At 45.3% G+C, this 141,220-nt stretch overlaps 9 protein-coding genes across 14 annotated transcripts; 5 read left to right on the top strand and 4 right to left on the bottom strand.

Annotated features, from left to right (window-relative positions):
- The first annotated feature begins 2,125 nt into the window (after positions 1-2,125).
- On the top strand, positions 2,126-56,910 carry LOC149271861 (filamin-B-like). 3 transcript variants are annotated; one of them, XM_089507068.1, is made up of 47 exons: positions 2,126-2,417; positions 22,743-22,991; positions 23,453-23,550; positions 23,993-24,140; positions 24,540-24,658; positions 25,025-25,102; positions 25,220-25,382; positions 26,024-26,224; positions 28,664-28,801; positions 29,992-30,118; positions 30,349-30,485; positions 32,641-32,834; positions 33,521-33,634; positions 34,127-34,270; positions 35,024-35,147; positions 35,409-35,569; positions 35,869-35,959; positions 36,077-36,246; positions 37,485-37,602; positions 37,701-37,963; positions 38,412-39,009; positions 39,114-39,287; positions 39,607-39,769; positions 39,952-40,112; positions 40,957-41,124; positions 41,648-41,740; positions 43,050-43,173; positions 43,384-43,540; positions 43,891-44,080; positions 45,292-45,539; positions 45,847-45,918; positions 46,742-46,844; positions 47,230-47,370; positions 47,824-47,952; positions 48,103-48,276; positions 48,465-48,623; positions 49,198-49,401; positions 49,575-49,727; positions 50,070-50,192; positions 51,546-51,812; positions 52,863-53,000; positions 53,260-53,375; positions 53,528-53,660; positions 54,097-54,273; positions 54,884-55,102; positions 56,034-56,237; positions 56,723-56,910. In XM_089507068.1, exons 1-47 carry the CDS (start codon positions 2,126-2,128, stop codon positions 56,908-56,910), a joined length of 7,905 nt encoding a protein of 2,634 aa, XP_089363194.1. The 3 variants fall into 3 exon arrangements, with proteins under 3 accessions (XP_089363194.1, XP_089363195.1, XP_089363196.1); XM_089507069.1 differs by lacking the exon at positions 41,648-41,740; XM_089507070.1 differs by lacking the exons at positions 41,648-41,740; positions 45,847-45,918.
- A 3,751-nt stretch (positions 56,911-60,661) lies between these two features.
- LOC149271862 (deoxyribonuclease gamma-like) lies at positions 60,662-63,428 on the bottom strand. The gene is made up of 8 exons (XM_089507079.1): positions 63,297-63,428; positions 62,746-62,834; positions 62,443-62,532; positions 61,962-62,074; positions 61,756-61,868; positions 61,417-61,574; positions 61,015-61,111; positions 60,662-60,778 (listed from the first exon to the last, which is right to left on the bottom strand). The coding sequence occupies exons 1-8, from the start codon at positions 63,426-63,428 to the stop codon at positions 60,662-60,664; spliced, it is 909 nt and encodes a 302-aa protein (XP_089363205.1).
- A 3,191-nt stretch (positions 63,429-66,619) lies between these two features.
- LOC149271863 (monoacylglycerol lipase abhd6-A-like) lies at positions 66,620-72,057 on the top strand. The gene is made up of 8 exons (XM_089507067.1): positions 66,620-66,738; positions 67,261-67,417; positions 67,607-67,720; positions 68,636-68,768; positions 69,172-69,329; positions 70,517-70,571; positions 71,707-71,807; positions 71,884-72,057. The coding sequence occupies exons 1-8, from the start codon at positions 66,620-66,622 to the stop codon at positions 72,055-72,057; spliced, it is 1,011 nt and encodes a 336-aa protein (XP_089363193.1).
- A 6,268-nt stretch (positions 72,058-78,325) lies between these two features.
- On the top strand, positions 78,326-80,805 carry LOC149271864 (ribonuclease P protein subunit p14-like). Its single transcript, XM_089507080.1, has 6 exons — positions 78,326-78,417; positions 78,497-78,581; positions 78,820-78,896; positions 79,224-79,302; positions 79,809-79,861; positions 80,664-80,805. The coding sequence occupies exons 1-6, from the start codon at positions 78,326-78,328 to the stop codon at positions 80,803-80,805; spliced, it is 528 nt and encodes a 175-aa protein (XP_089363206.1).
- A 44-nt stretch (positions 80,806-80,849) lies between these two features.
- Positions 80,850-96,567, top strand: LOC149271865 (PX domain-containing protein kinase-like protein). 4 transcript variants are annotated; one of them, XM_089507071.1, is made up of 18 exons: positions 80,850-80,951; positions 84,911-84,961; positions 85,209-85,256; positions 85,586-85,772; positions 86,222-86,299; positions 86,382-86,455; positions 86,847-86,921; positions 87,040-87,144; positions 87,351-87,452; positions 87,943-88,104; positions 89,145-89,262; positions 90,481-90,559; positions 90,834-90,882; positions 91,044-91,121; positions 91,235-91,321; positions 92,177-92,243; positions 93,013-93,075; positions 96,362-96,567. In XM_089507071.1, the coding sequence occupies exons 1-18, from the start codon at positions 80,850-80,852 to the stop codon at positions 96,565-96,567; spliced, it is 1,731 nt and encodes a 576-aa protein (XP_089363197.1). The 4 variants fall into 4 exon arrangements, with proteins under 4 accessions (XP_089363197.1, XP_089363198.1, XP_089363199.1 ...); XM_089507072.1 differs by lacking the exon at positions 85,209-85,256; XM_089507073.1 differs by lacking the exon at positions 84,911-84,961.
- Positions 96,568-98,601: 2,034 nt separating this feature from the next.
- On the bottom strand, positions 98,602-102,458 carry LOC149271866 (pyruvate dehydrogenase E1 component subunit beta, mitochondrial-like). Its single transcript, XM_089507081.1, has 10 exons — positions 102,282-102,458; positions 102,080-102,139; positions 101,347-101,454; positions 100,845-100,907; positions 100,563-100,598; positions 100,186-100,471; positions 99,935-100,045; positions 99,440-99,531; positions 98,833-98,974; positions 98,602-98,750 (listed from the first exon to the last, which is right to left on the bottom strand). Exons 1-10 carry the CDS (start codon positions 102,456-102,458, stop codon positions 98,602-98,604), a joined length of 1,224 nt encoding a protein of 407 aa, XP_089363207.1.
- A 1,296-nt stretch (positions 102,459-103,754) lies between these two features.
- LOC149271867 (BTB/POZ domain-containing protein KCTD6-like) lies at positions 103,755-104,704 on the top strand. The gene is made up of 2 exons (XM_089507064.1): positions 103,755-103,781; positions 104,018-104,704. Exons 1-2 carry the CDS (start codon positions 103,755-103,757, stop codon positions 104,702-104,704), a joined length of 714 nt encoding a protein of 237 aa, XP_089363190.1.
- A 2,036-nt stretch (positions 104,705-106,740) lies between these two features.
- LOC149271868 (peroxisomal acyl-coenzyme A oxidase 2-like) lies at positions 106,741-113,668 on the bottom strand. Its single transcript, XM_089507066.1, has 14 exons — positions 113,527-113,668; positions 112,229-112,391; positions 111,696-111,847; positions 111,417-111,524; positions 110,974-111,093; positions 110,415-110,530; positions 110,128-110,300; positions 109,263-109,425; positions 108,975-109,165; positions 108,691-108,852; positions 108,426-108,531; positions 107,888-108,105; positions 107,590-107,722; positions 106,741-106,803 (listed from the first exon to the last, which is right to left on the bottom strand). Exons 1-14 carry the CDS (start codon positions 113,666-113,668, stop codon positions 106,741-106,743), a joined length of 2,010 nt encoding a protein of 669 aa, XP_089363192.1.
- Positions 113,669-124,352: 10,684 nt separating this feature from the next.
- On the bottom strand, positions 124,353-134,592 carry LOC149271869 (actin-associated protein FAM107A-like). The gene is made up of 4 exons (XM_089507082.1): positions 134,511-134,592; positions 126,659-126,833; positions 124,872-125,028; positions 124,353-124,460 (listed from the first exon to the last, which is right to left on the bottom strand). Exons 1-4 carry the CDS (start codon positions 134,590-134,592, stop codon positions 124,353-124,355), a joined length of 522 nt encoding a protein of 173 aa, XP_089363208.1.
- Positions 134,593-141,220: the final 6,628 nt, after the last annotated feature.

Here is a 141,220-nt window from a genome sequence, read left to right on the forward strand (position 1 = left end):
ACGGATCCCGACCTAACTGGGAAAAGCTTCCTCCAATTCGCTCCTAATCCTGCGTCGCTGGGTTATTTCTACGCTGCTTCACTTTATTAATTCCCATCGGATATTCTGCGCATGCGCGGCAGCCTCTGTACCTCAACCTGCTGCGAATCTCAATCTCCTCGGCTCCAATAAATCCGTAAATTGGCTCCCAGAATTTCCCAGGGGCCTCCGGACTGAAATGTAAGAGTTAGAGCTGTCTGTCAATGGGCTTAATGATACCCGACGCGTTTCACCTCATCCACTAATTAACCCAGCTGGGAACTTCCTGGAGTCACCCCTGGGGTTCTGCCTTTGGGGCAATTGTTTAGGTGGGGCAGGGGGGGGGGTGCGTTCCGTGTGTTATAAGCCGCGCAGGCGCTCTTTGGACTTATTGTGTTTTTGTTAAACGGAATTCTGCTTCCTTTCCATAAATCCGGCCGGAAAATCTTCGCCTTCCTTTTTCTGAACGGCCTTTTTCGTGTTTAATTTTTCCCCGTTCGGGATTCTCAGAGCCGTTCGGAGCGCGTTGGCCGCTGATCCGCGCAGGTTCTCTGCTTTCCTGTTTTCACTCTCCTCGCTCGCATCGCCTGCCAAATCTGCCCCCAAATTCCGCTGACGATTCTTTAATGGGAATAATTCAGATTAAATGACTCAGAAATTCTGGAATAGCCAAGAATAATGGGGTTTATTTACCCCGTTTAACCTATAAAGCCGTTCCCTGCTGTTTCTATACACATTATCGGGGCTTTTAGGGCTGTAGAACCTTGCGATACCCTCATACCCAGCAAACATTCCTAGAAAAGAGGGGCATCAGGGGAGGAAAGAGGGACTGGGCAAAGAAAACAGGGATACTTGGGAGGTATGTGTATTGATACAGCCACTCTGGAGGATATTTTGGGGAAAGATTCCTATTTCTGGGCTGCGTCTGGAAAGTAATAATATTCTTGCGCGGATACCCCGGGGGTTCCAAGCTGCTGATGGCGTCTGGATTTTACACCCATGGATTAAGACATCTTTCTGCCTCCTTTTTTTGAAACGCACCCTGCGGACGCCTGGAGACTCCCGGCTACGGGTCGGACTAACCGGTTCCGCAACCTCTGCAGATGTGTCGGGACAAAACAGCGGCCTTGTGCCAGAGTTCCGGTGGGTAGTCTCTAAATGTATACAGCGGGGTGGATTCTATGTTACCCCGTTAACCCTTTCAAATAAAGAATCCCATAAGACGGACGTTTAATGCACGAAAAACTCTGAGGATGAATCAATGGAAGGCGCGTTTCCCGGCGGGGAGAGAAGAACGGAAACGGTTAAATAGATTAAAAAAAAAAATAGATTTAAAAAAAGTCTGTGGATTTCTTGTGTACCTCTCTCCTCCCCCGATGCCCCTCTTTCCCCCCTGACGCCCCCTCCCCTGATGTCCCTCTCTCCTCCCCCGATGCCCCTCTTTTCTAGGAGCTCAGAATGTTTGCTGGGTATGAGGGTACTGTCCAATCAGTTCCGTGATTCCATTGGTTGCTATGGTAACAAGATCACTTTTCAAATCCCTTTGCACCAGAATTGCGCCATTGTTACGATAAATAAACATTCTGTAAAATGTATAAGTTCTGGGTCTAGGATTGTCAGGCGTGGATTACTTCTTTTTTTGGGGGGGGGGGATAGGTTCTTGGGGGTCACACAGTTTTGAGCCGATTCCTTCAGAATCGACTTTATTTTGGCTTGTCGAATTAATCCGTCCTGGCTGAAATCCCTGCTTGAATGCAGGTGATTGCAATAACGATACCTTTAAGTGCTTAGCGGTTCTTGTTACGATGTGGTTACGAGTTGCTACATTGTATCTTTGCCCTGGGCTATTAAAGGGTTAATATCGGTGTAGCCGCGCGGATAGGCAGGTATGGGGACACCGCGATGGGTTCCAACGGCCAGCAGATGGCGCAGACATTCCAAGAAACCCCGGGGGTAGATGGAGCGGCGGGAGGAGGAGTTGGCCGGGGCGTGCGGATATATCCTGATCCTGAGCACGACCGCGTTCAGCCCGGGAGGCAGCAGCCGCCGCATTAACTCCGAACGAGCAGCCCCTCTCTACCGTCTCCTGCGCAGAGTATCTCCCACCATGCCGGTGACCGAGAAGGACCTGGCGGAGGACGCCCCCTGGAAGAAGATCCAGCAGAACACCTTCACGCGCTGGTGCAACGAGCACCTGAAATGCGTCAACAAAAGGATAGGGAACCTGCAGACCGACCTGAGCGACGGTCTGCGGCTCATCGCCCTGCTGGAGGTCCTGAGCCAGAAGAGGATGTACAGAAAGTACCACCAGAGACCCACCTTCAGCCAGATGCAGCTGGAGAACGTGTCGGTGGCCCTGGAGTTCCTGGAGAAGGAGAACATCAAGCTGGTGTCCATAGGTGAGTCCCTGAGCCTCTCCCCCCGAGGGACGTTCCGCGCTGTGCCGAAAGGAACCCGACCGTTAGGCTCCTTCACACGAATGGTTAATGTCGGGAGCGAGCTGCTAAGTCACCGCTTGTCCAACGAAAGGGTTAATGTTTAGTGCTAATGACCTCCGGAATAGAAGCCCTGGCGCCACATCCGCCCAGAGGGTTAATTCTCTTCAATCCCCCCCCCCCCCCCGAACATTATGTAAAGAGGGGTGCAGGTAGCCGCTCGGCCCCGGCTCGAGGTCTGTGATCGTTGCCAAATTTAACCTTTACCTTGCCAAATGCCCACACTTTGGGACATCAGGCAACCAGAAGTTTGGCTTAAATGACTTGGTCCAAAACCATCAGTTTTTACCCCGTATTTCTTGTATTGAAAGCTCCGTAGAACGTTGCGTGTTTTTGCTCCCAATTATCGCGCTAATGATTGTCGTTTTAGGGCATTTTCGAGACGCTTTTCTCTCCGAGCCGCCGGGGTTTATGTTATTTTTTATAAACGCGTTTTGTTAGTAAATAGAACGTTTCGATTAAATAAACAAACTTAGAAGCTTTCGTTCTTTTTCGTGAGTCGGTTCTCAGATAAAACGTATAATCCCGGCAGCCGTGGATCTGAGCGGCTCGGCGGCCTTTCTCCCCGCCAGACACCTGCTCCGTACCTCTCCCCCTTATCCAACCTGTTGTTAACCCCCGCACGCCTGCCCTTGAGAACCGACATAAGGAAACATGTAAAGCGTTTTGCTGTTTTTCTCGTTGAAATAGCGTTTGTTTTGTCACATGTTAGTCATATCCCACCTGCGCTGTAACACGGGAACAGGTGAGGCCGGGCGTGGCGGGGGGGGGCAGCCAGGTACGAGGGCAGATCCGTGCACTGGGCGTGGACAGGCGCTAACCTGGAGAGAACGCACTGGTGGAGAAAGGGTTAAACTGTCAGTCATTGGGAAAGTCTGAGATTTTTTTGTTCCATCCGATCCATTTTATTCATTTCTTGTTTAATATGGCGTGGCTTTAGGCTCCCCGGCCCCCTCGTCCCTGTCCCGTGGGGGGCCCTTTGGACTGTAAACCCTCCAGGCCAACGACCCCTGACGTCTCCGTACAGCTGGGTGACCTAAATGAGACCTTATAGAAAATATACGCTTCGTGGCCCCCCCCCCCCAGCGGAGAGGGATTTATGGCTGTTTGTCTGCAGCATTAACCCCTTAATGGATCAACTGGTTTAGGGACTGCAGAGTTTGGTGTCCGTGGAGCTGCTGTGGTTCCTCATTCTGGGTTTATCAGGGGGTTCATCACCCCCCCCCCCCCGTATATCATTTGCAGATGGCCAGCTGGGTCTGCAGGGTTCCATACCTCTCAGCAGTCCCAGTTTTTGTGGGACAGTCCTGATTTGGGGGATCATTGTCTCTGTGACCCGGGGGCTGAGGACCTTACAGTGAAAACAGTTTTTTTGGGGACCATGAGCCCCCAGATACCCCAGGTCTGTTTAATTTAACCTCTGAAGTTACATTGTAACATGGGGGGGGGGTTTGATAGTTTGATGGAATTAACCCTTTTGCGGAGTGAATTACTCCTTTGTATAGAAGGTGGCAATTTTAACGGATTGGTGACTTTTTCCAGTTGGTTTTGTGAGGCTGGCTGGGCGTGATGGTTGTGGGGGGGGGGGTATCTGCAGGCCCGGGGGGTATCTGCGTGGCCGGCGGAAGCCGTGTGTACCGTGCCAGACGTTGCCGCAGGCTGGACTTTGGCCTCTGTGGGTGTTGAACGAAGCGCCTCTTGGTTGAGGGCAGCGCGTCCCCTGATAAGGCTCGGGCCTGCGAGGCGTCAGCTCTTTGACCCATTGTGACGCCCAAAAACTCTTCCCGACTCGGCGTACTCTGCCGCAAAAGTGAAAGGAATCACAAAGCTCTGAATCACGGGACTGGTACTGGAGGCACGGGGAGACTGACACACTCAGAAAATAAAAGGAAAACGTTTAAACCTTTGAGGTCTTTTTGCTCCGGTTCCGTTGATCGGTATCAGCGGGTGATTGGCCGGCGTTCCTCTTTAGATTGCATCTCGTTTATTAACGCAAACCCCACCTTTATAACCAACAGAATCTGCCATATTGTGTTTATTCCGCGTGTTCTGTGGGGTGCGTCCCCGTGCCGTGCCTGCGCGCCGCTTCTGTCTACTAGAAGCCAATATGGTGGGAATCTTGGGTTCCTTAGGCGTGAATTACTAATGATCTAGAACCGGTTCTTGGGAATTGATTTGCCAAACTCCAAGCTGCCAAGGTAGCCTAAAACCGGGTGTTTTTTACTTAAAACCTTAGATATTCACCCAAAAAAATTTTACTAAAAGCTAAATTCTATAACGTTTATCATTGACTCCAGCTGGCGCGATGGAATGACTGGGCTTCTCCGACCCAACTGACTTCAGCTGGATTTGTTGGGTTAGAAAACTGAAATCTCTCGATTTATCCGCTTTGGATACTCCTCATACCCGATGTTTTTTGTAGGAACAGAAATATGAATCCTAACAGTTTTAACGGTAACCATAGCGATGCTTTTAGGCTCCCGTCCGTCGTCTTCCGTTACAATGTAACACGAACCCTCTCGCCGGGAAACGGGTGAAAAAGAGTCAACTTGGGACATGGGGGTCCGAGCGCGATGGTCCCGGCCCTGATTCCCCTGCCCCCCCCCCCCCATCTAGATCTTTGACTGGAGGTCCTGCCAGGAATGACTTCACCCAAACCGCGCTCCGCTCGTGAACGCGATCCGTAAGGCGCGGCGTGCGAAGGGTTCTCACCGACACAAACCGTCTCACTCGCTTCTGGAAACCAACGGCTTCCAAATCGCCTGGATTTGGTCCAATTGCTGTAACTCGCGGCTGGAAAGCAGGAGTTGTGAGGGTTTTGCGCGTTGCTGGGCGGTATCCGCGGAGATCGCAAACCCTCGCCCGGTTCTCGCTCGGTCCGGTCCTTCTAGAGTCTCGGGCTGATTCCAGAGCGAATCGGGTTTATCCGGCTGTTTAAAAAGTTCACAAAACGGCTTCCAGTTGGTAAAATCAAACGTTTCCGCGATGTTTCTAAATAACCGGAATGTTTGTAAATCTTATATTCCGTTTAGAATGTTGATAAATCGCTTTGGGTTTTTCTTGCGTGTCTCCTGAGGACGGGGTCCGCGCCGTTAGACCGCTCCGTGTTCTTTCAGCGGGATGTCTGCATGTTTTAAGAATGTTGCGCCGGGATATCGGTCACTTCGTGGAACGTTCTATGTTCTGCTACAAAGTAATTTATCATTTTTCCTGCCGGTGTTGGCTGAGCATCATGGGAGTTGTAACCCAACAACTGGAAGAGAAGTAACCCTAAGACGTTGACCCGGTTTTTCATGCGCGAGTCGTAGTCTTATTAACCTGGATCCAAATCTAAATATACTCAGTGATTTCCATATAAATAATAATTACCGGCCGCCGGATCATTAAAGCTGAGCAGGATTTTTTTTAAAAAGGGAGGTTCCCGTCCCCGTGTGATTGATGTGTGTGTGATATGTGATGCGTGTGTGTGTGTGTGTGTGTATTGTGATGCGGGTGTATTGGTGTGTGTGTAATTGGCATGTGTGTGATGTGATGCGTGTGTGTGATGTGATATGTGGTGTGTGTGATTGGTGTGTATGTGATGCGTGTGTGTGATGCGGGTGTATTGGTGTGTGTGTAATTGGCATGTGTGTGATGTGATATGTGGTGTGTGTGTGATGCGTGTGATTGGTGTGTGATGTGATGTGTGTGATGCGTGTGATTGGTGTGTGTGTGATGCGTGTGTGTGATGTGATATGTGGTGTGTGTGATGCGAGTGTATTGGTGTGTGTGTGTGTATTGTGGTGTGTATGTGATGTGTGTGTGTGTGTGTGTGTGTGATATGTTGTGCAATTAGATTTACTGAGCCCTATAAAAAGCTATAAAACGGGGAAAACATTCTGCTTTAACCCTTCCTGCACTGAGGGTTAAACATTAAACCGTTCATAAAATTCATTTTTTTGTGTGTATTTTTTTTATTAATATGAATATTTTGTTAATTACCGGATTCCAATCTGTGCGATGAGTAAAAAAATGCCCGATCAGCTATTTCTCCAAGGGTTTCATTGTTGCATTTTTTTAACCCCCTCTGGCCCTTGGATCCCCGCCTGCAACATTTCCTTGAGCCAGGAGCGTAAAGCAGCCGTCGGCTCCGATGAATCCCCCCTAACAGCGCCGGGCGGCAGACCCTCTAACTTGGAAGCTGTCCCGGCTTTGACTGAATGGAGCCGGGTGGGAGTTCTGTGAAAGCCCCGTTGTTGCAGCCGGCGATGCGGTCGGATAATTGTTGTTTTTTTTATACGTCAGAATATTTTCATTCTTTTTTTATACTTTTTTATGTTGGCAGAAAATGGGAGGCAGCGACGTCACGGAGCGTCAGCGAGTAGCCCGAGCGTTCATTGATTCATGTAGCTCCGTCATATTCTGTGGTGCGGTACAATGGGATTTATCAGATGGAATTGCGTGAACGACGAGTCGGAGCGTCGGGTATAACGATTCGTGACGGAGCTGAGTTATGCAAAATCAGCAATTCTGGTGCAATCACCGTGGCAACCATTTTAAATAAACCCCCTAATCGGGAGCCCACGTTAATTGACAAGTGGCGCATGTAGCTACACCGACGCACATTGCAGCACGGGCAGCTGTAAACGTGTTCCGTGTTCCGTGTGCCGGAGATTCGACTCGTGTGACCGGGGACCCGCATGTCACTGCAAAATAGTGATGATTGAAAAACAAACATTGTCTTATCACCATAGCAACCCATTGAATGTTCCTGCTGATTAAATCATGTTATTGGTTGCTATGGTGATAAGAGCATTCTTTTTTTATTGTTATAAATAACCTCGGGGGTTCTGTTCTTCATATTTTTAAAATCTCTGTAGGGCAGAGGTAGAAGACGACCCCCCCCGTGTCTCGCTGTACGTATTAACCCTAAACACACGCTTCTCCTCGGCCGCCCCCTTCCGTCTATCTGCCCCTCTCTGTTTGAGTGCTAGGAGTTCCCCTAAACACACTCTGACACACCCTTTAGTCGCTGGCACAGAATGATCGGTCAGATCAGCGCAGAGCTGATAAAATCCGGCATTCCAGTTACGCCTTTTTACAGAACAAACAGCAGACAAAAAAGCCACTTTTGGGCGTGATCTGGGAGTCGAGCGACGGCGCCGCTTCCCGGCAGCAAAGACTCCGCGTCTCTTATTCTTATTTTCTTTGCCCTTTCTTGTTTTCTGAAAAGGAATGAAATGCGAGTGAATGAAACATCCTTTTAGGGAATTATCTGTAAAATTAGCACATTTTGGCAGAATTGGCCGACGACCCGCAATGTCTTCCGGGGGGGGCGGGCGGGGGACGTTTCCGAGCGTTTCGTGTATAGCGACGCGTCGTTTATTTATATCATGTGCTAATACTCTTTTACTTTTAAGCCAGAACGATGTATTCTCTAGTGTTTTACGCCATAAACCTCGCCGTGTTTGTTGTTTTTATAAAACACCTTAAAAAAATAAATAAATACGTTCTCAGTTTCTATGGCAACAGCCTATAAATATTGGGTTTTTTCGTCACATGACAATTAAACATTCCCTGGAAATTATGATTAAAGGAGGATTTCGGGGGAGGTTTAACGCTTAAGAATATTTTATTTGGGATTCTGAAGCTTGAGGGGCGCGAGCGGGTTCCCAGGCAGTTCTGGGGTCTCCGGAGGGGCCGCATTGCCCCCGGCGCTCAGGACGGTGATTATCCGCTTCCTCTCTGTGATTTGGGGGGGGGGGGGGGATTTCCTTTTGTCGGAGCCTCCATTGTGTTTCTGGCGGAGAGGTCGGGATTTGCAGCCTCCTCGTTCTAGGTCTGCAATCTTTTAATTTAATCCCCGTATCCGAAACGGATCCCACCGGAGCGATTTACCCCCCCTCCCTGCCGTGTTTTGTGCCACGGGGAAAAAACAAACATTTCCACGTCCTCGAGAAAATAAAGTCTTGGAGTGGGGGGCGGGGGGGGGGGGGTTGAAAATCTATATATTTCGTGGTAAAAGGTCTGCTGACCTGCCGAGATGGGCTAACTAGGAATGTGGTTAATGATTAATGTTCAGAGACGGGGCCAAATATTATCTAGAACTCTTTTGTACATGCGCAGACTTATTTCATATCCCAAATGTATTCTCAGACTCCTTCTTTGTTTCATTGAAAGGAGCCGTATGTCTATCCCATGCATGTTTAATCACCTCACTGTGTTACCCTCGACCACTTCTGCTGGGAGGCTGTTTCACTTATCTATCACTCAGCGGAGTAAGACTTCCTACATCTCGTGGGTCTCGGATGTCTAGTGATAAAGGTGACCCAGCGCTGTCCTTTCTAAGCTACAGAGAACCTGCCTGGCAATAAAGTAAAGACCCAATAAAACGGTTCTTTGGTTTAACCCCTTAGGGGTGTGTGAGGGGTATTACACTCCGCGAGACCTCAAAACCCGGGAAGATTTGGGTTGAAATGTGTCGATAATGGAACATTAAGGAACCTAGTGATGAGGGCGCGGGGTCCTGGATGGAGGGCGCGGGGTCCCGGGGGGGTTCCGGGGTGAAGGCGAGGGGTCCGTCAGTGTAATGCCCCTCCGTGGCCTTTATGTGACCTCCCCTTACTGGTATTGCGCGCAGGTTACTGGGAGATTAACCAAAGCCGGGCTCTGTGAGGAGTACCTGCTTCGCTGCAGGTTAATCGGGTTCGTTAACTCTTTCATTGCACGCAGTGACCCAGTTAAGACGTTGCTGCCCGTGCCAGGATCGCCAGCCAGACGGAAGCCTTTCTGCCCCTGAGGGGGGGTTAATATCTAACGGCGTCGAGCGCAGCGGGTGAAACGCGTTCACGAGAATTACACAGAAGGATTTTATATCAGATTTTTTTTATTGTTTGAAGATTTTTCTATTTCAATTTTTTTCAAAACTATTAGTATTAGTTTTAGTTTTTATGATAATTATTTACGGCGTGTGAATCCGCGCGCGGCTCCTGCTGCCCGCTGAGCTGGGCGGCGAGTAAAAGTTCTGCCAGCTGTCCCTTCCCTGAAGATCCCGGCCAAGAGGTAATCCGTTTATCTACAGAGCTGGGTGTCGGCGATCGCGTGGAATCTTAACGTGTGTTTAGAACTTAAGGGCTTTGCTTTGAAGTCTGAATAAGATACTTTGTCAACAGGGTAGTTGGTATTGGGAATGGCCTCCCGGCGTAGGGGTCGGGATTGGGTGCTGCAGGATCACGTCCAGACGCTCGTGGTCGCCGTCTCTGCCGCCTGATCAGATCCAGATGGGATCGACGGATTTCTGTGTCTTGGATGCGTTTTAACCCATTCCCTCCCAGAAATCCAGAATCTTTGGCCGCATTTTTCCTCCCCGGTTTCTTTTCTATATTAATATTCTATTTATATAAAAAAATCATCAATTTATAAGGATTTACCCCGTTTACCATTTTCTGCCAGACCAGTGAAGCGGTCAGTTATCTGTGGCCCTAAAACCTCCTCCAAGGGCAGCGCATGCACCATGTTTTCTGACCGATCCTTTCCTTGTTTAGTTCCAGCTTTGAGCATGGATTTGGCCCCTGGGGGATCCTCCTGGAGCCACACATGCCGTGTTTCCTGAGCTGCTCTTTAAGTCCTGTAATTTTGGGTGAGTCAGCGACAGGCATTAACCTGCATTATAGGAAACTTCTGGATCCTCCGGTCCAAGAAACAACCCCCCCCTCCCCCGCATGGCTGGTGATGTCATCCGCCTCGTCAGATACAAAATCTCCAAAACGCTCCTGAGCTTTCGACCTAAAAAATCCACTTTTAAAAAAAAAAAATTAAAAAAAATTGTCCTTTTAATTTTTTACTTTACAATATTATAACTCCGCAGGAAAAGACCTCTTTTTTTTTTTTTTTTTTTTTTTTTTTTGGGTTTAACACTTTTCTGAAATATTAATAATTAATAATCTCCGCTTTAAGTGTCCTGGAAACGTTGTTACTGAACAAACCCTTTAGAATGTTAACCCTTTATTAGCTTAAAGCATAGATGCCGTCCGATGTTAAGGATCCCCCGACTTGTGTGAATTGAGAACGAATCCTTACCTGAATTCAAGCAGGTATTTCAGCTTGGAGTCTGATGCAGAGAAGCTGCCCCCTCGCCTCGGCCCCCGACTCAAAGCCCCCAAAACGTGGATTTAAATGATATTATGAATAATCTAAACCTTTATTTTTTTTAAATCTTGGTGTTTGTTAGCGGTATTTTTGCAAAGTTCTCGAGCGGCCGTGGAATGTCACACGTGGCTGGAGAAATTTACCCCACCCCCCCACACGTTCTTTACAAGGCCTTGCGAGGTTCACGTGTGATATTTACATGTGGGTGACAAACCGTCGGCACGCAGGGCTCTGGGGCCGGCGTGTATTAAAGCCGAGCCTGATTATAAATCGTATGTAATGGGGGGTGGGGGGCGATGCGCGTTTATTTTCTTTATTAGCGGCGTGGCCGGGGAGTCGGACCCGTTTTATCTTTGTTTTATCTCTTTCTGTAACGCGGCGCGGGGCTGCTTGGCCGGCGAGGGGGTCTTCATGTGGACGGATTTCCCGGGAAGTTGAATTCTATATAAAAATCCCGAAGATTCCCCCCAAAGCTACGTTTTTACTTTTGAGTCCAACGCTCGTTCCTCTGTCTGCCGTCCTGAAGGCGTTCGGGGAGTAACTCCCGTGTAAAGTCTTTGCTTGGGTGGAGAGACGTTTTGGGGAAAAATCTTGCCCGTTTTGGTAAATAGGACATTGGAGTCTTCTCCTACGCCTCCCGCTGCTGTGACTTTTGGCTTTTCGATCCCTTCGAGATCCGGTCTTCTTCTCCTTCGTTGCAGATTCCAGCCTTTGGCTCTGGGACAGGCTGGAGAGTCCGGATTGTTCCATGATGAGGAGGAACCTAGAACCCGCCAGCAGATCGGCCCCCGTCTGGTCGCCCGTTTCTCCTGCTGTAACGACTCAAACCTTAATCGGTCGCCTGTCTCGTCTTAGACTCAGGAGCTTGAATGTCTGTCCCACGCGTGTTGAGTGGCGGCGTGTGCGTTGTATGATGAAAGGCGGCGAGTGGCATCAATCTTCCTTTTGAGGATCTGAAGATGAAACCTTTTGTGGTTTTTGTTCTCTTGTGAAGGCCTTTTGTCTGCGTATTCCGCACGGTCTGAGTTCAAAGCCTGCCAATAAACATCGGTGATGGCGTAAATCCCGGCGAATGTCCCATAAAACGCGTTTAGCAGGAAAATCTCTACGTGCGGCGGCTCCTCTTCTACTCTCAGCGCAGATCGTTTGTTCCTCTGGTGAATAAACTCTCCTCTTTTCCAAAAGGCAATAAAACCATTATTTAGGATCTTTGTTCTCCTCCTGCGTCCTCCGTCTTTATTCACTAAACGTATTTATTGTTTTTAGTTACTTCCGGATCTGACACGGATTGCGTAATCGGCGGCTCCAGCCCTTCGAGTTCTCGGCCGTGCCGCTCGCTTGTCCGCGGGATGTAGATTTTATTTAATATTTCATGGAAACGTTAAATGTTCCTAGGAATGGAAATAAACGGCTTGCGCTCTTTATGTCGGGATTATGACAGAAACCCCTTTTATGCTCTTACCGTGAGGAGATTATTGAAAGATCGGCTTTGGATCCGGGACGGGACGATGAGAACCTCTAAGCTTTTATTCCTGCGCGGTCAGAGAGGTCCCACCATCGGTCCGTCCAGAACCTCCGCCACCTGGAACCCGGGGTGAAAACGTCCATTAAAAGGTCCAACAGCTGCGGTAAATGAAACGTTGGGCAATATTTATAACCCCAGGAGTTTAAGGGATTTCCCGCATTCTGTATTTAACCCCTTGAGGACAATGGGCGGTCCCTGAACCCATTGAAAACAATGCATTTTGAGCCCGTGCATGTACAGGCTTTGTCGTTAAGGGGTTAACTATCTCTGTACAGAGTCACCATGTCTGAAGCTGCCGTGGACGTCGGGCGAAGCTCGATTTTATGATTACGTGAGGGACCAACCACTGAACCATTAAAATAGCCTTTTTTACCCATGAATTTCCATGTTTTTTTGGAGTTTGTTCCCCAAATACTGAGCTGTATAGGAAGCCTGCTGGGGGGGTTTGGGGGGACGATGGCCGCAGATATCCCGCCGTTCCGGTCTGCGCTGTTTGTCAATTTTTGTTTAAATTTGTTTGGTTTTGGGAACCAGGCTCGGACTTCATCTGGATAAATTTCCATTCTGGATTTTCGAGCTGCTCCCCTCTCTACCAATTGGATTTGGAGCCCCCCCCCTCACCGGCTTCATTACCCAAGGAGCTGACAGTCGGATCCGGGGAATGAGCGAGGAGCTCAATGACCTCCGGCTAACGCGCTGAACTCCATTTATTTCCGTTGGCTCGGGCTTTAAAACACGCCATAGAGCGCGGCTTCCGTGTAAAGATCTGCGTGTCGAAGTGCTTTTGTATGACAAATATGATCTTTTTAGTACTTTGTGTCAATAGAGCGCAGGAAACGAATGTTTAATAAATTGTCACAACAGCCGAGGGAAATGAGGTAATCCGGGCAGGGGCTGCGTCTTCCTCAAATTATTATCAGAAGGAAACCTCGTGGAAAGCGAACGCGTGTCGGTCCTGAAAGCTGCCTTATGCAAACTACTGATTTCAATCTTTTGCCACCCAAAACGCCCTTTTACTTAAAATGAATATAGCTAGAAAAGCCAGAAAAAAATCCAGGGTAAAACAATATGGGTTTTGTAACTTTTTTTTTTTTTTTTTTAATTTTTACTTAATGTTGCAATTTATTTTTTTTTATTTAACTTTATTATTCAACTTATTTCGAATAATTAATGCTCTTGGGTTCCTTCCCTTGAAAAGTTCTTGGTGTGGCCTCATGAACTTGCTAGTCTTAAAATTACCCAAAAAAATAAGATTTCAGAAATTTGATTAAATATGTGGCGCGAAAAAATGTGATTTCTAAGTATTCTGGACGCTGAGATCTTAAATTCAATATAATGTGAATTCAGAGAATTATTTATAAGGCTTTTGGGATATTTTTGTGACTTCAGCCAAATGTCTCTATTTTGTTGCCAAATTCCCCGGATAAAGTTCTGAAACGAGTGACTTTGTTGCACTTGGTTATCTCGCAGCCGCCTTCGCAGGATTGGAACGATTGTTTCCCCCAAATTAAAGTTTGGGGGGAAGTTTGTCCGGAGGGCCGCCGGTTCTCTCCTCGATGCCTCCGTCGCCCGCGTTCGGGAGGTGATCTCACCGGAAAGGAATTCTGCTTTTTGTTACGGTGTGAATAGAGCCGCTCGCCGGGCGTCCCGCGGAATAAAAGAATGTTTTTGGCCGATTCTCTGGGACTCAGGAAGCGATTGTTTAAATCCGCAGAAGCTCTGTTTTTGGTTTGGACCGGACGTGACCTGCGCAGGCGCGTGACCCTACGAGGGGTGATCCGCCGCCGAATATCCAGCCTTTGCAGAAGATTATTGATAAGCAGGTGGCTGCGGAAATGTATTTACCTTCTGCGCCCCCCCCCCGCAGTCAGAGTGTTTCTTGTGTTATGATGTCATATCCTGGCGCGCACCGTCTAAAAGCAGCATGGTGCCAGTTAGGGAGGTCAAAGGTCACCCCTGTAACCGGGCCATTGAGTGGCAGGACATGGGGGGGGGTCCTCCTATAAATGATATGATAAGAAGGGCTAGGACAGGAGGGACGTTTATTAGAAATCTAGAACAAGAGGACATAATCTGCTGAGAATCTTACTTTACTGAGAGGGTAGTAGATAAGTGGAACAGCCTTCCAGCAGAAGTGGTAGAGGGTAATACAGCGAGGGGATTAAACATGCATGGGATAGACATACGGCTCCTGAATCTAAGACGAGACCAACGACTGATTAAGGTTTGAGTCGTTACAGCAGGAGAAACGAGCGACAAAATGGGGGCCGGATGGGGCCGATCTGCTGGCAGGTTCTATGGAGATAATGCCCATCCTTCCTGGCGCCTCCCTGCTTTATGGTAGAGGCAAGAAACTTTGCAGCGTTGTGTCTGTAACACCTGCGATGATGACGGAGATCCGGTCCCAGTCCTGGAAGATTTTGTTCTAAACTTTTGCTAAAATGTGGAATTTCTGTAAATATGATCAGATTCTCAAAAAAAAAAGGATTTTAAACCTTTAGAAAAGAAAATTGAAAGTTCCCCCCCATCGTCTGCAAGCCCCAGACGGCGATCTCCCGTCCCGCCTGTCCGGTGTATGTACGCTCATCACGTATGTGCGCTGCGTGGAGTAACCGTGACTCATCGGCGCGTTTAGTTATTACCCAACCTGGTCAAACAAAGTGCGAGTTAAGAGTGAAGTTATTGCGCCATCGATCACCTCCGAGGGTGACGGGCGGAGAGATTAGAGATCGGTAACAATTCCTCTCGCTGAGGGCGCGGAACGTTCCTTTGTTTGCCGTCCGATAGTCGAACGTTCTCGCTGCCGGCGCATTGTCCTCCCGCCGCCTCCGGAGAACGTTATAGATTTCTCTTCGCGTCGTAAATCCTCTCCCTGACTCCGGGTCGTCCCGTTCCGAATTCGTTTTCATGGAACAATTGGACGATCAATAAGTTTGTCGTCCCGGAATGTCTTCGGATAACATTGATACTCTGCGGTCGGGTTAACCCTTCATACGCTAGAAAGGAGAGGGTTACGTATGTGGGGTCTCTTGATCACATTAAGAGCTTTTGTGCCTCTTTGGTCCACAAAGTCTCCATGGCAGGCGAATTTCCACCCAACTCCTCCAATCATAAGCCAGAGTATCTCCTCCAACGAGGATTTGCCCCAAACCTACAAACTCTTCGCGTTCCAGCGGTTTCTGGTGATCGGCTTTCACCGCCTATAGAGGCATCCGGAACCCCACCTGCCTCCGGCGTGAGCTCGGAGTCTGGCTGCTGGCGCTCTCATAAACGTGACTTTTCATTTTGGATCTTTTGTGCCAGATTTCCCAATCCTTTTCTAATCTAATATATATAAAAAGAGAGAGTCTGGAATCCATTTATTCAGCAAATAAGTCAAATATGTACATTTCTTAGATTTGGGATGTTCAGACCTTTTTTTTTTTTTTTTTTATTTTTTTATCCATTTGATGCTGACTCCGCTCAATATTTTAGGTGGTTTCCTGCCCCCCCCCCAATTAAACGATAAAATATTCTCCCCATCCTCTGATAAAGATGATGAGTCGATGAGAGCCGCCGCGGAGATAAAGATTATAAACCCGGCGGCGATGCGTTGGTCTCGGTGCGTTGAAGTGTAATAAATCCAAATGCGAGACGTATCGGAGCGCCGTAGAGATTCTAGGACCGGTTACGATGTTTCAAGGGCTTTAGCAGAATTAGTTGCGTTCTTATGAAGATCTCAGTTATTTCCTCCAGATTCTGTACTATGGTTTTTTATTCTGTATGACATCGTTGCCCAGTTATTGGTTGTGTGCCACGTTGTGTAAAGTGTGTGTGTGTGCGTGTACAGATGTATTGAAACGTTATTCCGAGAACACTTTGCCCTCGTCCTGAATGACCCGGTCACGCTAACTGAGCCATAAACATCCTTGGTGACGCCTCACAGCTGGAGGCCCTCTGTGCGTCTCGGTAACCTTTCCCTCACGCGATCCGCAGGTAAGATTCCCTGTGAGTGAGCGTCTGAGCCGGTAATGACTCACCCCCCCCCCCCCCCCGACTGCGTGGCTCGGGGGTCTCGTCTCTGTTCCTGAGCCGTGATGTCACCCGGTGTCTGTCTGTCTGTCGAGCTGCCTGTCAGACCCAGGGACAGCCATGTTTTATGCCGATGGCGTGTAATCGTAGATGCGGGAGGGGATTAGCGTTTCCTCCGCATGTCAGGATTTAAATTGAGTGAGATTATCGTATTTGTCGAAGACTTTGTGTCGCGCTCACTGATTGGTCAGCTGACTCCTCTCTCAAATTGACTTTTTATGTCAGATTTTCCATTTCTAAGTTAATGTTTTTTATTTCCTTTTAGTCTCTGCGCTACGGAGAGAGAATCCGATGACGTAACTGGATTCAAGCGTTTGAGGGACAATTTGTTTTTGGTTTTTTTTTTTTTTTTTTTTCTTTTTTCAGTTGTATGATTTTATAAAATTACAGCTTCGGAATTCTCTAGAATGTCCGTGTTATCCACAGACTGAGTCTCTGCGTTCTGAATTAAAGCCCCTGGTAGATCCTGACGGTTCCGCCCCCCCCCCCCCCCGATCATCCGCAACCATCCCATGATTTCCATCGCTGGGGCATTAAAATTCCTTACATTTTGGGAGACGCTGTCTGTAAACTGGTTTGATGCCCCGGGTGAGCCGGACCATCAGCCACTGGGCAGCGAATCCAGTATTCAGAGAAAGCTTTGTGGGAGACGAGGGGCGTCCGTTCTAACGAGGGGCGTCCGTTCTAACGAGGGGCGTCCGTTCTAACGAGTCCTTCCTGAGACGTTTAGGACGCGCGTTGAATTATTGCCCCCTCTTGGGCTTTTTTTGAGGCATTTACTAAATATTAATGCTGCGTTTTAAGACTGAGCCAGACTCCCCATTAAGCTAACGGCACATAAATATGGCTGACACCGCGACAAGCTGTTTTCACGTTCGCTCCATTAGCCTCCTCCCCGGGGTATAAATCCGTTGGAGTTTTTGGCTTTTTTCCATAGAAAAATGTATTTTGTTTTCTGTCGCCTTATTTTAGTTGGGCTCTGCTTTCCTGACAAACGCCTTGTAATCTCCGCATTCTAACGGGAACCCCGACGTGCAGGCAGAGGGGTATTTACCTTGGGAGCTGCCCTGGCCCCCCACTCCATGGGCGCCATCATCGCCGTGGAGCGCCTCATGTGATGTCATAGCCTGGCTGTCTATGACTTAAAGGAGCGTCCGCTATATTGTGAACGGGCCTCCCTCCTAACCACCCTATTAACACGGGGTGGGGGGCATCACCCCAGGACACCCCCCTATTTCATGGCAGCCGTGTTAAGCGTGTGAATGATTTTCCACACACACTAGGAAGGGCTCCTTTGGGAAACGTCTACAACAAACCCAAACAGTCATTTGTTCAAACGGAATAAGAAAATGAATTGTTGTTTTTTGACCACCTGTGAGCGCCAGATTTTGACCGGAGGCCTTGGGGGGGGGGGGGGGGGGGGTTAGCTGAGAAAATGACCCCTTAACGTCGGCTTTTTGGCGAGAAATCAAAGTTTTGGGTTTTTTTTTGTTTTTCTCTTTTATTTTTTTTCTTCCCCTGAGCAGCTCCCCGGGTCCTCGTACAGATGAAGTGATTGAAAGCTTTTCTACGCGTTGCTCCGGAGTTCTGCGCGTCGGAATTCGTTCAGGGAAAACGCAGAAAAAAATAAGCCTCAGATTGGGAGGAAAATCGCATTACAGCTAAAAATCCGTTTACAGCACGCGGGTAATGAAAGGGTTAAGCCGACGAGCACAGAATAGAGCGACTCGATGCGTTTTACTCTTTTTTTTATTTTTTTTTTTTTTATTGTGGATTAATCCCCCCCCCCCCCCAAAAAAAAACTTCAGAACCCGACACCCCTCTGTTACACGACATCGGTTTGGGGTTAAATCTACACATAATGGAACGTCTACGGTTTTCTTAGAGAATCAATTTTTGGGGATCCATCTTCAAATATCCATTTCTAGAAAGGTTTAATTATGGACAAAAAAACCTAGAACCCACCGGCAGATCGGCCCCATCCGGCCCCCGTCTAGTCGCCCGTTTCTCCTGCTGTAACGACTCAAACCTTAATCAGTCGTTGGTCTCAGGAGCTGTATGTCTGTCCCCTCTACATTCTGCTGGGAGGCTGTTCCACTTATCTACTACCCTCTCAGTAAAGAAACTTCCTTCCATTCCATCTCAGCGTCTGACCCTCTAGTGTTAGATTCCGGTCTCTCGTTGTGACTTTTCTCCTCCCGTCCTGTGTTTAGGTCGGTATTCCAGACAGGGGCGCCTGGCTACGTTATTTTCTCTGAGAAAAAGCCCCCGTTTCTGCCCGCTGTACAGGGGCGCCCCTTGTGATTGGTCGCTGCGTGATGTCTGTGTTTACAGCCGGATGTCACGGAACAGTTTGTCAGGGCCGACGCGGACAGGCAGCTCCCAAACTCCAGTATTTACACAACACGGAATGTGCCAAAAAACTCCATAAACAATACTTCGCTTTAATCGCGAGGGGCGGCCGCTTGGTTCATTTGATGACCTCGTTCTTCTTCTTTTTTTTGTATTAATAAATGCTGCCTTCTAAAAGGGCTGATTTTCGATTGTAAACAAAATCTTCCGATATCGGGTTTCTCTTTCTAAATACCGTTCCCCAGCTTACATTTTTTTTTTTTTTTTTTCTGCTTTTTATGATTTTTTTTTTTATTTATTTAAGGATTCCGAGGCCAGAGATCTGAACTTCCACCCTTATTTCTTTAAATGCGTCTCGATGTTGTTACCCACTTGGCTACTCCGGGTCCAAAAATTAAAATGTTCAATTTTTTTTTTCTAAAAAATGTACTAAAATATTGAACACATTACTGTATGAAGTTTGTAATAAATGGCTTTCATTTAGCCAAAAATAGCAAGTATTAACAATTAAGTGAATTTGTCAAAGTCTTGATTCTGTCCCAATATCGGTATTTTTGATTTATTTCCAGGGAGATTGAGTTAAAATCCGTGGCCCTGAGTTCCGTGAGATAAATCTGAGCTTTTGTGCCCCGGACGCTCTCTGAATTACCCCCCCCCCCCCCTGGTGAGCATTCCTTCTATCTGCGTTAGGTGGGGAAAGTCTCCCTTGGGTGGGTTTGAGAAATCGGCCGCATTATCCACCCCAGGAATTAGCGTTCTCTCCGGTGCCGACCGCCACGGGCCGTGAATTTTAATTTTTCTTCAGACCGCGGACACAAAAGCTGCCCCCCCCCCACCGCTCATCTCCCAGGGTGCGCTAAATCACTTCTCCCCGAAAGCCTTTCAATAAACTATTTCAGCTCTTTGTTTCAGAACGAACATTCTGTGACCTCCGTACAACGATCACCGCCGAAGCCCCCCCCAAAACAAAAAAAAAAGTGACCTTTGCACGGGAAAGAGCTGAATGACCATGGTTACCATGGTAGCGAAATGATTACCTCTTTATTATCCGCTGGATATTCTACAGAATATGATGGCCCTATAAAAAAACCCAATAAATAATGATTTTGTGTCGTTTGACGCTGTGATATTTGTGATATTTGTATGAAATAATTCTTTTTTTGTGTGTTTAATGGAATTTTGGGTGCGTGTTGTGTATAGAAAGCCACCAGATATGCGATGTATATAATTTCGTTGTTTACGTTCCCGAAGCTTTTGTGTATACGTTGGGAGAATGTTGTGTAAGCATAAAAATCACTCGATGATGAATTGGAGAGATCTCGAGTTTTGATCGATTTGCTGAGGATACGACGAGGAAAACATTTGACTCGGTCATCGGATTATAGGTGGGGTTCAGGCCATGGGGTCTTGTACCCTAAAATTGGACATCATGGGGGGGTGGAATAATGAGTTTTAAGGAGAAATGCCAGCTTCTCCGGATCTCATAAAATTACTGAAATTATTATTTTGCTAGTTTTTAGGTTCTGTGGAGGGATTTGTAACGGGTTACTCTGATTGTTGTGTGGAGGTAAGCGTGAAATATCAAATATATATATATATTTTTTTTTTACTGTTTTTGAAGTTTTCTGGTTGACATAAAATCCATAAAATTAATGATTTTTTTTATTGTGACTCCGAAGCCCCCTCTTGATTGTTGTGATGGTTACGGTGACGATCTCTCCTCTCAGATGGAGATGACGGGGCTTTTATTAGGTTTGGGCCGCGGCATCTTGGCACGGACTCCGCTCGAGGCGTTAATCCATCGCGATGGCCTCGCGTAACCAAATCCTGGCACGCGCTTCGTGCGTCGGGACGCGGCGGCTTCCTAGCGAGTAAAAGGGTTTTCGATAAAGTCCGTGAGATAGAAACTTTCTGCTTTTGTAGGCAGCTCCGGGTTTTTAGTGAATTAATCTTCGCCCAATGAGGGATGTTTTTTTATTGAAGTGTTTTTTTTTTAGCCCATTACATCATTTTTCACACGAGGAAAGATCGCTTCGCTCAACGCTTCCTCACAGAACGCGCAACGAGCTTCAGAATTAACCTCTTCTCCCCCGCCGTGTGTCCGGGACGCACGGCATCTCGTTTAACACCAGAGAGTCAAACGACCGCTCCCTGCGATATCCAAACTCACCGCAAGGCTTCTTATCTGATTCATTCCCGACTCGGTCATCGTGGCCTCCGTTTAATGGTGATATTTAATATTACGTTTTTTGCTATTTTACCGGCCGGCAGATCGGCCCCGTTCGGCCCCCGCCTATTCGCCCGTTTCTCCTCCTGTAACGACTCAAGCCGCGCGGCGTTACGTCTGTCGCTGGAAAATGTCTGTCGTCGCTTGGCTTTTGTACGAGGTTTTCCACCAAAACAAACACATGAAACGTCGGGAAAATTTCTAAGGTTCGTGCCAAAGGAATGAAAACGCGCGAAATAATAAATAATCCCCATATTTCTTATTACTGTTACTGGATTTACGGAGCGCCGTCGTATTCCGCATTCTAATCATCGCGTGCCAGGGTTCCGCGTCATGTAACAGCGAATGAATGAAACAAATACAAAGTATCCTGTTCGTGCATTAATAACTTGGGGCCAAATACAAAAAAAATTCAATAAAAATGCGTATATTTAGTACTTTGAAGCCACCGAGTCACCCCTTGGACTTCTTTTGATAAAGTTGTTAAAGCTGTCACATTTTCTATCGGTTTCTCACGCTCTAATTGCGTTACCCATCTCACAGGGCGATGTTACTTAATTCTCGTCTTCGTTCCCTTATGTTCTCATTCAGTGTTTTTAGGATTAAAGTTTTTCTGGAATGAATAGCGAGGCCGTCCCAAGTGTCGCTGATGCCTCTTAAATTTGTCTCTCGTGTGGGGTGAGAAATGAAGAATGAAGGAGATTTATCTGCACTTCCAGGAATCTCGTGTGCCGCCGGTCGGCTTTCCTGAAGGCTAAAGAAACGACTAAAATAACGCGATACGTTTCTGACCGGTGACATCATATCGCATTTACAAACAAAAGTATCCAAGATTAATTCTAGAGACTCCTATATTCTGCGATTCTCCTGCATCCGGGTCAGTCTGTGATATCTCTGCGGGTTACGTGGATTAGCAGATACTGATCGATATTACACGGAATTCATAGGCTATTCCCGCTCCTATTATTACTATTATTATCATTATTATTATTATTGGCATATAGAGGCTAATAATTATTACTGTTATTACTACGATTACTATTATTACCATTATTATTATTATTATTATTACTACTAATATTCTTACTATTACCATCATTATTACTATAATTATTATTATTACTAATCTATTATTTATATCACCAACGTTTTACGCGGTGCTTCACACAATGAGTCTTATTAAAAGTAATTGGGACTCATTTATGTCAGGCTTGAAATTATGCCAACCCCATGAGGGATCCTGAAACTGATTGTTTTAATTTTGTATTTTATTTTTTAAAAAAAAAATTTTTTTCAAATAGCTTTTTTTTTTATTTTTATTTTTTTTTTGTTCAAATTCTCCAGATATCACTGTGATTGCGTGGCTTTTTTTTGGTGTGTTTTTAAGATTTGTTTTTTTTACATGTTGTTGTTTTGCGCTCCGTCTGCAGGTGACTAAGACCTCTCGGGGTGTGAATGTTTTCCTTGAAGGTTTAATTGTCTGTGAAACCGGATAGCAACCTGCGAGCAGAAAAACCTCGAGGGACGGCGTCGGCTTAAAAAACATTTTACAGGAAAACTTAAATCGTATCAAACATTCTGTAGATTCTAACAGATTTCCCGTCCGCCCCAACGGTTCTGTCTGTAAACCCATTTCTGTTCACAGTTCCTGAGTGATGAGAAACCGTATTTCATCGACCTTCGTGCCGGGAAATTTGAAATTTTTCATTACATTCCCCGAAAACAACGGTCTATTCAATTATTATTATTATTAATATATATAATCTATTTTTATTTTTTTTACCATGAATGAAACATTTTATTGAACGGCCCCCCTTGGAGGAGTTTTTTTTTTAATTATTTTTATGTTTGAGGTTAAATGCCGTTGTTTTCTTGCGAATGGAAATGTATTGATTATTAACCCTTCTCGTTCTGTTTGCTCCTCCAGACAGTAAAGCGATTGTAGACGGGAACCTGAAGCTCATTCTCGGCCTGATATGGACGCTTATCCTGCATTACTCCATCTCCATGCCTGTCTGGGAAGACGAAGGCGACGAGGAGTCCAAAAACCAAACCCCAAAGCAGAGACTCCTCGGCTGGATCCAAAACAAGATCCCTCACCTGCCCATCACCAACTTCAGCAACAACTGGCGGGACGGCAAGGCCTTGGGAGCGCTGGTCGACAGCTGTGCCCCGGGTGAGGCTTCCCGCGGCGCTCGCTCTGAGCTGCTAATTATTTGGATTCAGGCCAAGCCGCTGATTACGCAAACGAGCGAAACGAGCCAATCGCTTTTCCTGTTCAGCCGCATTGTTTGTTTTATTTGTTTTGGGGGTATTTTTTTTACTATATAGCTATTTGTACAACTCCTTCTTACCAAATGCATAAGTCCCCCCCCCCCCCCCCCCGTTCTGTTTTTATCCCCTTTTTAAAACCAGGGTGTAGTTTGAAAGAAAAAAAGGTAATTTTTAGCATTGGCAGCATTTTAAAAAAAATAACTGTTTTTGGCCGTGTGGTTGTTCCATGCTGGTGGCAGATATGTGGAACAGCCTCCCAGCAGAAGTGGTAGAGGGTAATACAGTGAGGGTATTAAACATGCATGGGGCCGCAGGTTCTAGGTTTCTATGATATCTGTTGACTGTTCTTCTGCTTTTTTTCAGGTTTGTGTCCAGACTGGGAGTCTTGGGATCCGAAGAAACCCGTAGATAATGCCCGAGAGGCTATGCAGCAAGCTGATGATTGGCTGGGGGTTCCCCAGGTAATGACGCGTTCTACCAGAAATGTTCTAAGGTTACAATGTATCGGAACCCGTTGAAAATCGTTAGAGTGCCCAGAATCTATTAAAAGTTTGTCTGCTGATGACTGGATGGAGCCGAGTGTTAAATACAGAAAGGAATCTCTCTCTCGGGGAGAAAAATAATTACCCCACGGCCCCCAAACCGGCCTTTCCAGATTCTCGCAGCTGAAAGAACTTTTTCTAAGAATAAGCCGGTTTCAGCTGAGATAAAAAGAAGAAACAGATGGGGCCGCTCGAAAAAAACGAGAGAGATTTGTGTATTTTTGGGAGTGCCGCGTAATTACTTCTCGGCATTTAATGTCTTTAATCCATCCGACGGGATTAGGGAAAGTGCGGGGCGTCGGGGAGCTGGAAGGTTCCGTGTGCGGAATGTGATTGAAGCTCTTTGTGTGATGTATTTCAGGTGATCGCGCCGGAGGAGATTATCCACCCGGATGTGGACGAGCACTCCGTCATGACGTACCTTTCACAGTTCCCCAAAGCAAAATTAAAACCGGGGGCCCCCCTCAAACCCAAACTCAACCCCAAAAAAGCAAGAGCCTATGGGCGAGGTAAGAGCCCCTCGGCACCTACAGTACGCAAACCGTTCCCCATATTTATCCTTTCCGTGTTATGACATCATAGATTTGTCGAGCCTTCTAGAACGTTCGTTATTCACAACTGTGTATCTTTATTTATATTTGTAACAATGTATCACACGGATCTTTCTACTTTTCTAACCTCCGTGAGTGAGACTCGAGTCCTCTGAGTGCGTTCCAGGCGAGTACCCCCGCAGATGAATGATTTAGGGTCTACTTCTTCTCTGTGCTTTACTTGGATGAGTAGGAAACCCCTTTTCGTGTTTCTTGGGACGCGTCATACGTTGTTTCGACCCCAGGCTCTGTGTTGTGGAGATGTCTCTTCCCAGAGACCTCATCCTGTAACGTAACTGTTTATTTCCACATGTTCAGGGGTGGAACCCACTGGTAACATGGTGAAGAGACCGGCACCCTTTACGGTGGAGACCATCAGCGCGGGGCAGGGAGAAGTGCTGGTGTTTGTGGAGGATCCGGAAGGAATTCGGGAAGAGGTTTGTGGTTTTAGGACCTGCACCGGCAAGGGCCACGTTTTCTATTCAAAGTTACCCAAAATTCACAAAACCCCCAAGAAATTTCACAAATATAATCGGGATCAAGCAGATAATTTGTTCCGTTATTCTGGACATCAAATTCCGGATGTCTCTGATCCTAAAAGATACGTAGAACCAGGGACTAAAATTCTCCATTTGATCCCTTTACAGTATTCTAGAGCTTAACGAAATCCTGTGATCTAGAACCCGGTTGTGTTCTACTTAACGAAGGAACCTCCACCCTTAATTAAAAATTAGCTTTAAACGCTTAATACCCTCAGCTTGTAACGTTGGTGGTTCTTTCTTCTTTCCCCCTCCCTACCCAAGGCAAAGGTCACCGCCAATAACGACAAGAATAAAACGTTTTCGGTGGAGTACGTCCCCAAAGTGACGGGAGTCCATAAGGTAAGAGAACGGAACTTTATTTATTTCTTGTTAAACGTCCCATCTGGATTTTTTTAACCCCTTGCTCCCTGCGCGTCCGCGGCATCCAGACCCATTCTCTTTTGTCCCGCTTGCCAGGTGACGGTCCTTTTTGCCGGCCAGCACATCTCCAAGAGTCCATTCGAGGTCAGCGTGGAGAAAGCCCAAGGAGACGCCAGTAAAGTTACTGCCAAAGGTCCGGGACTGGAGGCATCCGGCGTCGTCGCAAACAAACCGACCTACTTCGACATCTACACGGCAGGTGAGTGAACGGTTCCCTCGTCACCTTATTGCTCTGGAGGGCAAATACTGCGCATTTGCAAATCTTGCGTGTAACATGGAACACATGACGGAGACGTGTCAGCGTTTTGAGACTTTTTTTCTGCTGCCTGCAAATTCTAATGAGATTATGGAAAAAATATTCCAACACCTGGCAAATTATTCTGCGGGTGCCAGAAATTTAACAACCTGCCCTCGGCACGCTTATTTTTTCTGCCCTTGGAGACGTTTTCATGTTTGGAGGAGAAAAAAAAGGGAAAAACTCCCCATTTATCAGTCACCGCACTTAATTTTAAGCACCAAGTCCAGTTAAGTCTGGAGGTAAAACGTACAAAACACCAAAAAATTGTTTTACGGAAACCGTTAGCTTCTTGTTATTATCAGTTCTAATATTCGTGAATGGGGTGGACGGATTCAAAAAGTTTGGGGTCACTTAGAAACTTCCTTGTTTTTGAAAGAGTTTAAGTATAAAAGGATAATTGATGGTTAGAAAACCCTTTTTTCGTAATTATGTTACAGCCAGAAATGTCCTTGTTTTCCTTGAAAGCAGCTTAGTGACCCCAAACTTTTGAACATTAGCGTGTGTTGAGGGTGATGATGATCTGTATTCTTTGTCCTGCGCAGGAGCCGGTGTTGGAGATATTGGCATCGAGGTTTCGGACCCTCAAGGGAGGAACAACGCCATGGAGTTGGCCATTGAGGATAAAGGGAATTGTGTTCACCGTTGCACCTATAAACCTCTTAAAGCTGGACCGCACAAAGTCAGCGTCAATTTTGGAGGAGAAGCTACTCCCAAGAGCCCGTACACCGTCATCGTTGGGGAAGGTAGGCGCCGACCGCCCGGAACGTGACATGCATTTCATCCGCTTAATGAAGCCTTCCGGTGGCCAAGGGGTTTCGCGTGCACTCGATGGGTTAATCCAGCAGAAATGTGCAATGATGTAGAACTGCCTGGTGCGGGGTAGGGGCAGTGGGGTACGGGGGGCTACTATCCGACGAATTCCTCCAGAGTGGGGCTCTCCTGTCTTTTGGGGGGGGGTAGTGGCACCGCTTTGGGGGGGTAGGAGTGGGGCTGTACTAGCTGGTGGGTGTTAGTGGGGCTGCCCCTGCTGTGTGGGGGGGGGTATTAGTGGGGCTGCCCCTGCTGTGTGGGGGGGTATTAGTGGGGCTGCCCCTGCTGTGTGGGGGGGTATTAGTGGGGCTGCCCTGCATGCCAAACTGCATTCTGTACTTTATTTTCTTGCTCTCTCTGTCGCTGCTCCCATCTGCCTCCCTTCCGCTCTGCTTTCAGGCCTCCGCTCCCTCTCTCTGATCTCCTGAGCCCCGCGGGATTCTGGGCTTCGCTCCCAGTGCGTTAAGTCTGATGTGTGGGTAAGCGTTGGCGGGTACGGCGTGGTTTGCTGTGGTTGTGATTTTGCTCTGTGGGCTCCCACGTGGGTCTCGCTCCGTCCCGCTCCTTCCATCAAACCATCAAAAAATGTGCCTGTGGACAGCGTTTTCTTCCAGGCTGCATTTTTGTCCTCCCGCGTCATGTTTCTAGGGGGCATTCATACCTTCAGACCCAAAATTGGGCTGTGTTTTCTTATTGCCACGGGGACCATAATATCGTCCACAAATTCACTATAACCCCGAACATGGATTCGGCCCCCGAGCTCCAGACGTTATTTTCCATAAATCCGTGTGTTTGCAGGCAGGACTCCCCCCTTCCAGACCCATAAAAACGTATCATTAAAACTCTGTTTATAAGTCTATATAACTTAATATCTTTAACAACATCCCTCCCGGCCCATTTACCCCCCGACGACTCTCCCGGCGCCAAATATTAAATCCTCGTTCAGACTTCTCCCTCCTCCTGAGATGGAATCTGCTTCACTCTATGCTATTTCTAAAGATTTAACAAAAAATCTTAATTATTGCCTATCTTCCATATAAAATCTCCTCTATATAAAGCATTCAATATTTTTATATTTATTGTTGTATTTAAATTTTTTTTTTCATATTTTTTTTTGAACATTTACTTTATGAAATACATTGTTTCCGCCTCCTCTTTAACCTCCCGATCGTTATTTTTCTATGACTGATAAGTTATTCGGAATGTCTTGTAAGACGTCGATACATTGTTATTGGCTTCTTTTACGGAGGACCCTTTATACGTCGCTGGCGAGTCTAGATCTTTGCTGACCTTGTTTTACGAGTCTGTGTGTAACGTATACATCGTATACATCGCTTCCATGTGTGTGGCGGGTTAATTGGAGCCGTCACCATCCAGGACTTCGTTACATGTCTTCGTGTTTCTATTTTTAACTCCTACGTGCGTCCCGAGTGTTTATTTTTGGTCGGACTCCCGTCTGGTTCTGGATGATGAGACGTGGAAGGTCTGCATCGTACTCTGAAAGTGAGCTTCGCTCGTCAGACATGCGCCTGGGGTCCAGACTTCATCCAAACTGCCTCGAAACAATCAGATTTTATCAATCAATACAAAGCGAGTACACGGTCTAACCTCGTCTGCCATAGAACATTTTTATTTCCCTGCCTAAACTACTCTTAAATATTTTTTTTTGTACTTTATGTATTTTTTTTATTTAATTTTTTGTTTTTTTTATGGTTTTTTTTTTTTAAGGTTTTAATATTTATTCCCTGAAATATCATTGGGTAAAAATAAAGTGCAAAAGATGACAAAACATTTTAAAATATCTCAATATTCATAGCATATCGGAGGTTCGGGGAATCCTTTAATAAACTTCCAGAGCCGCAGATTATAAGGGTGGCGGCAGGTCAATTATTCTCTAAATCAGCCAATATTGATAGTCTCTGGGCGTTTCTCTGATTACAGATACCTAATAATCTTATATTCGCGTCAAACAATGGAAAATGCGTCCGCTGGTTGGTAGACAGCGGGAGTTATGTAAAAAGAGAGTTTTTGGGGTAATCGCTGTGCGGTTACCATAGCAGCCGATGGAATGTTCCTGTTCCATATGTTCTCTAAATGCCTTCTATAATTTTGTTCCGTGTATCGTGCTTTGTGTATATCCACCCACCGCGAGTTCTGAGCTAGTAGGGCAATTGCCTATTTCCCTGGAGTTGGCCCATTTGGGTTGGAGTTTCCACTCGTCCGCTGCGTGCGCATGTTCCATTCACTGTTCCTATCCTCTGTGGTTAGAGTGTCGCCAACGCATGCCATACGACCGTTACAACCATACTACCCAGTCCTGTTGATTAAGGAGATCTCTGACCCCCGCTCACCATCTCCCTCCCCGTCCGCAGCGTGCAACCCCAACGCCTGCCGTGCCAGCGGCCGAGGCTTGCAGCCCAAAGGCGTCCGGATTCGTGAAACGGCAGACTTTAAGGTGGACACCAGAGCCGCGGGAAGTGGAGAACTTCACGTTTCGGTCAAGGGACCAAGTAAGTGTTTCACGCGGATCCCGGCCGGCTTAACAGGGGTGTGAAGGGCAAACATTTATTTAAGAAAAATATTTATTTACAAAACCATTGTGTCTCTAAGGAGTTAGACGCGTATAAAATGATTTAGATTTTGGGGTAAAATTGTTATTTTCTATGACCGATAAGTTATTCGGAATGTCTTGTAAGACGTCGATACATTGTTATTGGCTTCTTTTACGGAGGACCCTTTATACGTCGCTGGCGAGTCTAGATCTTTGTAGAAGAATCTTCTAGAAGCGACAAGATTGTTGCTGAAACCTTTATCAGCCGCTGAAAGCATCTTCATCACTGCCCCCCCCCCCCCCCCCGGGCCGGAGCCGCCACGGACCACCGGCCGCCCCCCCCCCATTCACTCAGCACTTCCAGATGCAGATGGAAGCGGCTTACAATACTGCCTTTGTCCCGTTATAACATAAAACAGCCATTTACGACGATTATTATTATTTTGATTTGAATGCCGTGTGCAGATATCTGGAGATCGACCAATATTATGATAAATGCCGTCTCGGGACATCGACTCGAGTCAGCGATTAATGGGGAAAGTTATTTAAACAAATTATTTTTAACGCTTTTTGCTTTTTGAAAGCAAAACGAATCCAGAGGGTTTTTTGTTTCCTCTTATTTACGAATGTCGGAAATCTATATACTGAATTCCCGACGTCGGCTGGAACTTTCCGGAACCGTATTTAAAAATAATAATGGCTGCCGATGGGTCGATAATCGTATAAACCTTATTTAACGCGATGTATTCGGTCTTAGAGTCCGTAAAAAGGTTACCCCCCCAAGAAGGGTTATTAGTTGAGAAGGGGTATTCATTAATAGACGCGTTTGCTGAAGGAGGACAATTCTTGGGTCCCAAAAGAGAAAAAAAAATCTTTCCCCAGACGAGTGTAGATCCTCGGGGATGGAAGAAGGACCCGGCCACGAGCCGCACGGACGGGCAGATGTTAGCAGCTCTTAGAATATGAAACATTCCAGACATAGCGCCGGATCCCTCGCACGTCTAAATATCAGCATCTATGATGTGGGAGAAGCCGCTTATCGTGTCAGCCGCTCGAGAATTCCGAGCCGCCACTCGGCAGATACGTTTTTCATCCGCGTAACGAGCGAAAGCTGGCGGGAGCCGGCGCTAACGTGGTGTCTTTTCACAGAAGGCTTGGACGAGATCGTGAAGGAGTTGGGTTTTGCGGATGGGGTGCATTCGTTCGAGTATTACCCCATCAGTCCCGGAAAGTACGTGGCTACGATCACCTGGGGAGGACATCACATTCCCAAAAGGTGAGCACGGAAGAGCTTTCAATATTTTTAGCGTTTGCGTCGAGATGTGAATGTTCCAAGTGGATTATTGCGCAACTGCACGGATGCCTCTTGTTGAGTCTCGGAGTCAATTGGAATATCAAGGGGTCACTTTTGGGAATATCCCAAAATATAATATTTTTCACCTAAACTTATGAAAGTTTGAAGTTTAATGAAACCTTTTTTAACTTTTTTTTTTCCCCTCTCTCAAGTCCATTTGAAGTTCAGGTGGGCCCCGATGCCGGCCCTCAGAAGGTACGAGCCTGGGGACCCGGGCTTACCGGTGGTATGGTCGGGAAGTCTGCAGACTTTGTGGTGGAGTCTACCGGTACTGACGTCGGCTCATTGGGTAAGTTGGCTAGATGTCTTTTGCATTAACGTTCGTATAACTGTTCTTCTTGTAAGCGTGATACAATGTAATGTCCGTTGCCATGGTAATTGCATTTTTCTGTTTAACGGCGCATAACCACCCCCTGACGCTCTACCTGTCCTGGTCCCTCTTTCTTTGCTTTCCTCGTGAGAGAGGAATAGTGATTACTAATTGTTGGAGCTACAAAGCCTAATTTTCCAGGTTTTTTTCTCAAAACCTATGAGATGTTTTTGGCGGCACCTGGCCGTGCATGCTGTCTCCCCTGGTCATAGCCTCTGCAGATGTGCCCTGGGGTCACCTACCTCCTATTTCGGGCCGTGTCGGCTTCAGATAAGAACTTTTTAATTAAAATGTTATTTCATTTAGAAAAATGTCTAGTTCTGTCCTATGTCTAACGAGGGCCGCTGCCAGTAACCCAAGCTGCGCTCTGAGTTTGTTACTTTGTTTCTGGCTCTGTGCGTCGGGTGAAACAGTAGCCGTCACCCCCCCCCCCGCCGGCCGGCCCGTAATCCCGGAGGAGGGAGAGCCTCGAGACGAACCGCTTGCCTCGTGGCTGGGATGGCTGCTTTCTCAATGGGTCATTGTCCTCCGGAATCTGGAGACTTCGCAGTGAAAGGGACCGCTCTGTGTTGTTTTTCTCCTCGTGTCTCGGAACGACTCCTGCCAAACATGCAAAAATAAATGTTTTTGGTATTTGTCGGACTTTCAATCTGCTGAGAACAAGGCCTGTGTGTTTGTTCTCCCGCTGCTTACAGTCCTCCATCTTGTACAATGAATACATTTTTGGCAAACGTTATTCCCCCGGCTTACACCCAGAGCCCTATTCTTCCCCAAGCCCAGCATGGCTCCATCATGCCCCTTTTATATAGCCGGCGATGGGTGTTCCACCGGAAGGTGCCGTTCCCTCAATGTTCTTTTATCATCTCTACCGTATACCCCGCTATAATATACTTCAGGGACGATCCATCTAAAAGCGAGCCGAGCGACTGTAGTAACGTTCCGTGCAAAGTCCGACGTGTGATCTGACGCCGGCGGTTCCTCCGTCGTTTGTAAATGCCCCGGAGCAAATGTGTCAAAAGTGATTTGGGGAATAAAGTGTGGTGTTTGATCTGCGCCTTCTCCGCTGCTCCCGTGCACAATGGTGCATTGAGAGCCGTGTATACGTTTCCATATGTTCCGAATAACCTGTGACTCGCTAATGTGATTTAACATTTCTCCTCTTACACGCGGCGTCAATTCGGGGCAGATGTGGCCCACGTCTATACTTTAATGGTTAAAAACTTTTTTATAAATCTATTTTTATATATATATATTTTTTTTACTAAGGGGTGGGATCTTAATAATCTCTGTATAAATTCAAGTAAATGCATCAATACTTTTAATTATCTCCAGGGGCTTCCTCAATTAATTGGTTTAATGTTAAGCAATGGAGTTCTAAATAAACAAATGAAAAACCAGAGGATTTATTGCAGAAATCCCCCCCGGGATTCCCGTTATATTCGGCCGATACAATGTATCCAGTCGATGGGAGATTCCTTCCTACTTCAGCTGAACTCAGCAGTGCCCCTTAACATTAACATGGATCTCTCTCCGGGGTCTGGGTTACTGGATCTCTCTCTCCGGGGTCTGGGTTATTGGATCTCTCTCTCCGGGGTCTGGGTTACTGGATCTCTCTCCGGGGTCTGGGTTACTGGATCTCTCTCCGGGGTCTGGGTTACTGGATCTCTCTCCGGGGTCTGGGTTACTGGATCTCTCTCCGGGGTCTGGGTTACTGGATCTCTCTCCGGGGTCTGGGTTACTGGATCTCTCTCCGGGGTCTGGGTTACTGGATCTCTCTCCGGGGTCTGGGTTACTCGACCTCTCTCCGGGGTCTGGGTTACTCGACCTCTCTCCGGGGTCCGGGTTACTGGATCTCTCTCCGGGGTCCGGGTTACTGGATCTCTCTCCGGGATCTGGGTTACTGGATCTCTCTCCGGGGTCTGGGTTACTGGATCTCTCTCCGGGGTCTGGGTTACTGGATCTCTCTCCGGGGTCTGGGTTACTGGATCTCTCTCCGGGGTCCGGGTTACTCGATCTCTCCAAGTTGGACGCTGTTTGTTTTTAGGAATAACGCGGCTTTCTGGCTTCACCGCAGGTTTTGCCATCGAAGGCCCGTCCCAAGCGAAGATCGAATGCGATGATCAAGGTGACGGCTCGTGTGATATTAAATACTGGCCGAAGGAGCCGGGCGAGTATGCGGTTCACGTTATGTGTGACGACGAGGATATTAAGTACAGTCCTTTCATGGCCTACATCCAGCCTGCATCTGGAGACTTCGACCCAGACAAGGTAAGAAGACGTTCTCCCCGCCAACCAATCAGAGCCGAGAAAGGGGCTTGACTTGGCAAACAGAGCGGTTTTATTTGAGAATAACGGCGAGGTCAGTAAGTGTTGGGGTTTTTTTTATTTTTTTTAGTGTCTTTTGTCTGTTTTAACAATAACATCACAGTAAGATCCAGAGCGTGTATCCAGATTGTACGCATCATGTTAGACCGTGTATCACGTGAACACCGCGCTGGCCCAAAGGCAAAAAATACAAAACTGTTTAAAACAAAAACTAGTTTTTTTTCTTTGTATTCTAAATAATAATAAAAAAAAAAGTCACTTTTTTGGAGAGAAATTTCTTTTTTCCTGCGTTGTAAGAGTTCAGCTTTAAATGCTTTTTTATGGATACAATGTAAGTTTTTTTTGTGTCTAAAGTGGAATCTATTGATGTTACAGAGATGACCATACAGGTCCAGTCCATTTTAATACTTTTTTATATTTTCATCCATAGTTATGGGATGAGAACCTTAATAAGTGAGAAAGTTAAAAAAAATATATATATTTTACGATGACGAAGGATTCTAAATTGTTAAAGTATCTGTTGAAATGCTGCGTTACAAAGCACTGCTATATCTGTTTAAAGAATTGAACTATATATATTCTTCTTAAGGGTCTTGGCATGTTTTTAGCAATTTTTATTTTAATTACAGGTTAAAGCCTACGGTCCCGGCTTGGAGAAATCCGGCTGTATCGTTGGAAATCCAGCGGAATTTTTTGTGGACACCGCCGACGCCGGGAATGCCCCTCTTAAGGCTTATGCACAAGTAAGAGGAGGTTGATGGACTGGAAATGTTCCGCGGGGTGTGTAATACGTCGTGACGCATGAATTCCAGGCACGAGAGTTGACCTGGGGTGAGAGCGTCAGGTACAATGAGTTACTGTACTCCACATAATGTGGGGTCCTCATCCGCCGTCCCGCTGAGACCGTCTTGGCTGCGATACAATCTGAAACAGACTCAACCTTCCATCAAACCAAAATGACTTGGCTCGGCAGTCTGTCCGCGGGCCGGCTGCACGTAACATGTGCTGATTTTGGGTTTTTTGTTTTTTTTTTGCAATGTTGGATTTATTTATTTATTTATTTTTTGTGGATTTTTTAAGTTAAACAAAACAGATGAGATTCTAGAACTGCTGATTATTTCATGTTTGACGGAAGGTCGAGTTTGTTTAATGGCCTCCAATGTATAAACAAGAAAGAATCTGTATATAAGGAACTCTTTATGTTGAGTGACTGTGTATTATTATCCGTTTTTCAGGACGTGGAAGGGAACCCTGTGGAAATTAACTCAAAGCCCAAGAAAGACGGCGTCTACGCGTTCTCTTACCACCCAACCACGCCAATCAAACACACCATCGCGGTGACGTACGGAGGTGTTGGCGTCCCTAAAAGTCCCTTTAGGGTGGGTTAAAATAAAGTTTTTTTTGTTTTTTTTTTTGTTTGTTTTGTTTGAGGTGGGGTTCTCTAGCTTTAGAAGTCTATGTTATGAGTACCTGGTGCGGGTCAATCCTTTGTATACCCAGAGTTATGAGTAAGACTGAAGCATGGATGGTAGGACATTGTCCTTCAGGTCGACAACCTTGTCATTTAATGGCGATTTTTAAACAATTCTCGGATGGCGTCGCTGGGCGTCTCTTCTCTGCCCGGAGAAAGGGCGTCTCTGATTATCACATGGATTCAGGGGTCACATCTCCTTTTGATGTTCAGTTTTTCATTCCTGATGATATCCAAACATGGCATCTTTTTTTTGGCCCAGTCCTATTTTAAATTGCCCACAATGTACCCAAATTTCTTTTGAGGAGCACCTCGCCACCGGCAAGGACTATCTGTGAGGTCTGGCTGTATGATCGTACTCATCGTGTTACAGCATTTGGGGCTTCTCTCTCCCCGGTCCTTGGCTAATTAAATTGTAGCCATGTGACGGTGTCCTGTGACATTCCTGATTAGCTTTGCGTGAGGAGGTTTCTTCTTCACGTATGAAAGAAGTACCCTTGATGTTATGGGTTTGCGTCTTGCTCTTCATCCGTTGCCAACCAACCAAAGATGTTCTGCTAGGAGAATCCGCTGTGAGCCATGAAGGTCAACGTGCCGTCCAGAAAATACATGAATTCCTCTTTAGTTCTGGTTTCATCGTATTTTGTTTTTCCTTGATTAGGTCAACATTGGCCAAGGAAGTCACCCACATCTTGTTAAGGTTTTTGGCCCCGGCGTGGAGAAAACCGGTCTGAAAGCGCATGAGCCGACGCACTTTACTGTGGACTGCACGGAGGCAGGAGAAGGTGAGATGTAACGACTTCTCTATCGGAGGACCCGCTCCGTTTCATGCTGCTGAATGTTCTCCGTATTCCTGAAATATATACAATACAAGAAACAATGTATCGTGTCTATAGGTCTAGAGTTTTAGATGTTGATTGACCAGAAACGGATGAATTAATAAACACCGTGTTTATGATGCTCAATAATATCCGAATATGGGTCATTTCTTGTATTTATTCGGTGATTCTGGTTCCATCCGGACATTGCCGGTTTGTGTTTCCCAGGTGATGTCAGCGTCGGGATTAAGTGTGACGCTCGCGTGGTCAGCGATGAGGAGCAGGACATTGAGTTTGATATCATTCCCAATGCCAATGACACCTTCACGGTGAAATATACCCCTCCCGCTGCCGGACGCTACACCATTAAAGCTCTCTTTGCCGGAGAGGTGGGTACAGATCGAGCGAGTGCTCCGGCGGTTTGTTTCTCGGGTATCTTGGTAACGTTGACGCTGCATTCCAGCATTTCCTCGGGGAACTTGTTAAGAATCCTCGTCTGTTCCCCGAGAATCCTCGGAATCCCAGAACAAAGATCGCTCTGTTTGCGTTTGTTTAAAGTTTGTTCTCTGCTTGTCTCTTAGAAACTTGATCGATCTGTTTAAGATCCAAATAAAATCTGCACTCGTTGACCAACGTCTAAACATTTTTGTAATTATGTAAAAAAAAAAAATGCAATTTATTTTTTAAGGAAATCCCCTCCAGTCCATTCAGACTTAAAGTTGACCCGTCACACGATGCCAGCAAGGTTAGGGCTGAAGGTCCGGGACTGAGCAAATCGGGTGAGTTTGCAAATAAAAAAGGGGGTACACAGACACCCCCTGTCCAATCATTTGGGAAATATGATGGAAAGCACGCAAAACTCCAATATTTTTCCGTTGTCTCCCCCCCCCCCCAAGGTGTTGAAAATGGAAAGCCGTCGCACTTCACGGTATTCACCAAAGGTGCGGGGAAAGCCCCGGTCAATGTGTCCTTTATCGGCCCAGAACCAGGAGATGCGGTGAAGGACTTTGAGATTATTGATAACTATGATTATTCTCACACCGTCCGATACACTCCAGTCCAACAGGTACGCGGGTAACGCCGGGCTGTAACGGGGGTGCGTGCAGGTGGGAGCAGCATTCGGAAAGGACGTTTTAGAACCAGCCATGGCTATTTCCAAGGCATAGTAGGGGTCCTTGCCCCGAATCGCCAGGACGCATATGAACCTTCCATACAATGGACTATCTCTGTCCTCCTGGCCAAAAAGTCACCGTCCCACCTGCCTTCACTGGGAAACGGCATCCCATCCAAGGGCCTAAAACTAAATCAATGTAATAGTAAAAAGAAGCTCAAAGTCAATGAGGTGGAACCAGGTTTTTAACTTTTTTACAGTTTTCTTCATTTTCTCGCTACGCACCCAAGCTTTACCTTTTTCCTGGAAGGCTGCTGAAGCCTCTCATTCACTAATGTGTGCTGTTTGTGTTTCTTCTTCCTGCTATTGCTGGTTAATGGCGTGTAGAGCGCACACCTTTCCGTGCTTCGCTGCACGCCGGCGCCGCCATCTGCGGGGAAACGCTCTGCGTTATGGAAACATTTAATGTTTAACGCTCGGTGCTCCCTTTGTAGAGACGCACATGGGTGTGCGACACATCGAGCGTAGCCTTTAGAACTCGAAACAATCCAACATTCTATTACTAGACCAAAACGCTGCGAATCACCCCAAAATATTTTCTCTAATTCTATCAGATTTTTAACGCCATTCTTTGTGTATCCAAAGAACAAAAAAAGTTCTACGTAGTAATCTCGCTGCACTGGAGGCTGGCGGTTGGAAAATCGATTTGGCATGTTAACGGCGGCGCTCTTTAGCTGCCTTTATTACTGTACTTTGGCAGACCGAAGCATGAGAATTACAAGCCAAACAAGAACGTTGCGCGATCCGCCGTGCCAGGGGTTTAGGAAACGCTTCCAGAAATCCAAATCGGGATTCTAATTTATTTGCTGCCTTTTGTCTCTCTTGGCCTCACGGCGATTTCCCCCCCCCCCCCCCAAAAAAAATCTAGTTGTAGTAGCGAGATTTGTTTACACGCTGCTGGAACAATACTTTTCACCTTCCCCCTTTAACGACATAATTAGAAACACGTGCGGAGCTCTTCCGAGTGCAGCAACCGCGCAGAACCTTAGAACACGGACGCATTGTCTGCACGAACTTTTCATTTACATTAAAAAAAAAAAGTATATTCGGTATTCCAAAAAAATGTTGTAACTTTTTGGCAAACCTTTTATTTTATTTATAAAATCTAAGGTTTTTTTTAAATTATATTTTAGGGCAAAATGAAAATAGCGGTGAATTACGGAGGAGACCCCATTCAGAAAAGTCCATTCACGGTTGGAGTGGCCGCTCCTCTGGACCTCAGCAAGGTCAAAGTCAACGGTCTGGATAGCCGTAAGTCTGATCGGTTTTTTAGCCGTAAGTCTGACCGTTTTTCGTAGACTAGTGAGTCGGACCAGTCACCAAAAAATGTTCTTCTGGGAATTCTGCAGGAGTGGAGGTGGGGAAAGACCAGGAGTTTGTGGTGGATACGAAAGGAGCTGGGGGTCAGGGTAAGCTGGACGTGAAAGTGTCCAGTCCCAGCCGGAAGTCGGTGCCATGTCTGGTGGAACCCGTTCCTAACAAAGAGTCCAGCACGGCCAAATATATTCCCAAAGAAGAAGGTGTCTACAGCATTGATGTGAGTTATGATGGGAATCCCGTTCCTGGAAGTCCGTATACGGTGGAAGCCACGTTACCTCCTGATCCCACAAAGGTAGGTTGGAAGCTCATGGATTTTGTCTTTGTGGGAGCGTCAAAATAAATATTTTTAATTAGATATTTAAGACCTGAAAGTGATTCGTTACTTTAATTGTGATGTAGAAGATGGGAATCGAGGGTTATGATCCTTACTTCCGTGTGTTGAGATGAGATAGAACGTTGTTCGCAGAATGATCCGGTTCTCATTGTCTACGTTCGTTTGGGAGCTCAGACTTTGTCCTCTTGTACCCCCTAAAAGCACCAATTTCAGGATCTCCTCAATCACAGAAGGCTCAACTATCTCTGCCCAATTCGACCGTGTTCAGCGGGACCGTCTAGGGTGTCTTCTGTAGTGTTGGGGATCAACACCGTGACCTTTTTGTTTTAAGCAATTGTTGATCACAGCCTGATGTTGCGTCAGTTACTGTATCCGATACAAACCAGAGTTGCGTTCATTCTTCTAGGTTAAAGCCTATGGTCCCGGCCTGCAAGGAGGTCTTGTTGGGAAGCCTGCAGAATTCACTATTGACACCAAAGGAGCAGGTACTGGTGGACTTGGCCTAACTGTTGAAGGTCCTTGTGAAGCTAAAATTGAATGTTCAGATAACGGTGACGGAACCTGCTCGGTCTCTTATTTCCCAACTACTCCTGGGGAGTATTTTGTAAATATTCTTTTTGAAGAGACCCACATCCCTGGGTCACCCTTCCAAGCCGACATAGAAATGCCGTTTGATCCAACCAAAGTCATTGCTTCCGGCCCGGGCCTGGAGCGCGGTAAGGTGGGGGAAACTGGCTTGGTCCACGTCGATTGTTCACAAGCAGGACCGGGAAAGTTGGCGGTGGAAGCCGTGTCCGACTCTGGTTCCAAGGCAGACGTAAACGTTCAGGATAATAAAGATGGAACCTACGCGGTGACCTACGTGCCGCTGTTTGCCGGCATGTATACCCTGGCTATGAAGTACGGCGGAGAACCGGTACCAAAGTTTCCCGCTCGCGTAAAAGTTGACCCGGCTGTGGATACCAGCAGAATTAACGTTTTTGGACCTGGAGTCGAAGGGGGTGGTAAGTAAATACATTTTCACTACTCTTAAGGCAGAGGGAGGGTCGGTGAATTCATGGTTTTTAAGTTTTTTACCGCTTACACGCTGTCGTTTTCTTATAAACAGAGGTTTTCCGAGAAGCCACAACAAATTTTACCGTGGATGCGCGACCTCTGACAAAGACCGGGGGCAATCACGTCAAAACCAAAATCGCCAATCCTTCCGGAGGCTCCACGGATTGTATCGTCAACGATAACGGAGACGGGACGTACGACGTGGAGTACACGCCGTTTGAGAAAGGTAGAAGTCATTGGCGGCTGCGGATAAAGGATCTTAGGGCCAGTATTCTCCCCTCCCCCACTACTCCTAAACCAGTATTATCTCCGTATAAAGCGCGTAACCGCGGCGGGAACTCGTACGCCGTCTCCGATGACAAATGTCCTGCTTTTATCAACAAGAAACTAGACTTTTCGTTAATCTTTCTTCGTTTACGGTTAATACAAGGATTTTTTTTTTTTTTTCTCGTTATGCAATTTTTTCCAATTAACTTAAAAATATTGAAAAAAAAAAAAATGTTCTTTATGGAATCTTGATTTTTTTTTTTTTTTCTTTTTCTAAGGTATCCATAACGTGAAGGTGACGTACGACGATGAATCCGTCCCGAACAGCCCGTTTAAAGTGGCCGTAACGGACGGATGTTTCCCGGAACGAGTGAACGCTCAGGGCGCCGGATTAACAGACGCTTTCACCAACAAACCCAACGCCTTCACAGTCGTTACCAGGTAACGGATAATAAAGTCGTGATTATTGTAGCCAAGTGCCAGGTTTTAACATCTTTTAAAATATATTTACGGTTTTATTCTAATGATTTGGGAAAGTCGTGTTTTCGTGGTGATTTAATGATGGTTTTTATGGGATTTTTACATTTTACCGTTTATCATCCAAACCGATATTCTTTTTGTAGGGGGGCAGGGATCGGAGGCCTGGGAATTACAGTCGAAGGGCCGTCGGAGTCCAAAATGTCTTGTAAGGATAACAAGGATGGCAGCTGCAGCGTGGAATACATCCCTTACGCCCCGGGAGAATACGATGTCAATATCACGTATGATGGAGAACACGTTCCAGGTATGGGTTTCCGGGGATACTTCTAGAGCCCGTGTTATTAATGGAACGATATAGTCTATTAATCCGTTGGCTATGAGCGAGAGATATTTAGTAGTCGATGACTTTTTGCGGCTTTGTTGGGGGCTTTACACGCAGGTGGAACGCGGTGGAGACTTTCCTCGCATTCAGTACGTGTTTGAGTGGCGCCAACGCGTTTTACGTCGGCCTTGTGTATGAACTACAGGGGTGAAGCTGATAGACCGATAAAACCTTACGGTGTCAGGTGAAGAAAAGCCTCTTGTTTTTACCCCATCTCTGCCAAGGGTTTTGTGGCTGCCTACGTGGGAACGGCTTCCTTCGGTCTGCGGTTTTTACATCCTAAATAAAGTCTTGTCTGAGTATAGGAGACGTCAGACGTGGCAGATTTGTGGTGTACGTTCCGTGCTAAATATTTAAGGTTTTTATTCCAATTTCCTGAAATGCGTATCTGGGGTCACAAATGGAACCGCCGTGAAACGAGAGAGTATCGTCCGGTCGCGGCGGCTGTCGTTTTGGCTTTAAACGTGGGTTATTCTGATACTTTTTGACATCATGGGCGGAATGTGACGTTTTTCTGTATTTTGTAGAAAATAGATGATATTGGTCGGGGGAATTTTTATCGACTCGCTGTAAAGATTCCGGTTTCCTGGAAACTTTTATCCGGAATGCTGAGGATGGTAACATTTTTGGGGTAACTGGTTGCTCGATACAATCGCTCATAGGGCTGGGAATGGTGGTTTTTAATAATGTGCCCCACGCTTTTGTTTGTTGTATAGAAGTTTATTCCCCGTTACCTCCTGGTTAACTCTTTTTATTTACCCCGCAGGAAGCCCCTTCAAAGTCCCCGTGAAGGATGTGGTGGATCCCAGCAAGGTGAAGGTATCTGGACTCGGAGCGGGGCAAGGAGTCCGGGCAAAAATCCCCCAACAATTTACTGTGGATTGCAGCAAAGCGGGGGTCGCTCCGCTGAACGTGCAGGTGATGGGGCCGAGAGGTAAGGGATTCCGCGATCCGGGCGACTGGTATTTATAGGGGCGTTATAATCGAGAGAAGACCCCGGATTATATCGTTAACGGGCAACGATCGTTCAAAAATGTCTTTCTTGCTTATCTGAAGGTAACCGTTTTCCTTTAAAAGATGCTTTTAAAGTGAAATCAAATATTTTGGAGAAAAAATAATTGAGTGTTCTTTTCTAGCACTATTAATATTTTCAAAACTTTACAAAGTTGTACCGATCACACGATGAGCCGCCCAAATTGTTCGTGTTGATTCTTTTCCTACGATATTGAGTCTGAATATCGCGGGGAAATTAGAAGCGGAAATTTATTTGATATTTTTTCTCACCGATTGGATCCTTTTTGGATCTTTTATTTCCATAAAGTGTTGTATACAAAAAAAAAACCTATTTCGGGCGAATGGCCGATTTTATATTACTTTCAGAATAAAAATTGAGTATTTCTAGCCGTGTCTTCAATGCTGCCTCGCCAGGCGGGTTTTACATTGATCTTTATTTCTAGTCGATGAGACAGATTCGCTAACGAGACGCAGCCCGCTGAAAGCCATTTCAGATTTCTTTAAAGGTGACTTCAAGCGAGATGCAAACGGCTCAGGTCTGAACATTCGTTCTTCTGCTCCAGGAAAAAAAAAAAAAAGATTCCTAATGAATCCTGATCAATTTCCATCATTCATGATCCCTCCGAACCAAAATAATCACAATCCGTCCTGATCTCTAATAATATAAACAAATGTTTTTAGTGAAAACGTCTTCTACTATTGGTGATTTAAAGGTGCGTTCTCACGCTGCGCCGAAACTATCCTGAAATTTAGCCTGAGTGATCGTCCAGCTGTCGTTGAACCTGCACGGCTGGACGAGGTTGTTGGGTTGTAGGAAGCCACGTCTTGGCCATTGATTGAACGGACTGGAAGTTTCGGCCGTTGGGCCCGTGGGAACGCACCTTGGTTGCTGCAGACTCTCCTTTGCGATGGTGTCGGCTGACGTATGCCATAAAGCCAATTCTATAAAATTCAAATACATCGAAAAAGAACAAATGTCTGATTGTTTAGCTGTAGAACAAGACTTCTCCCCGTGGAGTGGAATTTTTTGCGTCTGTGCTCAGGCATTGAAAGACGTGTCTCAAAATTCTCATTGACCAGTTTACCCAAATAATCCTACTGTATATATAATTAGATTACAACCTGTTACATTGTATAGTGTGTGGGTTTGGTCTCGTCTTTGAGTCAGGCTTATCGTGGACTAAATTCCAAAGTTCTTAGGTGTTTGTTACATTCTACATTCTGTATTATTCGTTATGCGTCTCAGCGACTTCATTTTCTATTTTATGTTAAAAGCCATTGCACTGGATAGTCTGCTGCTATTTACTGAATTATCATTGCATGATCGGAGGGTCTTTTCTTCATCAATTCTTCTTGATTGTTTGTGATTTCTATAAAGTAATGTATTCTGAAACTGTATATAATACTGAGGACAAATGGTTTATGACCCCACATTGGATTCTCACAGCTCTAATACTCCAAAAGCTGTCCTGGTATTATTTACACCCTTAATTCCATTTAATCCTATGAATGCCCGTTGGGTGTAAGACCTTCTTACCCCCGAGGGCACTCAGACTTACATCAGCCTCTCGCTTTAACAATCCCCTAACGTTTCCTGGAGCAAACAACATTTTATAGGAACATTTAATGATCCGGTAGGTAAAATGGCATCAGGTACGTTACCAAAGCTGAATGCTGGATATGGCGGCAATCCAACATTTACCATCTACTGATATAAATCTGTGTATAACCCCCAATACACCCACTGATCAGCCACTTGCTGGAATGGTGTGAATTCTGGTTTTCAGATGCGTATGATCTTATTTCATGTCCGTAAAGAACATCCGTTCATGTATTTTTGTACAGGGGTGGTTGAACCAGTTGAAGTATCAGACAATGGAGACGGGACGCATACAGTGAGCTATACACCCAGTGTGGAGGGACCATACACCGTCTCTGTCCAGTACGCAGACGAAGAGATCCCCCGAAGGTATGAAAGTACCCGATACATCTGCATGCCGCTGGCCACAACTTATTGAATGTTGCTGTTAATATGCAACGTCGGTTAGCCCCCTAGCTTTAATTCTAGTGGAGTGTTTTGCGTGTGACATGTGCGCTTGTGTTAATCAGTTGTGATGCAGTAAACAGCTGCTGCTACAGGTATTTTGTGACTTGGAGCTGACACTCATTTCCTTTTCAGTCCTTTCAAGGTGAAGGTTCTCCCAACTTATGATGCCAGCAAAGTCACAGCCAGCGGCCCTGGGCTCAGCTCCCAAGGGGTTCCTGCGAGTCTGCCTGTGGATTTCGCCATTGATGCTAAGGATGCTGGACAGGGCTTGCTATCTGTCCAAGTTACTGTGAGTTTAATCTCTTTTATTAGCATGTGTATATTCCACAAGCGAGCATAGACTCTATGCGCGACTCTATGCGCGACTCTATGCGCAGCTAAAAGAGAGGATTCTGGTGTAAAAGCATCTCACATCTCACATTGCACTGCACTGGGTTAGTGGTAACGGCTGAGGATTTAATGTTGTCCACATCTGCAGTCAGTGCAACTGTGGATGCTGACTCTGCTCAAATGATATTGGGTTTAGTTTTGTACGCAGTCACACCAACGCTGCTTTTAGGATTATTTGTTGCATGTTTTTGCTGCCAGTTTAATTCATGGATAAATATTTCCTCCCTTTTTTCTGTATCCGTTTCACAGGACCAAGAGGGCAAGCCGAAAAAAGCCCAAATTCTGGATAACAAAGATGGTACCTACGCTGTGTCCTATGTCCCGGATAAAACTGGACGCTATCAGGTTGCAGTGAAGTACGGAGGTGATGATATCCCATACTCCCCTTACAGAATTCGAGCAACGCCATCTGGAGACGCCAGTAAATGTACAGCTGCAGGTATGTACCGAGTGATAATGCGGTATGCTAGCGCACAATGGAAGAAGCCCCCAACCTACCGGAAACCCTTATATATGTGCCCAATCTCCCCAATTACATCAAAATGTGGAACGGTTTATAAACACACACTACCATTGAAAGGTTTGGGGTCACAGAAGTTTCCTTGTTTTTGAAAGAAAAGCCGATTTTGTCCATTAAAATAACATGAAATGGATAAGAAATCCAGTGCAGACGGCGTTAATGTTGTAAATGACTATTGTATAATAAAATGGTTGATTTTATTATATTTATCTATATTTTGGGTGCAATACAACTATTATATTGTCCATATATCAGTGCATTCTACTGTTTTAACACCAGGTAGCCTCGTTAAGCGTTTTGTCCAAAGACTGGTTTATGGTTTATAATGTGGGAATGATGATGATGATGATGACGACTCATTTCAATGGCAATTTAAGACTGTGTGTCCCCCCCCCCCCTTGTTCTTAAAGAATAAAATATCTCATTAAGCCATAATCTTTTCATTGGTCGATCACACAGCGTCTGCCAGACCCTTAGCTTTTAGTGGAGTTTTTTTTCCGCTCGGGTTCTTTGGATATGAATGAGAAGGGGATACATTACATTCCCGCTCCACAAACGTTTAGAAGTGAATGAATAGCCGGCTCCTGTAGGATCTAAATATAGTGAAGGACGTATTTGCTTTTCCGGAGTTTGGTTTTCTGAAAGGAAGCATTAAGGAGTCCTGTTTCACCTACTTTAAAATTCCCTTCTGATTGTAAAACCTGATCGGGCGAATTCTATCCGGAAATTCAGTTGGTTTTAGAACTTTTGTCCTCTTGACCAAAGAGGCTTTCTGGAAAGACCTCGCTATACGTGTAACCCTATTCTGGACACAATGTGTCGCCGGCCAGTTATTTGATGGCTCTGGCAGCTTTAGTTCTTAAGGTTATGCTAAAAAAGTGAGCTCTTAGCATCTCCTGCTCTGTGAATTTAGGGATCATTTTTGGCTTTAAATCAGAAATGTATTTACTTACAGAACCTCGGGATTTTGTGGCCATCAGGTTTGTGTTTTATAAATCTCATCGGTGTTGAGGGATGGAATGCTGGAAGGTTTAGCATACTCATTTTAAATCTTGTTACATAAGATTCCTCATGCTGTTAAACAATATGCGTTTTTCGGTCTTTGTTTCTCCCCGATCTGTTACTTTAAGGTCCTGGAATCCAATCGGCAGTAAAGACCGGGGAAGAAGTTGGGTTTGTGGTTGACGCCACCACCGCAGGGAAAGGTAAAGTGACCTGCACCGTTCTAGACCCCGATGGCTTGGAGTCGGAAGCCGATGTCATCGAGAACGCAGATGGAACGTACGACATCTTCTACACTACAGCTAAAACCGGGCCCTACGTCATACATGTGCGCTTTGGTGGAGTGGACATTCCAAACAGCCCGTTCGCAGTGATGGTGAGAACGTGTTTATTAAAAGTATCTCCAGATCCAGACCACGAACTGAATTAGGTCTTTGGTGAACCTTTTTTGCCACTAAGGTACGGCGTATGTAATAGGTTAATATAACATATGGTGTTGGATGCCAGTCGTTGACCAATGTATATGCTGACACCAATGCCCGTTGTGTCCAGAGCTCCTGGATACTACTGTTACTGTGGAGCGTCCTGTTCGCGAGTGGACATTTGGCCCACGTGGCACCCTTGCCGTCTCACGCCGCTGATATGTACCGCGACCTCTTTAACCTCCTTGTTCCACTGACCAGGCTACAGATGAAGCCCCCGTCGAGGTGCAGAATCAGGCTCTTAATGCTAGTCCTCCAGGATACCAGGATCTGGTATAATTTGCTCCGTCCCGTTTCCTCCATCTTTTATTCCATTGCAGAAAATGACATCGCTGCTTTTGGAAACGCTTCTGTCCGTTCTTGGCCTGATTTGATCACTTGCTGATACATTTTCTTTTTTTTTTTTTTTTATCCATAAAATTTTGGCATTTTTAGGGGAAGAAAAATCCCAACAAAATCATTATTATTCTGTAAGGCTGGGTTTTCTCTTTCCATCATTCGAGGAATCGTTTCTTGCCCTGCACGCTGCTCGTCACCGCTGACAAAACGGTTATACTTTCTTTGTTTCGGGTTATTTTATTTTTTTTATAATAGGAAATCATTTCTACTAAACACGTCCGCAGCGATGAAATGCTCGGGGTCGCTTCACGCTCCATTCCACGTGACCGTTACTTTCTTTCCAGATTTCACTGAATGAACCTTAATGCATCAGACAGACCTTGGCTGCTTTATTACCGCCACACAAAAAAATCTGGTTTATTGCTTCATACCGGGGGTTCTGCAAATAGACCGTGCATGGTTCAGGGTACACAGGGGTATAAAAACGGGGCAGCTTCTATATAATATATATTTAAATAATATATCAGCCACTGTTTGGATGAAGCCAAGTGCAAAATGCCTTTGGGTTTATTCTGGATAATCCATTCTTGTGGCGCAGAAAATATTTTCTGTTGGAAACCCGATTTTCCTGATTAATACGAGGATCTTACAGGGTATATTTTTTTATGTTGCACGCATGGTCCGTTTGTAGAACCACCGGCACCGGCTGAGTTGCGATGTCCCTGAGAACATTGTTCTGATACGCTCTGCGTTCCAGGTGTCGGAGTCCCCGTACTCTCAGGTTGGGTCGATAAACGGCCTGGGGTTCAAGCCTTTCGATTTGGTCATTCCATTTGCCATCAGGACCGGAGATATAACAGGTAACCGGACGATGGGTCATAATAATCCTAATGTTTGGACTGGGTAACTTGAATGGGCCAACGTTTTAATCCGCTGAATGGGTGAAATAGGGGTCACTTTATGAATGTCTCTACTGAATTCTTGATGCTGTCTGTTACCAAACCATATGTCCTAAGACTTGTGGACTGACGGCTTATCCTTTGGCCAAAATAAACCTAATAACATAAGATGTATCTATACAGAGGGTCTTCGTTATCTGCAGGCACCTTCCCAGCAGGTTACATTGTATCTTGTGCCTTCTTTATGATGGAGGGAGAGGCAGGCTGGTTTCTAGAAAAGTTCTGTTTCCTGAACGGGTGTAAAATGTATCGGTAAAAATGTGTTATTTTGTGTCTGGCCGCGCAGGCGAAGTTCACATGCCTTCTGGGAAGACAGCGCCAGCAGAAATTGTAGACAACAAAGACGGGACGGTGTCCATCCGATATGTGCCGACGGAGACCGGTCTTCACGAGCTGCATATTAAATGCGACGGAACTCATATTCCAGGTTCGGAGGAACTGCTTTACTCGTCTGCTCACCTTTTACTCTTCAGGGAAAAGAGTATCCGGAAACTAACAAAAAAGGAATTACTTACATTTCAAAGAATAACACATTTCTACACCTCCCTTACTCGAAAAGGTCATAGAAGGGGATTAGAATTTATATATTTCTTTAAACCTTTCTCCCCAATTTAAAAATAAACATCTACGTATACAATTAGAAGTCGGAAGGCTCTTTCCCTTTAAAAAGCTCTATTACATTTGGGGGAGGCTAGAAGATTAGATTTAAGAAGTTTATTTTTTATGTGATTGAGAACTTCGCAGGCTGGGAATAAAAAGCACGTCGAGCTCTGGCCAGGATATAAAATATCACTGAATCCCGTTCATGGCAGAGACTTCACCAGCTTTGTATGAGGATCACATTTTTAGAACGGGTTTCATTCACTCTGATTTATTCCAGAAAGCCCTCTGCAGTTCTTTGTGAACTATCCAGACACGGGGAGCGTTTCTGCGTTTGGTCCGGGGCTTATATACGGGGTGGCCAACAAGCCGGCGACATTCACCATCGTAACAGAAGATGCGGGTGAAGGTGCGTGTGATTCCGGGTACATTCCGGGGAATACGGGCGATTTCCGATAGAATGTTGGTCATTATATAGGCCTGGGATACGTAGCCTCAACAACTAGGCGAGTCCAACCTTCTCGGGATCCGGTCTGAACAGATATCTGTCTTGTCTTAGGTGGTCTGGATTTGGCCATCGAAGGACCCTCTAAAGCGGAAATCAGCTGCATCGATAACAAAGACGGAACGTGCAGCGTGACGTATTTGCCAACCCTGCCTGGAGATTACAGCATTCTGGTGAAATACAACGACACTCACATTGCCGGGAGCCCGTTCGTCGCCAAAATCACAGGTAATTGGCAGAACCAGTGGAACTCCTACAGAAGCCTTTCCAGTAAGAGGTATAGAATAGAGAGAGAATTCACAAAATAGGAGCGATTCACCCGTTTCCAAAGTTAGTAGACCTCATGTTTCTGTTCCGCGCGTCGATCACCGCGTGTCGTTACCCGAGAAATAACACAAACTCGGTTATTGTTTCAGATGATAGCAGACGACGCTCCCAGGTCAAGCTCGGCTCCACGGCTGATTTCCTGCTGGACATAAACGAGACCGATCTGAGCCTCCTGACCGCCAGCATCAAAGCCCCGTCCGGCCGCGACGAGCCCTGCATCTTGAAGAGGCTTCCAAACAATCATATCGGTAACAAAATAACCCGGGCAGAGACTTCAAGATGTTATTAGATTATAGTCCTTATCGTTATTCGCTTTTAATCTGATTTTGTGTTTAACATCGTTCAACAATTTAAAGTCCTGCTTAAGGACGCCGTATAGGGAGCCGATACAATCGTGTTTTGTCTCTCGTATGGCAGGCAGCCATTAAAAGGGGCGGACGAGAAGTGAGGATGTGCTATTGTTTAAAGGCGTGATGTCATTATTAACCCTTTAGCTTTATACAATAGACTTGGCAAAAGCTTAGAAAGACCCCGTTATGGGCCTCCAGCCTTAAGTTGAGTCCAAGGTTTGATGATACGAGACGTGTATCCTCAAGGAACCTTTTTAGGAACACGGATATGTGCGGTTATGGGTTTTTGTAACAATAACAGAGATTTATGACCCACGCGTAAGTTCTTGGGTGGGTTCCCATTTTTTTAGTGATTTTGCATGTAATTTGTGGTTTGTGCACCCAAGGACACCTCAGTTTCTTTTTCTTAACCCAGACCTGTGGATAGAAAACTGTTAATTGTGTGTTTTAAGAGGTTACTGGTGGCTTGCAGGTATTTCCTTTATCCCACGAGAAGTTGGAGAGCACCTGGTCAGCATAAAGAAAAATGGCCGCCATGTCCCCAACAGCCCGATCTCCATCATGGTGTATCAATCCGAAATAGGAGACGCCAGCAAGGTGAAGGTGTCTGGACCAGGGCTGACAGAAGGACGCACGTTTGAGATGTCTGATTTTGTTGTGGACACCAGGGAGGCGGGTAAGTCGGTGGCTTTAGGACTGGATGGACTACTACCTGCTTAATTGCTCATTTGAATTGGTGGAATCAATGGACTTTTAGTCTACATCAGCCATAACTTATCTCAGTTTTAAATCACCAGCCGATACAATCAGAAAAACACCTCTTAAGTCTCCCGACTCGCTGTGTTCTAGGCTATGGCGGACTTTCGCTATCGGTGGAGGGACCCAGCAAGGTGGACATCCAGACAGAAGACCTGGAAGACGGAACATGCCAAGTATCCTACTGTCCGACGGAGCCTGGCGTTTACATAGTTTCCATCAAATTCGCGGACGAGCACGTTCCAGGTAAAGAAAAACCCAGGAATGTGCTCAGAAAAATGTTGTGAAACTGCCTTAAAATGAAATGTCGTCATTTTATCATCTTCCCACTTATGGAGGGACTTTATATGTAGTTTCAAACCTGACTTAGATTGACTTCAGCTGCTGCAGATGCTCTTGGAAAGAGCAGCTGTCCATCAATGTAGTGCTTCTTCCATTAATCAGAAGATCCAGGAAAGGCGAGATAGACAATCTGTTTCTCTCTACAAATCCAACACGGGAGGATGGAGGCTTGTGAGTTGTTACCACCAAATGAGCCTTTGATACGTTGTACAAACGTACTTTCCCCCTTTGTCGGCGTTCTTCTAGGAAGTCCCTTCACGGCCAAAGTCAGCGGGGAAGGGAGAGTGAAAGAGAGCATCGTCCGCAGAAGAAAAGCACCGTCCGTAGCCTCCGTGGGTGGCGTTTGTGAGCTAAATCTGAAAATACCAGGTGAGCCGTGGATATATTTTTATTTGTTGTGGATTTTCATCAAATGCGAAATTCCACCCCGGACACCAAGAATCTTTAATAAATGATGTGGAACGGTTTATTCACGTAAAATATTTACTGAGCAGGCTGAAGCTCACAATCGTAGTCTGTCTAATTCCAAATGTATATTTATGTACAATCTGCACCCGAGTACAAAAAAAATGAATTTGGCAAAAATTCTACAGGAAAATCACACTGAGTTAGACTGGAAAGCTGACACGAGATTTAACGGTGGTATAAAAGATTTTATGCTGAAAATGTTTAGCTTTTATTATTATGATTGTAATTTAATCTATTTTTTTATCACACCATGTCTTATCCTTCCATAGTTACTTGGTTCCAAATGACCCTGTCCCGTCAGGCCCTTTCGTCCCAAAATCCATTTCCACAACAGGCGGATGGGCTTGCAGATGAGAAAGGGTTCCCCGTATCAAGGGGTGTAGGGACACCGGGTGTGTTAAAGCACTGGGCATGAGCAGTTGCGTGATTGGCTGTAGCCATAGCATCTTAATGCACGGCATGGTTGGTTTGGAGTGCAGCTTTCATGTTTTCTTTGGCCAGCAATGCCTGCCTCCGTCACTGGCTCTTCGGCAAAGCTGCCATGCCACATCGATTTCATTAATGTTGTATCATTTGGAGCGATAGTCTGCAAGTTTCAGTAATGCCCTCTCTGGGAAGCTTAAACTCCTGACGTGCCATAAACCTGGTTAACCCCAAAGGGCAAGTTTATGAAAAATCGTTCTAGTGGCTGGAGGCAGGCAGACAGGCAATCAATTCTCTGTAGATATTAAAACAGGAAAGAAAGCACTCGGACAGAGATTAAGTACCGAAAAGTCCCAACCAACGCAACAAATTTCTAAAAGGATTGTCAATGTTCCAAAGGATGCGGCCAGAACATCATTTACTTCTTAGTTTTAATTTTTTAGAGTTTAGTTTAGTTGGAAATAACTTCAGTAGGACTTTTTTTTAATCCATTAATCCTGACTTCCAGATAATTTATTAATAAAAAAAAAAACCTAAAAATATTTGATAAGAAAAGTTTTAAAATTATTATTTTTTTTATTTAAAAAGTATAATATATTTTTATGGACTTCACTATTTAGAATATAGGCATCCTTTGTATACCTATCTACACTGTTAATCATCGATATATCTGCTTGTACATCGTCGATGTACCCCACCGGCATGACGCATGTTACGTGTAAGACTCACAGTATTGTATGCTACTGTATTTTGTTGATGTTGCAGTTTTTTTAATGGCGTATTTGTTGCCGAGATGCAGCCGGCTGCTGAAACGTTACATTTTCTGCTTAGAAATCGATATGAGGGAGCTGACAGCGGAAGTTACGAGCCCTTCCGGAAGGACAGATGAGGCCGAGATTGTTGACCTTGGCCAGAATACCACCTGCGTGCGCTTCGTGCCGCAAGAGATGGGGGTCCACACAGTGAGTGTGAAGTACAGAGGGGAGCACGTGCCGGGCAGCCCCTTCCAGTTCACTGTTGGACCTCTAGGTGAAGGAGGAGCGGAAAAGGTCAAGGCTGGAGGTCCTGGGTTGGAGAGGGGAGAAGCTGGAGTCCCAGGTAGGCATCATAGGTCTCAAGTGCCCCATATAGTCTGTGCCTTCGGGTTTGTCGGGTGGTGCTGTAGGTGAAGGGAACAAGGACCCCTCTTATGGCACCATTGGTTGGACTTGATGGCGTAATAAATCACTGCGGACCTAAACGCAGCTGCTAATCGCCTTATTTCCCCGGCCCCCACGCTATATCGCTCTTCTCTTTCCCAAAACTATCCAACAACACGTGTGTTAGAAGGATATCCTCATTCCCACGGCACGCTCGTGATTTTAACCTTTATTTCTTTTTAATGGGACAGCTTCTTGTGTCTCAAGCCATGTGCGCATTCTAAAAAAAAACAAACCCAAAAACTTGCACATTCGGCAGCCAATTTATAGAGAGACCGAAGGACTTCAGGGAGCCATTAAACGCTCGGAAAGAGCTGGAAGCGCAGATGCTCTACATGGGAATTCCTGATAGAAAATCCTGGACAGATGGCGTTTCAGGCACAAAATATTTCATGTTTGCCGTATTTGCGTGGGTCGCTGCGTAGTAAGAGCGTCGTACGTGCCGAGCGTTTCTAAAATTAAGGGCACCTTGTAAAGATCTCTTAACACGAGGCGGCTCCACGTTCGGGGGTTTGATGGCGTTTACAAGCCGTACGCGGTCGGAGGAAACCCCGGTCCTTTGTTATTCTCGGACGCAGATGAATTGGGGGTTCGGTGCTCATGGCCTCTGGTGCGTTTTCCCAGGTTCTGGACGGCGTCCGGGTGGTTATAACGCGCGTACACAATGATAATTCGCTATATCAAACATCCATGAATAGATTCTTTGTTACCCTGAAAGTTGTTTTCGGATGGACTTTCATAAAGCCAACGTTCTTAGTCCTGGCCGAGGAATTTCTTTTGGGCGGAATCCAGCGTTTTGGGTCTCTTTGATGCTTTGTGAATTATGAGGGAAATTCCTTTCGGAGTGGATCCTGTTGTCGGATGGATTCCGTCGCTTATTTGTAGTTTAGGTCGGGGATGATGATCGGGGAGATTTCGCGATAACTCTATCCGTGTCTGTCTGCCTCAGCTGAGTTCAGCATATGGACGCGGGAAGCTGGCGCCGGGGGTCTGTCCATCGCCGTAGAGGGTCCAAGCAAAGCTGAGATCTCATTTGAAGACCGGAAAGACGGCTCCTCCGGGGTGTCCTACGTCGTGCAGGAACCGGGTGAGTCTCCGCTCGGCGACGTTCTCCGGGGAAAGGAGACGGTTTCACACCATTCACAAATAGTCAGCAACATTATCTGATATTTACTAAAATACCAATATATTTTTTATGTAAACCTCCTACTTTATGTGTTTTTATGTTTAATGGACGGGAGAATTCCGTAGAATTTTATTTATTCAGTTATTTTTTTACTAATACGTTAGACGTCGATGCTGCTGTTGGTTTTCTTGTTTTTTTTGAGTATTTCCTCTTATTTTAGGTGACTACGAAGTGGTAATTAAGTTTAACGATGAGCATATCCCCCAGAGTCCGTTCCTGGTCCCCGTCATCGCTCACTCTGAGGACGCCCGCCGGCTCACGGTCTCCAGCCTTCAGGTGAGCCGCCCCGATATCCCGAAAACCGATTCAACCGAAATCTCGTTATTGTTGCCTTTAAATCATATTCTAGAATTTTCTGCACGTTTTTTTGTATCTGAGAAGTTGTTACGTTTGTTTCATTCTGCGATCTGTTTATCCCAAACCCTCAGGAATCTGGATTAAAAATCAATCATCCGGCAGCTTTCGCCATACGACTGAACGGGGCGAAGGGGAAGATAGATGCCAAAGTGCACAGCCCGTCGGGGGCCGTGGAGGAATGCCATGTATCTGAGCTAGAACCTGGTGAGACGTTCCCCCTTACTTGTATTTATGGAAACCTAGAACCCGCCGGCAGATCGGCCCCATCCGGCCCCCGTCTGGTCGCCCGTTTCTCCTGCTGTAAAGACTCAAACCTTAATCAGTCGTTGGTCTCGTCTTAGATTCAGGAGCCGTATGTCTGTCCCATGCATGTTTAATACCCTCACTGTATTACCCTCTACCACCTCTGCTGGGAGGCTGTTCCATTTATCCATTTGAGTTGCGGGAGATGTATGAAGAGATCGGAGGGCTATTACTTTCTTTTAGGGGTGGTTAGTAAAGGTGATAACGATACTTTGCGTTCTATGAAACTCTGTCTTTGATGACCTCCAGGATAGGGAGCGCTCTGAGGTCTGGGGTTATTGTAGGTCTGATTGATCTGAGATTGAATGTCGGGGAACGGGGGACTTGTTGTCCGCAGATAAATACGCCGTGAGGTTTTTCCCGCGGGAGAACGGGATCCACTCCATTGACGTGAAGTTTAACGGCAGCCATATTCCTGGAAGCCCCTTCAAGGTCAGAGTCGGGGAGCCGGGGCAGGAAGGCGACCCGGCGCTTGTCACGGCGTACGGCTCGGGCCTGGAGCGCGGCACCACCGGTAAGAGACCCACCGGTACAGAAACGTGTTTCGTTGTCATAGCGCTGTAATAATGGTGGTGATGGTGCGCTCCCTAGAGCTTACAATCTAAAGTAGGTATGGAGCCAGAGCCGGAAGGGGTAAAGTATTTAAATGAAACGTGGTCCAAGGAGAAGATAAATGCCCGTCAGCTTGACGTACGGCTGCAGTATGTGCCTGCGCGGCTCTGATAAGCCTTATCTGCCCTTCAGCGAGTGCAGCCATTGTTACGGATGGGAAGGGCGCAGGATGTCTATTTTCGGGACTATTGCTCATTTTTATTTTAAATACATTAAGATTCCCTCTGTCTTCGTTGTAATGACTCCGACGCCGGGGCTGCCCTCGTCAAAATCCAACGAGCAGCTTTTGTTTTTCATGTTTTTTTTTGTTTTTTAATAAAATCCTTCATATACGTGGCATTATCAGCGGCCACGTTGCGTAAGGCTGTGCCGAGTGACACTTTTTTCATTTTTTTGTGGTATTGCTGTAACTCTAAGCCCCCCCCAAGGCCGAGGTAGTCACTTGCCCATCTGCCCTGTAATAAGTCCAGCTTTGGCCGCTTTGATAACTCAGACCTTTTTGAAACTCGCAGGAAAACAGTCAGAATTTATCATCAATACCACTAAAGCTGGTCCGGGGGCGCTGTCTGTCACCATCGAAGGACCCTCTAAAGTAACAATGGAGTGTAAGGAGTGCCCGGAAGGCTATAAAGTGGCGTACACCCCCATGGCCCCCGGGAACTACACGATCGGGGTGAAGTATGGAGGACCCAGCCACATCATCGGCAGCCCCTTCAAGGCTCGCGTGACAGGTAATTACTTGGCCACCGAAGCTAAAGAGCGTCCTCTAGGACTAGAAAGGACCAGAAATACAGGCCGGGGCCCCAAGATGGCAAGCATGACCCCCCCCCCGTCTTTCCATTGCTGTCCGTTCTCCGATGGCTTTGGGTCGCTCCGTGGCGCCGTGGTCTGGGATGACGTCACCCGGTAATATTCCCGTGTAGTGTTGGATTTCGTTTTTTGCCCCGTCCTAGGGGGGGGGTTTATTTCCTCTGAGCCCCAGTTATTATAAGGAAGCCATGTTTAGTTTGCGTACGCAGCCCGCTTTCCCCGCTCCGCCTGGAGTTGCTTCGTATGATTTTCGTGCCTCTGCCGTCTAGGTGACGCGCCCCGCTCTGTGCTGGAGGGGCAAATAACACGGGACGTTACTGTCACACAATCTACACACCGGGAAGGTAATCCTATGTGTGTGGACACGTGTGTGACGATGACGTTATCGCTCCGGTCTGTCTTGTGTGTGCCGTCTGTCGGCTTTCATTGTATCCCAGAGGCCGTGTACAAAATGGCGGCCAACGCTTCCATAAAGCCCCGACTCTTTACACACACGCTGCAGACCCAACCGGAACCTTCTTACATCATGCAGGTTGGAGACCGGTTTTTCCTCTGTAGGAGAAATCCTTGGACGTCTCTCAGAGGCTCTCTGGTTTGTAACGTGTGCGCTCCGTGTAGTCTTACATGCATGACATGTATGAGCCTTTGTCTTAACAGTCTCCTCGGCAGACAGGGTGTTGGACGCATTGAGTTCCTCCCCACTTCGGGCCAATGCACTAAACGTACTGACCCTTCTGTATCCCCGTGCGTTTGCCGCGTTCGTTGTCCTGCGGCGTTTGCTGCGTCCTCCATGTTTTCTGCACGGTATAAGATTCTGTGTTTTTGGGGGGTTTTTTTTTTATTATTCACCAGGCCAGCGACTTGTTAGCGTCGGCAGCGCCAGCGAGACGTCGTCCATCATAGTGCAGTCAGTAACTCGAGCGACCACGGAGACCGTCTACAGCGCCCTGCCGAGGTTCGCGTCGGACGCAAGCAAAGTGACGTCCAAGGGTGCCGGTCTGTCGAAAGCCTATATTGGGCAAAAAAGCACTTTTACCGTGGATTGCAGTAAAGCAGGTAAGAAACCCCCTGGTTTATTTCTTCGCCGACCTGCTTGCTACACAATCATCGATTCATTTTTGGGCAGAAGAAACGATCAAATATTAAGATAATGTAACATTTCAAGAAATTGATAACTTTAAGGCCAGCAGGCCATAGATTGTGTGCCCTCGCCTGCGGCGCACATGTGATGGGGCGCTATAGTCTTACATCGGCCTCCTAGGCCATTGCGATGTGCCGGTATACACTAGCAGGCCGCATACGAAGGCATTGGCGTTGTGGGCAGCAGTCCGCTAAGGTGTTGGCTATGTGGGCATCCTCGTGGGCACTGGATCGCAAACAGCGCCTGGCTGCGGGGCATTTCCCTGGGATGCCCAGACGGAACCTGTTTTTATTAAGGATATATTCCTTTCCTATACGTTCGCTATAAAAATAAATAGATAATAATTATAATAATAAAAATAAATAATAATAAAAAAAGTCAATTTGTTTTTTCTCCGCAGGTTCGAACATCCTGCTGGTCGGCGTCCACGGGCCCACCATACCCTGCGAGGAGGTTTCTGTGAAGCATCTCGGAAACAAACAGTACTCGGTGGCGTACCACGTGAAGGAGAGGGGGGACTACACCCTCGTAGTGAAGTGGGGAGAAGAGCATATTCCCGGCAGCCCCTTCCACGTCAGCGTCCCGTAAACTCCCAGCCGGGACCCCCAAAGCAATGAAGACTGCAAACCAGGAATAATAAAAAAAAAAAAAAAATAATCGATAGGATTGGATATGGAATTTTCACGATTTTGAGAAATTCGAAACATTCCGTGTCATTTTTAGATCTCACTTTTTTATATATATCAGAGAAATGTAACGTTTTATGTGCGTTTTACGCGTCCGTCCGATAATTGAAGAGCGTATCCTGGTTTCTGACTTTCTTCCTGCGAAAGAGGCTTATTTATAACTAGCGATATTATTAACCTTTTAGCTGCCGTGAAGGGGAAGGTATTTATGGCAAATTGTCGATAATTAATCCCGAAAATCGCAAATATTTGGGGAGCAAAATTTGGAGAAACTGGAAATGATTTTTGGCGTAACTACTGATTAATGTTTTCTTAGTCCTCTATATAGTGTCATTCTGAATGAAATAAATGCCGACCGTACATCAAATCATTGATTTTTTTGGTCTAAAAATGGCATTGGGGAGGAAAAAAACTGCCATTTTTTTGTGCCTTTACAGATAGATAAATGTCATAAAATGTTAAATTAGTTTTTAGTGTTAATAGAATCAAATATTTTCCTTTAGAAAGGAGAGCACTTATTATTCTGTGATTATTTTTTAGCGGCCTGATTCATGAACCGTTGTGTTCTGTATAAATATAGTATTTTCAATAGAATTTTGCTAATTTAATAGTAAATTGAGTAAAATTGCTTCAGTTTTCCACTGGGGCAAAAAAAAGGCTGCAAAATTCAGAATTTCTGTATTCCCTCCTATTTGGTAAATTTTGGGTTATTTTCTTCCAAACGAATCTTGAAAAAGTAAATTCCTGCACCGGCCATCTCTGAAGCTACAAATAAAATTTCTCTATTCAGGGTGTAAATTCATCAAAATATTTGTGGAAGGGGTTGTTACAAAATATTGAATACTCTGTGTAAAATATCTTGTCTAAAACGTTTGTTTTGTTTTTCTTTTCTGGGGGTGTTTAGTATGTTTTTAAGAAAATACAAAAAACACTATTTTTGGAGGCATGAAGGTGCTTTTTACTGTGATTTGCGTCGTTATCGAGACAATCTCGCCACATTGTAAACACAAAAATACTCGAGAAATAAAAGAAATTGATAAACTGGAATAAACTTTTCTAACCCCTCGAGTCAGATTGGCTTCTTACATCATCCACGAACTGAAACCGAAAACCCGAGCTCTGCGGCCCCTGAGCTGCCCTTAACGCGGGGCAAAAGGGGTCCAACTTACCCCAGGGGCTCAGGGCGACTGTATACAGCGCTGGGGGGTTATATTACTGTATACAGCGCTGGGGGGTAATTATTGTATGCAGTGCTGGGGGGGTTATATTACTGTATACAGTGCTGGGGGTAATATATTACTGTATACAGCGCTGGGGGTTATATTACTGTATACAGCGCTGGGGGTTATTTATTTGCATGAAAATTCCACAATGTCCTCCCTGCCCTCCGTCGGCGGCGGCCTCTCCTGCTATTGTCCGTCTCACCCCGGCGACCCGTATCCTTGGAGACGACAAATAAACACAACTGTAGACAGTAGCGGCTTCTCCCGTTACTTCAGCCGGCTGCACGTCTCCCCCTCTTATCGAGCGTTCGACATGAGAGATTTCCTCACCACGCGGAACCAGAACTCCTGGAAGGAGCTGATTGAGAAAGAAAAACTCGCCAGGTTGACCTGGAAGCTGAACTACAGCGAGGAGCATCCCCGGAAGCCACGGGAGAGCAGAAGAAAGCGGCGAGAGGTCCCCGTTCCCCACGCCGGGGCCGTCACGCTTCCACCCATCAAAGCTTCAAAGCCACCCCCGGCCAAGAGTCCGAAGCAGACTGACCAGGAGAACGCGGACATCCGGGACCTGAGCATCATGAGGCCGGTCAGCCCGAGAACGGCCTCCCTGCGCTACGACGACTACTCCCAGGAGGGCAAAGGCCGCGTTCTGTATCTAAAAAAGCGCAAGCAGCTCGGGCCGGAGGAGAAATATCCGTTACCGGTGTTATCGTCCTGGGAGTATGGCTGGAGGTTAGGTACGTGATCCTCCTCGAGGCTAATACAGTGAGGGGATTAAACATGCGCGGGATAGACATACGGCTCCTGAATCTAAGACGAGACCAGCGGCTGATTAAGGTTTGAGTCGTTACAGCAGGAGAAACAGGCGACTAAACGGGGGCCGACATGGGGCCGATCTGCCGGCAGGTTCTGGGTTTCTATGAGCCTCTGGGGAAGACTTGCTTGTAAAATCAACATTTGATACCCGGTGACTACATATAGAAGCCATAAAATAACGGTAAAGGCGTCTATTCCCCCAAAATAATTGTATCCATTTTCCAGAACTTAACAGACAAACATTGTCACCGGCCGTAGACGCCGCTACCTAGAAAGTTTTGTTGGGCAGGACTACCTGTTGGAGGTGGTTGACTCATTGAGTCAGTTCCAGGATTTGTTAACTTATGAGGTCATCAGTGAAATAAGTCAGAAGTGTCTGTATGTAATAACGTGAGATGTTTCCCTTCCAGGTGAGGTTGTGAAGGAGTTTAAGCCTCCAGTTCACGGAAGGTCCTCGATTGTACAAGAACATTTCTACAGAAATAACGGCGTCTTTGTGACCTCGTCGTTCTCGGACAGATTGCTTGTTTCTTAATAATAATTTCTGGGAGGAAAAAAGCGTCCCACCGGAAAATGATAAACGTGGCCAGCGGTGAGGAGCGCCCCACACGATGTCCTCCACAAAAGGCTGCGATTAAACCTTTTTCTCTACGTTAACCTGTCGTATCTTCCGTACTTCCAAAATCCTAAGAAGGGTCTTAACTACTAAATACGTACCGGCACATGATGGAGCAACACGAGGCAGAGCCCCTCTTTCTGCACACGTTCACGGCATTGGGGGTACCTGTCCATGGCTCCCATCTTGCAGCAGGACCCCCAAATTATGGGACGAGGGGGCTTAAGACTATTTAGAAATCAGCCACTCGTTGCTCTTGGCCAAAAAGCTTCCGTGTATCAATTTCCATCATAAATGGGTAGATTATTATTATCATTTATTGTTCTACATAGCGCCATCATATTCCGTAGCGCTGTATCAGAGCTGGGCTTTCTACCTCCACGTACATCAGGGATCCCAGAGGAGGTCTCTGTCTCGTCACCCGGGGATACGCAGCGGAACCTCACATAACGAGACTTTTCACCAAACACGCGCAGTTGTCATAGAAACAAAGTAACAAACGTCAGCAGTTATACCGGAGAAAGTTTATTGTTTTTATCCCTCTGTTTGTAAACAAGTTTAGGTTCCGGGAAATTCCTGAATTTGTAAACCGCTTCCTTTTTCTATTTTGTTTCTATTATTTCTATATAAAAAAAATGAAATGTGTTTATTTTAATAAAAAAAAAAAGCACACACATTCTTTGTTAATGGTGTTTATTTAAACAATTTAAATGACATAAAATAGTAAAAATTATTGATCTTCCTTTTAAATAATTTTAGGAAAGATTTTTATTTTGTTTTTAACACAGTTTTTGGGTTTTTTTTTGCTGATGACATCATTAGGACACTGGGCATGCAATGATATATTGAATATTTAACCCCCAATGAGAAATCATTATAGATTTTGGTATTTTTTAAATTGCAGTTTTTGCTGCCCTGTTAGCTAAAGGGTTAACGCTGCATTTTTACATACAAAAGCATTTTGTTAGGTTTGGGTTTTTTTGCCGTAAACTCAGCAATCACTTTGAAGAACGTTTTCCTTTGATCTTTCGAAAGAAACTTTTGACTTTATCCATAAACCCTTTGGATTTTTTTAACTGAAACTCGACCGGGAAATGATCGCTGACTTCCAGAGCCTAAAAAAAAGCAGAAAATAGACAAATAATTATTATAATAATTACTTTTATAGATACTACGACTATGCAACCTGCCATACAAAAGCTCATATTTCCCAATAACTCCTATCACTCTGAGCTGAGTTAAGGGGCATTAATATCCATCAAATGTTCCTTAGAATCTAATTTCATTTTATGTAAATAGTTAATAGAGCAAACGCCTCGGATTTCGCTTTTTATCTTCGGGAAAACGGTACCTGAGTCTCGTTCAGTCCGAATTCTTCCATAAAATTAAATACGGTGGCCGAGCCGGGGACCAAGGACTCGTGAATCTTCTGTCCGTGAACCACAATCCTAAAAAGACAGGAAAGTTAGAAATCCAAATTTATAATAAAGGTAACGTTAATAATAATAATAATAATAATAATAATATATGTATATATAATGTAATAATTAATATAATTAATATATAATATATAATAGTCTCGTTGGTCTCTTTTTAGATTCAGGAGCCGTATGTTTATCCCATGCATGTTTAATACCCTCACTTTATTAGCCTATACCACTTCTGCTGAGAGGCTGTTCCACTTATCTGCCACCCTCTCAGTAAAGTAAAAGACCCATAACCGGTATACGTTACAGATGTGTTTTCTGGTTACCTGTCATATGCACACTTTGTGCTGCCTTTAACCGTCGTATCACTTCCATCCCCGATTAACCATACGAACTCTGGATCAGTTCTCAGACGGATGTTCTTCCAGTGCTTCTTGGGAACGTAAGAGCATCCAGCGTTAAAGTCGCCCATGAAGATAAAGTTCTGCGGGGAGACAAGGAAATGTCATGAAATCCAGAATCCGGCACCAAGCAGATGCCCCTAATGCCCCTACTCCAGGGGCTCGTGAATATATTGTACTGCGCTGCGGAATATGATGGCGCTATATAAACCAATAAATAATATCAATCAATAAATGATACGACGAGGCGGGAATTGTCCTCACCTCCGATTTCCATTTTTGTCGGACATCGAGATAAACGTCGTAGAGTTTATCGATCTCGCGGACGGCCGCCTCGGGGGTCGTGTGCTGCGGCACGATAATAAATTCTTTCACTTCTTTGGTGTGAATTAAAAGAGAAACGGCTGATCAGAGACCCGGCCAAAGATTTACTGCGGCTCCTCCAAATCACGTTTACATCTACTCCTTACCGGTGTGCGGGGATTTGAACCAAACAACAAAAGGTTCTCTGGAAAAGGCATCGACGTCGCCCGGGTGGGTGTCTGGGTACTGATAGGCGTCCTTCACCGAGACCTGATGCTTCCTGCATTTCAGACAAACCCCCCAAAAAAGAATTTCGCTATCAAACTCATGACCTGATGTTTAATCCCCCCCCCCCCATGTCTGTCCCCATATAGAAGCACAACTTCCCAAAGGCAGCAATAACGGAAGCACTTATGGCCAAGACGCCGGGATTAACAAGATTGAGTTTTTTGACCTTGACCTTGAGAAGCGTGATTTTCATGCAAAGACTCTTCGGTGTCACCTAGGATTACGTTCTACGAAGATGGCGATGGGGGACGCAAAAAGCTGACTGTTTTTGGGACTTCTTTAGGGACTGGAATAAAACTCAGGGAAGGTTGTGGCTGCCATATGCTGCTGCTCCACAAGGTGGCGCCGTAACCCCCTCACCTGTAAATAAAGGCATACTGCTCCTTATAGGAATTCCGCCCCAGCCTTTCGCTGATAATCAAACTGAAATCATCCTTCATCTCCGGTTGGCTGAGAAAATAAATAAAATACACATAAAAACGGGTAAAGATTCAGACGTTCGAAGTCTGATCGGCCATTAACCAGATCTCTCTGAAATGTATCCGGAAGGATCTTCTCACTAGGCGTCAGGAGCATTATTGAAGCCGCTTTCTATACCAAGGGCTGCCATTTAAAGTCATCGTTTGCCCCGTTCTAGAACGTTCAGCCATGTGAATGCGTTACCTGTTAAGCTGCTGCACTAAGAGATGAACGGCTTTATCTTTGTTGTCTTTGATCTCCATCAGAAGCGCAACGTCGCAGCGCGAGACGATCTACAGGACCAAAGAGCGAGAGCTCGGTCAATTCTCCCCATCCATCCCGACGAGAACGCTCCGCAGAACGTAGAGACGCGTGAAGGAGGGCCACCCCACGGCCCCTTACACTTTTTACATAAAAAAAAACCTAAAACGTGCCATACAGGGCAGAAAAGACTGAAATCTTCCATAAACACGCAAAACTGAATTCTAATCCTTCTAAAGTCAAATCTCCCCAAATTTTCTCCACTTTTTAGCTTAAAACAAACAACCGCTTCCCCAAAACGCAGAAAACACCTTAAAAACTCAGACATTTTCTACTTTCTCCAAATTCTGTTACTACGAAGCCTTCATCCTCCTCTAAAAACCACATTTTGGTCTGAAATTGAACCCAATTAGGGTGAAATGAGCTTCGTTATCCCCACGCAGGAGGAAAGTCTACTTTTCCACCACTTTTTTGGACGTTGATCCTCGACCCACCTTCACAATGATGGCCACGACATCTGGTTTGGCAATTTTGGCTTCTCCGAAATTTCTTATGTTAAAAGAGCAGATTGTGAGCGAAAAAGTCTCCGCGAAACAAAAACTAAATAACGCTAATAAAAATATCATCATGGGAACGGTGGTCTGCGAGCCGCTTACAGAGCGAGGACTCCTTTATCTCTAATCTGTCTGCGTGAAAAGCAAACAGGAATGACGAGTTCCTTCTCGCCCCTTGTGCCGGGGGGGGGGGGGCTGCGTGTGTTTACAGACCGTATGCAACTTCCCATTATTACACGGAAACAACACGGGAAAAACATCATGTTTCCAAACCCGGTCACTGAACAAAGGGCTGCTGCAAAACAAAACAATTTGGGAAATAGAAATTCCTGGACTTTTTGAGGCCGGGAATTCAGTGAATTTCAATTTTTTTTGCTATTTTATGAAAAAGAACTATAATTTTGGAGCAAAACGCTAGGAACGGAGCGAAGTATTCCACTAGTTTCCTCGAAACTTTCTTTTTTTGCTTGGAAGTTGTGACCTGGGAGCGGAATGGGGTATTTCGCACAATAATTGTTGTATAAAAGTTTGAGGTGGTCTCTGTTATTTATTGGCGCTTCCTGGGATTTGTGATGCGAGGACGGGCAGGTTTAGGGATGAAAAATGTTGCTTTTGGCAAAAGAAAGAAAAACAAGCTTTTGATGTAGAATGCAGATCAAGCGAGCGACTTCAGCTCAGACGACCCCCAGAGACCGGAACATAAAAGAGTTTATAATACGCATTTTCGGTAACGACATGATGCTGTATGAGGGCTTTAACAGCAGGTCTCTGCGCATGGACGGGGCTTTGCTCGTTCATTGAAGTAGACAGACCTACGGCCGCAGACTTTTTCTCCGAAAGGTTTTTAGGACCTTTAATGTTTTTAAAGGCGTTGGTGAGAATCTTTGCCTCCTTTGTGTTTTTAGACACTCTTTTTTTGTCTGTCTGTCCCGTCTGTACGGCCGGCTTCAGTGAATTCTTCAGCTTAAAGGTCAACCTGGCACCTGCGTTTGGGGACACTTTGGGCGAAGTTAAGGACTCTTGAGTTGTTTTGAATATTTCTGCTTTAAAGGTCGAGGTAAAGACAGAATAACACAGGCGGCTGGACCGAGGGACATTCGGCCTGTTATCCAGTTACATACAGAATTTGGGCAGCACCCATGATATATATATGGGAAAAACTGGATAAGTGGGGAGGCCAGGGTGCCCCCCCCCCAATTCCAGAGGGTAGATAACCATTAACACACAAGCAGCGCCAGATTAAGATCTTGGGGGCCCCAAAGCACAACGTGCAAAAAAGAAAAAAAACACGGCCACGTGCTCTGGCTATACTTACACTTACCCAGAAGATATTTGGCCCCACTGGACAGCTATGGTCTCTAGTGCATTTGGTATGTCTGTGGGCTCCTGTGTTTTGGGGATCTGATTATTGGTATGTATTGTTTTGGGTGTCGTTACAGACGGCTGCAGTTATTGTAACATTTCTCCTGCTGGTTATTTTGTGTCTGAAGGTCCGGAGGGTCGGTGATTTGTGTAACAATGTAACGAGCTGAACCTGCCGTGTATTCAGCGCCCCCTGGTGGCACCGCTCGGAATGCACAGAGCAGGTCGAGTATAGTAGTGTACACACTGCCCTCTAGCGGCCCTGCGCGGGATGCACCGTGTTATGACTCCTCCGCGCCCTCTAGCGGCCCTGCGCGGTATGCACCGTGTTATGACTCCTCCGCGCCCTCTAGCGGCCCTGCGCGGGATGCGCGAGGTCCTGGCGGTGCGGCAGTTCCGGGTCGGTGTGGTTGCCCCGCATTGTGATCTCGGTGCTGATTGGAGGGATTAGCTTGTACCGGCCGGACCCGGCATCACCCTGCAGGTGAGAGACTGCAGCTCCGAGTACAGACTGTCACATTATATCACACACTCTGCAGACTGTCACATTATATCACACACACTGCAGACTGTCACATTATATCACACACACTGCAGACTGTCACATTATACTGCAGACTGTCACATTATATCACACAGTGCAGACTGTCACATTATATCACACACTGCAGACTGTCACATTATATCACACACTGCAGACTGTCACATTATATCACACACACTGCAGACTGTCACATTATACTGCAGACTGTCACATTATATCACACACTGCAGACTGTCACATTATACTGCAGACTGTCACATTATATCACACACTGCAGACTGTCACATTATATCACACACTGCAGACTGTCACATTATATCACACACTGCAGACTGTCACATTATATCACACACTGCAGACTGTCACATTATATCACACACTGCAGACTGTCACATTATATCACACAGTGATAGCTCTCCAATGACTTATATGTGGAACAGCATTCCAGCAGAAGTGGTAGGGGCTAATACAGTGAGGGAATTTAAACATGGGATGGGCATATGGCTCCTGAAGCTAAGACAAAAGAAAAGCGGGCCGAAGGGGGCCGATCTGCTGGGAAATTCTAGGCTTCTGTGTTAGGAAGGGGTTAACGGGTTGGGTTATCACCCCTTATCTTTTCACAGAGCCTCAGTGAGCAAAGGTGGAGGTTTCACCGTTCGAGTTCATACCGGCGAGATACGGACGGACTGCAGGAGAATCCCGTCAGAGGGGGTCCGGGCCGCGCGTCTCCCGCCAGCAGCACTGCAGAGGTGAGACTCCAGAATGCGGGGCGCTCCGTGCCCCCGCGGGGGGTAATTTACCATCCAGATCCGGGGTCTGCTCTTGTAGGCCAGGCTAGGGGGTCAGGGGGTGGCTATCAGCAATGCTTGTCTTACTGCTCCGGCACTGATGAGGTTAAACCTCTTCTCTCGTACGTTAGCGACCTGATCGCGCCTCCCATGACGCCGACGCCGCGGTCGCTGGAGGAACCAACACGGCTGGGAGTCCAGCCCCGGTAACGCCGGTCCCAGCCGTGTCCTGCAGGGGACATCAGACCGCGGTGTCTTCATGGGATGTGCTTAAAGAGAGTTTCTGCGGCGGCTGGGGCTTTCTACTGGACATCACCCACCCCATCTAAATTTCACTTAACCAAGAGGGTGGTAGATACATGGCACAGTCTCCCAGCAGAAGTGGTAGAGGGTAATACAGTGAGGGGATTAAACATGCATGGGATAGACATACGGCTCCTGAATCTTAGACGAGACCAACGACTGATTAAGCAGTAGAAACGGGCGACTAGACGGGGGCCGGATGGGGCCGATCTGCCCTCAGGTTCTAGGTTTCTTTTGTCTTCCTGGCAGTATTAATCTGACCAATCATGGACCTCGATATTCTCAACGTGTTCCTGGTCGCAGGAGGAACCCTGCTGATCCCCATACTGGCCTTTGCGGCTTCCTTCCTGTTTTGGCCGGCTGCTCTCATCAGAATCTATTACTGGTAAGAAACAAAGTATCCAGAAACCTCTTTCATAAAATAATATTTACAGAAATAAACGCAGCGGCAACAAAGTAATTATTTAAATTTCACCGTGAATTCATTTATTATTGGGACTGCAGCTTTAGGTTTTCAAGCCTTCTTATGAGGAAAGCATGAGCGCCCTCGAAGTGTCGCAGGTCGCGGCTGCACCTGGTTTTATCTCATTTTGCCCCAATAAACCCCCTTTATCTGCAGACCTGGAGCCGCCGTTGCTGTCAGTCATGTGATATTTTGGGTGACTTTCCCGGCTCAAACACCGCACTGAGCTGATGCTTTAGGGGAATGCTATTGAAGTCCGTTCCTCCATAGAGTCCGGCTGGGTGATTAAGACCGAGTCATTCTATTTTCCACAGTCAGTATGATGAGGAGGGGTGTTTGTCTAGTAGATCGGGGATCAGATAACAGAGCGAGAATCATACAAGCGGCTGATAGGCAGCTGCCTGAAAACATATTATGTCAAACGTCCCCCAACTTGTGTGACAGGTACTGGCGCCGGGCACTCGGCATGCAGGTGAAATATGCCACCCATGGAAACTATAAGTTCTGTTACACGACCAGAGGGAGGCCGGGCCCCAAACCGTCGATCCTTATGCTTCATGGATTCTCTGCTCACAAAGATATGTGGCTGACTGTGGCCAAGGTAGGCGGCACTTTAAATATTTTTAATCTGAAAATGACTTCTTTACCTTTTTATACGTATTATCTGTGCCAGCTTCTTTCTGCCGGGATTTAAAGGAACCGTTACACATATTATTATTATTATTATTCTTAATATTATTTCAATATTGGTAAAGGGTTAATTTAAAAAGGACCATGTTTTCTTTTACAGTTTCTTCCTAAGAACGTACACCTAGTTTGTGTGGACATGCCCGGCCACGAGGGTACCACGCGCTCGCCGCTCGATGACTACACCATCAACGGACAAGTGAGGAGGATACATCAGGTATGGTCTCTAAAAACCATATGGCTTTCTAAATCATTTCATTACAAATAGAAAAGTGTCTGGATCTCGTAGACTCGTGCATTCAGATTCGTACTAATTTTAATGAATTTCGTTAAATTCGTTAATTCGTACAAATGTCTAAAAACAAGGAGGAGCCCCAAAGAAACAAACGAAAATAAAGAAGAAAACTCTGAATTTTAATTTCAAACGTGTTGGTATTTTCCTCTCTCTCACTTGCTCCATCTCATTCTCACTCTCTCTCGCTCATTCTTACTCATTCCCTCTCACGATCTCTCCTCTCATTCTCACTCCACCGCTCTCTCATTCCCTTTCATTCTCACTCTCTCTCCTCTAATTCTCACTCATTCCCTCTCATTCTCACTCGTTCTCCCTCTCCGTCAATCTCTCTCACTCCCCTTCTCATTCTTACTCTCTCTTCATTCATTCCCACTCACTGCCTCTCACTCTCTCTTCTCTCATTCTTACTCACTCTCTCTCTACCTTCTCAACACCTTTAATGATTTATGTAAAGATCAACTTAAAACACATCCTCCAGAAGACGGAGAGATATGTAAATTCTCTGCGACTCCTTAGATCTGCTCCATAAAGTGGATATAGCCGGCATTATGAATATATCGGTGGCAGCGGATTATACTAATGTCACTTTAATAAATTGGAGTAACGGCGGACGCTCTCCGGGCATCTCCATTCTTTACGGATTAAAATATCTTCCGTCAGGCTGTCTGTAAAATGATTAAAACCCATCCGGTTCATCGTTTCTGCCCTCAAACTGAAGGCATCAATAAGAAGTAACACAGACGACGTGGACCCAAGGCGTCCAAAAGCATCATGTAAACCGAGCGAGCCCCAAAATGGTGTTTTTTTGAATGATTTCCGTCTCTTTTTTTCTGACAGTTTGTGGAAAGCATTGGGCTGAACAAGAAGCCTTTCCACCTTGTCGGGACGTCGATGGGGGGGAACGTGGCCGGTGTTTACGCCGCTCAGTATCCGTCCGATATCTTCTGTCTGACCCTCATTTGTCCGGCAGGTAAACCCCGGCAAGCAATACATTTATTAAAATTATATTTATATAAAAAACTCTAAAACATTAGATATCTCGTTATAGTACCGATTAAATAATAATAGGTATATCCTGATTAAGAGGTTTTTTTTTTAAATGCTTCTCGTTTAATAATTTATCAATAATTCTCAGGAAAATATAATTACCAACCAAAAACGGATTTAGTGGTAATTATATTTTCCTGAGAATTATTGATAAATTATTAAACGAGAAGCATTTAAAAAAAAACCTCTTAATCAGGATATACCTATTATTATTTAATCGGTACTATAACGAGATATCAACACAAAGAAAGGATACTTGAATATCGTTATTATTAATATTATTATTAGTATTAACAATAATAATAATATTTCTGTTTCTTTTCCAGGCCTGATGTATCCTAAAGACAGTAAGTTCCTAAAACGCCTGAAAGACATGAAAGAATCGGGAAACGACGAGAACATCCCTCTCATCCCGTCGACGGCGGAGGAGATGGAGGAGATGCTGAAGCTCTGCTCGTATGTGCGCTTCAAGGTACCACAGAAGGTAAGGCCACGCGGCAAAGATGAAGCTGCATCTCCCCTGCGATACTAGAACATGCAGGTTGCTTCATACGACCCTCTGGATAGAGTCTCTTTAGTTATAACTTGGAGGGGATGGGCGCGCACCCCAATATTTGGAGAGGGGTGTCCTGTGAAACTTACCCCTGGTGGCCAGCACTGATCTCACTCCGTACGTTGGCACGCGGCGCTCTCCTAACACAGACGGCACGGAGAGACAGAGGCAGGTATCCGCTCCACCGCAAGGACCCCTCCTTGGGGCGGCAGAGAGGACACTCCGTCTGGGACCCGGTGGCCCGATCACAGATACCCACCACTGCTGCTTCCTTACGATATGACAAACGCTTGCCCCCCCCCTGCGGTGTAACTACCCCCTGCATTAGAGGGTCTTATCCTGACCGGTGGACGGGAGAACAGGATCGATGAAGCAAAGACTAAGCACCGTGGGGACGTTTTTTACACTCAAGACGAGATCACTGGGGGGGGATAATTGTGTCAGACGGATGGACGTACACTGCGAGGTCACAGACAGGACCACTCTCTGCGTCGCCTGCAGGCCGCACTCGGAAAGGACACGGCGTCCATCTTTTTCTTTAAATTCATTTTTAGACTCAATTAAAGTTTCCTAATGTTTTTTTAAGTATGTTTTATTATCTAAATAATGGGAACGGAAGGGGGACCCCTGTGCAGCACCGCGCGCCGGACCTGACTGGCTCCAGGGGCTTGGACGGACAGACGGACGGACGGTCCTCGTAGTTAGTAGAGGAAGAAGCTGCCTTATTTATTCTTCTTTAATGCATTTAACGGTTTCTTATTATTAACGATTATTAAATAACATTACATCGCAGACCTTATTAAGGAAACAAAGGGAGACGAAGCGTACATTTTATTTTAAATATTTCTCTTTGTAATAAAGTTGGGGATAATCATCTGGTTCTAGGAGGCAGCGGGAAATAACATGCGGAAGGAAGGAAGTATGATATATTTCCTGAGAAAAGTGGAGATTTATTACATAGCTACATATTTGGCCAAAACAAAATCCTTGGGTTTCTTAATGTTTTTTTTTATTCTATTTACATTAATATTTTTTTTTGCCCCCGTTTTAAACATTTTTACTGCTAAAAGTAAATTTTGGGGATTCTTGTTATACGTTAATACTTCTGTTTCTTGTAGGTGTTGCAGGGGCTGATTGAGGTCCGCATTCCGCACAATGAATTTTACAGAAAACGTAAGTAACGGCGATCACCGGAACATAAAAATACGGCCCCTGATGTATGAACGGTTCCAGGAGCCGACGTGCTTTAAATTAATAAGAACTTAGTTATACTTCACTACAGCCGGCAGGGGGATGCATAATAGATGAGAGCGTTTAATACGGAATCGAGGCGCGAATGTCTGTGTCTGTACATCTTTATAATGTATAGATCGATAAGCTGTTCAAAGGTTTGGGGTCACTGAGCTGTTTTCATTAAAAATGAGGAGATTTCTGGCTGTAACATAATTACAAAAGGGTTTTCTAACCATCAATTAGCCTTTTAAACTTAAACTTGGATCAGCAAACGCAACGTGCCATTGGAACACAGGAGTGATGGGAGTGATAAAGGGCCATTGGGACCCAGGAGTGATGGGAGTGATAAATGGCCATTGGAACCCAGGAGTGATGGGAGTGATAAAGGGCCATTGGAACACAGGAGTGATGGGAGTGATAAATGGCCATAGGAACACAGGAGTGATGGGAGTGATAAAGGGCCATTGGAACACAGGAGTGATGGGAGTGATAAAGGGCCATTGGAACCCAGGAGTGATGGGAGTGATAAAGGGCCATTGGAACCCAGGAGTGATGGGAGTGATAAAGGGCCATTGGACACAGGAGTGATGGGAGTGATAAATGGCCATTGGAACCCAGGAGTGATGGGAGTGATAAAGGGCCATTGGAACACAGGAGTGATGGGAGTGATAAAGGGCCATTGGAACCCAGGAGTGATGGGAGTGATAAATGGCCATTGGAACACAGGAGTGATGGGAGTGATAAAGGGCCATTGGAACACAGGAGTGATGGGAGTGATAAAGGGCCATTGGAACACAGGAGTGATGGGAGTGATAAAGGGCCATTGGAACCCAGGAGTGATGGGAGTGATAAATGGCCATTGGAACACAGGAGTGATGGGAGTGATGAAGGGCCATTGGAACACAGGAGTGATGGGAGTGATAAAGGGCCATTGGAACACAGGAGTGATGGGAGTGATTTGAATTGATGTTTTTGGCCACTTGCATTATTTGCGAGTAAATTAACAGACTGATAGGGTCCGTATTTGACCACCCGATACCCGACGCTCTCTTCTAACGCAACTTACTCTTTCCAGTATTTTTGGACATTGTCAGCGAGGGCTCTCGGCACAGCCTGCACGAACACATGACCAAAATTGTGGCTCCTACTCAAGTAATCTGGGGCAAGCAGGATCAGGTGAGGGTCTTGGCTTTGTTTGCGATTGTATGGTATTGGGGGGGGACCAAGCAGCTGACGCTCTCCTGCGTTTCAGGTATTGGATGTTTCCGGGGCGGACGTTTTGACGAGTGCCATACCCGGAAGCCAAGCGGAGATTCTGGAGAACTGCGGACATTCGGTGGTCATGGAAAGACCCAGGAAAACCGCCAAGCTCCTGGTGGATTTCTCATCTTCCCTGCAGGACACGGAGAACAAGAAACACGATTAACCCTTGTGATGCCCCGGGCACAGCGCCATTCTGCGGATTGCTCTCAGGGATGTTCAATATAGAAATATAGAACCTTCCGGCAGATAAGACCCATTCAGCCCGTCTCGTCTGCCAAAGGTCTAGTTTAGTAAAATAATAATAGTTCCTCGAGGACACAGACTGGGGATTAGGATATTTCAGTAGAACCGTAGGGCGATGTTTCATGCTTGATGCGAATGCCCCATGCGGCGGGGGGGGGGGGTAATATAATATCCATTGACCAAACCGTGCGAGCCTCAGACCTCTGTGCAGCTGAAGGTGATTCCCGGGGCACATTACGGAGCAGACACTACAGACATTTCACACTTTAATGGTATTTTGGGTGTCGGGAGTGGGAAGGGGGCGTACGGGGTGACCAGCGCCCCTGGAAATGAATAGGCTGGGATTGTAACGAAAGTGGAAAAACTGCAGACTGTGTCCTATAAAAGTGTCCCTCCATCACAACCGGTGCAGTCCCCTAAAAAAAAGTAAGAATTTGAGAATGAATTAGACGGTTAGAATGCTAAGGCAGCATATTTGTTATTATCGCACGTATAGGATAATTGAGACTGTTTTGTGCTTGAAGCAGCCAATCAGTGGCAGGAAAGCATTCAGGACTGCTTTTTGAACATGGATAAATCCATCGGAACTCTCGCACAAGTATATAGGAGCATAGGGTGCATGCGCGGTGGCATGCAGGAGATGCGTTCAGCCAAATGCGTCTCATGCAAGCCACGGAGCTGCGAGATGAGAAGGAGGGTAAAGGTGGTGGTGGTGGGGGGGGGATTCCACTAAATCCCGGTCCATGTATTTGCAATAATTTAAAGGGGGCAAATCCCCACGTGTTCCCATTCTAAGTACTGTATTAAAACTACTGAGATCAGCTATAGAAATTCCAGCCAACCAGTAGCTCACGTGTTAGCGGCTGGGCATACTGGGAGTTGTTTTGCCACTTCAGATGCAAAGCGATTGGCCGTTCTGATTTATAAGGTTTAACATTTGCACAAGATACTGTGAAACCGAACGCGTCTGAGATGTTTGCTTCCGAATGCACAGCATGCAACGTTTTTACTACTTCTATAAAACGAGAATATCTTTGACTCCTTTGTCTCGTGAATTTGTGTTTTACGGATGGGGCGATTCCTTCAGGTTTTTATACCACTAAACGTTAAACTTAACAGGGGCGCATAAAACGCATACAACTACATACGTGTATAGAAAGCCCAAATAATGAATGTACCTTTCTTAATACCATTTAAAGGTGCGGTTCCACCAAGAAAATTCTTCTCCATTCTATCTAAACAGTAAAAAAAAAACAAAAAACATTTAAACATGTTTTGTTTTCTGCCACAACCAATCAGTGTCCACTGCTGATGTCACATGACTATGGTCTACAACAGAAATATTTAATATGGAAAAATGTAATATGATTAATTATTTCTGACTGAGGACGAGTGTCCCAAATTGGCTTAAATGTGTAAATCGGTGGCATAGAATGTCCACTCTTTGTTGCCAGACCATTTATTTCCCGTATTATAGGATATGCCCGGCTCTATTTCAGAGATTAAAGACCCCAGGATTTGACATTTAAGTAGATTATGCGCACGATGAAAACAAGTTATCCGGTGCAAGTAAACAAGCAACGCTCATAAAGTACCTTTAACACACATTCAATAACCTTAGTCTTTAGAATTACCCTTTGCCCCAGATTGCGTGTCCCTAAACACCCCCCCCCCCCGCGCGCTCCAGATATCTGATTATGTCGAGAGTTATTCGGTCAAAGGCTGGTTCTCCAATAACCTGACGCGGCAGCGAGACCTGATCGGCGTGATAACTGTACATAATATACGTTTTCCTGCGTCTCCAGATATTACAATATGTTTGTCCTCTCTTATTACGCCACGCGTTTAAACCTTTGGCTGCACGTTCAAAAGCAAAGGGTTATGCGGATAATCTGTATATCGCCATGGGTTTCGCCTCTTCACACGTTGGTTAGACATGTGAGGGTGTTGAGGTCACGCGTGTATAGTAACGGTAGCAAAACACCACCCAGGGCGCAGCGAGAGCATCACGTGACCTCTACAGACAGTGTACTCCACAGCTTTACTGCCCTCACTGAAAACAAGTGATCTGCTACGGCTCTCCCGCGACCCATAGATAAAAAAAATAATCAATGCAAATCATTTAAAATGGGATATATGCAGCTTAATCTTTCCATAAATGGACATTACGATGACATCACCCCATTACATCACCTCCTTCCTAGACTAAATTAACTCATTTTAAACTAGATGTTCTTCAAGACCTGATTCTTCCAACCTTTTCAGAACCCATCTTTGTTGCCCTTCTACCATATCATTTTCTAACATTTGAACCCAAAATTACCAATTCTAATTTCTAACTATTTTTCCAATGGGAGAAAAAACATTTCCTGCATTTTTAATACTTTCCTTCCCTTACCTCCTCCTAATTCCAGAAATTCCCATAATTTCATTCTGTGACCTCTGGATTTCCAGAAACATTTCTGTTTTCTAATCATCTAGAAAACACTTTCTGTAAAATGGTTAATCTGTATCAAGAGGAAAGTGGCAAATAAATCGCTAAAGGAGGTTCCAACATAATCTCTGGAGATTAATTCCGTTCTACCTCAGATTTAGAATTCTGAGCAGATGTCCCGATATTAAGCCACGAAAACCTTTTATGAAATTGAGGAGGAGGCTGGAGGTCAGTCTCTCCGGGACGTCTTGAGACGCGTTACAGCCATGGGCTGCGGGCCGTCCGCCGATGCAGGTATGATTCTCTTTTTTTATTATTACGATTTATTATTTTTTATTATTCTTAAAATAAATGCAGCTCGACTTCACAAATAATAATAATAATTATAATAATAATATAATAATTATATGTTTCTTCTTTTAAGCTCCCCGGGAATGCAAAGATTGGTAATTATACATAAAATAATATATATTATTTAAATGTAATAACATATTTATAGATTTCAGTAAAACATATAATGACATCATCTTTTCAGATTTGTAATTAATTGATTTCTGTTTCTTTTAGGACAGACAGTGAGGACAGGTGGGTCGGTTTTCTAAATCAGTTGCACAAATTGATGAATTGCTGATGTAGGACAACGCTTGTAGGATAAAATTATTCTATAACGATGCCCACAGGCAGTGCCCATAAGTAACAGAATTATAAATCATGATGGAGGCTAATACAGTGAGGGATTTAAACATGCGCGGGATAGACATACAGCTCCTGAATCTAAGGCAAGACCAACGACTGATTAAGGTTTGAGTCTTTACAGCAGAAGAAACGGGCGACTAGACGGGGGCCGGATGGGGCCGATCTGCGGCAGGTTCTGGGTTTCTATAACCTTACAGATACTGTATATAATTTTATATATTAAAAAAATAAATATATAACTAGAAATTAGGACTTTCATCTACATTGATACTAAACTGTAACTTGTTTATTAGAAATAAATGTCTATATTCAGATATCGTGTCATTCATGTTACAGACCTCCTACACAGACTACGCATGTATCCTGCGAACCCGGACCTGACGAAGGGCAAGAAGAGGGGAAGAGGTGAGTTTCACTTTTCTATTAATTCCTTATCTATTACATGAAGACAGATTTTTTTTTTATATGAAATAAATATATGCACAATACAAGAGGCAGTTCGACTTATGAAAACCCTTATCCCATTGTACGGCGCTACGGACCTCGACGGCGCTATATAAAACAAATAATAATAATTTCATTTTTGTATTCCTTGTAATAATCACATATAATACACTTGATCCCCAAAAATGCCTTGATTCCAACTTTATAGCCCAACGATATGGGCATTGAGTCTTCTCAAACCGTGATTCAAAACAGTAATGATTGTAGAAATGTTATTTTTCTGCTAATAAAAACAGAATAAGGATCAATTTATTTTTATCTAATATTTTGCAATTTGATTGCAAGTTTTGCTAACTTTTTTCATGCTTATGTGTTATCTATAAATGTCTGTCTGCAGTAAAACTATTTTTTAATTATTCTCATTTTATTTTCATTCTGGATGCAAACAAAGGATACCAGGTAAGGAAAAGGGGCACGTTAGCCGAATTAGCCTCAAGTATCAATACTCTTAAGGATTTGTGGGTGGACTATGGCCAAAAATGGACAAATCGTGGATAGAATATTGGCTAATATTTGGGAAGACCAGTTGTTTGCTTTTTAACCTTAAATATTTTCCGATAAAAAGTGAGACATTGTTTCTTCGTAAATAATCTGAGGTTAAAAACATTTCTATTTCAAATATTTTCCATACTTTAATAATTATTTGTATTTTTCTTTTATCCAGATGACAAAGATACTTTGAAGATATTAAATTAACCTGAAGACTGACAAAATGGACTGAAAAAATAGATGTTTTTGCAAATATTTATAAATTCTGATTTAGTATTGCGTTAAATATAAATTTTTTATAAGATTGCATTTGGGGTGAGTTTTAGATTTATTTTGTAAATTGTATTGAAGTGATTTTTTTGGACATACATTGTAAAAACTAGGGGCATGAGACTGTGAGACTGTGCAACTTTTCAGTTAGAACGGTCCCTATTTGGTTTTGTACAATGTGTTAGTTGTTTAAAGGGTGAAAATAAACATTTCTGAAAATAAAATTCCCACATGCTTGCTGTTATGTTTGTTAGCAATTTAGGCATCATTTATTAATAGTTTATTATTTATGTTTAAAAAAAAGGCTGCCTTCAAAGACTTTTTATGTGACTTTGTGCCCTATTGCGGGGTATTTGTGTAACCAGGTGGGGTATTTAGAAGAATAATGGGGTTTATTTATCCCGTTTAATTCATAAAGCCATTTACTGCAGTTTCTATACACATTATCGGGGCTTTTAGGGCTGTAGAACCCTGCTATACTGGACAAACATTCTGAGCTTCAAAAAAAGAGGGGCAACAGGAGAAGAAAGAGGGACATGAGGGGAAGAAAGAGGGGCACCAGGGGAGAAAAAAGAGCACAGGTGATTTGGGAGAGGGACTGGTCAAACTAAACAGAGACACTTGGTATTCGCCTGTGCTCAATGCCCAGTTTCATGGTGATCAAGGCGGCGAGTGACATCATCATTGACGCAACATGCAGTTGGGTTGTGATATCACAGATTACATCACAGCCACGATCAATACGGAACAGAATATTGGAGACTATAACGCAGCTGATATACATATGATTCATATGATATATATAATGATTCATATAATGATATATATAATGATTCATATAATGATATATATAATGAATAATTGTAGTTGTTAATAGTTATCGGTGCCAGGCGTGACTGTGCATTCTAATAGCCCTGATACTTTGTGGCACAGAGCGTCGCCCGTGCTGCTGCATTTATAAATCTCTATGGGGAGACTGTGAGTTAGTATTCATATAGATGAATATATATTAATACTGCGCAGATCCACGGCCTTCCGGGACTAATTCACCAGCTTGCTAAAATAATCTCGTTTTCTAACTGGGAGGGCGCTGGGGTAAAAGGAACTGTTAGAGCCTTCAGTGCTTCCGGGGGAGCGTTAAATGTGAAGGACCCGGAGTGTATGACAGTGTCACGTGCTGCAGCAGACACATGGGAAGCCTGCGGCTGCAGACCGGAAGTGGTGAGTGTTCTGGGCCAGGGGCAGATTTTAGGAACCCCGGGTAAAATGAGGGGATGAACCTGAGGCAGACAGCAGTGAGCCTCACACCTGGGTATGGGGTAGAGCAGAGGTGTGGGGTCTGTGGCTGTTACTGAGGTTGGCAGAGAGTGATAGGATTTGAAGTGCAGCAGCAACCACATTTTGCCCCTCTTTACTGTCTCTCTCTTTCTTATCTATAAGATAATATTATCTTAGCACCGTCTTTAAAGCTTATTCTGTTCAGGGCGCCTCACTTTATTTTGACCCCCCCTTCCCTGCGCTTCCCCCCCTGCTATTTCCCGCGTGTTCGGCGGAATGTGTCCTCCATAGTATTCTTATGTAAGGAGGTCACTGGTGTGCATGGAAAGCGCTCTCCGGACACTGATTGGCAGCTTGAAGCAGCCTATAAGTGATGCGAATCGGCGCGGCTCCTGAACTCCCGTTGTGCGTCTCCGCTCTGTTTACGGAAAACGTGCCACAAAATAAGCTGGAAAAATAAGTTTCCGTAGCGATTTGTCTCGTCCTCCTCGTTTTGATTATTAGGTGTTGTGTAAATATGCGAGAGCCATCCGGACTGCCGGAGCCTACCAGCTACGAGCGAATAGTGCTGAAGAATACCTCCGAGTTCCATTACATGAAGATCCAGGCGTAAGTGCATCGCGCTCCTGTGCGGCGGCGGCGATTTCCGCAGCAGGACGTCTCTAACGTTACATTTTGTGTTCTGCAGAAAATTCCAAGAAGAGAGAACCAAGTTAAACCCGGCTCAGTTTAAGCAGCTTATTATTTCGGCGTTAAAGACGCTCCACGGAGAGGTATTTGTGGCTTGGATTTCTGACATCTCAGACTCTTTGTAGCTTCTGAGTCCGGTTCTGAGACTTTTGTGGTCCAGACACGGAGCAGAGCTGTTCATGCGTGGGGCATGTTCTTCTTTGCCTACACGCTAACATCATGCTAAACAGAATCTTGAAAGCAGTGCGTTCTACTTTATAGGTTAAATTCTAAAATCATTGACCTTTTTTTTTTTTTTTTTTTTTGTTTCTTTGGTTTCAGGTGGGCTCATCCTTCCCTTTAGACTTGTTGAGATATGATGAGAAAACCCTTTGTGGCATACTAAGAGTCAGCAGCAGGTATATAAAATGAAGGAAATAGATAATAAAAACATGACAAGTCAGAGGTGCCCATAACACTGTGCCTCTTAAAGCAGAGTTTAGAGTAAGTGTGTGAATATTTGGGTATTATGACACCTTGGTGGGGTATTCGAATGATTTTTGATGCATGAAAGAGGGTATCAGACGTGAGTAGTTGTGGCTGTAGTGAACATGCTCAACAAGTGCTGTGGGGAAAAATGATACGTAATATTTCAGAATAAACCATTTAAGGCAAATTTTATTTTTTATCAAGACCTTTTTTTTTTTTTTATCCTGCCTAATGCTGTATTTTTCTTTTTCTTCCAGCGGCCTGGTAAAACTGTGGACGTCTTTAACGCTGCTGGGGCATTACCAGAATCAGGAGTGCGCGGTCCGAGTGATCCAGGTAACTCTAGGAGACGACATTGACGTATTTCACAGACAAGAATGTCATTCTCTGTACCTTCTTATAAACCAGGCTGAGCAGAGACATCAAATAAACAACTTATACACAACGGTTTAAAAGTTTGGGGTCACTGAGCTGCTTTCATGGAAAACAAGGACATTTCTGGCTGTGACATAATTTCAAAAAGGGTTTTCTAACCATCAATTAGCCTTTTAAACTTAAACTTGGATCAGCGAACACAGGAGTGATGGGAGTGATAAAGGGCCATTGGAACACTGGAGTGATGGGAGGGATAAAGGGCCATTGGAACACTGGAGTGATGGGAGGGATAAAGGGCCATTGGAACACTGGAGTGATGGGAGGGATAAAGGGCCATTGGAACACAGGAGTGATGGGAGTGATAAAGGGCCTCTGATCCATTTCATGTTATTTTGATGTATGGATCGAGCTATTTTGTGTCTGCGTGGTAAATGTGGAATATATAACGTGCGTTCTTTCTTATTCAGACCTCTCCGTTCTTGTTGGCGTTGGCTGGTAACAGCAGAGAGCTGGATTTGGGGTAAATATTTCTAATCGCTTTGGATGTTTCTGAAGGCGAAGATGTTCTCCTCTACGCTCTCCCGCCGTTTCCGATCAGCTGGGTTGAGACACCGACTTTTCTCGAAGCCGCAGATGTGGTGCTGTCCTCAGAAACTGTTCTCCTCGAGACTTTTAAGCATACAGGTTGGAGATAGCGCTGAGCTCTCCAGAATATTTACTCAGAATGATGTCGTTGTGTTCTCTCGGTTGACTGGTGACACAAACGCCCTGCATCTGGATGAGATTTATGCTAAAAACACAAGATTTGGGAAAACCGTGGTCCACGGCGTTCTCCTCAATGGTCTGATATCCGCAGTCCTGGGAACTAAACTGCCCGGGGAGGGTTGTATATTAATATCCCAGGAAATCCGCTTTCCTGCCCCGTTGTACCCCGGAGAGGAGGTTCTAGTGAGGGCGGAAGTAAAAGCATTGCGGAAGTCCTTGGCGTTTATGGCCGTCTCTTGCGTTGTGCCCCGTAGCGGGAGGACCGTCATGGAAGGGACAGTCAAAGTATTAATTCCTGAAGACAAAGGATCTGGAAACATTTAAGTTCTTATTGATTGGGAATTATGTAATAAATGTCATTACTGTACAGAATGTGTGATGTCATATTACACGTCTGTGACTGAAACTTACTTTTACCCCCCATTTCATTTGTGTTGCAGTCACCATGGAAACCAATGAAACTAATGCTAATTGCTTCATTTGCACATGGTGATGGGCAGCCCTACTGCCCCCTGGCGCAGCTCCATCTATCCACGCTCTCATCCATCTCCCTGTAGGACCCCGCAGCAACATTCTCACTGTCCTGTCTTGCTTCCGGATGCGCCCCCTCGGTCAAGCCCCGCCCAAACTGGCGTCACCTTCCGCACTGTCATTGTAGCTCCGCCCCGCGGCTCGTCCCTTACCAATCAGTCCGTATGATACCGCCCATGTGTCCGCCCGCCGGGCCCGCAGTGTCGCTCGGGATGGCGTTCATGGAGCTGCCGGTGCCGGAGCGGCCGCTGCTGGATGACACTGTGCCGCTGACCGCCGTGATCGAGGCCAGCCAGAGCCTGCAGTCCCATACGGTGAGGCCGGGCATCCTGTACAGGGGTGTATAGAAGTACCGAGCATCACCGGCAACCCCGGGCAGGAGTGACGTGCCCGCTCCGGGCACCGCACGCCGGGCGGAAATATCTGTTTTATGTACATGCATACAGGGGCATGGGTATTGGGACTGTTAACCCTTGGGCTGCCTGGAAGGTGTGCAGAAAACTCTTCTATGTATGCGTTGTATATAAATATATATATTAACCCTTTACACACACGCAAATATATTTAACCCTTTAAACACACACAAATATATATGTGTATGTAAAGGGTTAATTCTGTTTATGTATGTGTACACATGTGTGCGTGTTTCTTCTTTCCTTGTATGACAGGCAGTGAACAGACATTTGCAGATCATACATGGGTTTAACCCCTTCCTCGTCACATCGCTGATATCTGATTGGGGGCGCTCTCTCTCTGACTTAAACAATGTGACACTCTTTATCGGTGACACTCTCTCCGTGACGCTCTTTTTCTTTCTCTCTCTCTCTCTCTCTCTCTGTGAAGCGCTCTCTCTCTGACTTGCTTACACGCTGACGCTCTCTGGGGGATGCTCTCTCTTTCACTTACACTCTGTGACGCTCTCTGTCGGGGACGCTCTCTCTGACTTACTCTCCGTGACGCTCGTTCTCTCTCGTTGGCGCTCTCCGTGACAGCGGACAGTGGGAACTTTACGAGGCGTTAGCTCACTTGCCCAGTAAGTCCGGGATCAAGTGGGCGGCACCATTAGAGTGTTTCCTTACAGAGCTGGCGGTGGGGTCTGTGGCCCCTGTCTGTATAAAATGGCCATTGTTGTGTGTATTGTGACTATCCGCGTGTTCTGGGATCGTCCCCTCGCCCGTGGAGCTCACGCTCTTACGGTTTGCGCCGTATCCGTGGTTTTGCACCATAACGTGGTGGCCCCTGCCCGCCTCCGTCTGTTTACCGCGGAAATGTTTCTAAACGTTGGTTGAGTTTACAGACGGCAATCCAGCTTCGATCCTTTACCTGCCAGAGGGGTTAACGGAGCATTGTTGGCCTTTGTGGCGCTTGGAGAGTTAAATGGAAAGTATCTTTTTTTAATAGTAATTTTTACAATTCCAAAAATTATTTTATCCTTCTGCGCAGGAGAATGTAAGGAAAATTCACTGAGAGGGTGGTAGATAAGTGGAACAGCCTTCCAGCAGAGGTGGTAGAGGGTAATACAGCGAGGGATTTAAACATGCATGGGATAGACATACGCAGACTAACATGTATAAAAAAAAAAAAATGACCGCTCGGCCCCGTTAACGTGTTCCGTGTGATATAGGTCATATAGGGGCAACGTAAGGAATTCACACTCGTCTGCCGCGAGTCCTGCGCCGGTAGTAACAGAAATTATTATTTTAGAAAGATGGAGAATGGACAGCCAATCAGGAAGAAGATCCGTGCAGGGAACGGGGCAGATACCGAAAGAACAAATATATAAAGAATAATATTTACAGATATTTGTATGTTTTCAAAATATTATCTCGTTTCCTCCTTAATGATAATAACGATAATAATAATAACGATAATACATATAACAACGATAATAATAATAATACATATAATAACGATAATAATACATATGATAATAACGAAAATAACGATAATACATATAATAACGATAATAATAATACATATAATAATAACGATAATACATATAATAACGATAATAATACATATAATACTAACGATAATAATAATACATATAATAACGATAATACATATGATAATAACGATAATAACGATAATACATATAACGATAATAATAATACATATAATAATAACGATAATACATATAATAACGATAATAATAATACATATGATAATAACGATAATAATACATATGATAATAAAAATAATGATTTGTTTTCGGGATCTGCTTTGGCTTCTATTTCGATATAAAAATTTCCCTGCAGCTCTGTATCATCGTGAAAAGCGGCCCCTACGGAGAGCTGGTTAGTAAATGCTGATGAACCGATCGTGTTACGGCGCCCGGACGGTGAACCGGTAACCCAATGAACCATTGAACAGGTTAACCCATAGGTGGCCGGTGCGTAGCCTCCAGCCGATGGATACGTGTCGTGATATTCGCGTTATGGGGTTGTGGTGCGCGGCGTGAAAATCGTGCCCCGTTCCATCACCGTTAAGAGGTTAAAACCGCGTATTATACGTTTATATAGCGCCAGCAGAGTCCGTAGCGTTGTTTAACTAAGTGACGATTAACATTAATGATAAAATAAGCAAGATACAAATTGACCATGAGATTAACGCACGTCAAGACAGACCCTGATCCCAGGAGCTTACAATCTATAATGAAGTTGGGTGGGATGAGAGGAGATGGGCTGCCTTGGTGAGGAGGGTTTGATTTCAGAGAGGGGCTGGAGGTCTCGCAGGTGGGAGGACAGTGGTTTCTTCTGGCTGGCTGAGGGTATTAGGAGGATAGATTGTAAGCTCCTCTGCACAGGTGGTTGGGTCATTGTGATGATTTCGATGGCGTCCCGGTATTTTTGAGAAATGGCCGTTACCTTGGTTCGTGCGTGGAGCGAACGCGTCTCCTCACTACATGGCGATGATATCATCAATATGATGTCACCACGTACAGCTGCGTTGAGGGGGGGGCTCTCGCTTTAAATGCTAAATAAATAGTTTTCTGGTAAAGTGAGTGTTTTTTGTTCTGGTTCAGGAATGGGTTCCTCCGGTTGCGCTGCGGGAGGTGTTGGGGGGGGCGCTGTTATTGGGTTATAACACCTGAGACACCCTTTAACTTCCGGGGGGGGGGATCGGTGGCTGTTCTTTAACCTGCTGAGACTTGGAGGAGAGAAGTGAGGGGGTGGGGGGGGAAGAGAGGAGATTGAGATGGGGGGAGAGGAGAGAGACATATTCAGTAAAGGACGGGAGGGAATTTATTTCAAAGAAGAAGAAAAGTTACAACAAGAGACCGGAATCCAACACTAGAGAGTCAGAGTCTGAGATGGAATGGAAGTTTTACTTTACTGAGAGGGTGGTAGATAAGTGGAACAGCCTCCCAGCATAGGTGGTAGAGGATAGTACAGTGAGGGGATTAAACATGCATGGGATAGACATACGGCTCCTGAATCTAAGACGAGACCAACGACTGATTAAGGTTTGAGTCGTTACGGCGGGAGAAAGGGGAGACTAGACGGGGGCCGGACGGTTGTTATGGCGCTGCGATGGTTAAACGTCTGTATGTTGTGTAACATGCACATACGTGTTCTATAAGGGGTTCCGTTTCCTTTGTCGGGTGAGTTTTGGTGACTAAGCGTTTCCTGCTTTCGTTTCTCGAGCTTCTGCCGTTTACCTTTTTTTTTTTGCAAAGAAATGAAAGTCGCTAAAATCTCGTTTTCCTGTTTATTTCGTTCTCTCGATCCCTGAGTCAGCGATATAATTCCCGCCCGAGCGCCGCCGCCGCCTTTCCTGGACCCCAGTCAGAGTTTAATCACGTGACCGACGAACGATGGCTTCTGCTTCCAATTCTAATTAAATGCCCCGTTTAAAAAAGAGCCCCCCCCCAAAAAAAAACTAACACATTAATCCCCCCCCCCCAGCGTGTTCAGCAGATCTGTGACTTAATTCTCTCCTCTAGGGGTATAAATAACCTCATAACACCGACACGTTTCCAGAACCTTTCTCAATTTCTATGGCAACAGCCAATTGGGATCATCTTGTGAGTCACATGACAATTAAGCATTCCCTGAACAATTATAAACGAGGCGATCTTTTGCATGATGACATCATTATTTCTAGGTAGGAATTAAATATTTTACAGGAACAAAGTTTGTGATGCTGCATTTGGTTAGCAAACTGTTAAATTGGCCATCGCTATCGTTTTCTGCCGTTTTGATTGGTTGTTTGACCTGATCCCGTGCAGCTTTGTGTGTCTGAGGTCATCGTTATTATTCATTTCACACAGGAATACATCATACGTGTCCAGCGAGGGATATCCATGGACAACAGCTGGCAGGTAATCTCTCCGCGGGGGGGCATCGGGATGGAGCAGGGGGGGCATCGGGATGGGGCAGGGGGGCATCGGGATGGGGCAGGGGGGGCAGCAGGATGGGGCTGTGTTGAAGGCAGGGCTAGCACGGTGTATAGATCCCGCACACGCTCTGCCACATGTATGTTAAAGCTTCGCTGATAAGCGTTGCGTGATGAGAGCGGCTGTGTCACGCAGCGTCCGTGTTCATTGTGCTTCCCGCGTCCCGTTACAGATCGTCAGGCGATACAGCGACTTCGACGCGCTGAACAGCAGCCTACAGGTAAGCAAACACCCGGAAAACCCCGTCACAGGCATGAATAGTAACACGAGCGCGCCCCCCCCCCCCCCCCCGAGCAGCGATGTATGTTATTAGTGATAGTACGTGTGCGTGTGACAGCGTGACAATACTGGAACATGGGCATCCTGCACCTTCCAGGCCCTATAACCATCCCTCTAAATGATCCCTCTTCTGGGAGGCTGTTCCACTTATCTACTACCCTCTTAGATTAAAGGACCTCCTTCCATTCCATCAAATCCCCCGGCCCTTTAGTTGTAGATCTTGGATTCCGGGGACTCGCGGATTCTAAGTTGCTGTTTCGTTCCTTTTAGATCTCAGGTTTAACCCTTCCTCTGCCTCCCAAAAAACTCATCGGGAACATGGACCGGGAATTTGTAGCCGAGAGACAGAAGGGGCTGCAGAATTATCTGAACGTCGTCACCTCGCACCACGTCCTCTGCAGCCACGAGCAGGTCAAGAAGTTTCTGGACCCAAACAACTACTCTGCCAATTACACAGGTACGTCGCCGTGCGCCGCGTTATTCCTTCCCCGCGCCGCGTTATTCCTTCCCCGCGCCGCGTTATCCCTTCCCCGCGCCGCGTTATCCCTTCCCCGCGCCGCGTTATTCCTTCCCCGCGCCGCGTTATTCCTTCCCCGCGCCGCGTTATCCCTTCCCCGCGCCGCGTTATCCCTTCCCCGCGCCGCGCTCTCCCTTTCCCCGCGCCGCGCTCTCCCTTTCCCCGCGCCGCGCTCTCCCTTTCCCCGCGCCGCGCTCTCCCTTTCCCCGCGCCGCGCTCTCCCTTTCCCCGCGCCGCGCTCTCCCTTTCCCCGCGCCGCGCTCTCCCTTTCCCCGCGCCGCGCTCTCCCTTTCCCCGCGCCGCGCTCTCCCTTTCCCCGCGCCGCGCTCTCCCTTCCCCACTTTGTCCCGGGGTTTCGTTACGCGAGTCTCCCCGTTCTGTCTCCGCAGAGGTCGCCCTGCAGCAGGTCTCCATGTTCTTTCGGTCGGATCCAAAGTTTGAAGTCGTGGAGCCGCTAAAAGACATCGGTGAGATATGATTCCCGCTGGGGGGTGCAGGGGGGGTGCAGGGGGATCGCGGCTTCTGACCGTTCGCTTCCTTCATCTTCAGGCTGGAGGCTCCGGAAACGATATTTCTTAATGAAAAGCAGAAACCAACCCAAGGAGAACCTCGTCCTAAGCTGGGTAAATATATAAAAAAATAAAAAGTTTGGGGTCACCCCTTGTTTTAGAAGAAGAAGAAAGCAGACGGGGTTAATACTGGAGCTGGAACCGGCTGATTTTTAATGGAATCTCTTCATAGGCGCACTCACTCCCATCACTCCTGTGTTCCAACGGCCCTTTATCACTCCCATCACTCCTGTGTTCCGATGGCCCTTTATCACTCCCATCACTCCTGTGTTCCAATGGCCCTTTATCACTCCCATCACTCCTGGGTTCCAATGGCCCTTTATCACTCCCATCACTCCTGGGTTCCAATGGCCCTTTATCACTCCCATCACTCCTGTGTTCCAATGGCCCTTTATCACTCCCATCACTCCTGGGTTCCAATGGAGGTGTCTCGTTGTGTTTTTAGGCTGATCTCGGTCCTGATAAATTCCTTCAAGATAAAGATTTCCAGTGTGCGATCCGACTTCTGCCTTCGCTGACGGTAAAGACGCGGAACCCCTTTATAGAAACCTAGAACCTGCCGGCAGATGGGCGAGGTGGCACCGGGAGGAGCGACGTGATTCAGAACCTGAGTGTGTTTTTTGTTTTTCCTCCCCAAGCACCCCTACATCTACCGCGTGACGTTTGCCACGGCCAGCGAGTCGTCTGCGCTGGTTATCCGGCCGTTTAGCGAGAAGGGAACGCTGAAGGATCTCATTTATAGGGTAATTTCCCTGAAATAACCCCCATTATCGTAAAGATATAAAAAAGGCAGATTTGGGTCTAATTTTTTTCATTTTCCAAGAATATTTTTGGAAATAACTGACTGATTCCGGCTGATTTCTTTCCGCTAATAATTTGTTTCCATCGCTGGAAGCCCCTCGGTGCGATCCGGATTAACTCTTCCTCTTCCTCCTGCATTCTGTTTCAGTCCAAACCGAAAGATCCCTTCCTGAAAAAATACTGCGGTCCCAAGAAGACCCCCGGCCTGGAGCCGCAGCAAATCAAGACGTACGGGAGGCAGATTCTAGAGGTAACAGAGGGGACAGAGACGGGGGAGGGGGGTAACAGGAGAGAGGCTGGCGATGAAAGGGTTACAAGAACGAGCATGAAAGATGAGGCAGGTCGGCCCCCATCCGGCCCCCGTCTAGTCGCCCGTTTCTCCTGCTGTAACGACTCAAACCTTAATCAGTCGTTGGTCTCGTCTTAGATTCAGGAGCCGTATGTCTATCCCATGCATGTTTAATCCCCTCACTGTATTACCCTCTACCACCTCTGCTGGGAAGCTGACCCACTTATCTACCACCCTCTCAGTAAAATAAAACCTCCTTCCGTTCCATCTCAGTCTCTGACTCTCTAGTGTTAGATTCCGGTCTCTTGTTGTAATTTTGGAATAATCTCCCCTCCTGTCCTTTTGTTGAATCCCTTTAACTATTTAATTGTCTCCGGGGTTATTGGTGGCGTCCGCGGGGGCCGCGCGGCCCCCGAGCTCTGACATTATCAGCGTTTCCCTGGCTTTGCAGGCCCTGAGATTCTTACACGAGCGAGGATTCCCGTACGGACACCTCCACCCGGCCAACGTCGTGCTGGACGGAGACGCCTGCAAGCTGCTGGACCTGGAGAATTCCCTGCTGGGTTTGCCGTCTTTCTACAGATCGTACTTTTCACAGTTTCGCAAAATAAATGTAAGTTGATGACCGCGTGTGATTAGCGTGACCGTGTGACCGCGTGTGATTAGCGTGACCGTGTGACCGCATGTGGTTAGCGTGACCGTGTGACCGCATGTGGTTAGCGTGACCGTGTGACCGCATGTGGTTAGCGTGACCGTGTGACCGCGTGTGATTAGCGTGACCGTGTGACCGCATGTGGTTAGCGTGACCGTGTGACCGCATGTGGTTAGCGTGACCGTGTGACCGCATGTGGTTAGCGTGACCGTGTGACCGCATGTGGTTAGCGTGACCGTGTGACCGCATGTGGTTAGCGTGACCGTGTGACCACATGTGGTTAGCGTGACCGCGTGTGGTTAGCGTGACCGTGTGACCACATGTGGTTAGCGTGACCGCGTGTGGTTAGCGTGACCGCGTGTGCGAAATTATAGGTCCGTGATGTGGCGATAACAAAAGGGCGATCATATTTAGCAGATGAATCCCTTTTTTGCTTTAGCGCCTATCTGTATTTATCTGCTTGCGCTCGGATAGGGTTATACCTCGGCTGTTTTCTGTTGGAGAGATCAGGTACCCACTACTCCTTTATAATGGGGCTCGGCTGTATGGTTGCGATGTGCTGGTTAACCCATTGTTTTCCGGCACTTTAGGGTTTAGTACATCGGTCCCTTTTAAAGGCTCGATATACACCCTTTAACACCCGGGCGGACCGGAGCTTTATGTAAACCCCATTTCTGGGAAATTTACGTCGTTTCGAAACGTATTTCAACTTTTTATCCAGAATGTAACAAAAAAATAAAATTAAAAAGTTTTCTTCCCGGGAATCCTGTTTATTCCTTAATTCTGCTTCGCAGCCTAAAAATAAACAATACGGACAGCATTAAAATTCAGGGTCTGGTCTCGTGTCGTAATTCCCGTGGAGAGTCACACTGCGTGGATCATGTGACCTGTGTGGGCGGAGCTCACCCCTTCCCTCCCTCGACAACTTAACCCCTGCAGTGCTGGGATCTGGCTTCAGCAAACCATTGTATTTACCATAATCTCCATTCTTCCCCCCCCAGACGTTACAAAGTATCGACGTTCACTGTTTCGGGCACTTATTGTATGAAATGACTTACGGACGCCCCCCTGACTCTGTTCCGCTGGATCACTTCCCCCCGGCTCCATCCTTGACTATTGGTGAGTATCTGAATTCTGGTTCCCTTTGTTGGATCAGATCATATTTGTCTGTTTTATCTGTGAACCCAGATCTAGATAAGGAAACACTGCCTACACTTTGGTGCGCGAATAGCACCGATATTCAAAAGAACGTTCTTTTTACTATGTATTTAGTTTTCTTAATATAACCAAAATATTCTGTGCAAGGAATTCTCCTTAAAAACGAAGTAATCGTTGGCCCTCTGGCTGTGCCCGCTCTGCCGTGTGAATGGATTCTCTGGAAGAGGGGCACGCGGGTCTCCTGTTCAATAAACCTCTTTCAGGAAATGTTTTTGTGTTTACTGAAGTATAGATGCTTTTGGCAGTAAATGATTGTGAAACGCGGCGTCCGCGCCAAGCGATCTCCGTATTTCCTGGCCGTGTCACGTGGGTCGTGTTGTTGGAATAATAAATTAATTTGCTAAAAAGGACAACAAAAGGAATAAAACATTTTCCCTGCTTTTTTTGCAATATTTCTCAGGGGAAAAAAGCTGGCCCGGTGGGGGGGGGGTGGTTGTTGATGGGGTGCAGTCCTAAATTGTTAGTCCAGGTCATACCAGCCCTTTGTGAACAATTTTGGACCAGCCTGGGGAGACAGGAATGCAGTGGGGTCACCTTACACGATGTTATGTGAGTGAGACAAGAAATATGTGTGTATGACTGTAGGTGTGTTTGTGTGTGAGCATGAATGTGTGTGAGCATGAATGCGTAGGTGTGTGTGTGTGAGCATGAATGCGTAGGTGTGTGTGTGTGTGAGCATGAATGCGTAGGTGTGTGTGTGTGAGCATGAATGCATAGGTGTGTGTGAGCATGAATGCGTAGGTGTGTGTGTGTGTGGGCATGAATGCATAGGTGTGTGTGTGAGCATGAATGCGTAGGTGTGTGTGTGTGTGAGCATGAATGCGTAGGTGTGTGTGAGCATGTAAGTGTGTGTTAGTGAGTATGTGAGCTTGAAGGTTGATGTGTGTTAGCATGGGGGCCGACGGGGCTACTAAGCTTTACCCCCTCCGGCCAGAAGGTGCCGGGCCACCCCTGCCAAAGAGGTTTACAATTTCTGAATCCTACCGGCCAACTGGAGCGTTTGTGGGTTTATTGGGGATGTTACTTTCACAAACTTCACATTTTTGGACTCGGCTGCTGGTTTTGACAAAAACAGCATAAATTGTGAGGTTTTTTTTTTTTTTTTTTTCTTGTTTTCAGTGCCGGTTCTGGAGTCCATCCTGTCCTGCGAAGCCTGTAAAAATGGCGTGCCGTCCGTGGCTCAGCTCTTACAGACACCGTGAGTCAGTCCGTTCCTGTGTCCGCGTCTCATCGGTCTGTGGTTCACCCAACTCATGACCCTTGGCCAGCCGCTGGCTGAGAGTGTTAGATTCTTTATCCCCCCTAATATGTGTGCACTTTGTTCTAATAAGAGGAGAAATGTCTAAAAGCATCTGGTCTGTCCTGCAGTGCGAGAGACCCCGTCCGCACCCACAAAAACTTCCGGACATCCTCTAAATAAGACCCTAAAATAAATATAACATTTTAAATATATCGCTTTTTTGTCTTTTTAGGTTATTCAGCGACGTCACGCTTCTGAATTCTGAAAAACCCCAGTTTAAGGTAAATCGGAAATGGTTGATTATTGCGATTGGAACCTGGGGTGGGAATCTGACCCTGCGGAGCTCCTCGGGGGGATACGTTGGGGACGCATCTGCTACTTTCTGTAAATATCTCTAAATTTATTTGACTGCAACAAATATCTATTTTTAATTTTCTAACAGATTCCGACCAAATTAAAAGAGGCGCTAAAAACGGCCAAAGAATGTATGGAGAGAAGACTCTCCGAGGAGCAAAAGTCGGTACGCTAAAAAAATCCTCCGGGAACGGGTCCTCGGGGGGGGGGGGGCGATAGGGTTTGGGGGGTTTCAGGTGTTTGGTGACCCCGCTCACAGCTTTCTCTATCACGCTGCAGATATACCAGCACCGGCGTCTGACCCGAGCGCAGTCGCACCACGAATCGGAGGAAGAGAAGAAGAAAAGGAAGATTTTGGCACGGAAGGTACGTTTTTGGAACGAGAAGCCCCCTGGCGTGACGTGGAATACCCCTGATGGGCTCAGAAATATAATAAGGGGATCGTGGTTATGAGGAGAGGCTAAAAGAGTTATGTGCGGGACCGATATAAATACCTCCCCGGTGACCCCGTTCATTAACAGAAACGTACAGGGAACGAGAGCGGAGATTTCATCCACAGCAAGGGAGGGCAGTAAAGGTGCGGAATCCACCGCTGAGTGGGGGGGTCTATGAGATACACCGGATGCCTCCACAGGGGGTAAAAGCAGAACCCACAGGGGTATAAATGATGGAATAAACAGTCATATTTTACGGCTTCTCGACCAGAGGAGAAATCTGATTGGCTTTTGGAGTCAAGAAGGATTAAAAAAAAAAAAAATTGCCAAAATTGGAAAATAATTTAATTTGGGTTTTTGTTTTTTTTGCCTTCTTTTGGATCAAAAGCAGGAAGGATCAGTGGAAGAGGGGGGGCTTGGTGGAGCTAAATTACTATATTATCGCATTACCGTGTTACTATATCACTATATTACCGTGTTACCATCTTACTATATTACCGTGTTACTATATTACCGTGTTACTATATTACCGTGTTACTATATCACTATATTACCGTGTTACTATATCACTATATTACCGTGTTACTATATCACTATATTACCGTGTTACTATATCACTATATTACCGTGTTACTATATCACTATATTACCGTGTTACTATGTTACTGTGTTACTATATTACCGTGTTACTATGTTACTATATTACCGGGTTACTACGATCTTCTCTTATTTTATTCCGTTTCTTTATAATATTTATTTTACATCCCCCCCCCTTCTGTTCCTCCAGAAATCTAAGCGCACAAACTGCGATGGCGGAGAGGAGCCGTCCACGAAGTATAACTCAAACCACTCAGGTCGGTGGCTGCCCGGCTTCGTGCGGCATTAGAACTTTACTTACCTTCAGGCCGCCGCGAGGCTTCCTGCCCCTCCGTCCGCCGCCGCCGCGAGGCTTCCTGCCCCTCCGTCCGCCGCCGCGAGGCTTCCTGCCCCTCCGTCCGCCGCCGCGAGGCTTCCTGCCCCTCCGTCCGCCGCGAGGCTTCCTACCCCCTCCGTCCGCCGCCGCGAGGCTTCCCACCCCCTCCGTCCGCCGCCGCGAGGCTTCCTACCCCCTCCGTCCGCCGCCGCGAGGCTTCCCACCCCCTCCGTCCGCCGCCGCGAGGCTTCCCACCCCCCTCCGTCCGCCGCCGCGAGGCTTCCTACCCCCTCCGTCCGCCGCCGCGAGGCTTCCTACCCCCTCCGTCCGCCGCCGCGAGGCTTCCCACCCCCTCCGTCCGCCGCCACGAGGCTTCCCACCCCCTCCGTCTGCCGCCGCGAGGCTTCCTACCCCCTCCGGTCGCACAGATGTTTAAACTGCCCCCTGCCCTGATTTCATTATCTTGACCTCATATGCGATGGGAGAACAGCTCATTTGCATAGAGGGGCGATGGGGTTTAGTGGATAAAGTTAGATTGTTCCCTTCGCGTTTCCGGTGCGGTTTGCGTGGCAGGAGCTGCACCCCTTCCCCCGCGTTTAGACTGTAAGCTGTTGGGCCCAGCGCTCTTTTACGAAGTATGGGACCACCCGCTGCGTGAAATAGTTAATTGTGTATTAAAGGCACTTTTTGAGTTGTCTCTGTTGTTGTAGCAGGCTCTGGGACAAGCTCTCCACTCACATCACCCTCATCTCCAACCCCTCCATCAACAACAGGTGAGAAATGCCGAATTTCTTTTAGAAACTTGCTTATTTTTTTTTTTTAACCCTGGCACCAACCCCCCCCCCCCAGTTTTAACATTAGAAGTGTCCCCTCTAAGGCGAGTAATCCAGCATGGAAGCAGTTAATAGAGCGTCTGAAAGGCAAGCTGTGCGATAATGTCCTTTTTTCTTCTAAAGGTTCAATCAAATAAAATTTAAGAAGCTTTTTTTAGTTTCTATGGAAACAGCCTATCAGTGCCCACCTTTGCGTCATGTGACAATTAAGTGTTCCCACCAATAATTATGTGTGAGACAAAATTTCCCGCGCCTTCAGCGCCTTTGCAGGCTTCCACGCTGGTTCGGTCACCTCAGAGGGAACGCTGCCACGTTTGTGTGTGATCTTTACAATTTCGGGAATAATTCGGGATGTCTTTAACCCTTCGGCTCCAGAACACTTGTACTTTGGGTGATATCTTCCCGTTTATATAATCTGTTTGTTCAGGATGTATAGAGATAAGTGGGGCAGTGAAATACAGCGCTCAGAGCGGACTGCAACCCTCATCAATCTCAGCCAGCCGTGACTCCGTGGCTTCCCGTGTGTACATGCTTCGGCCACTCATTATACTGTCTAACCGCCATCACGCGCCTCTCTGTCCTGCACATCCGTGACGCTCTCTTTGGGACGTGGCGGCGTTTGGTCATTTTCATGCTGCTTTATTACCTAGAACGTTATCGCTTCATTCAGGCCTGGAGGAGAAACAGTTAACAGGTGGGGCAGATAGAGATACGGGGGTATTATAAAGCTCTGGGGCTTTTACCCATCGTATTTACCCCACGGAAGGGCTTTTATTGACTTGTGATAGAAAGGCAAGACTTTTAACCTTTTGTGTGCCAAGGCATTGTTCAGCTCGTGTGCATTTTGGCATTGAACAGGTTAAAGGGTTGTGTTTTCCATAGTCCAGGGACTGTCTGTGGTGGGTACTGCCCGGGGTAAATAGCCCTTCCTCAGGGGCAGCCTGGCCTGACTTGGTCTGCAGGGGCTTGGATAAAATTACCCCATTCATTAACCCCTTCATCCGCTGATGCTAGAACCATGTAACCGTGCGTAGGGCTGGCGCCGGTGCCCTCCTCCGTCTCGCATTGGCACAGATGCGTCCCTCATTGCTTCGCTCTCGTGGGTCCCCGCTCTATTGTGGCAGTAATCCGGCTGCCGGGGTAGAGCGCTGGGGCAGGATATACAGGAGGAATAATCGAATCGGCCGCATGGGACCCTTTCCTCTGTAACCCATCTCACCGCTGCCCCCCCGCTTTCTGCCGCCAGCCGCCAATCATCATCCATCGTCCTCTACGAGTGCCGGCAAATCCCCAACCGCATCCGCTCCGTGTCAGAATCCCCGTCCTGCTCGAGAATCCACCATCTTTCCTTTATTCATAAAGATACAGAGTATCCAGGGCAGCAGATTATACCCCAGGACGGGGCAGTTCCCCTCCATTAATAATTCCTCCCCACCGTGGGCAGCCATATTGATACTCCCTGCGAGCGATCGCGTAGTCCAGGCGTACTCAGCCTACACTCACACGTTGTGTTGTTGTTTGACGTGTATGATGGGTCCTGTCTCTAATACTTTGTCCTCTTCTCTCCCCGCTGCCATCTCCCGTGTAGAGCATGCGCCGTTTTGAACGGGAATTATCGGTAAAGTAATCCAGTTGATTTTCTGACTTTAAAGATGCTCTGTTTCCGAACGTCAGGAGAACAGATCCGCCGATCCCGGATTAATCCAGCCCAGGTTTCCTGGCATAACCGATTCAGGAGGAAACAGAGCATTTTTATATCCAAGCATCGCAAGGCCACGGCTTATCCGGGGGGGCCCCGCTTCATCACAGCATAGTGACATTAAATGTCTGCAAAACTAGAGGCTGGGATGGAACGGGACAGAGCTTTACTTTACTAAGAGAGTGGTAGACAAGTGGAGCAGCCCCCCAGCAGAAGTGGTAGAGGGTAATACAGCGAGGGTATTAAACATGCGTGGGGTAGACATACAGCTCCTGAATCTAAGACGAGACCAACGACTGATTAAGGTTTGAGTCTTTACAGCAAGAGAAACGGGCGACTAGACGGGGGCCGGATGGGGCCGATCTGCAGGCAGGTTCTGTTTCTATTCGGTGTTTCGTGAACACGTAGATGACACTGAAGGAATATTCACTATCCTGAGAACGTTTTTGGATGTTTCTGTTTGTCGTTTCTGACAAAATTTGGTGCAAATTATTTTTTTTCTCCGTCTCGCTCTTCCACTTGCACTCTACTTTCTCCGCTTCTCTCCGTCTCTCCTGCCATCTGCATTCTTCTCTCTATTTCAGCACTCAGAGTCCTTCCACAACAGCAGGTGATCCGAGCCCCCCCATGGGGACAACTTCTCCCCCCCATCCAACGTCCCCGTCCTGTGCAGAGGATCGGCCCTGTTGTGGAAGGAAACTCAGAGAAGAATGCGAAGAAACCGTTCAGAGAGGAAACAAAATTCAAGTGGGAACTTGGAGCTTCGGCATTTGTGTCATTTTGGGCTCCCTCCTCCTTTTCAGACATATGAACAAATTTAACAAAATCCATTAAAATCAGTATATGGCCAATGGCCCTTTATCACTCCCATCACTCATGTGTTCCAATGGATGGCCCTTTATCACTCCCATCACTCCTGTGTTCCAATGGATGGCCCTTTATCACTCCCATCACTCCTGTGTTCCAATGGCCCTTTATCACTCCTGTGTTCCAAAGGATGGTCCTTTATCACTCCCATCACTCCTGGGTTCCAATGGCCCTTTATCACTCCTGGGTTCCAGTGGCCCTTTATCACTCCCATCACTCCTGTGCTCTAATGGCCCTTTAACACTCCCATCACTCCAATATTTTTTTTTTCATATTATATTGCAAATATTTGGGTTTTTCTTGACAGGGGTGAGGCAGTCATTTTTTCAGCCTCAATGACTTGTATTTAAATGCAAAAATGCAATTAAATATAAAATAGTAAATATAGGATATTTAACCCTGTAATGCGTTCTCTTTCTTTCTTTGATCTCTGACCCTGTCTGGGATACTCGGGCCGTATTAATAGGATACTGGTTTCCACTTATATAACTATCCTGACATCACAATGACCTAATTGCATGCTGTGGGGGGGAAAGATGGCGCAGACCCATATAGATCAAGTACCCAAATTACATCATAGGTGTGATTCAGTCCAGCGATAGGGTTCCTCATCAGATCTCTCGGCAGCCTGTATAATATGTTGGCTTTATATTTCCGCAGGAAACGCAAACGTTCCTTTACCGGCGCCGCCACCGCCACCAGCGGCCCCACCCCCGCCCGCGGTAAAGGACGTGCCAACAGAACCCCGCACCCCGTCTGTGAATGGTACGGACCGGAGAGCTTTACTCAGTTCTATACAGGGCTTCAAGAAGGGAGCGCTGAAGAAGGCGGCAACGAATGACCACAGCGCCCCCCGGATTAGCTGAAAATGAATGTGCCCCCCGCATTTGACCCTGACGGCCGAGTTAATTTAGACGCTGATTTTGATATCCTGCTATCCTCTTGTTATGGTTCATATTTCAAACTAACCAGAGCTTTTAATTTCCTTAAACCCACCCGGTTAGATAATACCGTACGAGATGAAAGGGTTAACAACTTGCACTCTTGGGGTCTCTGTACAGTTGCTGTTTACGGGATTTTTAAACCTCCGTATCATTTCAAATCACATGATCTGTGACTAACGGCGGCTCAGCTACTGGGTCGTTTATATGAAGGTCGTAGCTTAATTTTCAGTGAAATTATTGTAATCTGTTGACTTTTACTGCTGATTTTCCCCAATTTTAAGAGATCCAATACACACAATTCACAGAGAGCAGCTAGTTTCACTGCTCCTTTCTGGGTCTCGATCATCTAAACAACACTCAAAACCACTGCGGAGCATGCATTAGGCGAGATATACATTGTGCTAAAACAAATGTATCGATTGATACAACTGTGATTTTGAATTTGTAACGTTCCCTGATTATGACATCACAAGGCACCATATGCAGGAATAGCTGAGAATAGCTAACATGCATGTGGTGGTCCCGGTGATACCCCAACTGAAGCACCGATCAGGCAAATGTTTTTATTCTACGTTCTATAGTCTTCATTCACAGCATAACCCTTGGTTAGTCCATTTTTTGCCAAATTCTTTTTCTGCCCTCCTGAAGCCTTGTTTAGAACGGACAGAAGGGGCTCTATTACCAATCCAACAGCCACAAGGGGTCCTAATATTTGTTTACTTTGCTGCTGCAGAGTATCCAATATGTCTGTGCTCTGTCCCCGTTTTGCCTGCAGGAATTGTTTACATGAGTAAAGACAGTCCGGCCGTACGGCTCGGGGCGTTATATTCATACAGAAGGTACACTTTGCGAAATTGAGCTCTTTCATAATTTTACTTAAGTTTTTGCACTTTAAATAGTTTTTCAGAAGGCAGAGGGAATGTGGTTACTTAGTTTCTCTGGCTCTGTGAGACAATGTATATTCTGTCATATTTTTATTAAAATAACGGATTCCACGCATTGTTCGCTGTGTGTTTTATTGCTAAGGTCTGCTAGGTGGGAACAAAGCCTGTGGGCCCCAAAAAGGACCAACAAACAGCATGAAAGCACATAAAAATAAAATATCTTCTGTTAACAAAAACCACTATGCCCATTTAAATGCTGTGCTGCGCATACCTTTATTCTGTTTATTCTTTAATAGGCCATCCTTTAGAATCATAGGGATGCGCTTCCCGCTGCCATAAAATGAAATTTAGAACAAAGATGCCGCAGACCCTTACAGGAACGCCATTGAATAAACACGTGCCAGTACAGCACCAGGTAACCCAACCATGTGACCTTATATCAAAACCCATGACACTTCCAGCACCCTATACACACCGGCCTGCCAATCACAGCCAATATACCACAAGAATCGCTCTACTTTTTGAGTTTTATTTCCCAAAGAGACAGGAACCCAAGTGCATATTTTTTTGCACATTGCTATTGTTGGTATAAAAAGAACAAGCCGGAGAGTAATTCTTACACATTCCAATAAATATCCTTCTCAGTTACATTAATGGAGTGTTATAAAGTAAATGTACTCCATTTTTTGCCCACTTTAAATATTTCTGAGTATTTATAAATTAGACATTTTCCTTGACGCTATTCTAAGAGGGAAAGGTAATGACCTATTATCCTTAACACTAGTTAAGGGCGGGCGTTGCATTAATGAGGATAGGATATGCTGAAATTTAATCTGGGGAGAGAATACACTAAAAAGGCACAAAAAGAAAACCTTCATAAGTGTCCCTCAAATTTACTGAATGGAAACTATTTTCTTGCCTTTCAAATTCAATCCATGGACCAAAAAAAACAGCTGATGTCCTGTCTGATGACAGAAGAACGGACGTGTAACATTATGCCAGAGCGATGAACAACACGATACAGAGTATTGCAACACACTTCTGGCATTCAATGAGTGTTATTTTTACATAATTACACGATATTGAGAGTCTTTTTCACGGCAAAAATAATATCTTTTACTTGAGGACTGCAGTTATCTTCCAGGATCTTGGCATAGGGCATGGGGACATCTGCACCCGTCACACGCACCACAGGGGCGTCCAAGTAATTAAATGCCGGCCCTGCAAGGCAATCGGATGGCGTCACAGAGGATATATTTCATTATATAGCGTGAGTGCAGGACGGTCACCCAATGGCACATACCTTCCATTATTTTGGCACAAATCTCAGCTCCTACTCCAAACTGCGGCCATCCTCCTTCAACCGTAACCAAGTGGTTCGTTTTTACAACGCTGGCTTCAATGGTTTCGATATCCAGCGGCCGAATGGTGCGCAGGTTAATGACCTTTACAAAGATGGAATAAACACGTTTTACTGAACTGACAATCTGGAGTTCCACAGATAGAGAACAAAACAGATTTACTGAACCACAGCCGGCTTTCCAACCACTCGTGTAGCCCAAACCTCACCAGCATTGATGCTTCTCACTCCGTCACTACTATACTACTAAAGACATCTCTCAATGAAATCTTTGAATTCAATAATTTTTTTTTTAAGAAACCCAGTGGTACAAACTGGATTAGAGCCATATAAGTAAGTATATATATATATATATATATATATATATATATATATTTATATTATATATATATATAGGCCTGGAGCAAACTAAGATAATCCTGGGAGCAGAGCAGCTGTCCCTTTTTGTATACATGTGCATATTAATTAACGTATATAGTTAATAAGCATGAGTGACGCTGGTGCCTATAGCCTGCCTTTAGGGAAAATGCTTTGTAAAACAGCCATATACCTCGCAATCTATCCCCTCTTTCGCCAAAATATTGGCCGCCTCCAAGCAATGGCCAACAGGTCGGGAGTGCGAGACCAAAGTAATCTGACTTCCTGCAACAAGAAACCAGATAAGTTGATTATTTGCAGATACATTTGCTAAACAATTTAACAAAAACAAAACATAAAATAATAAAATGTGCATGAAAAGTGTATTTAATACGCCGATATATATATATATATATAATACCAGAGATCCCATTCATTTTCCTGCCAATTATAGATGAACAGGGGAAATATCTGCATCTATATGCAGCTTGCAAAATAGGTGCAAATAAACCATATAAGTTTTTTTTCTAGTATTATTTATTTATTTATTTTTATTTACTACCCAAATGCAAATAACGCAACCCTGATTTTCTATACACAGTTAATGGGGTACATTTTCAAAAGCACTTTTTTTGCCACAGACCTCCATAACAAAAGTAAAATGACTTGCATTAAAGTATATACAAACCTGGACGTTCTATCTTGGCTTTTCCGATTGGAATAAGAAAATCTTTTGACTGAGCTTCCTCGGATAACTCAAAAGGAACACCATACAACAATTCATTTTCCAGGAAGACCACTAAAATAAAAAAAGAAGCGAGCAATAAAAACGCGCGACCTGCTGGATAACAGATCCCCCCACCCATAATGTCTACCGATTTCAGCGTTACAGCACCCTGGGCACAAAATATTTCACTGCATAGACTGCATAGTGTTTACCTGGATTATCGTCCCGAATCGATGCTTTCAAAAGACCCTTTGCATCTTCGGAGTTCCATGGACTGATCACCTTGAGACCAGGGCAATGTCCGTACCAGGCTGCGAAGCACTGAGAGTGTTGTGCGGCTACACCGGCGGATGCTCCGTTTGGCCCTCGGAACACTATTGGGACAGGTACACGCCCGGCAGACATATAGTGTGTCTTGGCTGCCGAGTTGATCACCTGATCGATGGCTTGCATTGAGAAATTGAAAGTCATAAACTCACATATTGGCCGCAACCCAGCCTGTGGAAACAGAAGGACAATCCCTGAAGCTTTCAGACACAGCCTCAGTGCAATGGTTCCTTTAAACGTGAAACCCCAGCTGTGTACTTACCATCGCCGCACCTACAGCAATGCCAGTAAACCCCATCTGTTCATAAAATAAAATACAATATATGTAACAGACAACAATAGCATGTTGGGGGGGGGGGTTCAAAGGGGAGAGTATAAAAAGTTGTGCTCACAGTTGCCGAGCCCCACTCATTTTAACTGCCATCAGCCCCCTTTCCACTAATTTCTCACCCATGTTATGTTTTTGCCCCTTCTACTAGTCTACCTTGGCGCATGTCCTTCTCCCACGTGGGAGAACCGCTCCCAACCACCCTTTGTTTCATACCTCAGATATGGGGGTGTCCATAATTCGTTTGTCACCGTACTTCTTCCACAGACCTCTGCTGATCTGAAACGTAGACATCAGATAAAAGAAATAAGGGATGTTGGATAGGATCTGTGGGACGTTTGTTGAGCCTGAACCTCCCTGTGTCCCCCCTTCGCTCTCAATTACAGAATTCCCGGATTATTTTAGCATAGGGAGGTTAAACCCCGATGAGGCTGCCTCATTCGTACAGTCGCCGGGTCCGATCCACGGAACTTAACAACATTAAACCGGATATTCTCTACGCAAAAAGCATTTGGATTTCCTTGTGTTTTGCTCTATGCTAATTACTATGTTACATTAATAACACATAATATGAAGGTACAATATATACTCCTGGACCTCTTAAGCACAATTTTCAGTTAGTTGATAGGTGGTGGGGTTACCGGGGCCATTCAGCGCTCTTCCAAAACTATTTTTTTTATATTTAGTACATTCTCAGTTTATCAACATGAATTCACACCTTGTAGGCACCATCGTACTGAGCCACCTCTTCCCCCAGGAGAAAAACCCGCTCATCTCTCTCCAGTTCTTCATCCAGAGCTTGGTTCAGAGCATCGCGGACAGTCAGCTGGAAGGTAAACGCGATACATGTGAGTGATTGTAAAATGACAGAAGATCCCACGGCGGCAGCCGGCGCGACCAAATCATCAAACCTTCGTCGCCACCGACGGCTTTGTGATACAACAACCGGCAAAAGAATCAAAAAGAAAATGCATATTAAAAATAATATTTAAATCAGTTACTTCCTCCCATTCTTTGACCTGTCTGTAGTTTATTCTCTTTAATAAGGGAAAAAATAAAAATCCATTCTGGTAGCGGATAGAGAAACCTGCAGGGTCGCTTCAGGCTACATTTCTGACCGGAAGAGCCGGTAATTACATGATAATAAAGACATTTGGATATAATTACGTATTAAACAGAGTATGGGGCACGTCTGCACCATTCAGACCCAAAGGGGAAGGTCCAGGGCATTCAGGGCAGCTCTAAGGCTCTCGTTCCAGAGGGCAGGTCGAGGGTACTTAGGGCCAGAGGGCAGATCCAGGGCACCCAGGCCAAGGGACAGGTCTGCAGCACTCAGGGTCAAGGGGTTTGCATTGTGCACAAGCCCATCTAGGACAGTTTGAGAGAGGGGTATATCTGGGGCACTGGCCGAGTTGCCCTTGTGCCAGCCTGTCAGGGAGAGGACACTGTACCTGAAGGGCGGCAGGTGAGCTCTTGTGGAAGCTTCTCTGGATGAAACCAGACGCGGGAACCTGTGGGGAGAGAAAGAGCTGTGAGTCACCCCGAATAAAGTGCTAGTTGCTCCACAGCCCGCCATGCACCAGCCTTACCCTCCCAGCAACACAAAGTATCCTCCTCAGCGCCGCCATCTTGCCTCTGTCCTCTGCCTGAGACCTTCTCGCGTGACAACCAATCAGAAGACGAAAAGAACCGAGCCCCAGCCACGCCCCCGTAGTTCAGCTGACAGCTATGATCCAATGACAAAGTCTGCGCCGGACAGCCCAGCACCACCTTCCCTGTGACAGCAGTCAGGAGACCGTTCCCAGGCAACACCCAATCAACGACCAGCATAATGATCTTCGTACGGGGCGCGGCGAGTACTATTCCAATGCCTTTGCTGTAAATGGGTGGAAAGCGGATACGGAGGCTGTGTGGCCCATCCCTTACCGGAGGCCTCGGGAAGGGGCAACTATAGTATAACAGCTGGGTAAGAGGTCGGGCAGAGGGTGGGAGTCCCCGGTGAGGAGGCTGGGAGTGGGGTTCTTAGTAAGTAGACCGGGCAGAGAGGGGTGTCTCTGGGCAGGAGGCTGGCCTGAGGGTGGAAGATGTTATGCGGGAGGCTGGCCTAAGGCTGGGCTGGGAGGAGAGTTACCGGGCTGGAGGCTGAACTGAGGCTGGATTTCCGTTAATAGAGGCTGGGCTGATGATGGGAGTCACTGGGCTGGAGGCAGGAGCAGGCCTAGGATGAGTCCATAGCCGGCTCAGCCTCCTTCCCTGGATGCATTGGGTTATGTGGATGTGAAGCTGCACCCTGCTGGTACCGGCCCGTTACACCCTGGTTAGTGATTTGCCTCTGGTGAGCCTCATCAGGTGAGGGATGGCCGACCTGCTCCCCATCCTGACTCCGGGGGACGTGGGTTTCAGCGCAGGGGTACGATGTCCGTTCCACCCGACATCAGTCTAAACCGGCCTCCGTTTAGCGGTATTTCTGTATTCCTTTTGTAACAAATGAAATTGATGCAGCGTATCCCTGGAAACGGCGCACAAACAAGGGCTTCGTTTTAATAATTATTAACATGTGTTTTGGGAAATGATGATTGACGTCTAACTAACAAATTTGACGGTTTTGTTAATTCTTACAAATGTCCGAAAATGAAGAGGGACCCCAAGGAAACCAACAAAAACGAGGCAGAGAGCTCAAACTTTTCAGCGTCTCCACCGACCGCCTCCTTGTTCCCGTCCCCGTCTCCGTTCCCGCAGCGCCACTTCTTATTTTACCTCTTCTTGTTGTTCCGCTAACCGCTCAGTTAAACAGGCCCCCAGGAGCACTTCCGCAAAAGGGCGGAACCTCCGGGCAGACCCTCTCCCCTGATTGGAGGAGGGGCTGTCTCAGTGGTTCTGCCCTTTTGCGGAAATCAAGAAGTAGAGGTGCGGAGACGCTTCTCTTTCTCCATGAATCTGTCTTCATTATTTTGACCTCCCGCCCTCAGCGACGGCCTCTCCCCTGCTCCCCCGTTTGTCCGAATCGTTTTTGGTCGGTTTGCACGAGTCTATAGCTCACGCTGTGTCGTTCTCCTGTGTTGTAGATGTTTGAAGACGCAGCGCATGCATCGATCGGCGTTTAACAACAAAAAACTATTTGAGCAAATGGATAATGGAGACTGGGGATACATGGTAGGTGAAAGTATTTTAAAAAGGGTGGATATTCACTAAATGGCATGTTTTACTGTTTGTTTTTTTTACAGTATGTATAGCCCCGTTAATGTATGAGATAATATAATGTCTCTGGCTTCTACTATAGAATGTTCCCAGAACGGAAGTTTTCTTTTGGAGGAAAATAGTGGGTTTTTTTTTTTAAGTGCTTGGGTATTTTATTCGGTTTGTGATGGTAAATTTTTTACATCTTTTAGATGACCGATCCAGTCACACTGAACGTCGGAGGCCATGTGTATACAACATCTCTGTCCACGCTGACCCGTTACCCAGACTCCATGCTAGGAGCCATGTTTCGGGGTGATTTCCCCACGGCCAGAGACTCCCAGGGCAATTACTTCATCGACAGAGATGGCTCGCTTTTTCGCTACGTGCTGAATTTCTTGCGGACGTCGGAACTGACGCTGCCCGTGGACTTCAAGGAATGCGACCTGCTTCGGAAAGAAGCCGACTTCTATCAGATCGAACCTTTGATCCAATGTCTTAACGACCCCAAACCGCTGTACCCTACGGACATCTTCGAAGAAGTAGTGGAACTGTCGAGCACCAGGAAGCTCTCGAAATATTCCAACCCCGTAGCTGTGATTATAACCCAGCTCACCATCACCACCAAGGTGCACGCCCTGCTGGAAGGAATCGCCAACCACTTCACCAAGTGGAACAAACACATGATGGACACCAGGGATTGTCAGGTGTCCTTCACGTTCGGTCCTTGCGATTACCACCAAGAGGTCTCTCTCAGAGTCCACCTGATGGAGTACATCGCAAAGCAAGGCTTCGCCATCCGCAACACCCGGGTGCACCACATGAGCGAGCGAGCCAACGAAAACACCGTGGAACACAACTGGACATTCTGCCGACTGGCGCGAAAGACCGACGACTGACGTTCCGCCCGGCGGGAGTCCCGTTAACCTCTTCCATGTACGCAAGGCACGAGAGGCCGTGTTATCTCGCCACATCGTGTATCGTTGACCCCTCTGCCCTTATTTATTAACAGCCATTAGGACCGGATAGCGCGGGAACCTCGCGTCTCAGAGGTTTTTGGCTTGTCCGGCTTGCATGCTTCTGCCCGCGCACAAACTTTAACCTCCGATCGCGACGTTTCCCCCGCATTAATGTATTTTCTGAAACGCCTAACGCACAGATCCGCTCCAAGTCCTCTACAAATCCACGGGCCGGAGGCTAATATTCAAAGACGTGTTATGGGCGGAGCGTAGGTCTCCCGGTCCGGGGTGATCTCTGGAGATGTTCTGCTGCTTTTTTAATGTATGCTATTTAATTATAGTTTTTTTTTTGTTGTTTTTTTTTTATAACTACTAATTACTGTTGATATTCATACGTATATGAAGCGCATCCAACGTGTTTCCAGAAAAAATAATCATTGAGTTAAACTGCTCCCTCCATTCCAAAAAGATTATTTCAGCTGAATTTACCTGGCTGGCTTTTTTTTATTTTATTTTTATATTTTGGTTAAATGTCTTTGTAAATTATAGTGACTTTGTTAATTTTGAAATGTTTATAGAATGTGTTCTCTTAGCAACACATCAAGCTATCGTTCGTCTGATGCTGAGGGACCACTGAGATACGTTGTACTCTTCTGCACAATGTCGCTTATTTTAAAAGTTCACCAAAATCTAAAGAAAATCTATAAACTCCATCCTGAGAAATGAACAGTTTACCAAAATATTAAATTGGTATTAATTGGGAATACTCTCTTTCTTTATGCAAACTATATATATATAAACACACACACTGCTGTTCAAAGGTTTGGGGTCACTGAGCTGTTTTCATGGAAAACATAGAAATTTCTGGCTGTAACATAATTACAAAAAGGGTTTTCTAACCATCAATTATCCTTTTAAACTTAAACTTGGATCAGCGAACACAACATGCCATTGGAACACAGGAGTGATGGGAGTGATAAAGGACCATTGGGACAGAGGAGTGATGGGAGTGATAAAGGGCCATTGGAGCACAGGAGTGATGGGAGTGATAAAGGGCCATTGGAGCACAGGAGTGATGGGAGTGATAAAGGGCCATTGGGACAGAGGAGTGATGGGAGTGATAAGGGCCATTGGAACACAGGAGTGATGGAAGGGACACAGGAGTGATGGGAGTGATAAAGGGCCATTGGAAAACAGGAGTGATGGGAGTGATAAAGGGCCATTGGGACAGAGGAGTGATGGGAGTGATAAAGGGCCATTGGGACACAGGAGTGATGGAAGGAACACAGGAGTGATGGGAGTGATAAAGGGCCATTGGAACACAGGAGTGATGGGAGTGATAAAGGGCTTCTGTACGCCTATGAAGAGATTCCATTAAAATCAGCCGTTTCCAGCTACGATAGTCATTTGTAACATTAACCCCGTCTGCGCTGGATTTCTGCAAGGAAACTTACCCCAAACTTTTGAACGTACACGTATGTGTGTGTGTGTGAGTGTATATATTATAAACACACATATATATCTATGTATCAGACCTGCATTAGGCATCAGTGTATTAACGAGAGCCTATGGGTTTGAATGAATTATGTTTTTAGATCGGTGTTCATCATTGATGTTGGATGCCTCGTTAAATATTAAACGAAAATGTGATCCCTGCGTGATATATTTTTGTTCAAAAAGAAAAAAAATGAGCTTCGCTGCACGAAAATGAAAGTCATTTACAGTTTAATTACTTTATACAGGGTACAGGGTTTTAATTGTGCAATGTAGAAAGATCACAGTGAATCCTTTCCCCGACCTCCGTCGGTTCTAATTTAATATTTATCTTGAAAGCCGTTTTTTGGATGAAATACTTGGTAACGCAGACTCGCGTTTAACCCTTCGACTTTATTCCGGGGGAGTAGAGCCTGTCATGGATTCTTGTTGATTTAACAAGGATGATTACACGTTGAGGTTAATTGCCCCGGGGTATTCTCTTATAGTTTGGATGGGGTGTTCTGTAAATAAGGTTTCAGGTGACTTTCAAACACGGGATTCACCTAATAAAATAAAAACAGCGAGAGAATCAAAGCGGTTTCAATGGAACACGATGTTTCATAGAGTTCTGATCTGCATGCTGCTTCTGGTCGTTGCGCTGATTGAAGTATTTCTCTGAGTAGCGATAAAGCCGTGGCCTGGAGCGTGGATGTCCAGGATGCCAACTCTAGGACTATGTATGGCGGCGCTCGGCTTCAATACACCGCGAGGTGGCCACGTTGGAGCTGAGATTAAGGAGAGTAACCGGCAGGAGAGGTCCTCTAATCTCCCTAACCGGCCCATGATCCACACTGCCCGCAAAAATCAGCAGGTTCAGTTGGTCAGGCCCCATTACAGCTCAGCAGGACAGTCACAATTTCCGGTGGACACTTGGGAGGTATCGGTGCCATCTTCTCAGACCCCCCAATACCATAGGCACAGGGCCGGCCCGACAATGGAGCCGAGTGGGGCAACCGCTGCAGGCGGCACTTTTGAAGGGGGGCATTTTAAAATTCGCCCCAGGCGGCATTTTGCCTTGGCCCGGCCCTGCATAGGCATATCTGGGAACTTGTAGGCTCCGTTTAGTGGGACACGGCAGTCCCTCTGATGTTAGTGGGTGGTCTTGCTGATGTTGGGGGCGTTCCTGCCGATGTCAGTGAGCGTTCCCAATGCCAACTGTGAACATTTCTCGCCGAGGTCAGTGGGAGTTCCCGCTGACATCACAGGAAACACCCCCATTTAAAGGGGAAATGGGTGGGGACTGGGTCGTGTCAGGATTTGGGTGTTGACCCGGAGAAGCGGCTCCTTACCTTCCTATTCTCTGGATTCCTCTGCGCCCACTCCAGCAGATTGTGATAGACGTTTCCGTCATAACTCCCCAGGGCAGACAAGAGCTCTTCATCCGAGAAGTCGAAGGCGTCTACCAACAAAACCGCATCTTTCCTGAAAAAATGAGGATTTACGCAGTTGTGCGACGCCGGCGAATGATTCTGTGATCGGTGCTGCCTTTCAGGGGACCCAAAACCTACGGTCCTAGCTCAATATCTACCAACTACTCCCACCGCTACTAAAAATACATATTTTTACTTAAATGTCCCAATTACTCACCGGATCAGTGGCAGGAGGTCCAGGTACGCCGCGCTCAGCGCGTCCAGCTGCTTTTCCGATAAATATCCATCTTTCAGGAAATCGCCGGCGTCTGTGAAAATGCCGTGCAGCGCGTATAAATCGCAGACCCTCTTTAACCCCTTCTTTATATCGGGGTCCCCGGAGACAGAATTCAATTTTGTGGCAAATGTCTTTGCTACGGTGTAATGTGTATGAGCCTGAAAGAGAGCAGTATACCCGTTATCTACAAAGTAAAATTATACATTGTACAGGGCTGTGGAATATGATGCCGCTATGTCAAACCATTCCTTCCCCCCAATCCTTATAAATTCAGCATGAGCCAATCAGCAACAATCAGGAACTTAAAAATAGGGAGATAGATAACTTAATGGGGAGGAATAACCCCGCAGAGGGTTAACGTGGTTGCTCCCATGATAAACACATAAGCAGGGCTTGTAATACACATAAATATACGTTTTTATTAATCGGTAAATATTTATTTAGTGCGTTTGGAAGAAGACGTGATATGGATACAGACTATAGACGCTTTCACCAGCTCCACGGACGTGCGGTTCCAGGCCACATACTGCGGACTTCCAGACTCGACCAGATCATGCAGTTTATTTGCAGCCGAAGCAATAAGTCTAGAAAATGAAATTCAGTTTTTTGAATTTTTGGGGGGAATTCATGTAAAATAACATTTCCTACATTAAAAAAAAAAAAGTCTAATTAATATAATATATTTAATGTATTAATCGTATTAAATAAAGAAATAACGATAATCCCAACGTGTCTTTACCGACCTGTAGGCTCTGTGTTTATAAATCTCAAGGTAAACGTCTGGATCGAGAAAGTCCGAAGGGCCACTCGCTTGGCAACGACGAGAGACCGGAGACGACAAGTATGAGGCGCTGGGGGGCAGCGGCTGGCCGGATTGGGCCCCGGCGAAACATTTAATCAAAAACCTGGAATAATTGTAAAAAAAATAAATTAGAAAATAATAAAAAAATAAAAAAATGCGTTGGGAATGCAAAAAAAAAAAAAAAAAAAAAAAAAAAAAAAAAAAGACGCTTCCGGATTCTGCTACCTTGCGGTCTGGAGATGCAAGACGGTATTTTCCCCTTCGTAGGTGCAGGAAGCCACTACTTTTGTGTAGAGCGAGGGGAGGCCGCTGAAGAGGGAATATCCATGCCCCCCACAGGCTTTCCGACAAATCTCCACCCCCGAGGAGCACACTTCTGTTAAGTAGGCCTTCATGCCTGATGCGAGAGCATGAAGCTGGGGAAAAAGTACGACATTTGTAATAATGGAGTTTTTTAAGCGCTGTGACATCGAGGACTAGTGGCGTTTCCAATATGGCGGATCTTTACTGTACCTCCGGAAGCGCGCTGAAATCTTCCACTTTGATCCTCTCGTACACGTCATTATAAAGCTCATTGATGTATTTCACGGTGAAACTGACCGCGTAGCAGGTAGCCACCAGCGGGAAGAGCTTCTGTTGCTGGGTTTGGTAATCGATAATTTTTGCTTCCCCGTCTCTGAAAAGCAGGATTTTTTTTAGAATTATTTTCGTTCTTTTATTTAATTGGATAAAAAAAAAATCACCGGTCTCAGCGAGCGCCGTGGTAAAGCACCGAAGCTTCGCGCCAATCAGAGCTTATATTTAAAGGCAGTACGGAATAATAAATATGCTTTAATGTACAGCTTTTAAAAGTATAGGTATAGCTGCCAACAGTCCAGAATTCCTGTTTACATTCCAGCAGAGTAAGGTATCTATCTAGCATTGTGGGGAATTTTTACAAAAAATGAATTCTTATACTCGCAATGTTTCAGATTTTGCATTTGTAAAGCAAAATTGTTGAAAGATTCACTATAGCGAGATTTTTATGTCAAATATGTTTTTACCCCTTATCATGGATTGTTGGGTAGAGAATAACATAAAGAAACATGTTTAGCAACATTGTATCTACAAAATCCATTACAAAAAAGTTTAAAACTGATAAAATAAATAAATAAAAATAAGTATGAAAAGTGGCCTTATCACCATAGCAACCAATGGAATGGTAATACGTTTTTATACATAAACTCTTATAAATCCCTGGGCGTTTGGAAGATTTGATTGGGGTTAACAAAAAATATATGCAATTAAATAAAAAAATGTATTGATTTTCCCAGTATTATTCCCCATTTCGGTCCTGCGCGTACCGGGCATCGCCGCGGGTCTCGGCGGAGAAACGTACCCAGGTTTCAGCTCTGACTGACGGCGGACGGCCGCGTATCGGACAGAAATAACGCAGGCCTTCATCAGGGTCTCCAACACCTCGCCGCGAAGCATGGACACCCTCACGGCAATCATGGTGAAGTAATTAATCTTATCCGATCCGCGTTTCACGTAGGTGCCATCGCTCAGAACCTGCCCACCAGAAATACCATACATTATCCCCTCCCCCTGCTTCACAAGCTATACATTTTAATTCCCCTAAAAAAAATCTCCATTACCAGGAATTCTGATAAACGATCTCCTCACCTCCGAGAATCGGCTCAGCATGTCCTCCCTCGGAATCCGAACGTCCCTCATCATGAGAAAGCCGTTGTCGATGTGCTCGAAAGACATTTTCGGCCCAATGTCCCCGACGGTTATTCCTGAATGGGACAAAAGTGGAAAAAAGTTTGTAAATGTGTATTTTTTTTTAACTTAATTTCTTATCCACTCCTCTGGGTACCGGACATAGCCGGCGAACTCTCGGGACCCGACCTCCATCCCGGGGATTGTTTTTTGTAATGTAAAAATTCTAATAAATATATATATATTAAAAAAAAAATATTGGTTATTCGTTATAAAGAAATAAAATAAAAAATAAATATATTTTTGAAATAATTTATAAAAATCAATTTTTGTTATAAAATGAAAGAAATCAAACAAATCTAACTTTAAAGCACAATCCCTAAAGCAGAGGAAGGCAAAGTGTCCGTCCGTAGAAGTTGTTGCTTACGGGGTATTTAGTCCGGTCCCTCGTAGGATTTTCATTGGTCGGATACGAGGGGCAATTGATAAAACGGGACGGAGTAGAGGAAAGGCTGCTTACCCGGTAAGGGCGAGTGATCCTGACAGCTCCGGACCTGGACCATGAATGGATGCATGCCGTAGCTCTTGCCTGCGATTATCAGCTGCGCCAGGACGATGGCGTGCGTGCACGTCTTACCCACTGCGCACAGAAATGACATCATACCAAAGAAAATGATTCAAAACCCATTAAAACAAAAGTTTTCTGTCTTTGAGTGGCCCTCACCCGCCTATTACAGAAAATATTATCTCTAAAAAATTGGTAAGAAATAAAGATTTGGGTTGTATGGTTTAGACCGGCCATCCAGGACACCGGGGCAATTGGCGCCCCGTACACGCGCGATCTACGGCCGGATATGCCCGCCACACGTGAGCATAAAAAGGCCTATCCAGAGTCAAAGAGCCAGGGCCGCTCCCTGAATCGGCAGTCTGGCCCCGGCTAACGCGTTTGTCTCTTTGGCTTACTGTCTCCCGGCCACCATTTTGTCGCCGTGATCTGGGGAGTGTTTATGACGAATTCCTGGGTCTTCTCCTCAAAGGTCGCTGTGGTTTCCAGGCCACGAAGATACGTTCCTGTAACAAATCAAATAAAAGGAATAGAACCGATCCTGAGAGCGCGGCGGCGCAGCTACGGATAAAAGTCTGCTTTCTGTCTCAGATCAGAAATACGTAAAAGAACGAAAAATCGGGAAATGATTCCTGAAAGATGATATTTTTTGTAATACCGTTTAGTATAAAACGCACCGTGTCCCAGCTCCGTTTGGGCGTACGTTCCTAAAATGTTATAATTATTGGCCAGCGGGATCCATTTGGCGATCTGTGCGTCGGTCCCCAAGGCCATAATGGATTTGACGAAGACCCCGTGGATGTTGAGGGCGAGTTCCCCTCCCAGCGCCCTGCAACAAGACAAAGAAATAAATGGGGGGCAGAGGACAGACCCACCCGTCCATCAAATGGTGACCCCCCCCCCTACAATTGAAAAAGCCTTGGTTGGCAGAATGGCATAGAATGAGTGACTGGAAATGGGTGGGATTTGGGTGAAATTGGGTGGGTATATGAGGGAGTGGGGTCGGTTACCATGAAGACCCTCGTTGTTTGACTCCCCAGTCATGATAACAAAAATGCCTCTTTAAGGGGGTCCTAAAAATGTTTTACAATGAGATAATACCTCTGTCTAAAATTGTATTTTAAAAAAATATATATATATATCTGCGTCTAATCAGAAATGAAGGAATTTCTTTTGAATAATCCCAGAAACGGTTAAAAGGCCGACTCGCCTGTACACATATCCAACTTCTGGTCCATCGTTGGCCCACCCCAGCGCTTTGATTTTGTTCTTCATGTGGAACGAGTTTCGGACGGCTCCCTCGTATCTCTCCAAACGGCTCTTGAAGTAAAGGTCGGCCCTGCTGAGCACGGGGTCCCTGATAACGGCGAGCACTGGGGAGAAGAAAATGGGGACTGCATGAAAAACAGGACTATCTGGGGTACAATTCCTCCCCTACTACTAGGGGGCGCGAAAAACAATATGGCCACCACCGGACATAATTCCAGCCAAAGTCCTTCGATTAAAAACCTGATAAAATCCGGCCAAAAAATGATTAAAAACCAGTCTGACAAATCCTGTAACGCAGAGTGAAGTCTGACGCTCTCAGCAGACTCACAGTTTAGTGAATAAGCTCCCATATTGTGAACGCTACATCTGGTATAAGAATGACTCCTCTGTTGAGGCGTTCTCCCCCCGCGCCGACCTTAATATCTTCGCTTCCTACAACGAACGATCCGCCGCGGATGAAACAATAACAACGTAACTCGCTTTCCGTCGCTCCTCAGGTCTCTCCTCAGGTCTCTCCTTGGATTTCGGGCCCCCCCAGCTCCATCGTCCTCTGTTCCGTGAAGAGGCTCCCCCCGCGCTGGCCCTTCAGGGTTCTAGACAGGTCTAATGCAAGACTCTACACGGAACCCTGACTCAGATCTGGAACGTGGCTTGGGGTGCTGGAGTTGCCTAAAGTTTCTCACGAGTTGCCAAGAAGAGTTTGACCGGATTATAATTCAATTATTATTATTATTTGTTCTCCCCCTTTCGTGACCTCGCCGCGGGATCCGCTGCCGCTCTATACATAAAATGTGTTCTAATCTACACTATGTATAAAAAAATCCTTAATAATAATAATAATATGCAAAATAATGACAATAATAATAATAATAATAATATGCAAAATAATGACAATAATAATAATAATAATAATAATATGCAAAATATTAACAATAGCAATACATATAATAACAATAATAATAATAACTACTGTCAGCCCCTACGTGGTCCGGCGCAGGGAGAGACCCCTAGGTGATTCACCAGCGAGGAAAGGCGGCTATCAATTTAACCCCTTAGTGACTGCCTGAAGCTGAAAGTGATCATTTCTTTTCTATTCTTTGGCTGACTTTTTCACGTGAAGTCGGTGCCTGGCTGAGGATGGAAGGAGTTGCAGTGAAACCATATTGCTTGCGCCGAGAGGGTTAACAGAAAGAGCAGCCCCCTGCGGAGTCTTTCGTGTAACGAGGGCTTTGCTCTCACCCACTGATCGCCGCAGACGTGTTTCCTCCTCAGATCCGTCCAGCACGTTAATGAGGGTCTCCAGGTTAAAGGAGGGGGATTCCCTCTCACTGGCAAGTTCAGGGTTAACATCATTGCCAGCACTGACCTTCCACCAAGCCATGGTGCAGCACACTGCCTGCCTGCCTGCTTGCGCCCAGGGGACACTGCCTGCCTCAGCCCAGGGGCTCTTTGCTATTGGCTGCTGAGGGCGAGGGCATGTACAAACATCCGTGAAACACACCAGGGGCGTGAAGCCAGCTCACTTTACACGCTTACTCCTCCCCGGTGTATGTAGACCTGGGACTTTGGTCTAAGATTGCGTATGACTGTCAGCTCTCTAGGTCAGGGGTGAGACGCTGACACAAAACAAAACAATCAGACCTCCAGCTGCTGTGGAACTACAACTCCCATGAACCTCATCACAGCAAATGTACAATGCAAGACGCTGAGCTTTAATTGGGGGCCGCCAGGCCAGGCAGACAAAACAAGTGCTGTGAATGCCAACTTTACAGGGGAGCTATAACTCCCGTCACACTCAGCCAGCCTCCCTTAGGGCGCATTATGTAAGGAGCTGTTTGCTTTGGTGTTTTACACACGAGCTCATTCCCTTGGGGGGGATTCTGTGCAGCGAGCGCAGGCAGCGCCCCCCACTGGGGGAGACAGAACCACCGGCGCCAGTCCCATCACGCTGAGCCAGAAACGTGTCGGCACAGATCCACGATTATATTTCCTGCGTCTGTGCAGAGCGTCGCAGGTTCTTATCTTTTGGGACAGAATTCTCCTTTTTGTCTCAAGAACTCGCTACGAGTCGGGGAGTCGATAACCTCAGGAGAGTCGCATCCTCGGCTTAGCGCGTTATCATCGTTATTTATCTCCTCTACCCATCGCAGCGCTGATTAATGATTTATTCCGGGCGCAGAACTCTGGACCTCAAACGCTTCTCACATAATAATATTTTACATTTTACAGAAAAATCTGCCGGCAGATCGGCCCCATCCGGCCCCCGTCTAGTCGCCCGTTTCTCCTGCTGTAAAGACTCAAACCTTAATCAGTCGTCGGTCTCGTCTTAGATTCAGGAGCCGTACGTCTATCCCATGCATGTTTAATACCCCTCACTGTACTACCCTCTACCACCTCTGCTGGGAGGCTGTTCCATATATCTCTAATTATGTTCTAGCTTGAATACTTTAAATGTTTTTTTCACAAAGGCAGAAATACTCAACCCGATACGTTAAACAAGCGCAGCGCCGCATTATGCAATAAGCACTTTATTCCAGGATATTTTCAATATGATATTTTTACTAATAAAGCACAAACTCTACAATCGCCATAAGATGCGCCGATACAGCACGGCAGCGAACAGCGCGGTCTTTTTCCATCAAACACGGAGAAGGCGGCCGAGTTGAAAGACTCACAAAATGGCGGCCGGTTTACTTGGTTGCGCCCTCCGGCAGCGTGGGAGGAAAGACAATATCCTGAAAGAATAAACGCGACAAAAGCGTTCGTATAACGCGGGATAACAAAATACTTTTCAGAATGTCGCGGAATATTTTAAAGTATTTTAGAGAAGATAAAATTAGCACAAAAACAATTAAATAATCATAATATTAATAACAACAATAACATAAATAATAATAATATTAATAACAGCAATAACAGAAATAATAATAATATTAATAACAGCAATAATAACAGAAATAATAACAGAAATAATAATAATATTAATAAAATACTAATACTAATAATAACAATAATAATATTAATAACAACCATAATAATAATTATATTAATAAAATAATCATACTAATAAGAATGTTAATAATACTAATCATAATATTAATAACAACCGTAATAATAATTATATTAATAAAATAATAATAATAGAGGATATATGTCATTTTTTACAGATGTTCCTTTCGCTCTTCTAGCAGTTTGCCCAAACACTGTTCTAATTTAGAACACTGACATGTCCCAAAAATGTATAATTTCCCCCCGAGAACACAGACATCTCTAAGCCGACCCTCTAACTTGTTAATACTTTGGGGCTTCGTTAAATGCAGCAGAATACCAGGTCCTAGCGACCCCTCTGACTCCGGAGATATATAACTCTCAGCGCTGACCTTCGGCAGCTAATAATAATAAAGACGTGGGGGGTCGGTGTCGGGGAAGACTAACGGGCCGGCAGGAAACGTGCTTCCCGCCGCCTGGACTCCGAAGCGTTTACCGAACGTGCGATAAGTTCAGGGAAGGTGTATCGTGTTGTACCTGCGGCATCATGGAGGATTCGGACGATGCAGAGTCTGGCCGTTTACCTGAACGCACCTGAAAAATATTAGAATCATTCTAATATAAGAATCCACTGATTTGGAGTCATTTTTACCTCCAGGAATCCCGGGCAGCTGTCTGGGGCACTTGAATCAAGGGGGGGGGCACGAGGAAGGGGCATATTCTTACTAGGTAGGCAGGTCCAAAGTATCAGCAGCTCATTAACCACGTTAGTAGGGGCAGATCGCTCAATTGGGCCCCAATCCCCATGTCCCACTTTCTTTGCCTGATGCCCCTCTTTCCTCCCCTGTCGCTTTTTCCTCCCCTGATGACCCTCCTTTCTAGGCACTCAGAATGTTTGCTGGGTATGAGGGTATCACAAGGTTCTAAATGGCAATTGATGGGCTGACCACAGGGACATTGGGGCAAAAGTAGGTGGCAACAATGTTACTTCTTACCTATTTTACTTGGCCAGGGGGCCACCATACAGGTCATTTGGCATAAGCGTAGGGCTACGATTAACATTATCATTATTCAAGATAATATATCGAAGACGCACCCTCAACCTCTTAATGTCCCTCACGTCCTCAGCATGAATATATATATAATAAACATAAACATATAATCATCATATAAATAACAATAATCATTGATGACCAAACTGATAAAACGTCACCGACCCTTAAATTGCGGTCATCGAAGGCGTCGCTGTTGTCCTCCATACTGCATCTTCCGGACGAGCAGGGACCATCGTCTTCGTGTCTCTTCCGAGCTGACGCCATGAAGTCCAAGGCCCCGACTTCCTTACGAGGGCTGGAAAAGTTTAAATCCGCAGATTTTTTTTACCGAAATCTTTTTCACTAAATATTTGTGTTAATTTCCCTCACATTTCCGAACGCTCTTCACCTAAATCTACAATCCCCAGTAATGAACTTTTTGTAAATTACGTAATCTGAGCAGCGCGGGACTTCCCAAGATCGACACTTTCTAAGAAGTTTTGAAGGACGATTCTGGAGTTTATCTAGAGCTTATGGACAATTTACTGGACCAAGTCCGAAGGGCCTTTGAGTTTTTCACCCGGTCATTTTTCAACAATTTGTTTTTGGGTTTCCATTTTATGGAGAACCCAAAACCTTCTGGGGTATCTTCTGCTTTCCATCCAAACCTTTATCCACCAACGATGAGGACTTCGTAAGAACATTTACCAATAATGATTGTAATAAAACAACAACCACAAGGCTTTTGAAGACGGCCCATCAATGTTTTATTGGCCACGTATGGATGCGTAAGAAGTAGACTTGGGCACCAGGGGGGCTCTTCGTGCTCGTCTTCGGGGGCGGGGGGATCTTCGTATTCCGCGAACATTCGCCTGTTCCTGTCTTCTCTTCGGGCGAATATTCGTGGACATTCTTCGTGTTCGGTTTTTCTTCGTTTCCCCGGTTAAGGGGTTAATACGGGTTAACGCAGCTCTGGCGCCAGGAGTTTAAATGTACGTATGAGCAACTCTATTGGTCGTCAGCAACCAATGGCAGACGAGCCCCCTGCTGGCGACCAATAGGGTCGCTCGTACAGACTGTTAAACTCCTGGTGCCGTAACTTACCCGGCACATCCCACTGGTCTCCCTCCCTGTTCAATTAGTTAAATGTCCGTACGACCAACCAATAAAGTGTTAACCCGGCACAGACTAACTAATTGAACAGGGAGGGAGACCAGTGGGATGTGCCGGGTAAGTTGCAGCATTGAGGTTTTAAAACCCCAATGCTGCAACTTACCCTGCAGATGCCACTGGAAATCCATAGGTTCGCTGTCAGGGGTTAACTTACAAAGACCATGCGAGTGAGCCTATTGGTCACCTGCAGGGTCTTCCTCTGGCATCAACCAATTGGTTGATGCCAGAGGAGGTCCCTGTAGGCAACCAATAGGCTCATTCGCACTGCCCTGTAACCCGTGACGGCGAACCTGCGGATTTCCAGTTCCGGGAACTGCCGCGAAGCCGCGAAGACAAGGTAAGTTAGAAGAGGGGGGGGGAATGGTAGACGAAGACGACGACGATCACGAAGATCTTCGTGGTGTGAGTCTTCGTCTTCGCCTACGTTTTACCGCCGCTGTCTTCTCTTCGGCGTGTCTTCGGCACGAACGCGAAAACGCACTCTTCGTGTTCGTTTCCATGTTCACCTGAAGGCGAATGCACAAGTCTAGTAAGAAGGGTTTAATCCGGATCGAGCAAGGGATGCCGTGGACAAACGAGTGTGGTGGGAAAATGCTTTTTTGGGTGGTTTACTCTTTTTTTTAATGTTAGGTTTGGGGGCACTAACTAAAGTTTTAACATCCCAATACCATGATTGATAAATATTGATAAATATCTTCAATACATTAAAGGGACAGCAAGGTCTATAAATTATAGAGCGTATGACACAAGGCGGTGTTGATCCATACACGTGCCGTAAGTCACACTAACCAAAGAACAAAATAAAAACACAACAATAAACTAAAACCATGACATCACACCCCAAAAAAATAAAATAAAAAATTCCTCGTCGCACTTCGTTCCGCTGTTACAATGTGACAATTAGTTATTTTCTTATATTATATAACATCTTACCGGAGTCGGCCAGGTGGAAAATGAGTCCGGAGCAAACACTGAGGGCCAGCATGAGCTTCATGTCTGTACCGAGCACAGCAGTTCTAGTGCCTGCGAACCGGCGCTCCCCCGTATAAATATCTGGAGGCCGCCGGCGCTTCGCCTGCCGTCCAATCGGATTTGTCTCGATGTCCTTACCGAGCGGTTCATCCTTCGGAATATAATCCTCGCTGTTGATGGATGAGAGAGAATTTCAGGGGATTCGTTGAATCTTCTTTCCAAAAAGAAAAGTCAGGATTAATGAAGATGCCTTTTGAGACCTGCGTTTGAACTCAATAAACGTCTTAGAAACAATGGATATATTGTAACGAAATACGAGAAACTTCCCGGCGATGGGGCGCCTCGGGTCGAAATCATTACAAATAATTCTTGTGGTCAGAGATAATACCTTTTTTATTGGACTCAGATATTTGGGATGACTTTCCAGATCAACAACCGAACTTTATTGAGACTTCGGACTAAAGAGGGGTCCATTCTCTCCAAACTCTGCCTTTAAAATAAAACGGGGCAGTCCGGCCCAGACCCGAATCTGCCTAACAATCTATTTATTCCTCTACCTATTATCTTTTATTTATCATTTCATCTCCCTGATTGAAGGGCCGACCCCAGGGAGCTTCTCCTGGAGGAAGGCCTGAAACGGCCCCATACAAAGGATAGTTAAATCAGTGAGACGCCCTGTACAATGTATAGTTCAATCAGTGAGACACCCTGTGCAATGTATAGTAAAACCAGTGAACCGGCCCCCTGTATAATGTAAAGTTAAATCAATGACCTGGCCCCTGTATAATGTATAGTCAAATCAGTGAGAGCTTTTGTATTAATAAATACCTGTTCAGGGGCCCCGGAACTCTTGCGTTATAAGGATGTTGGCCGTCCAGCTGCGTCCTTCGCTGTGTAATTAAAATGAAATTATAAACCCTTTGGATTTACCGCTTTTCTCAGCGCAGACAGACCTTGCTTTATGTAAATAACGACCCCGCGACCTCCGCAATTAGCTCCAGTTTAATGACCTCGTAACATCCAAGATTTCTAAGTAGAAAGCTGGAGACAGCCCATTTATCTCATTTATCTAAGAATAGCCATAACCGGCTTAAGTCAAACATGAACCGTCTCTGGATTCTGTTCTCATAACAGATCCTTTTGTTCATTGAAAAGGATTTAAGTGCATCTAAAAAAAACAACTATTTGCTCTATACATTTTAACACAAAAGCATGGATAATGGAATGCTGAGCAGATGTCTTCATCCATTGTCCGGTCTGCCTGTTGGCTTTGGGTACTGGAAAGATCTACAAAGTTCTTCTTCATCTTCACAGTCTGAGGAACCCAAGCTGTGATCTCCTTGCTACATAATAATAATAAAAATAATAATAATAATAATAATTTTATTGTTAATAATCAATTAGTTAATGTAGTTCATTATTATTATTATTATTAATAATAAATATCTTGTATATAGATGTAAAGGGCATAGAAGTACCGGTATATTCACAAAATCTAATGCCTTCTTACAAACTTACTTGGGGAAAATCTCCACCCTTTGAGGTTTATAATAATTTTTTGAATTTTTTTTTTGTATTTTGTTTTTTTGCACTTTTGCGTTCTTAAAAATCTAACTCCCCCCCCCCCCTATTCTATCAACAGTTTTATTTCCAAGTTTAATGCACTAGTGAGAAAAGTAAAATCATAAATAAGTAATATAGGGATGGTCCTGGAATAATTATACGGGGAAAAGAAAAATGTCGGTGCGCTAAGCTAATCACAGGCTCAAATAATACAAATGATTATACGGAACAGGTAATTATATAACGCGGGGCTTTATAGTAAACAAGTTTTATGGAAAATTTGATGCAATATTCCAATTATATTCAGTAAAAGAGCATTTTAATTAAATTCTAGTGCAGATTATCCAGATTCTTAATTAATGTACTAAAAACCATCAGGAACCGCGCCCAACGAATAAAGTCATTTATTATATATTGTGAGATCGGCCCCCCCCCCCCCCCCCCCCCCCCCCCCCCCGGCACCCGGACAACGCCTTCAAATAATCAGATAATTAGAAAATCTTCAAACACCTTGGAAAACTTTAATGTCTTGTGCCCTAATTTAGTGCCCTTTGGGACTCCCAGAATTCCTTAGTGCATTTAAAGCGACAGTACGCTTTTTTTCTAGGAATGGTCACAGTTTTACTATTTCTAGTGTTTTATCATCCCTTTAAACCACTTTTGTTGATTGACAATGGCGACCCGTTTCTTCGTCTCCATTTTATTATTATTAATAAATAAAACATAAAAGCTTTTCGTTATAACATTTATTAGATTTTTTAAATTTACAGTCATTAGGAGTGGGTTTTTTCCCACAGATACGGCAGAAAAGCTAAATACAAATATATATTATTTACAACATTCACAATCACTGTCTTAACACATTTCTACATTTCAGTAGTTTCCAAGGTTTCCAGAATCAAGTAACATTTATTTTTTCGCACCCAACTGGGCTTTTTCGACAATAAAAAAAAAAGAAACCTATGAATAGGTGGAATTTCACGTCAACATGAAAGATAATAATATTGGAAATCCCTTCCTACGCCTTAAAAAAATAACAATAAAATAAGCAAAAAAGTTTGGATATTGGCCGCTATCCGGCTCCCAATGGATTGTCTCTTAGCGGATGGATTAAAGTGACCGAAAAGGCTGTCGGTGGTCCAGACGAGGACGCCTGGCTTTATCAGAGAGTTTCCGCAAGGCACATGCTGGGGGGGGGTTTAATTTCATCGAAAAATTAATATGAATAAAGTAATATTAATAATTTAAATTTTTTATTTCAAAAGGAAAAGTTATGACAAAATATATATTTTTTACTGATCCTTTAAATTAACCCTTTCTCGTCGTATTAGGGAACTGCTGCCAATCATATATATTCTAAAACTCTATCATTTATACTTTGTAACGAATATGAGCATTGCAATAAAATAATCAAAAAAGCATAAAAATGAGGGAATATTTAATAAACCGACATTAAAAAAGGAGAATCGCCTTAGGAGATGTCTGAGGGGCGTCCTTTCTCCTTAATAAAAAACTGGAAATAAATAAAAAAAACAAACATTTTTTAAATTTAACCTTAAGTTTAAAATCCACTTCATTTTTTATATTTTTTTTGCAATTAGTCAGCATCTTGTTATTTGGATCATTAGACGATATAAGCCAGTTAATTTACAAATTCCCTTATTAAAGAAAAACATACAATTCCGTAAACGTGATAAATCCTCTTTTTACGTAAGGTGCATTTAATGATGTAAAAATATATCTGATTAATGGCTTTTAGCAGATAAAGTTACCCTTCATTCTAAATTGTGTTTCTATAGCAATATCTATTTTCTAGATATTTACATTATTAACACAAACCCAAAAATGTTCAACTAGAATATGATTTAATGATTTATAAATTAGTGGATTTCCCTGTAACTGGGGAATATGTGGTGTTAATTTACTAAGAGGGTTGTAGATAAGTGGAACAGCCTCCTAGCAGAGGTGGTAGAGGTTAATACAGTGAAAGGATTTAAACATGCATGGGATAGGGACCAAGGACGCCTATGCAATGGTAGTTCTTGATACGGCTCCTTTAAGGCTCTGAGGTCATATTAAAGTGACCCCGATTCCTTATAACATGAAAGGGTTAAAAAAAATAATTAAAGAGGGGAAAGAATAACATTTCTAAATAGCATGTGTTTAAATAGTGCAATAAGGCACCGGGGTAATATCTATCACACCTCTCCGTGGAGATGGGAGGCAAATTAACCCATTTACTGCCAGAAGGGAGTGCAGGGCAATCAGAGGGTTTAACCTTGAGCGCCGAAAATTTAAATAAAAATAATGATAATATAGAAATATATTTTCTTTTTAAGACAATATTAAAGACACTATTTGATTATCGCCAAATATACGTTTGCATAACCTAAAAAAAAAAACAACAATTTGTAATTTTTTGCAATAAAATAAAAGCTCATTGTTGCGTTTTATTGATAAAATGGCAACATTTGTTTAAAGAAAGCATGGAAATCACAAACACACAGCCAATAACGAGGAAATTAACAGAATTTGATCTAAGCTGATGCGTCTCACCCACTTCTCCCAAACGGTTGATTGCATTAATTGATCAATCGGCTCCAAAGTATAGGAAATATTCTACAGAAAGGTTATTATTTATTTTTTATTTTTTTTTAATTATGTTATGTCGGATAAAATGGGATCTCGCTTGTATGGCTTTGCTTCTGTAGAACTTTTGCAAAAATGTCAATGTGTTGTTTGACAACAGAGATATTCCTGATTACAGCAGCATAATAATAATAATAATAAGTATATATATATATATATATATATATAATGTGCATGGGATAGACATACGGCTCCTGAATCTAAGAGACCAACAACTGATTAAGGTTTGGCTTATTACAATTTTGAAATGTCCTAATGAATTAGTATCATTATTGAATGTACCGATTCCCCGCTTTCCCCGGGTCGCTTTATTATCTGATAATGGATCTTTGCAGCGACTAATAGCTTGTAAAGTTAGTTTTTTTGTAGGATTTGTTAATGTATTTTAAATATTGGCTTTAAACAGAAAAAAAAAATCTCAAAATGGAATTCAGTAGATTTAGAATTTAAAATAGATTTAAAATGTAGAATTTTTGTTTTGCGGCGTGAGTAACCTGCACATATTCTAGTTTCTCACCTCTAAAAGTATCACAGAAATTATAATTTAAGCGACTATAAATTTATAACAATGAAACCTAATATTTTATGTTTTAAAGGCAGTGTTGGTGCTTATTTGTATTCTTATGTTTTTTTGGGGAAAAAAAGTCTAGCCTCGGAAATTTTATTTCCAATACTTGGGTTAAACTAAAGTCTTAAAGAAAAAAAATAAATCAGTATTTCCCATTTTCTTAATGCCTTTGAGAGGTAAACATGGGTTTCTTATACCGTATAGATGCACTTCTGCACCGGCTTACAAAGTCTTCTCCACCGTGAAGTTTTCCAGAAGCTGCTGCCTTCCCAGAATGGCATAAAAAAACAGTGTTTTTGCCCTATTTTTTTTTTTTAAACATTCTTGGTATTTATTACACTTTGTGGTTTAAAGGAACCCTGCGAAATTGGAAGAATCCAAGCTGGAAACCTGAATGTGTTTGATGGGTCACAAGTTATGGAGAAGGAACCTTAAGGTCACAGGCTGGCCATTATTGAGCGATTTGTCTTCTTAGAACCAAAGACTGTGTCGTTTTGGCCACTGCCTGGCGAGATCGCGCATGCCGCGTGGCATGCTATGGGTTTTGGGAGAGCTGGAGACCCACATGACAATCACTGGCGCTTCGTGGCCATCACAGGTACCTGGAGAGCATGGACCACCTCACCATAGGACTAGCAGATAAAACCGTGCGCGTTCCCACTTTTGCCCCGTATGAGCTTACAATCAACCAGTCCAGGTTGTATCGGATGACCGGTTTCGAGTATTTTGCCACAACATTCCACGCCTTCATCAGCCGGGGTCTGGATACCTGCAGGAACCTTCCTGATGTTGGAGTAGAAAGCTCAGATGTCTTCGCCGGTGAGATGTATCAAAACAGACGCAGACCACGAGGTGCGGAAGGTCTAGCCGGAAGCAGCCGGTAATGACGAAGAGAACATCATCGATACAAGGAATGTGCGTCGGGGCCACGTGAAGATCGCATACTATCGTAGCTGCAGCTGAAAGACGTGGTGTTCTAGCATCGTTGACGTGTCGTGCGCGGTTAGGGTTTTCCGCCCCGGAGACACAGCCGAGATGTTTTACAAGTACAGTAATGCCAAGTACAGTTAACAAAGCCTGCTTTGGGTTAATAAGACGGAATCCACGCGTGGCAGCTTCTATTCTACTCTCTCCTGTAACGTGGCCGTTCTTCTTAGGTTTTCCTTGACTTTTATGAATTCTGGCGCGTGTCCTTCCTCTTTAACCTCTTCCTGTTCTCTTTCAAGCTGGACACACAAAATCGACATTTTACTAATCAGAACAATACATTTTTTTTCTTCACTTTATTTCCAGACCTGTGTCTGGGCTCTCGCCGCAGCTGGGACCAAGCAGCCACCGATTCCACCTTTAAGAAAAGCCTACTGCTCAAGGGGCGTTCAAGAAAAATGCCTAGAGCTGTGTCGTGATCAGAAAACCCCATAGAGACATTCTAGCCCTTGTTACATTGTGCCACTATGTAGAGAGAGAGAGAATGTCACACGACAAACGCCAAGAAGATAGAGCTGTATATAAGACACGTGTAACAAAGGCCCATGATCGTATCGAGTATTACTATATTATATAATGTATTATTGGATTAGCTCTTTATTAATAACCAAACCCTAGATTTTACTTAGTGAGTCAGGTTACCGGTTTACCTGTTCTAATCTCTGCTGTCTCTTTAGAAGCTCCTGTTCGAACGGAGACTGTAGCTTCTTGAGCTCCTCTTCCTCTTTCTTCTGTTGGATGATTTTGTCTCTTCGGCGATGTTCCAGGACTCTCTGGAGCTCCGGCTTTTTGTCAATCCCCAGACCTCTGCAAAAAAACCCAAAAAACATTCATACGCCGTATATGTCTGCTCCAGGGACAGTCATACAAAAGTCGGTGGCTCTAGTAATCGTGACCAATATATCATTAATTATATCTCAAAATTCTTCCGTGAACTATAATAAAAACAGATCATGTAAAAAAAAAAAAAAAAAGAATTGGAAGACTCCATCGCAATACACCATTTCACCACCAGAGGGGTGCAAACAAATAGATGTTTTTTATTATTATTTTTATTATTTTTAAATCATGCAAACCAGCCATTTTTAAAATATTTATTTAGGGATCAGGCTTCATAGATGAACGATTGAGCTGCTGCTTTTTGGATCAAAAAAATGTTTAATTTTAGGATTTTGCAACAACAATAATGGGAAAAGAGAATCCGATTTTTACAACAAAAAAGTAATGCTGTGTTCCATAATGTAGGAAATGCGGTGGAAGTATTTTTATTTCATGATCTAATATCCCAAATGTATTCTCAAAAACTGATAATTCTGTGATGTGCATCCATTTTTTTACATCAAAAATTGCCAGTAAGCATTTATTTTATATTTTTCCCCTATTTTTTTTTTTTAAATCATCTGTTTTTTTACAGTTGAAAAAAGTAATGCAGTGGAATGGAATATTAATACGCTGATCAGACCATTCAATAGGTTGCTAAAAAACTTGCATTTACATTGGCCACATCTTGTGGGTTGGACATAATATTTGGCAGAATGCTTTCCTCTGATTGGCTGCACATTTTATATATATATTTTTTGAACATCATTGTAACTTGTTTTATAGCTGCAGGGCCGCGCAGGATTTAAAGGTTCCGGACCGTTCGCCCGCAGCAGCGACCCCGTCCCCTTATTGTTCCCGTGTTTGTAAACGGATCTTTGTGTCGGGTATTAGTAACCTACAAGATTGGACTTGGTGAAGATCATGTAGTGATCGGGGTAGATTACAGCCGTTCTCCAGGCCAATCTCTCTCACTGGCAGAGTCATTGTATTCTACTTTATTGGAAAAAAACTGAGTTTATTCCGTTAAAATTGTTATGTTTCTAAATAATTTTATTGTGAAAATAACTGCATTTATTTTGAATTTTACTGTATAAAGCTATTGGACTGGATCTAATCGGCTGAAATTATAATAAATTTCATACAATTCGAAGAAGCAAAAAAAAATTCTAAATAATCTGCTTTCCGGTTTTGTTCTTTGTAGGGTGGAAGACAATTTGACAGCGACTCAAATACTAAAATTGGCAGCCACGGCTCCCAGCAGTGTTATCTGTTCTCAAAAGGGTTAACAGTTTGCAGCTCTTTATGCTATAGCAGTCAGAACTCCCATAATACTTTTTTTTTTTTTTTTTTTTACAACTGGTGCAGGACTCATGGAATGCGTTGCCTAACAAAACAGAAACACTTGTGTTAAACATCTATCACTGTAACAATGGAACAAATAATAAATCTAAAAGAAACTCCCGAACAAATTAAAAGGGAATTTGAATTCTTTTTTTGGTTCTTTTTGGGGTTAACGGAAAACGGACGGCATAAAAACTTAAACTTTCTGCAATCTTCATAATAATTCTTAAAAACATACATCCATGTGATTTTCCAGACTGACTTCTGATCTGACCTTCGATGGTTCATTAGAAGTTCTCGATGGAGCTCCTGGTGGCTTCTTGAGGCCTTCACAGGATTAAGGATCTTTTTGGGCTTGATGAGTTCCGGGTTTCCCTCCAAGTAATCAGGATGAGACAGAATGCTGCCGATATCTGGAGGATCCCTCTGTATCTCCGAGTACATGGAGGCTGCGGAGAGAGAGAGGTCGTTCACAGAGATTAGTTTGCCGTGATGTAACGTTCATTGCGAATAGACTGTAACTCGTTCAGTAGGACGAGCCAAGTAGGATAAATCCAAAGCCAAGACTTTGGCCTCTACCACGTTGAGAAGACCAGCAGAAGCTGAGATCTTCAGGTATCTTGGTGGGTTTTTATGATGATTGGAAAGCCACCATTGCTCTCATGTGACCACATTTGATCTCTTTTTGAACACAGATGGATTCATTCATGGATGGATGAAGACCTTAAAAGACCCAATGGGGATCATGGGGAAGACCTTAAAAGACCCAATGGGGACCATGAATGAAGACCTTAAAAGACCCATGGGGTATCATTGGGGAAGACCTTGAAACCTCCACTGCTAGGTAGCCTCGAAGGTCTGAAGTTGCGCACCTCTGGTTAATAAATTGGCCCAATATTCTAATAAATTGGCATTGTTTTTGTTCAATAACCCTGGCAGAAGATAAAGAGAACAAAAAATGTTTCTCTAGTTTCGAAATCTCGCTTTCGCAATCAATCGGCGAGGCGGGGAGTCGGATTCCTGCGTTGGCTCTTCTGCCAAGCGATACGGGAATTCGGTTTGTTTGGTTTATAAACCCGTTCAGCAGGTTCCGGATTAGCCAAAGGATGTTTATTAGAAAATAAAATCCAAACCATTTCTTCCTCCTCTACACCCTCCTCATTTTCTCCTCCCCTGCTTGTTTTCACTCCTTACCCTTCCTCGGCCACCACCAGAGGGCGCTATTCCTCCCCAGTGTCTCCCAGCTTCAAACACAGAATAAAAGGGTAATAATTCACACAGAAACGTTGTAACTCCAGAAAACAAAACTTCCTACAGCCGCCGCTCTGTTAATTATTGACTTTCCTTCTGATACGGACAGCTGCATGTCTACCCAATATATCCCTCTAGTGTAAACCCTACCATCTATGCTGGAAGGCTGTTCCCTGTATGAACAAGCAGTTAAAGGGCTCGGTGTTGGCATCAGTTGAACGTATTCCGATTTATTATTATTTTTAAAGATTTTAGACTCTTGATGTCTACATTAATACCACTAAGTGATGTAACAAGAAACGTAATTTTGTGGCGCCTCTTTGTGGCCCGAGGCATGGATTTAATTGGCGCTCGCACTTTATTATGAATTAAACATGAGTCTCCTGTTCATATTTACTCCGCGGCTTTCTGTTATAAATCAGTGGAATTCATTGGCAGAAACTCAGAACACTCGGGAAAACCTCAAATTATACGGGATTAAAAAAATCATTCTCTAGAGGAGGAGGAAACGGGGAGGAAATACACTTTATGGGGTCGATTCACTCAGCGGGAAAAACAACCAATGAGATCAATTGCACCATTTTACAAATAAACGCGATTTCTGTTATTACATTTTCTGTTACATTATCGGGGCTTTTAGGGCCGTAGAACCCTGCGATCCCCTCATACCCAGAAAACTTTTTTACCTCCTAGAAAAGAGGGGCATCGGGGGAGAAGAGAGGGGCATCAGGGCCAAAATAAATAGGCATAGGGATTTGGGGGCCAAAAAGGGAAACGACCAAACATAAAAAAGGCCATTTGTGAAATATTGGGGTTAAATGTTAACTTTTATGCGACATAACTGTAGTCTTTAAGTATGCGATTGGAATATTGAGGTTACTATAGGCAACCATCTCGTTCCTTAAACGTATTAATAGAAATCTACCCCCTTCTTTACATGATGACGTCAGAAAAATAGAACCCATTCGGCCCCCGTTTCTCCTGCTGTAAAGACGTATGTCTATCCCATGCATGTTTAATACCCTCACTGTATTACCCTCTACCACCTCTTCTGGGAGGCTGCTCCATGTATCTCCCCACCCTCTCAGGGTAAAAATTCCTTCCGTTCCATCTCAGCCTCTGACCCTCTAGCGTTAGATTCCGGTCTCTTGACACAACTTTTTCCTCTCCTGTCCTTTATAACCCACTTTATGTATTTAAATGTCTCTTCTCTCCCCTCTCCCCTCTCTCTTTTCTCTCCTCTCCACTCTCCACTCTCCCCTTTCCCAAGCCGTACACACTGAAGATATATCCATTTCTCGAACACAAAATCTTTCACAAACTTTCCACAAGTAGAATAAAGATCAGCGATCCTTACGGAGTTTTTTTAAAGTATTTTTTGCTTTGAAACGTTAGAATCCGGTGATCCCGGTCGGTTTCATCGTCTCGCCCCGGCAGTGGCCGCTCTCCGTAGAAGTTCTCCCCGGGGTCGGGGGTCATTCGACCAAGACCGAGCAAAACAGAATCCTTGGAGGGACTCAGAGGTGCGTTACGAGCGCCACCAAATACCCCGAATACCATTACTTATTAAACGCCTGCGATGGGTCGGGAATATCAGACAAGTCGTTTTCCATCCCGGTGGAGACATAAATTATGCAGGGTACAGATTGCCTGTTAGGGGGCAGGAGCCGCTAAATTCGACTTTCCTCTACGGAACTGGATATTAGCGAAGAACGGAGCACAGAGAGGACGTTTAACGAATTGCGTCAAAAATTTTTTTTTAAACAAATTCAGGTATATTATTCATTTAAATACAAAAAAAGCATCTGTTTTGGGTCCTAAATGAAAAAAATCCAACACGGATAGTTTTTTAATTAAAAAAAAAAAAAAATGTATTTATTAATTTATGGAAAATCAGTAGAAAATAAAGGCAGTAGGATTAGACCCGAAATTAGCTCTGTTGCTTAGCAATAGGTGCTCGATGTATTACACACGTATTGGATACATAGAAACACCTCTTTTCACGCATTTATCTAAGGCAGCAAAAGGACAAATTGGAAAAAAAATAAAAATATTTTTATTATTGCCCTTTTTATAAAATGGCCTTAATTTCCACTTATTTTTAAAAAAAAAACATTCCAAAATATATTAAAGGTTTGATGCAAAAAAACCAAAACCACAATTTTATGTCTCGCACAGCGGAAAACGTAGGCATAGACGGTACGTAGAAAGATGGCTGGGAAGGAAAGTCGTAGATTATTTCATTTTTCTCCTGAGCCCCCGGAATGGAAATAAAAGCCAATAATAAATCCCGCGGAGGGGACTTTAGTGCCTTTTTTTTTTTTTAATACCAAAGGAGCCGACGGTTTTCCTTTATATAAAGTTTTGTGCATTTGGTTATTTTATGCACCCACGCGACAATTATTATTATTTATTTTTTTTGAGAACGAACAATACAGATCACCATAGGTATTTTTTTATATAATAATATTTAATATTAAGAATATCATAACAATGTGGTTTTTTTAACCCGGTTGGCATTACAGTGAAAGGAAGAGGGTCCTCGGTAATTCAAAGGTCAGGGAAAAGCCTGGGAAATACAAAAGGATATTAAGAGCCCGGTGACCTTTGGGGTGATTTGACATTTTTTCGGGTTCAATATGGGAACCGCATCCTAAATTTAGGTTAATGCAATCATTCGACCATTGTGATGTAAATAACGCACATTAAGGTAGTTAGTATGCATCTGTGGTTGGTTGGGCCGCTCAGAACATTAAACCGGCCCTTTCACAATCTGTTTTCCCCAATTGAATGTAATTCAGGAGTCTGAATGCAGATTCCTCAGGGCTTGGTTTCCCCGACCAAAGAAAAGGCTCCTTCTCTGCCGTTTTCAATGGTCTGCCGGAGACTTGGCTCGGTGCGAAAAGAACAAACCGTTTGGTTGAGAACAGGTTTGGCTCCTTGCCCAAGAAGAAGAAATAAAAAAAAAAGAGAGCGAGCGAGAGAGAGCGAGCGAGCGAGAGAGCGGTCCTCTCATGCCTCTCGGCTCTGATCCAGCAGAGGGTGACAAGCGGTGGGACATTCGCCCCCCGGCGGCTCCCGACATCCTTTTTATGGCTGTTCTGATCTTCTGCAAACTCTAAGAAGCCAGAGCTGGTTGTGGGATGAACTCCCCGGGTTCCTCCTTTCCTCGTTTTTGTTACATTGTGAAGATTTGTTGCAGATTCCAGAAACATCGCAAACCTCGTTAACAATGAATCCAATAAAGAATCTGATGGAATGATCTCCGTTCTCATTGCCGCTTCTCGCCCACCTGTGACGTCGCCCTTTGACTCGTGGCGGACGGGCATTAAGGACACTCTGTTTACAAAGACCTGGCGTATGCCGTTTTTGTGTTATTTACTGCTGTTTGGAGCCGACACATTTGGGTTAAAAAAGTAATTCGATAAAATGCACATTTTTGCATCAATAAATGAACGCGTCGGAACGTTTCGAGATGACCGTATCTGCCAAGGAACGCGGTGATCGAGACGCAGTAAAAGTCGGTTTAGGTCTCCGTGGGATATAAGAAGATACCAAAAATAGTGATTTTTTTTTTAGGTTTTTTGTTTAGAGTTTGAGTTTATCTTCATTCTTGATTATTTAGATCGTCGGCATCAGTCTCACTGAAAGTCAACCGATAAAAAAAACTTCAGAAATCAAATTAAATAAAAAAACAGAAATAAGAAAAATTAGAATGAAGGGAGAAAAGTTCATCATCCGAGCTGGGGCCGGACTGGGGAAGATCAGCCCTGGCCAACAGCTGCTAAATGATATACACGCGGCCCCCGCGGCTGGATACACGCGGCCCCCGCGGCTGGATACACGCGGCCCCCGTGGCTGGATACACGCGGCCCCCGCGGCTGGATACACGCGGCCCCCGCGGCTGGATACACGCGGCCCCCGCGGCTGGATACACGCAGCCCCCACGGCTGGATACACGCGGCCCCCAAGGCTGGATACACATGTCCACAAGGGCCAGATCTGCCGTGTGAGCGAGGGTAAGGGGCCGCCGGGCATGTGGCCGGTTTGCCAGAGGTTTGCTCAGGGCAGACATTCGCGGAAGTTAAAGCGGGAAGAGGAAGCGGCCACAAAGTCTCACGGCGCGTCACGTTTGGCGTCACATGCCCATCGGTCACGTATGTCGTGACGTTACAAGAGGTCACATGACACATACATGGCATTGCTCCTGTGTTACCACGGTGACTGGGAAGTAACGCTGCCCCCCAGTATTTTGGAGATGGGGGGGTTTTCGCTCCTCTCCGTTATTCTGATCCCCCGCTTCCTCGCGGCCTTGAGAGACGGACGAACGTCGCGATAAATCCAGCGCCCAGTAACCAGCAGACTCATAATGAAAAGCAAATAACAGATTTCCGGTGAGCGCCGTGACAAGTGAGCGGTCTCCATGGTAACGCAAGGTTTAACCCCGACTGGCGTTTGCGTCTCCTTTCTGCTAATCTGTGGCGTAAGCGGAGATTAATACGGCAACCGATTTACCGATCATATTGGAGTCGTTTGCGCAGAAAGCGAGTGACGGGAGGCCGTGCCGCGCTCGGAGGACTCAGAGCTCGTGTGTATCATCGAGTGCCGGCTCGTCGGTCTCTTTTCTAGACGGTTTGTCACTAGGCAGGTCACCCGGCCGTCTTTCCCGACAAAGTCGATTCGCTTACATTGGATTGTAAGCTTTTGTGGCTATTTATTTTAGATGTATCCGCGTAAATACTAGGTATAGATCCCCAATGATTGAAATAAAAAAAAATTAAAAAAAAAATCGCCTCGATCAGTCCCTCTGCCTCGTGTAACCTGGCAGCTACTCCCATCACACTTGGCCATAAAGTTTAACTATTGGTTCAATTTATTACCGTAGGACCAGACTTTCCGTGGCATTCTGGTACATGAAGGGTTAAGTTCCTGTAATGGCACAGAGCTGCATCTTGCGCCATCGCCTGGGTTTCAGAGACTCTCGTTGTGAATTTCATGCCATTGGTGGCACTGAATGTGTTAATACACCGTGTTGGGCTACAGGATTAAAGCTCGGCGCCCGCCTCAGGCAATGAATGGGTTACTCTGTTGGGGTCTCCGTGGGTCGTCACTTTTGGCCAGGTTGACCCCGGTGAGCTTCTCCCCCAGAAACACTGAATTTGCCCCATGGAATAAATCCACCCAATTCCGTAGGGACACAACCAGTCATCTGTTCATCACTTTCTAACCATTCTCCTGTATGCGACGTATTTCTACCCCATGGGGGGGCGGAGTCAGGAAATCTTGGGGTAAATATGTCTATTCCCAATAAATAAAAGCATCCACACCCCATAGGAGGCTCCTACAGCCTGGAGTTCCTTTAAAGTTATTTCACGGGAGGATTTCGGGTTCTTTAGACGTCGGAGTCCTCACCCCCCCCCATCAGGTACGCAGCCATACACCCCATACCCGCAGCCATACACCCCATACCCCCAGCCATACACCCCATACCCCCAGCCATACACCCCGTACCCCCAGCCATACACCCCGTACCCCCAGCCATACACCCCATACCCCCAGCCATACACCCCGTACCCCCAGCCATACACCCCGTACCCCCAGCCATACACCCCATACACCCCATACCCGCAGCCATACACCCCATACCCGCAGCCATACACCCCGTACCCGCAGCCCTACATCCCGTACCCGCAGCCATACACCCCGTACCCCCAGCCATACACCCCGTACCCGCAGCCATACACCCCGTACCCGCAGCCATACACCCCGTACCCCCAGCCATACACCCCGTACCCCCAGCCACACACCCCGTACCCCCAGCCACACACCCCGTACCCCCAGCCACACACCCCGTACCCGCAGCCACACACCCCGTACCCGCAGCCATACACCCCGTACCCCCAGCCATACACCCCGTACCCCCAGCCATACACCCCGTACCCGCAGCCATACACCCCATACCCGCAGCCATACACCCCATACCCGCAGCCATACACCCCGTACCCCCAGCCATACACCCCATACTCGTTCTCTGTGCAAATGCAGCATGCAAGGCCCCCCCAGGTGCTACAAAGGGTTAATGGATTTCAGCGACACCAGAATTACCGGATTAAAAAGGGTTTTACGGTCAATTTATTAAATATCAAAGCAAAGTAAAATAAGCAAAGAAAATCTAGAATAAATATCGGGGAGGATTCCGTGGTTTTACGTAATGCGTTATTTGGATCGCGAGGTTTCTCCGTCTCACTAATGAATTTATATGTCCAAGTAAAGTACATTCCGGCATAAAATTCACCATAATTAGCCAGATCAGACCCAATCGGCCCTTATTGATCTCCTCTTAGATTCAGGAGCTATATGTCTAATGCCCTCGCTGTATTACCCTCTACCACCTCTGCTGGGAGGCTGTTCCACTTATCTACTACCCTCTGGATGGAGAAACATTTCACGGTAACATTACCGGTGCTATTAAGGCATCTTCAGGAAATCCAAGGACCTCATTCTAGATCCTGAGACATGGGGGGGGGGGTGAAGATATTCCTGGAACCTACATGTGAAGCCTATAGAGCCCGGCTGCTGCAGAACTTCTTAAAGACAAACCGTAAAACCCCGAAAACTTTCAGCTCCTTCACGATCGGCGTCTCCAAAATCAAGACGGAGGAGACGAGAATCCCGACGATCCGAGTCTGATCTACGAGGGGGATTCCTGCCTGATCCTCGGATGGCGAACCCGTTAGACGGTGCGTGATTCAAACCAATCAGAGGAGGAACGAGCAGCTAATTCTGCTTCACTGCAACCTACCCCATACTACAGACGGGGGGGTAACCCCGAGTGCCCACGTTACCCTACCCCGTGCTCAGAGACACCCGCTCACCAGACTTGACCAGCATCGTTCGGTGCATTCCCGTCGGGGCGGCCTCCGGCACCCTCACCCGGTCAAACCACTTCTGAGACATGACGGCGTCTCGGGGGTCCCCAACCCAACGACTAACCGGCCCGGCAGCCGCTCGCGGCCATCGGCAGGGAACTGCAGAGCGTTCGCTCCCGCAAGATCTTTTCAGCGAGAGCGAGGAGGGGGGGGTCACGTGACTCGCAGCCCTCCCCCCCCCCGACGGGAGAAATCCGACTGAAACAGGGACTCTGCAATACAGCAGGAGAATTAACCCCCTCCGCGCCTCTCCCACAGACACCGGGGGATACCCCGTCGCTCACAAGGTTCCCCGCCTGTTACTTTGTAACACCGAAGATCGAGAAACTCTCCGACTTTCACTTCTGGCATCAACGCGCGGACAGAACGGGTTTAAAAATCCTGATATAAGCAGCCCCGGAAAGAGAAAATTTGGTAAAGAAGATAAAATAAGAAATAGAATTTCCGCCGGTGCCACGTAATCTGCCCCTTCGCCCGCTGGTATAAGAGCTCAGACCATCCTCGCTCCGGTCTTGGTTGCCTATCCCATTCATGTTTAAACTCCCTCACTGTATCAGCATCTACCACTTCTGATGGGAGGCTGTTCCATTTATCCACCACCAGACGTGACTACCAGTCTAACTGGTCTGGACATAAAGCGTCCATGACCTCTATTATGAGTTAAAAAAATTGGTTGTCGACAACATCCCCAATCTACAGATCGCTCCCCCCAGTGGAATTTAAACAGTTAATTATTAGCGAAAAACAGAAGATCTGCCCCGCGGTTGGGTTATCGGTTTTGAATACTTTCCTAACCAAACTTTCCGTTTCATCTTCCGATAACGCGGCAAACATTTACAGAACCGGCAAGCAAACAGGTTCTTTTTTCACCTGGGTGTAGCTCGCTGCGCTACGGAACCTGCCGGCGATATATAAATAACGTAACGCGCCGATAACGCCTGGAACGGTATCATCCGGCCGTAACCAACACCTGGAGCCGGATGCGAGATGACGTCGGGATCATGGACCAGACCATCGCCATTTAATGGCTCCGCCGTCCGGCACTCACTGCCTTTGCCCTCCTGTTGAGTGCTTATTCCCCCGAGGCAGTTATTTGACCTTCGTGTCCTCTTCATGGAGAACCTCGTAAAAATCACCATAACGCTCGCTAATTGTTTATGGATATAGTGGCTGAGTTCGGGTGTAAAGCCCCTCTGCCCCCCCCCCACACTGGGGACAAGGAGACCTCACCCAACAAATATAACGGCCCCCCATAATTAAGCGTGTCATATGGCGCAGACCAAGTTGCCTTCCATGGCTGTATAGGGCAAGTAACATTGGCGAGGCAGCCCAGATGTGGCCCTTTGGGGGTTTCTAATGGGGGATAATGGGAATTATAGTGAATTCACATTTCTTTATTATTAATAAATAATTTAATAAATTAATATAATTTTTTGAACATCGGGGGATCGCTTGGCGAGGCGGCCGCGCCTGATGGCCACATCCCGTTCTTCTCTCTGGAATTAGTCAGACGTTCTAATGATCGGGATCTCTGGTTATGTTTGTGAAAAGCCTCCCGTCAGCTGTCGGCAGCTCGCGCATGCCAAGGTACAAGTTGTTCTCATAACGCTTGTCAGTATAAGGTCTTTCTCCATGGCAACGACAATAATTACACGCAATGGGGAGGCTTCTTAACATATATATATATAGCCAGCCTGGTGGGCGAGGAGCGTTTCTCCGCATCGATCGATCGGCTATATATCTTATTCCAGGTTTATCGAGGAAAATGGAAATCACTTCGTAGGTTGATCATTTTTTGAAGTGATACGATATTGAGGTTCGGGGGGGGTGAATGCCCCCCTCCTATTGGAAATGTTGAATAATTGATAATCTTTGATTCCGGTTTAGGGCTCCTTATCTTGGGTTTAGCGCTCATCTCGAGTTTAGTAAACACATCCAGCACACCTGAAACGCTGCTAGATGTAACTGCGGTGTTAATAACAACAAGGACAAAGGGTTAACGCGAGCAAGTCGAATGCCCTCACATGCTAACACCTGCAATCCCAGAATGAAAGGCAAGTCGCATGACCTCGCCTGAAACACTCAAAACTCGGCTGTTTAAAAAGTCTGAAAATACATTAAAAAAAAACAACAAAGGGGGTTCCTCCGACCCCCCCCACCACTGTGGACGAGGGACAATGGTTGATCCCCTCTTCTTCTGCCACATGTGCAGAGGGGTGTGGGGGGTAATAGAACAATACCCCTGCCCAATGAGATGAGGTGTTAGCATTTTATGAAGACACAAAGCTCTCGCTGTTCCTCTCTCTCTCTCCTTTGATTCCAATGCATTTGCCATAAAGTATAAAACCTCCGTTGGGTTGAAGTATGAGAAATATCAGCGATATAATAATTAGGACACCGCGCATCTTGTTCTATTCACGTAAATTCTTAGGACGTAAAATAAAAACACCGCTTCCAGCATTATTCTCACGTTTGCGTGTTTTGGGATTGTTACGTACCCGATCCGTTCATCACGTGTTTCCCGTTGTTGTGACGGAACTTGGCCTGCACTGAGTACTCCTTCTGTAAAGAGAGGTAAATGAGAAACGGGGTCCGTGATGTCATTTCACGCAGTTTTATCCATTTTTAATATTATCCGAAACCTTCTAGATGTTTACATACATGTTCACGTGTCTACACATATACTGTGGCCCCTGTGGTGGGGATGATGGGCTCCTACAGCCACGTATCATTGTCCTCAGGCTCGGTTTCCCAACTGGGACCCAAATGAAGTATGTGGCCCCTTCTAATTTTAACTGTTTAAGGGAGATGGACCTGAAGGTGACCAGACTGGTCCTCCCCATTGGATAGACTGGCACTTGGCTGAGTGAAAGCTTTTAGGGGGGTGATGGAGTCAGGGGTGTGGCTAAATGTTGGACACACCCACTCCTGGTCATGCCTCACCCTTTTCTATCTATTCCACCCACCATCGACATGTCACCTACGTCCCATCTTTAACGCTTCTCCAACGTACGCTTTGGGGGTCCACATCTGTTTGTACGGTGGGCATCAAGTCAATCAGCAAGACACACCCCATGGACTAAAATAACCCCGCTCAGTTTGCCAGGATCCCAATGTTACCCCTTCGATTCTACTACAGACATGTATGGATTGGGGTAGGGTATATTTCAGACCTTTTAGTCCCAGGGCTTAGAAAATTGGGGCCCATAGGCATTGGGCCCTTATATAAAATCAACGCCCTTATCTTGCGATTTGTTGACATATATCACGAAATCCAAAAAGAACAAAAATTCCCGCTGGTAAAAAACTTGCGAATGTTTGATTTTTGCCGTCCCTCCTAAGTCAATATTTAAATTCCAAAACCTGTTGGTTCCCTCGATGGAGTTTGCCTTCTGCTGATAAAAGTCGACCTTCCCTTTTGCGAAGGGATCGGGAAAAATTCTCAGCCATTCATTGTAAACATTACTGGGGGGGCCACATACATCGGGGGGGGGCAAACTTCTGTCCAATACGCATGGGGCATTTAAACTTTTTATCCCGTTCTACCGCAGTGCACCTTTCACAGAATTATTTCTTTACACATGCTGCTGTTACATTCATTCCTATACGTCGATGCATAACATGATTTTTTACAATGTGAAACACGCGTCGTTACACAGTAGCAATAATGAAGAAAAAACCCCTATGTATCCCCCTCCATATCTTCTTGATTTATTCAAACCGTTGCTAGGCGATTATTATCCAGAATAACTCCAGCTCTGCGTGGTTTAGAAACTCTAGCATTTCAAAACGAAATTTTTTATTTTGTAAGGGAAAGTTTCAATTCAACTCAGCAGCCTTAAAAAAGTATTATCTACAGGACCCCCCCCCCCCAAAAAAATAATTAGTTCTAAAAAGTGAAGCTATGGTTTATTTTATATGTTTAAATTCTATTAATCAGAAACATTTTCCTCCTTAAAAAAACCCACAAATGTCTTAAGTTGTTGTAAATTTCAAAGAAAATGCATCAAAATAGAATAAAACTAATAAAAAATACTATTTATATTGGCGTTAATATTGTTCTAATTCCTAAAATACGGTATTTTTAAGATATTCCAACCCGGAGCTTCTTATTCAAAGGGCATTTTGGGCACACATTTAACCGATTGGCAGCTGAGTATTTGGAGAATTTGGGTATTTTTATCTTAAATTTTTTTAAATTCAACTTCTGGACAAAACGAAGGTCCAGAATAATTGAAAGTTTCCAATTCTGAAAACGAAGACGTTTCTTTAACTCAAAGTCAGAAATCAAACAGAAGACACAATTACCGTATTTTTTAAAATAATTTTAACGGTTTGAAGCCAGAATTATGAGAAATTGTGTTTTTTTTTTAAGAATTCTCTTTTTTTTTGGTTTCCTGCTCTCGTCCTTTTAAAAGGAGTCATTCTATCTGCTCGTAGGCACATAGTGGGGGGTATAAGATTACCGCTGTTATCGGATTCCTCGGAATTGGGCTTCTTTATTAAATCTAAATCTTTTATGCGATATTAATAGAGAAAATTAATATCGTGGGGCAGTTTCAGAGATTGGGCAGTCAACGAGAAGTCACGCGGAGAGCGGCCGCCGGATCCCATTACGCCTCCAGTATCAGGTTTCTGGCGCTCGCCGTCTCCCGAAAGATCTACACAAGCTGGAAATCGCTGCTAATTATTTCTTCATTAAGACAATAAAGCCCCGATCCTCTCTATCATCGCCGCGTCGGAACCAAATCTCTTCTGAGGGTAAAGAAGATCTTAAGAACTTGGGATCGACCCCATTCGGACCCCGTCTAACCGCAATCAGTCGTTGGTCTCGTCTTAGATTCAGGAGCCGTATGTCTATCCCATGCAGGTTAAATACCCTCACTGTATTACCCTCTACCACCTCTGCTGGGAGGCTGTTCCACTTATCTACCACCCTCTCAGTTAAGTAGGGATTCTTTATATTACAACCGAGCCTCTGACCCTTTGGTTAAATCTCCCCAAATGGTCAACAACTTGTCTTCTTCAGTGGTCCTCTACTAACATCTGCTACAGATCCCAAAGACCGGCCTCAAGAAAATACCTTCAGGCATCGGAAGTTACGCAGAAATGAACAAAAGAAGACGTTATTGTAGGAAAGAAGCCCCTGGAAAAAGCCAAAAATTGCGGATATGGATTCAAAAATGTGAAGCTGCGAATGCGTAAAAATTTTTAAAAATGTAAACATTAAAAAGATTATCGACATCCATTCCAGATTCCCTATTTACTTGTTTTTGTTACAATGTTTCAGTGCACAAAAACTAATATTTTATTGGGGGGTGATGGCCAGGATCAGGGTGACCCCGTCGGACTGGACGATACGAGACGGTTCTGTATTGCATAAAAAAATAAAAAGCCACAAAATTAAAGTATTTAGGTAAATTATCCTTATTATTATACGTTTTATGTATATTTATCATACTTTTCTTTTTAAATGTATAAAATTCAGTATTTGGTTTCCCCAAAGGCTTAGTTGTTGGGGGGCATTTAAAAAAAAACCAAAAACTTGTGATTTGGGATCGATTCTGAGCCCCGACTCTCACATTCCTAAACATGTATCCCGCGGCGATCGGGATAACGGGGATCACACCGATCGCTTCTTATACGATTGCGGATTAAATTATACGCGTGATATCGCGTTGCTAGGCAATCTGCTAAAAATAAAGAAGTCTACGCTCCGAGGTGGAGGTGTTAGACGCGCATCCCAGCATCGTGCGTTCAATTACGCTCATTGGACACAAACCGGTATTATGGCGCCCCCTACTGGAAGCGGGGAGGAATCGCACCTGTGCTTTTATTGGGATGGGAGGTTTTTGTTTCAAGGCTTCTGTTAGATCCCAAAATACATATTTTTTGGACCCCCGGAGGGGCATCAGAGGAGGAGAGAGGGGCATCGGGGGGATTTGTGGGATAGAGGGACTGGGCAAAGTGTTGTGGAAAGTCCCTCTATCCCACAAATCCCCCCGATGCCCCTCTCTCCTCCTCTGATGCCCCTCCGGGGGTCCAAAAAATATGTAAAAAAAAGGATCTGAATAATCTATATAATATATAATACACATAGTAATTTTTTTCACGCCGGGACATTTATCGTTTTGGGTTAAAAGCCCTTTTGACCCAGGAGGATCGTTGGTTAAAGAGGTTATTTGCTTCTGCACCATTATCCGGGGAACACAAGAGGTTAATTCTTCTTCTTCAATTTAGTGGGTTCCATTAGAGGCAATTACCTCGTCCTTCTAGATGATTCCGTATTTTGCCAGAGCCGGCGACATATTATAATAATGAATATAATTAGTAAATATTGAGCTGGGCTAGTAATGGGTATATTAACCCTTTGCGGATCCGTAGATTGCGCGCTACTCATTCCACTGTCCAAATAGTTAGAAAGGGACTTTTTTTTTTTTAGCGTGGATTAACCTTTTCAGTGCCGATAGAGGCAAGCTGTACAATAAACTGTCCTAATATCAAAGAAAAAAATATTCAATATAGTATGGGATAACACGTCGAAATAACCCATTTGCACTGGAGATAACAGAGGGTTAAATAACAATCATTTTGGGGAAATAATCAGATATTTAAATTGGCATTGTTGGAAATATTTGTTTGACATAGGAATTATT

This window comes from Sceloporus occidentalis, unplaced genomic scaffold, assembly GCF_023333645.1.
Source record: "Sceloporus occidentalis isolate IW3139 unplaced genomic scaffold, rSceOcc1.0.p SCAF_455, whole genome shotgun sequence".
In the NCBI taxonomy this organism is placed as follows: domain Eukaryota; kingdom Metazoa; phylum Chordata; class Lepidosauria; order Squamata; family Phrynosomatidae; genus Sceloporus; species Sceloporus occidentalis.

Coding starts and splice junctions, on each gene's coding strand:
- LOC149271867 (XM_089507064.1), top strand. CDS start 103,755: ATGGATAATGGAGACTGGGGATACATG. Junction 103,782..104,017: donor ATGGAGACTGGGGATACATG/GTAGGTGAAAGT, acceptor TACATCTTTTAG/ATGACCGATCCAGTCACACT.
- LOC149271866 (XM_089507081.1), bottom strand. CDS start 102,458: ATGCTGGTCGTTGATTGGGTGTTGCCTGGGAACGGTCTCCTGACTGCT. Junction 102,140..102,281: donor ATTGGTTGTCACGCGAGAAG/GTCTCAGGCAGA, acceptor CTCTCCCCACAG/GTTCCCGCGTCTGGTTTCAT. Junction 100,908..101,346: donor AGTACGATGGTGCCTACAAG/GTGTGAATTCAT, acceptor TCTACGTTTCAG/ATCAGCAGAGGTCTGTGGAA.
- LOC149271861 (XM_089507068.1), top strand. CDS start 2,126: ATGCCGGTGACCGAGAAGGACCTGGCGGAGGACGCCCCCTGGAAGAAG. Junction 23,551..23,992: donor ATTGGCTGGGGGTTCCCCAG/GTAATGACGCGT, acceptor GATGTATTTCAG/GTGATCGCGCCGGAGGAGAT. Junction 34,271..35,023: donor TCCCTAAAAGTCCCTTTAGG/GTGGGTTAAAAT, acceptor TTCCTTGATTAG/GTCAACATTGGCCAAGGAAG.
- LOC149271862 (XM_089507079.1), bottom strand. CDS start 63,428: ATGATATTTTTATTAGCGTTATTTAGTTTTTGTTTCGCGGAGACTTTT. Junction 62,835..63,296: donor TCGTGGCCATCATTGTGAAG/GTGGGTCGAGGA, acceptor TTGGTCCTGTAG/ATCGTCTCGCGCTGCGACGT. Junction 61,112..61,416: donor ACAAAGTGTGCATATGACAG/GTAACCAGAAAA, acceptor CTGTCTTTTTAG/GATTGTGGTTCACGGACAGA.
- LOC149271865 (XM_089507071.1), top strand. CDS start 80,850: ATGGCGTTCATGGAGCTGCCGGTGCCGGAGCGGCCGCTGCTGGATGAC. Junction 89,263..90,480: donor GGCTCCATCCTTGACTATTG/GTGAGTATCTGA, acceptor TCTTGTTTTCAG/TGCCGGTTCTGGAGTCCATC. Junction 92,244..93,012: donor GTATAACTCAAACCACTCAG/GTCGGTGGCTGC, acceptor CTGTTGTTGTAG/CAGGCTCTGGGACAAGCTCT.
- LOC149271868 (XM_089507066.1), bottom strand. CDS start 113,668: ATGGCTTGGTGGAAGGTCAGTGCTGGCAATGATGTTAACCCTGAACTT. Junction 108,532..108,690: donor TATAAACACAGAGCCTACAG/GTCGGTAAAGAC, acceptor TTCATTTTCTAG/ACTTATTGCTTCGGCTGCAA. Junction 107,723..107,887: donor GACCTCCTGCCACTGATCCG/GTGAGTAATTGG, acceptor TCATTTTTTCAG/GAAAGATGCGGTTTTGTTGG.
- LOC149271863 (XM_089507067.1), top strand. CDS start 66,620: ATGGACCTCGATATTCTCAACGTGTTCCTGGTCGCAGGAGGAACCCTG. Junction 67,418..67,606: donor TGTGGCTGACTGTGGCCAAG/GTAGGCGGCACT, acceptor TTTCTTTTACAG/TTTCTTCCTAAGAACGTACA. Junction 70,572..71,706: donor CAATGAATTTTACAGAAAAC/GTAAGTAACGGC, acceptor TACTCTTTCCAG/TATTTTTGGACATTGTCAGC.
- LOC149271864 (XM_089507080.1), top strand. CDS start 78,326: ATGCGAGAGCCATCCGGACTGCCGGAGCCTACCAGCTACGAGCGAATA. Junction 78,897..79,223: donor ATACTAAGAGTCAGCAGCAG/GTATATAAAATG, acceptor TTTTTCTTCCAG/CGGCCTGGTAAAACTGTGGA. Junction 79,862..80,663: donor AGCAGAGAGCTGGATTTGGG/GTAAATATTTCT, acceptor ATCTCCCTGTAG/GACCCCGCAGCAACATTCTC.
- LOC149271869 (XM_089507082.1), bottom strand. CDS start 134,592: ATGTCTCAGAAGTGGTTTGACCGGGTGAGGGTGCCGGAGGCCGCCCCG. Junction 126,834..134,510: donor AACGATGCTGGTCAAGTCTG/GTGAGCGGGTGT, acceptor CTCTCTCCGCAG/CCTCCATGTACTCGGAGATA. Junction 124,461..124,871: donor GACAGCAGAGATTAGAACAG/GTAAACCGGTAA, acceptor TTGTGTGTCCAG/CTTGAAAGAGAACAGGAAGA.